This window comes from Motacilla alba, chromosome Z (genome assembly GCF_015832195.1).
Source record: "Motacilla alba alba isolate MOTALB_02 chromosome Z, Motacilla_alba_V1.0_pri, whole genome shotgun sequence".
In the NCBI taxonomy this organism is placed as follows: domain Eukaryota; kingdom Metazoa; phylum Chordata; class Aves; order Passeriformes; family Motacillidae; genus Motacilla; species Motacilla alba.
The window spans coordinates 40,973,153-41,079,987 of NC_052046.1; the positions used below are offsets into that span (position 1 = coordinate 40,973,153).

General features: G+C 40.2%; 2 protein-coding genes across 2 annotated transcripts; both read right to left on the minus strand.

The window, feature by feature from the left end:
• Nucleotides 1–4,075: 4,075 nt before the first annotated feature.
• DGKQ (diacylglycerol kinase theta) lies at nt 4,076–91,515 on the minus strand. The gene is made up of 23 exons (XM_038125571.1): nt 91,311–91,515; nt 68,492–68,571; nt 59,194–59,293; nt 54,578–54,663; nt 53,712–53,837; nt 52,111–52,264; nt 47,492–47,560; nt 39,867–39,967; nt 38,155–38,378; nt 37,265–37,355; nt 35,084–35,138; nt 33,862–33,923; nt 33,450–33,600; nt 32,581–32,619; nt 30,818–30,933; nt 23,029–23,180; nt 21,506–21,654; nt 20,739–20,920; nt 19,179–19,279; nt 15,626–15,772; nt 14,353–14,464; nt 12,817–12,969; nt 4,076–11,682 (listed from the first exon to the last, which is right to left on the minus strand). Exons 1-23 carry the CDS (start codon nt 91,513–91,515, stop codon nt 11,512–11,514), a joined length of 2,826 nt encoding a protein of 941 aa, XP_037981499.1. The 3' UTR covers nt 4,076–11,511.
• A 9,022-nt stretch (nt 91,516–100,537) lies between these two features.
• LOC119696114 (Golgi to ER traffic protein 4 homolog) lies at nt 100,538–104,526 on the minus strand. Its single transcript, XM_038125691.1, is given in 2 exon segments — nt 100,538–103,243; nt 103,246–104,526. Coding segments are annotated over 2 exon segments (843 nt in total). The 5' UTR covers nt 103,319–104,526; the 3' UTR covers nt 100,538–102,473.
• Between the last annotated feature and the right edge of the window lie 2,309 nt (nt 104,527–106,835).

Below are 106,835 nucleotides of genomic sequence, written 5' to 3' on the forward strand. Positions count from 1 at the left end.
TCCCATGTACCTCCAACTTCCTCCCCAGCATGGTAGTACAAAAAGCAGAAAAGGCCTTGACTCTGCGTAAGCCCTGCTCAAGAATAACTAAAACACCTCTATATTATCAACCCTGTGTGCAACACAAACCCAAACACAGCCCCATTCTATCCACTATGAAAAAAAATTCACTCTATTCCAGTAGCAACCAGCACACCCCAGCTCACCTCAAGCCAAGCACCACTGAAGCTGGCTGTCAGGCCATGCCTTGGCCTGCCCGGTGCCCCTTTGCAGGCAAATTTCAGAGAGCTAAACTCCCCCTGCCAACTTTTCCCCGTCAGGGGCCTGGGTCCCTTGCGCCCTTCCTGTGGTGGGCTACCCCCAGGGCACAGCTTGCTAATGCTTTCCCAGCACTTGCCCTCTTCCAGGGGGGAATGGCACCTGCAGAGCAGTACCCCACACCTTTCCGCCACTCCTCCCAGCAATGCTGCCTGCTGCTTCAAGGGCTGGACCACCTCACTGCCCTGTGAGACCCAGCAAGACCTGCTGGCAATGCAGTCCTCAGCAACACTGGGAGAGCAGTCTTAGAAACCTGTGTCCTCAGTACCACACCATACTGCCATTTGTTTTCTTCCCCAAACTGAATATAATTTCAGAGGAGGATTACTTAAAGAAAGATGGAACAAGCTTTTAAAATCCATGAACCAAATCGTTAAACATCTTTGCATAACTACAGCACACTGTAGTTCTTAAAATAATTTTTAAACCACAGCAATAGCATATCCAGTATCTGTCTGGGTAGTTCCTGAAAGCCTTTCCAAAGTCAGGGGCGGGTTCTGCTATCCTCAGTCAGAAAGCAAGAGGGCAGCAACCTCCACTTTAACAGTGACTTAACTAGCCAGGAAGATCATGAAGTGGTCCGTGCCCAGCAGCAAATGTCCATGTTAGTGTTAAAAAGGAATTGTCGGAACTAAAGTCTCTGTTTTAGTAGCATGGTACTTGACACTGCTTCATTTTTGTGCCAACACTCATAAAACTTGTCAGACACCTAGAACGATATTTATAATTAACAGAAACTTTAGCAGTTCCCTCTAACAGGCAGAGAAAGCTGAGATCTTGGGCAGGTTTTAGCAGGATGCAGGTTAAAGTTTATGACCAGAACTGCTGACATACCTAAGTTACAAACTTTAAAAGACTGAAAAAAATCCTCAAAATGTTCACTTGTAACCCAAAGAAGCCTAAAAAAGGTGTTAAAAGGTGTTTCTAGAGGAGAACAAGTATGACAGGCCATTGTAGACAGCAGTAATACAGGAGTGACGACAGGTCCTGTGATGGGAATGGTTGATGAGGAGTTAGGAAGAAGAGATGCTGGCAGGGGCCAAAGACAGGGAAGCTGAAGTGGGAGAGTGCAGAAAAAAATGTGCCACCCAGTCAACTGAAGCAGTCTCTTTTCCTGTAGCAGTTCTGATGGAGTGTCTTTGATTCTGGCATGTCCTAGATGAGTATCATTTCCACACCTTTGTTGCAGACATGCTGAGACTCTGTCAGATGGTGATCTCCGCCTCCCTGAGTTTTTTCTGGACTGGAGATGTTGGGTGTTGCCTGTGGGGACTGTGGTTTATGAGACTGAGAGTCAGTCATAGACGACTTGCTATCAGCTCTGCTCCATGTTTTGCTGGGGAGGCTGCTGCATCAGAGGACACCAAGGCATTCTTGTGTGACAGAAAAATATGGGAGCAGGACCTTCAATGCAAGGCTATGTAGTGACCATGTGTCTGGATTAATTTGTTTCCACATAGGCAGTTTGAAGCGGGGTTGGCAAGACTGACATGTCCTTGCTGCTGGGAATGTTTTGCGCCTTGTGAGCTGCTTGTGCTTTGGAAATTGCAGGAGGGAAAGCTTCTTTGAGCCAGGAGGTATTGACCTCAAAGCATGCAAATGAGTGGGGTTGTGAGCAACATCCCCAGAAATCCTGGACTGACAGCCCCCTCCTAGTTATCTGTCACAGACTTGAGGACACTGGTCCAGCAGAGGGGCCAGTGCTTGTCTGTTAGAGTGGCTAATTGTGATAAAAGATCACTGATAAACAACACAGGTTGGCTGAGGGAAACCCTGAAATTGACAGAGCTTGTCCTTTCCTCATTTGCTGGTGTAGAGTGAGGTGCTGTCTATGTGCAATTTCACTGTGTGTGTTTTCTGATGCCTACCCTGCCCCCGTCTCTGCCCCTGATCACAAGGCCCCTGCATTAAGTCACCAGGGTTCTGGTCAGAGCATTTGTCTCTGCAGACTCTGTGCCTTGTCTGTGCTGGCTGTTCTACCCCTCTAACCTATCTAGAACCATTGTGTTGCTCTTGGTTTTCCTATCCCTCTCTCTTTCTGTGATTCCCTAGTAGACTCTTAGGCTGGATTTCTTGGTTTCCAGAACCTGAAAGCCAGGTCCTGGATAGACCAATATAGTATGTTGTCAGCTACAAAAGAAGTCTGGGCAAATTGTGAGGGACAGAGATTTGTTCAGGAGTGAATGTTGAGCCTTATTAGTTGATGAGGAGGCAAGGTTTGACCCATTTGTATTACTCATGTCAAGGCTGCTTGCCTGTAGGTGGGCACCTGCAGAGGCACTGCTCTGTCGGCATGGTTTTGTTTTCAAGATGATGATGCCACCACCACTGCTGCGTGTTCCAGCATTTGGTTATTCAGCACCAGCAGGAGGGATCACAGGTGCTACAGTTGTTCACAACAAGAAATCACCTGTTTTAGGGCCCAAACCTGTCATCTCCTTATCAATTTTATGTCCAAAATGATTCCATTAGCCCTTAATTTCCTTGTGACTTCATTATTACAACTAGAAGGTGTTTTGTTTGTTTGTTTGTTTTTTGGGGTTTTTTTGTTTGTTTTCCTTTTAGCTGTGCTTCAAAGAGTACTGTCTAACTGGTGGCTAAATCCACACTGAAGTTAAACTGGGATTTATATTAGTCCAACCCATCTTTCCCATTCTCAGACACCAGTTCCCCTTGATGAGAAAGCAGTACAGCCAGATTGCACAACCTGTATGGGCAGGGAGGGACTGCTGGCAGCTGTCTATTCCTCTAGCTGTTCTCTCAGCCCAGAGGAGGGCAGGGGTAAAAATAATTCCAGGTTCGGATGTTTTGTGTTTTTTTTCTTTTCTCTGTATGAAGGTCAGTGTTCTGTTTGCTTCCCCTCTTTTCCCATAACTGTAGCCCCAAACTTAGTTTTTCCATATATGGATTTAAATGTAATTATAGCTGCTTCAGAGCTCGTTAATTTGCAGTCCACAAGGAACAGTAAGGTTTTTCCAGAGGTGTTGGGACATAACCAAGGCCTCCTCAATTCTGCAGTCAATTGTTGAACAGAGCAGGGAAAACCAATCGCTCATTGCCAGAGGCAAGGTTACTGCAGCAGGGACACGCCAAGTGGAGATGTCCAGCTGAGTGACCCCCGCCCCCCATCCCCAGCCATGAAAGGCAGACCCTAACCTCTGAGGAGGGGTGAGCTGTCCACCCACAGTGGGGCAGAGTTTCCAGCTGGGCCTGGCTCACTGGACAGCCCTTCCACTTATCCCAGCTGAGTCCCTCCAAGCCAAGGTCCATGAGGTCTGGCCCGTGAGTTGTGCAGGCCAGGTCCACCACTGTTCACCTGAGCCAAGCACAAGGCTATGTGTGTGCCTGTTACCCACAGCCTGAAAACCAGGTCATGTGTTCCTAGAGAAGGGCAAACAGGGCAAGGAATTGTACAAAAATACCTTGGAAAATCTGGATCATCATTAAAGTAAGTCTGTGTGCTTTAAACTGTGGTGCTATCACAGAAAGACTTTACCAATTACTGTGCTAACCACAGAAATAAGTGTTCTAGAGGTGCTTGAATGTTGCAGGGATCAAACTTAGATGTCATCTCACAAATGAAAATGTTTGAAATCACACTGTTAGAACACAGCCATGCCTTCACAGGGCATGACCCAATCTCAAACAGCAAGGATACAGAATTCCTATAAAAGCAGTGCCCAGCTGAGATGAAGTATGTTTGTTTCTGCAGAAGTGTATTCTGCTATTTTTAAAGCATAACTACTCCACAAGCATCCAGGGTAGAAGAGATGTTGTATTTGTTCACAGCAAATTCTAGTTACAGATCTCTGGAACTTGTAAATAATACTTAGAATACAATATTTCATACTGGTGCAAAATGTACAAACACAAAACACGTATTGCAAAATATACACAGAATTGTTCTAAGAACAGAACCCAAGGGTGAACAGATGTTTAAATATAAGAGAAAAGTCCATATTTTACAAATTACTTAAAAAAAAATATTAGTAGACTAGGTATGGTTTTTGTAGACAAGTTACCACAATATAGTGAAATGTCTCATTTGCAAGGCAGACATTGAGAAACAAGTTACATCATTAAAAGCTAGTTTTTGAGACCAATCCACAAGTAAATGTGTGATAACACATTACTGGTTTGAGGCACAGAGTGGAAACTGTTTTCAACCACTTTAATGCTTATAATTAGGCTGCTTTTTTTTTCTGTGAATTAGGCAGATGCACAAAGAATAAGCACTAGACAGTAACTTGTCAGCTTACATTAGTTTATTGGGTCAGGATTATTTATTACTGATGTATTAGAACATAGAACATTCACAAGAAATGCTATGAGACACCTTAAGAGTATCTTGATAATAAAACAGCATTCATACAACTGTGTAAATTGGATGATTTAAATAACCAGAAGTGAAAAACAGTTATTTAAGCAATAGTTAAGTTATGGTTTGAGGAGAATTAAGATGTCGTCAGTCGTTTTTAAGTAGGAAAGATGCTGAAATTATAGTGAATTACAAACTCTAATGCTTTGCATTCAAAGCAGAGATGTTGTCTTCCAATATTCAGAACTTGTAGCTTCAAGATACTGATTGCTGCTAGCTACACCATTGCTAACTAAACTATCACAAGGATAACTTGCTTTGGGCATGTGTGGAATGCTAGAGTTATACAGCTATTGCTATGCTACAGATCCCCCAGTTTTGCTTTAAAATAGCAGTGAAGGCTTTATAAGCACCCAAAAATTACACAATAAATACTCAGTAATACTTCAAGCACCTCTTGCTACCCAATTTGGCAAGATAAGCAGCACTAAGAAATGGATGCCATTGTGAGACAAGGTATTAGCAGTCTGACTTGGACACTCTTGATTTGTGCCTGCCTGCCTTCAGAAAGCAAAAGAGCTTGTGTGGCAGACTCTGTGACGGTGAGAGAGAGGACTGTAAGTGCCAGACAGTCACCAGACTTACAACCTTTCTGCAGTCAAGCACAAGGGCAGGCTCTCTGCTCTTCAACCTGCAGTGATCTGTATGGGGAGAAGCTCTGCCTTGTATGGCTGATGTTTATATGGGGAGTTCCTGCCCATCAGGGGATATGCACAATATAATTGAAGCCATATCTTCTGAAATCAGGTTGTCCCCTAAATAACACACTTGACCGGTGCAGAGTGACGTGCCAAATGGGTATGATGCCAGGAGAGCTCAGAGGGATAACTACACCAGTAACACTGCCCCATTAAAAAATACTTTGCTTTGGGATAGATCTTTAGTATCTACAAACATTTATTTCAAGACTTCAACTTTTTCAGCACTGATCTGCTATAAAACCTTCTCATAAATTATCTTCACAAAAAATAAAGTAACTTTTCTGAAAACATCTTCAATATAACACACTTGTATCAGTGCAAATTCTGTCCTGTGAGTCCCTGGCAGAGAAGCCATAACCCACACTGAAATCTCTCCACAGCAACATAACCAATACTCTACAACCAGAAGGCAACTATTCCATTAATTACTATGGTAAGCAGAAACAGTGCTTCCAAAACACACAAAGAGTGCACTGTTTCAGTGGACATGTATGGGTTTACAATCAATAGTCTCTGTCCTGTAAACATTGAAACTACCACTTTAACTGCAGGTTAAGTTAGTAATTTGCATTCATTTCACTGCACTCCACACATAAAATGCCTACACTGCTAAAAAAGAAACCACACCAAAACAAAACTATTAAATAGCAAAAGGAATGAAGGCTTTGGGCTGGATGTCTCCTGAAACTAAGTGTAAAATCAGTAAGTGTTGACATTATAAATAAAACTTGAACATTATTTTATGCATTATCGAAGCAGTCTAGTAAAACCTAAAACTTAGAATAGCAGAGAATTTGCTCAAAACATACACAAACGTTCAGTCAGTCAGCTATAAATACATTCTGCAATGTGAGAAGCCATCTCTATCCCCAAGCAGACTTTCAAGGAGAACACAGTGTTAGACATGGATGGGGATCAGGAACACTGCAGCCAGAGAAACTCCTAAACAATTGTATTCTACAAACTTGTTCTCATTGTTATCTGAAAGTGCATCTTTTTATGTGTAGAATCATCCCCATTATTTACAAAAAAAGTACAAACATTGCAATTTTGCCACGCTCTAAGCCTATCTAACCTGTATTTTCTGTTAAGTGCAAAAAGTATAATGAAGTAATACATATTTTGACACATCTAAGGTCGAAGCCTGAAAATGAGGCAACGTTGTCACCAGCGAATCCAATGCAATTCAGTAGTTGCCAGATCTTTGCTGCACCACTGTTAGATGGCTAAAGTAGAAGCCTAAGTAGAAATTAAAGAATAGTCTAAGCCAAACTGACAGAGCAGTATTCAGAGCAGGAACTTCATTCCCCCACTCTCCACACACATTCACCAGCACATGCTCATACCTTCATTACCAGTTTTGGTACAGAACTCGGCCCAAAGGGCAGGAAGGCAGCCTGGCAGAAACAGGAAGATGTACAGTCACTTTGAAGGTGGTAAGGAAGACTTATGGGGTGCAAACTGAAAAAGTATCTACTGCCAGTGCACAACTCCAATGAACCCCCAATACTGGTGCTGGAATACGGACTGGAGACTATGCAAGACAGAGCATACCTACAGTCTGTACATTATTAAATATGTATGCAACCAAATCTGTTGTGTCTTCAATGTAAGCCCTTTTTAAGTGTCACAACAGCTCTTCTTTCCTTCTCCTCCCACAAAAAGAGGTTTCATTTGATAATGACATTTATATGCCAACAGACTGCTACAGAATCACGTGCACACATAAATGCTGAGCAGTTCGAAACAGCTGACATTCAGATCAAGTACAATATTTGCTCTGAAGACATTAAATCAATACAAAATCTGTAAAAGGGTAAACATGAAGATTAACAACAATTGTCTATAACAGTTCATTTAGTTTTGTTCCTTAGGCAAGTCTTGCAGTGACAGCTTCTTCCTAGTTTTTAAAATGCTACAATAGCCATTGCCACTGGTTTTAGAGACACAGATACTTGACTAAAATCTAGAGTGAGCAAGCAGAGCTCAAACTGCATACCTGCAGAAACTGTACTCTAAACACGGTTGTGCTTTCACTATATTGCCGTCATGTCTTGTAGGAAAGTCCAAGTCCTGCCTCATGTCCAAAAGTGGTGAAAGGAAGATCCAGAAGTGAGTGCTATCAGAATGCTGTAACAGGGCAAAAGCTGTATAATTAGGCACTGTGGAAGGAAATACAATAAGGCGTAGTCTTAAAGGGTGTGTGCACATGTATGTACACACATGTATGTACACACATGTATATACACACATATAAACAAAAGGTTTTTGGCAAAATAACCCTTTAATCTAAAACTCAATGCAGTGAAAACATCAGCAATTTAAACTGTACAAATCAAGGGTAAAAGCCATGGGGGAAAAAAGCAGCAAATTTTCTGAAGTAGCACCCGTATCTCAGGGATGAGCTGTTGAATTTTAGTTCTACTAATTCAAGGCAGAGGTAATATGTTTATCCATCAAAATAGATTTTAACCAACTGACCACCTGCATTAATCTGCAGCACTGTGGTATTTGAAAGGAACCAGGGTTTTCAGGACCTTTCTCTCCCCAGTGCTGGCAATGCCTAAGTAGGACACTAATAAAAGGTCAGGAGAGTGTACCTCAGCAGAAGAGATGCTAGTTGTGCTGTTTGTGCCTGCCATGGTTTATAGGCAAGGTAAAAAGGCAGTGGAGAGAGGATGAAGGAGTGTGCTCAGGATAGCAAAGAGCCTGCATCTCTTCACTGTCCACAGTTCCTGGTCCTGTGTCCCTGATGTTACTTTATACCTATCTGAAAGAACAGAGCCTCTTCCCCAACACTTTTGTTGCTGCATTATTTGAAGTACTTGGCCATGTGATCACTAAGCTCTCTCACAATACTACTCAGTCAGTATGGAGAATCATCTATCTGCCCACTGTCACATAAATTATACTGCATTGTTATGTTTAGTGGAAAGGCTAAGTCTAAACATTTCATGTTAACTGCAAGGAGTTACCCCCTCCCTTCATGCAGACCTTGCATACCATGGAAGAAAATACTAGGCCTTCTCGGACACCATATACAATGAAAATGTGAGAAAAAAACTACACACACACACACATATATTCTTGATATAATGGCCTTTACAGAATCTGAAACTAGAACATCTTAACAGAGGGGTTAATGAGTGAGTTCCTCCTTTTAAAAGCTTTACAGGGGATTTCCTATCTCAACTGAATCTGTTTTGTCATCAAAAGACATTAAGCATCATCTTTTGATGCTCAGAGGCCATATATACGAAGTGTTTTTCTTAACTATGTTTTCATTCCAGTGCGGCACTCATCTGCTCAAATACATGGCAGTTGGTTTCTGGGGAAAAAGCAGAAAAGGGAACAAAACTCAAAGCCTTGTCCTCTACCAGGACGGCCTCTGGAAGCTGGGAAGAGATTACACTCATACTTCAGAGTCACCTTGCTACCATGATGCTATCCTAAAACAGGCTTTTACAGAGTTGCAAGGATAAGAAATCGCCACAAAGAATATGCCACAGCAAGGGGCCCTCTGATTAAAATATTGTGACCTGTGAGTTTTATGTTATTTCAGATAACAGATACAGAGCAAAAGGAGAGACAGGTCCATAACAAGCCAAGAACTTGGAACACTGTCAGCTACATGACGCAGGGTTATATATACCTGGAAAAACAGTATGACAGCCTTATTTATTTGGGCTGCAGAAGACAGTCAGTACCAGAAATCTTAAAATTTATGCATGTTTTCTCCAACAAAAAGCCCAGCTTCCATTACAGAGTCAGCAACTGGAAAGCAGACCATGCATTCATTCTGCTGTCCCAAGGATACCAAGCAGTTTCTCTCTCTTTCTAGACAATCGGGAAGCAGCAGCCTGCTCCAGATTTCCTCTCTCATTTGTGAGCTTCATTCAGAGAGTGGACATCCTGAAATACAATACTTGATCCTCCTTACTTGTAATGCTGGTACCAGGATGCCAGAAGAGGTCCAGCTGACCCCTCATACCTAGATTATAAAGAAGACAACCCTGTGTTTAATGATCAGGAAGACAAGGCTTTTGTACTATCTGTACTATCCAAACTATTTCCTTCATAGCATGAGTCCAGTTTTCATGTTGAATGAAAGTGAAGTTCTAGTCCACACTGTGGGACCTGAAGAACATCCTCAAATTAAAATTAAGAATTTAAACAATTAAGAAGAGGTTTCACTGAAAACAGAAGTCATTCCTCCAACTGCGTCTCTACCAGAAAACTGAGAAGGAATCACTAGTTTGAAAGGAGAAGATGCAGGCATCTGCTATTTTTCCATAGCTGTTTTGTCTGTCTCTCCCTCTAGCTTTAGCTGCATAATTCTGTTGCTATAGGTGACATTCACACCCTCGTTGCACCACGACCAGCAACTAAAAAGCACATGTAACGGTCAGCTGTTGCTGAAGCTGTCACAGTGCTAGGAGTAGACTCATCAACAAGACCCAGCAAGACCCGCCTCAGCATTTAACTGGCTCCATCACAAAACAGCTTTGGCATTTTTCAAAGTTACACTTAAGTCCCCCAAAGCAGCTAGAGATGTTTTTCTAGACACACTGGCAAGAGGAATGCTCCAAAGGCTAACACTCAAGTGATGAATTCATGCCACCCACAGCTGAAATAGTTATTACTGTGCAACAGAGGACAAGTAAGCCCACCATATGGCTAAGTAGGCTCTAGCCACCATGGCTTAAGCAGCTCCAAGCAGCAGATGCATAGAAGTGGTAAAATCTTGCAGGCCCACCCCCTGCCCACAAGTGGCTCACAGAGCCCTTTGTGTTGACCAAAAGGGAAAGGTTCAGTTCCTGGGGTACTATGTTGAGATGAGACAGCAGAGATATGAGTGAAGAACAACATGACTGTAGCCATGGATAGCAGATCTAGATAGTGTATGGCAGGTGTATGGCTGCTCCAGCACCAGTCACCAGCACAAAGCTGTGAAAGTACTGGATCGCCACAGCTTCAGCAGATGGGTAAACACAGAGAAGGGGTCTTGGCCTCACAGGAACTGATGAAGAAACAGCCTCTGAAGAGCACACACTCATCCAAGTGAGAAAAGACAGTCACTCTGTCCCTGGGCCCACACCCAGTAACACTCACAGAGACTTGAGAAGCCTAGCGAGGTAAGTGAATTTTCATGACAACTCTCACATTCCCAGTTATTTGAAGCCTAGATGCTAAGGCTCCTCAGTAAAGCTATGCTGTACATCAGTTCAGGTCTAACATATGACTGTGCTAATTTACTTAATTGAACACTAAGTGGTACTTCTTTTAACCTAATTAATAATGATTATTGAGCTTCTTGTTATATAACAGTCCAAATTCATGAAAACGGCACACTTTACACAAGTAAAGTCAAGAAAAAAGAGTCTGGTGTCAAAGTTAATGGTTTCAGTGATAAAAAAGAATTGGTATAACATACTATTGCCTTAGGTATTCTTGTTCCTTTTTTATTTTTAGAGTTGTAGCTGATGAAATTCAAATGCCTTTTAAAACTGGCTTTGGCTGAATAATGAGAAACTAAGCTACAGTTGAAAAATTGCTCTACAGGCTGTTTCCCTTCATTCATGCTGTCCAAATACTGTTGAAGTAAACACTCTGAAACATTTTGACTCAACTATTCTAGCACTTTCTCTCTTCCCAGTGCACTGGGATCTTTTTACCAAAATAATCTCTCCTGTGTTTTGTGTTTTTCTCTTTACACTTGTACTGTTTCAGCTGTGCTATTTGTACTGATCTAAGGAGCTCTCAGCAGGTCATGTTTTCCCCTTTTTTGGTTAGGATGCTGTTGTGAGCATTAATTTAAAGGAACACATTTTCAGTTATAGAACAATTAAAAAAAATCTATGGAATGATTTTCTTTAGGAATGAACTGGGAGGAGGGAAGGATTTTTTGTGAAGGCAAATGCAGAAATCTCAGCATCTTGGAATCTCTGTTTGGCTGGGAAACAGCTTACAGAAAAGCAACCCCAAGTAAACATTTCAGATGAGACAAGTGGTACATAATAGTTATTTGTGACAACAAGGTACTATCTTTGAAAGACAAAGAAGAACCCAGTACTATCAAAATGTAATGAAAGGCACGCTCATAGGCAACACTCTTCATGATTTGTCTGTGCTCGGTTTTACTGGACCAGGGTGGTATCTACCATAGGCATGAACACAGGTCTCCCCTTTGCGTCCTCCTTCAGAGACTGACGTGCTATCCACTTTCATCTCTTTCAGGCTTCCAGTTTTTTTCTGCTTTTGCTTGGATTTTTTCAACATATGGACCTAAAATTTAAAAATTTAAAAGCAGGTGAGTATTAAAATATCTGTAGTCATCAGTTAGCTGATCTAAAGTAACGAACTAATAACCAAGTAAAAAGCTAAACTGCAACAGAAAAACACATAAATACACAACTATCTGGTGCACCTATCCTTGTAAAACTATAGGATTTACTGCTTTTTTTACATAAACGTATGCATTATATATATATATATATATATATATATATATGTATGTATGTGTGTGCATATATATTCCCGTACACACGTGTATATATACCCATATATAGAGATAACTAGTCAGTAACCTGGCAGAGGAAGACGAAATGTTTCTCACTGAAGGACCAGTCAGGTTTGCTCTCTCTCTCTCTCTCTTTCCATTACCCTTCCACTTCTTCTCATTAAAAGAACAAAGTTTTAACATATTCTGAAACTTTGAGGTATGACCCTCTCTTTCACTTCTTCTCAGCAAGGGCAATTGTTCTGGTACCCCTCCCAGTACAGCTACATATCCTTTGAGCTTGCCTACAGCAGCGTATGTCTGTGAGTTGAAAAGGCATCCCTAAGGCAGCAGGCAAATGTGCAGACTGATGTGTACCACCGTCACCTACTGCAAAATGTTTATTTGACAATTTCAAAGTCAATAGAGAAGTTAAATTCTTACGGAGCTGGTGCTGTCTTTTATGTACACATTTAGATAATCAAGAAAAAACAAGACACTGATTACCCAAGTCTTTTTCACAGGCCTTGCTCCTCTCTTATTAGTTTTTCTCCTTTGTTACTACTGTCTGACAGGCCTTCCCTTCCCTTCAGGTAGGAATCAGTCTCACACTGCACTACTACCATGGCCTTTATAACTGCCCTGCTTCAAGAAAAGCAACACTGCCTGCAGGTCTCAATACAAAGGAAAAATTGGATCACTAGGCCAAAGCTCAGGGACTATTTTTTTAAACATGAGCCTCATCTGAGCCACTGGAGAGAGCCCTCAAACTGTCCTCTTTAGAAATGCCGTGTCAGTTACCACATAGTGCTAAGCAGCTCCTTTAGGGTTAAGCATGAGAACACAGACAAGCAAGATAATATGGTAACATCCAGTGCACGAACAAAGTCAAATCACTAAGAGAAACCTACACCCAGTACCTTTGGTCCTGCAGCAGAAATTATAATCTGGCCAGGGGCCTGAATCCAGGGCTCTCCATCAACTTGAACTGGAATTGGCTTTAGGAGCGTTACACGAAAATACGAGCCTTGAGCTATGCGGATTCCTGATCGAAAACCACCTTGGACTTGACCCTGTTAGGGAATAAAAGCAAGGATATTAATCATCCCAACTAGAAGTACAAATACTAGCTGCAGTTAAACTGGGTGGATATTATTTTATTCTCACCTGACATTTTAAGTTTCAGCTAAAAAACTGCTTAGGCAAAAGTAGAATACCTTTACTGACCCAGCATTAATTATTTCAGCAAGTCCAGGAAGGAGAACTCCCCTGCAGGCTGCAGGAGGCAAAACAAAGCCTCCTAAAGCAAAGGTGTTTGTACACAAAGGTTGGCCAAGGAACATACAAAGTTCTTGTTTGCTTTGGCTTCCACCTCCATAACACAGTAAATACTTCTAAAAACACCTAATTATACACGCAGGCTTTGGCACGTGTGAAATTCCAAAGTCTAAAAGCAGTTTATTTATCAGAGAAATTTCTTCCAAACTCAACTCCAAATGTGGGGGTAAAAACCTTAATATCACAAATCCAAAGCACAGGTTTGTTAACATTTATACTCCAAAGCTGCTTCTACTTTCACAAAAGATTTAAGGATCTCTACCAAAACAACTCTTTAGTGTATTTTAGAAGATCTAAATTATAAAATAAAGCTGACCAACACCAAAGATTGAGCTCCACAAAATTTAAGCACCCACATTTTCATTTTTGGCAGTTTTATGGATTAGTTATTTCTAGTTACTTGACCACATATATTTTTACAGCAGCAGATTTCTTTAAACAGTGGTAAGATATGAAGACAAAAATAACATACCATCCCACAGGAGTGTGTTACGAACCATTGTAAAAATACATAATACATCAAAGAATTAAAAAATAATTGCATAAGTTGAGTCATAATATTCTTTGCAGGAACACCATACCACCTGCTTGATGTAGCATTCAAATCAAGAGCAGCAAGTATCATATTCTCAGTGACATGTGTTGGAAAGCCTGTGGCAGATAATTATAAAGCAACCTGTCTTGATAGAATCTCCACTGTGATTGTGATGAGGTACAACAAGACTTTTTGCAAATATATTAGGTGAAGGGTGCATGTTTTTGTAATATTAGAATAAAATCTTGTTTTCATCCCATGAAGCATTCCATTTGGACACCATGATACTTGTTATGAGAAAGCCAGTGCATTCCATAATACATACATATATTTGTATTTTGTATATATATATATATATATATATATGCACATATGTATGTTTCTCTACTTGGTTCAAAGTCTAGTTAAGTCATGAAGCATAAAAATCCCCCTGGATTTTTAAGAGGTCTCAATTCCTATCACTTCTTCTTACCCAACCTTAACAAAGAGGTGCAATTGCACTTCCAGTGCACTGTTTGTCACAGAAATAAGCCTGTCCCATAAAATGCATGTTTCTTCTGTGCTTACTGGGATGCCAACTCACCATGTGAACAACGCCAGTCACACCAACCACTTCCAGCAGGCCGTCATCGATGCGTGGCTTCTCAAAGCGGTTGTCACTTTCAGACCCCCAGAGGTCAGCCCCAGAGCCCCAGCTGTGTGGAGAGCACACCAGTGACCACCTGTGGTCTCCCCCCAGGCACGCTCCCTGGTGCCCTGCTAAGGGTGGCTGGTTTCCCAGGCTACAAAAGCTACACACTCTGCTCCCCCACCAGCTGGAGGGAGCAGTTTTCCTGCATTGTAAAAGCAGGAACTCTTTCTAAAATCTGGAAGAATTTTTATCAGATCTTTTAGTAGTAAAAGGAGCAAAGTAAATAGTTTCAGATGGAAAGCAAAGGTGTAAATAGGAAGAAGGTGACTCTGTAGAGTTTTAGTTTCCTTGGAAATAAAGGTTACAGCTAAAATAACCCTTAATTTTCAAGACTGAAGAACTTAACATAGCTCTTAATTGTCTTGACAACATTCACAGAAGTTACTGAAGAGAAACTAAAGCTAAAACAATTATCAAGATTTCATTCTTGTTCCTGGCCAAAAGCACCTGTAGATAGGCAGATATTCATGCACTTTAATCCTCTGAAATGCTCTGACAATTTAAACCATGCTGCTTTTTGTGCAGTACTGACCCTTCCCACTTAAATCACTTGCTTATTGTTTTGGCACATGAACTACTCATCACTTAATTGGGATCTTTTCTTCTCCACAGCTCTCATGTGCAATGTATATTTGTGTACATGGAAAAAGGAGTATTTGAATAAAACATTTTCAGACTGAAATGCAAAGAGATACCGTTTGTTTAAGACAAGATGGTACTTGAAAAAATAATTGTATGCCAGGACTAATTACCTGCTGATTTTGTGCAAACAAAAAGCCTGCTTCTATCAACATCACATCTAAGGAAGCCAGATCTCCTGTGGAATTACACAACAGTTACTCTAGCTCCCTGCAGGTGTCAAGGAAGCACACACAGACCTGTAAAGGTATCTGAACTGTGGTCTTCCATGGCTACCCAGGTAGCATCACACACTCCATGTATATTGACCTGTAGGACCTGGGCAGTGTTTGACAGCTGAAATCCTGGCCTTCACTGCAGGAACTGTTTAGGTACTCGGTCCCCAGCATGTCAGAAAGTGTGCGCAGGTTGACTGTCATTGATCTTGTTACCTAACCATTTGGCATTTGATGCTCAAATACCGAGCAGCAATTCTACACACACAGTCCAGCACGCACCCACAAGAGATCCTTCCTCTTCTTTTTACCTGGGTATATTAATAAAGATGAGTCCTTCTATACTTGGTAACTCCACCTCGTGTTGGTCCACTTGCAGCTTTATGTCCTTGTGCAGGTTTCTAGTGTGACTTATTTTCTGTAGCCCAACTTTCACATAAACTCCCTTGTTGTGAAACCTAGGAGCAGACAAGGATCTTGTAACTAAAAGGTAAGGCCAAGCATAGCACTCTTCCCTGTATATATACCACTATTGTCCTCTAGCAGGTATATATAAAGAGTTTTTCAATTAAAACCCATTTCAAATTCTTCTAGCTTTAATGCATAAAAACAAAGCATAAACCATGAACTGCTACTTTACATACCTTTACTTAAGGATGATTCTGCTGTTGAGGCATTTACAGCCTGTGAAATTTTATTACAGAGAAATTGTCCCTTTTTGAAGCATTGCCTGAATACAATGCCTCTTTGAAATGTAAACTCATGGGCTGGAAGATTACATTTTTGATTAAGACTCAGAGGTCATCATGACCAATTCTAAATTGTTTTCTCAAGCAATGCTATAATACTTATGGCAAAAAAACATTTGAAAATCTTTGCTTTACAAATTCCTAATTAATTTGAAATAGCTTAGCGGAAATTTAAAACAGGCTTAGTAATTTCAACTTGTGACAGAGCTCTAACATCTCTAATTTTAGAATAAAAAAGATGAGAAAGATTTTTATGGCATCCCTAGAAATGGCAAAATATTTTAAGAATAACATAAACAAAAGATAGTTAAACACACATTATTTTCTTCTATAATGGAAACCTTTGGATACATAGCCTTCAGGGCAACCTTAAAATAAAAAGCATAAATTTCCATTATTTTACCCTACTAGTACATGGGTGTCATTGGAATTCAACTCTGCAAAATCTCTCCACCATTATGTCTAAATATCGTAGACATTAAAGTGGGGAAGATAGCCAATGCAGGTTACACCCAAATCTTCAGGCAGAGACTTTTCAGACTTTTCAGTCATCTTAAATTATTACATTGGGAATGATTAGTCCTATGTGCTAACAGTCTAAAATAGCACCAAATTAAAGGTACTTCATGTAACGCCATTTAACATACACTTCTGCTCCATGCAAGATGTGCCTATGCTAAGATAGCTTTTGTCTAATTTGGATACAACTGAAAGATACTGGAATATCAGTAGGAAACACAACACTTGCAATACGCCCAAGAAGATTTAGTTTTTGTTGCATGAAGAAGAAAGCCTTCAGAAACTGAAAGAATACTTCACAGTGCCCTAACTGCAGAACAGTTGTATATCTCTGTAATATAAGTACAAACTTGCATTAAATCACGCAAAATATTCTCCCAAACCTTGCATTTAGAAAACTGCTTGCCACAGCAATCTCCTGCCATTTTGGATGGTACAAGTAAGATGTGATCTCTTCTGTAGTATGCAATCCTAAAGACTGCTCCAGGATGCCCTGGGAATGTCTTGGATGAAGAGCCAGATGCCTCCTCAGCAAGTTCACTGACAAAGCTGGAAGGACTGGTTGATACCCCAGACAGCTCTGCAGCCATTCAGAGAGATGTCGACAGGCTGGAGAGATGGGCAGCGAGAAACAATTTGAAATTCAATGAAGAGCAAAGGTAGAGTCCTGCACCTAGGAGAAATAATCCCATGAATCAGCACAGGCTGGGGGCAATCTGCTGGAAGGCAGCTCTGAGGAGAAGGACCTGAGGGTCCTGGTGAACCACAAGCTGTCCATGTCCATGTGCCCTGGGTGCCAAGAGGCCAGTTGGATTCTGGGTGCACTAGGAAGAGCATCAGCTGCAGGTCGAGGGACGTGATCCTACCCCTCTGCTCAGCCCTGGTGAGGTACATCTTCAGTCTGTATCCAGTTTTGGGCTCCTCAGTACAAGAGAGACATGGAACTCCTGGAGTGGGTCCAGCGGAGGGCAACAAAGATTATTAAGGGACTGGAGAGTCTCTTTAACCAGGAAAGGCTGTGGGAGTTGGGCCTGTTCAGCCTCAAGAGGAGAGGGAACCTTATCAATGTCTATAAATATCTGAAGGGACAGTATCAAGACGATGGAGCCAGGCAGCAAGCAAGGACAAGAGGCAATGAGCAGAAACTGATGCACAGAAGTTCAACCTGAACATAAGGAACAATTTTTTTACTTTTCTTTACTATTTCTAACTGAGCACTGGAACAGATTGTCCAGAGAGGGTGTGGAGTCTCCCTCACTGGAGATATTCAAGAAGCATCTGGAATGCAATCCTGTGCCAAGTGCTCTGGGACAACCCTGCTTGAGCAGGGAGGTTGGAGAAGATCACCACAGTAATCTTTTCCAATCTGACCCACTCTGTGATTCTGTGAATGAAAGCAGATGCCCTGTCATTAAATTTTACACTGTGAAAAAAACTTGTATAGTTTGGCGCTCACCAATGCGAAGACCATCATTGTCACAATATACACTATTTTTATCTGCCTCGCAGATATGCAAGATATTCAATGCAAGATCAGCATTGAATTCCTGCAGGGGTGTTATCACTGCACTTTGAGCTGCTAGCCAAGGGTCCAGAGCATAAAAAGAGACTCTACTGAGTGAGGCCAGAGAGCACACAGCTTTTGGGACATTTATCAGTTTACGGTCTTGCTTCAGAAGAGCACTCAAGCCCATATTTCTTCCTAGGACTATCTGCAATTTCTGTTGCCACAACACAAACCTTCCTGTTCTACACTCAAGAGTAGTCAGCTCACCTACTAGCAGCTGCTGCATCTTGCATTAAGTAGATACCATTTTTAGTTAATTTACTAGAAAGAATTTAAAAAAAAAAGAAGCTAACACTGCACAGTTGTAACTGGCTGTAACTCTTGCAACCAAGAGACAATTTAGAAGGCATTTAATCACAAACATAGAGGAAAGCAAACAAAAACAGTTTCTATGAGGAATTACTGATTAATTACACAGACATGATTTATTTTGCTCATCAATTTCAGCAATTATGGGAAGAAGAAAAGGTCCCATTACTAGTTGATGTGCATGCCAGAGAGGAGGAAGGTCTCTGTCAACACATTTTTCATAACATTCTCACTTGAGATACAGAGAGGTTTTTTTAATCTTTAATACCAGAATGCAGGTGCTGCAACAGCACTAGGCAAAACAAGAAAAGCTACAGTAGAAGTTCTGAACACTTCTTAACAGTGCTTATTGCTCATGTAGCAGCACTGCCCTCACTCTTGCTAAAGGCTTTGAGCAAGAGATATTTCCACTATCTCAAAATTTCACTTAACAATGCAGTTATTGGCAACTAAGAATACTGAAAAACAATGACATGGCTTCCAAAAACTGCTTTGGTGCTCTCTTGATAGAGAAAAAAACCCCAAACCATACCCAAACCAACAAAACAAAGGAATTTTGTGTCTATGACTTCCTGGCTAGCTTAATTCCTCCTTGTCCCAGCTCTGTCACAAGCAATATTAGTGGATATCTGTAGCATTTAATATTATCATTCGCAGTGTAAATTAGAAGTAATGCAATACCATAGAATTGACCTTCATACCTAGTTTCCCCAGGATTACCTGCTATTAAATTTCCCTGGTTCTTCTTCTCTAGCATGATGAAAGTCCAAGCTCAACTCTGCATCAATGCCAAGACCACAGTAATTGTTCATCTGTACAATCTGAACAAAAGGAAAAAAAAAAAGGTATAATTTCCTGCTAACATTTATAAATGAAAAATGAAGATGTTCCAAAGTTTTTCAACAAAAGCAAGCTTTGCAGATGATTCTTCCAAGTCACTTGCATCTTGACAGATTCTGGAAAACATTTTCCAGAAACACTGCACTAAAAATAAAGCTGCATGAACAAGTGTTGACATGCTTAGTCATTATTTCCAAAGTATCAGAAACTTCAATAATTAATATTTTAATTAAAAGTAACGAGCATAATAAGGCAGAAATAAAAACAAATGCAGAAATAAAACCAACTCAACCTCTCAAATCAATTCTATGCAATAACTTCACAAGCTGCTGAACATTAATGCCACTATTATTTTTGGCATCAGCCATGTATTTATATTACATCATTGGGAAGACACTCTTACTTACTTTGGAAGGTGACCAGCTTACACCAGATGAATGAACAACTTGACTTCACCTACTCAGCTGCATTTTAATTAGCTCCCTATATGCCAACCTCAAATTTCTACAGATTTTGACCACTTCTTCCATTAAATCTTTCTTTGCATGCCAGTTCATTCCATAACTCTTTTATCCTAGGCCTTACTCTCCCATCCTTCACCTTTAAAAAGCAGATGGGAAAAAAAGCCCCTGTCTCCAGTGAAAAAGAGCTGGAACCTGAGCATCTAAAATCCTCCAACTGACTCATAATGCCTAGGATTTTCCAGTGACCAGACTAAAATCTTGGACAATTGCTACCATTGTTACGATTTGATGCCTTTTTTTTTTTTTTGCAAGCCCCTTGTCCAATTTCTTCCTTTCATCTGAAAAGAGACAGAACCAGGATTCACACAGAGCTCCAAAAACACCATCTAGAGTCAACATTTTTATTTACCTAAACATAAAGAAGTTCATACGTACCAAGTGACAGTGACTTTCACTCAAAAAAAAGCAAATAAGAGAGGGCATATATACAGACACACAATAGCAGTAAGATGACGGAAGGATTTACTTCCTGTATATGCTAGCAACTCCTAGTAATTTCTTAAACTGTGAAAGAAAAGATGAGAGTGCCTCTTGGGGAAGGGAGTGGTTTTTGGTTGACACTCCAGTTTTACAAGTGTTTTGGCATTTTTTCCAAAGCCTTTTCTTATTTGAGAAATATTTTTTTTTCCCGATGAAGCAAATAGGAATGTCATCGCCATGTGACTCTTTCCATTAATCCTCTATCAGATGCTTTTTGCTAAACAGATACAAAAGATGCTCTGCAGTCAACTAGCCCTGCCAGAACCGAAACACTATAACCAGACGTGTGCTGTATTCACTAGGAAGCAGCCCACTAAGGCCCAAGCACAAGGACAAGTGAGCAGTAAAAATAAAACTATGTTAATACCCATCCTCTTTGTGATTTTCACTAGAGCAACAGTTCCTAAGAATCACACCCAAATGGTGCCCAGCTCACCTTGGGAGGCTCAGGTTCTGCAATGCCATTTTCTGCACCTTCAGCTGGCTCTTCTGCATCCAAAAGGATAGTCCAGCGATCCATAAGAACATCATCCGCCTCATCCACAGAAACCAAAATGGAGTATGGGTCCTCCCCACTGTAGCCAGCTCCCCAGCGCAAGACTCTCCCCAAGTCATTACCTGAGCAACAGTGAAGAACGCAAAATGTGACTGTGTTTCATAATCAGTGCATCAGCCCTGTTTTATAAATCACACTGCACTAAGGTGCTCCAATCAAGTCACAGAATTCATTTGTTTGGAAGGAAGAGTTAACTAGCTCAAAAAAAAAAAAAAAAAGTCTAAGCTGTGTTGTGTCTGCACATTTGCTTACCATTGCATACAGACACATGGGAGCATTTCCACAAAAAGTGGTAGAAAAACCTGTTGTGGAGTTGAGACAGTAGGGAGCAACTGAGTTTGCTGTCTTACAGCAATGGCTGATGCACCTGTGGCTGTCAGGAAGACGATATTTTGCCCTCCAAACTCCTGCCCACTCACCCACACATATATCAACACTCCTGCTGCTTGTTTCTCCTGATGCTGTTTTTCTGAAAGCATGACTGACATTTCCTTGAAAAGCTGGTACTGTGGTTTATTTTCCAGCACCAGCCAGAACTGAATCTTGTGGCATCTCAGCTGCATAACTGAGTCCTGTGTCAGACTGATAAAGATGAAACTTTCCAGAGGGCTTCTGCACTCAGCTTCTGTTCTTCATGTGATTCTCACCTGTTCCTAAAGGTAAGATGGCAACTGAGGGCTCTGAGCACACCAGCTTGTGCCTGATCTCCTCAAGGGCACCAAGGACCCAGCCAACGGTGCCATCTCCTCCGCACACCAGCACTCGGAAGGAGGGGACTTTGGAGAACGTGTGAAACCTCCATTGTGAAGTGAAACACAGGGGAAAAGAAAAGTTACAAATGGAATATAGGAAATGCAAAGTCCCAATATACTATTTAAAATAACACAGTATTATTAGATTTCTGCCCATGCCCCTTTACCATCAGTTTCTGGATCAAATTCAACAAAGTGAATAGAAAAATATGAAGTTGTAGATAAAGATGATTTTAAAAAGAGTGAAAAACCATATTCCTCTAAGATTCTTCACAGACAGAACTAAATGGTTAATCACTTCCTTTTTCAAGAGCACAGAGACTTAACTAGTCATAATTTCAATGTGAACATGTGTAACTCTCTAAATCCTAGAGGAGATGTTGATTATGGGTGGTGTTTTTGTACTTAGTCATAGGTATCACAGTACATTTTCTTCTTAATAGTACTGTTTTCCTGGTGATGCTTACCTTTTGTGGCTTTTCATCCTACATACCAACATATCATGGGAAAGAATTGTTATTTCCCATTGCACAAGAAGCAATGGACAAGTGGGAGAATTTTGCCATAAAGCTACAGAAAGATTCCAAAGCCAAAACAAAATGAACTGGTTACTGAAGTTGCAGCTTGAAGTGCATCAAAAAAGAAAAGAGAATTATACAGTTCTGATAGAAAAATTAGTTTGTGTAGCTTGTTTATCTTGTCTCCTACATAAGCTGCATTTTTCCCACAAAGCTTTTGTTCTGAAGATCTTGTCATGACAAGTTTTTTATTAAAGTAGTAGTGAAGGAATGAGGAATAGGCTACAGCCATCGCTTTCAGTTTTATGAAGCTGTAACAAAGTGGGGTTCATTAAATCAAGTCATCAGTTCCTGTCTTCCTACAAGCACATTATGTTCTGTTCCTTGTAGAAATGTTGCAGCTGTGATCAGGCAAACACTGTTAATTCTGCAACTGTGGCAAAGTTTCAAGAGTCAAAATAGAAAATTTTATTATACTTTCCTGGTAGTTCCCATGAAATATCAGAAGAAATAAAAGCAAAAATCCACCCTCATCAGGAAATGTTACATTTCTCTTTCCATCTCCATTCAATTATAAAATCTATTTATTTTCAATAATTATTAAACATATGCTACTGTGAAGTACATATTACTTTCCCAGGGCCAGACTCTGCTAGATTTGACAGAAGCATATACATCAGGAATTACTCTATTCTCTTTTCGTTAGATAATCCTAAAGTTAAATATGTTCTCACAGTAAGAACAGTCAAAAGGGAATGATCCACTGCCCTGATCTTCAGGCACAGAACAGAAGAAATTTAGATTTCAAAATAAGTTAATTTAGTCTACCCTTTTAAAAAATAACAAAACAATGTAAATTAAAAAAAAAAAAAACCAAAAAACAAACCCATGATGACTTACCCAGGCAGTGGGCCCCCATTGGTAAGTTCAAAGACTTGATGTGGGTTCAACAACTTTCTAAAACTGTACAGCAGATCCCGACCTTTTAGACCACCACTTTTTGGATTCACAAATACAAGAAGTGGGCAACAATTCTGTGGTATCTTGGAAGCCTGAAAGAAGACAAGAAAAAAGATAAGTAAATGCCATGTAAAGGCAGGAAAATTACTACTGCGTCTCAGAAATATTACCTGATGCTTCCTTGATGCCTACTAAAAAATCCAGATTCTATAAATAAAAAAAATCAATGTCCAGCCAATGGACAGGTTAGCTGCTGATCTTGCTTCCCTAGGAATTTAAGGCTCCTTAACTGACTCCAAGTACACATTTGAGCCCATCATTAGAAACAAAGGCATTTTAAGTAGCCCTTCCTATGCATTTTCAGTAAACAGTCTGGCCAAAGAACAGTGTGAGGGATAAGAGTACTGTAGAATTAAAACACTTTCCTTGAAAAGCGAGAGCTTCTCCCCAAACCAACTGAAAAATCTTTCTTTAGTGTTGTGGTTGACTTAGAATGCATGTCAATTTACAATGACAAAGCACTTAAAAATGAAGATGTTTGGGGCAGACAGTGGTGTACTTCTCCCTATGAAATTAGAAGCTGGAAGCTTCTTTTAAAAATGTGTAAGCTAAGCTTTTCCATCATGAGGATTTACTCAGGGGTGCCAGTATCTTACGACCTACTGAAGCTGCTGCTGAAAGGACTCTCAAAGCCTCCAGAAACTGCAAAGGAAGCCACTGGACATGGCAGAGGTGTGATTTCTTGGGGCACTCCATGGACTGCATAGGAACAATATCTGCAGCCTCACTTGAGGTCAAAACTTCCAGCCAACAGATGCACCTTGGGACTAGTGTTCACCCAGACTGTCTGCCCATAAACAGTTCTGTAAAATGATTTCTAAGTAGTTCTAGAAAGATTAGAAATCACCAGCACACCTTTCATCCATCCTGCCACAAGGCTGGGGTGCAGGTACATGCCAGAAAAGTCTATTGGACATTTCAACAACTGCACCTCTAAACAGAAATGTTTGCCATGGTCCCTAAGTTGTGGTAATTTTTATTTACAAATTGGACAGCATTCAGGGAACAGCAATTTGTCACGCAGCTGACCGGATGGATTCAGGGAACAGAACAACAGTGCTAAATATAAGTCAATTTAGACAAGAATGATTCAGGGGTCGGTGAGGCAGCAGCATGACTGCAGCATGCAAGCATGTGGAGAGATACCAACAGCTACAGACGGGAGGAGGCAGCACCCAGAGAGCCTTTCAGCTGCTGCCTGTGAGCAACAACCAGAGACCATGATCTGAGGCGAACAACAGAGAAATCGGGTCAAATTTATGAGTTCTGTTTGTGGGGATGAAAAATGGAGTCTGAGATTGAGACACCCCACACCTGTGACCTGATTTAGGCACTTTACAAACAAATGATTGTTTGGGTCTTCTACTGCTTGAGAGATTTCTTCTAATTTTCTGTTTTTAAAAGAGCTGGGTGCTAATCCTCGGCAAGTCACACCCTGCCAGATGTGTCAAGATGCTGACAAACATATAAAAATCCTTCTCCTCTAACACTGTCTGCATGAGAAATGCGCTCTGCCATTGAGTGTGACTTGTCTCTTGATAAAGAGAAAACACAGTGAGAAGAGGAACACTAAGCAAGTATAAAAGCAGGTAAAGCAGGCACACACTGACCTCTTCTTTACTCATCCTTCAGATTCTACAAGACATTAAGTTTGAAAATATATCTGTTTTCTTGAAAAGTAAATGAGCCAAACAAGGGCTGTTTTGGGGGACAAACAGCCAAAAGAACCTCAACGTTTTATTTTACTGGAAAGGTTCCACAGCAGACAAATCAAGTAGGTTGATGATAAAGAGGCTGAAAGCTCTGCACACGGCTCTTGCCAAAGGAACCACCTTCATGCTAGACTGATAATTGTAGTCAAAACACCTTTGGCCTCTACATTCAGGCCTTATTGGAAAGGGGGAAGCAATTACTCAAAGCATGCCCAACACATAAGGGGTAATATATTAATTTCTGTTAAGCACATGGAAAGGCAGCAAAGGAAGTCTATGGATCACAAAGCATGCCACTGTCACAAAAGGGATTCCTTGGGTATTTCGTCCATTTGAGCCATTCAATGCATTAATGGAAGAGTAAGCAGAGATCTGATTTTTCAGAAGCAAAGGCCATCTTGTTACTCTATCAGTTCCTGCACCATCATCTGCCATATCTCACTTAGAATAGCCCTTTGATAATCACAGAATCATCCAGCTTGGAAAAAAAACTTGGATCATCAAGTCCAACCACCCACCCAGCACTGCCTTTGTAACACCTAAACTACTCAGCCACATCACCAGTACCAGATCCAAGTGCCTCTTAAACACCTGCAGGAATGGTGACCTCCCTGGGCAGCCTCTTCCAATGCCGGACCACCCTGACAGTGATATTTTTTTTTCCCCAACATCTTATCTGAATCTCCTGTGTCTCAGATTAAGGCCATTTCCTGTTGTCCTCTCACTGCAGGCCCGGCAGGAGAAACTGACCCCCACCTCGCTACACCCTCCTTTCAGGGAGTTTTAGAGAGCAATGGGGTCAGCCCTGAGCCTCCTCTTCTGGAGACTAAACAACCCCAGCTCCCTCAGCCAGTTCTCATAAGACATGTTTTCTGGTCCTTTTGTGAGCCTTACTCCCTCCTCTGGACTCACTCCAGCACATCAATGTCCCTTTTGAAGTGAGGGGCCCAGAACTGGACACAGCACTCAAGGTATGGCATCACCAGTGCCAAGTACAGGGGGACAATCACTGCCCAGTCCCGCTGGCCACACTATTGCTGGTACAGGCCAGGATGCCAAGAAGGCTACCTGGGCACACTCCTGACTCATGTTCAGCCAGATGTTGACCAGCATCCCTAGCATCCCCTTTTCTGCTGGGATGCTTTCCAGCCACTCTGCCCAGCCTGTAGTGCTGTATGGGGTTAAATCCCATGAGCAACAGAAGGCAGAGCAGCTCTGAAACATCATCTCCCATAGGGTAACATCATCTCCCATAGGGTAAGAGAGCACATTGTTCGCTTCCAGCACTCCTTGTCCAGCTTTTACTCTGCCCTACCCTCTCTCCTGTCCACTTCCCATTTCTTCCTCTTCAGAGCTTTTTAAATACATAAATTTATCTCCAGCCATTTCAATTTTCTGAACAATACCAGCAGCCTGAAACCTCAGGCTTGGTATAATGCCCAGAAACTTGTGTAGTTTAAAAAAAGGAGGTTAACAGGATAATAAAAAGAAAAAAAAAAAACCACAAACGAAGTTCTGCAGCGTGAAGTAACAAAAACTTTTTCGAAGAAGAGCAAAGAAACCAGCCCAGCTCTGGAGTCTAACAAGTACCTTACTTAAATGTAACAAGAACATTAGATTATCTTCTCTTCTTCAGGAAATCAGTTTCTAAAATTGCTGGTCTGGGACATTTAGAAGTGACATGCTGAACACATGTTTTATATTACTTGCTTTTAGAGGCATGTTTTAATGCACTGGGTTTAAAACCAAGTAACTGAAATAATTCAAAAGCAACATAAGGGAATCACAACTATTTCTGAGACATGGTACACTCTAAGGCATTCAAAAGTACAGCTGTGTTTTGTAAAGTTGTCTGAGATCTTACCCAAGTAACATAAATTCTTGCAAATACGTATTTATCAAGTGTCAATACTGTACCTAAAAACCCCCTAACCAGTTAAATATATGCCCTGAATGCTACTAAGATTCACAAACAGCTACAGCGAATGCTTGGAGCTAATAAAAAATCTGTATGTAGTGTAAAGTGAATAGTCCTACTACTCAAACCCACCTTTGTTAAGGTAACTTCCAATGTGAATTCCTGACTAAACCCATTTAGATGCAGCTATTCAGAATAAAAAGATTTCAAGAAAGGGCTTGTCCTTACAGTGAACTTGCTTCCCATCACAACTCTTCATTAAGCTTAAAGTAAGAAACACTGCTAAATCCCCAGATAAAGGCCAGCTTCTAAGAAAACAATTAATTTTTGGTAAGAATTAAAAACTCTTGACAGTTTGTACTGTCGAGCAGGGTGCTGTGCTTTCTCAAGAGCACACTCTTTGTTACAATTACAGACAGCCACAAGGGTAGCACTGTAATGCTGCACAATTTTTAAAAGTTCTTTAATAAAGCCTCACTGGGGACAGCGGAGTGAGTTTGTTACTGGGCAGAAGAGAGTATGTGACTCACAGCCCGAGGACTCCCTTCCCCCTTTAGCCCTGGCTTCAGTGCTGTGCTTGAGGAGTGAAATCTGCAGAAGGGCTTTGTGTTGGCTGGCATTCAGGAAGGAATTTATTGCTCCTTTCTTACAGACAGCTGAAGGAGGCTTCGTGACTTAGACACTCTGACAGTCACTGTGAATTGCTTAATTTGTCAGGAGTAGCACAACACGGCTTTAAACTGGGGCAAGATGTTTATTATCCATGCTAATCCCCTTTCCATTGAATGTACTGTGTAATCACATCTCACAACAAAGCAGAACAAGGCCTTCTGTGCCACCAGCCCTACCAGTGTGACAACCACAGCACACCTTCCTGGGTGGTGGGCTGTCTCCAGCAACTGCAGATATCTCTGACAAGTAGAATTCAACATTTGCAAATGGCTGCCAGCAGCATCTTCCATGTGCAAGGATTCAAAATGCCCCAAGCACAAAATTTTCTCCACCCTGGCCAGAAAGGACTCACTATCTGATGAGAAATTATGTGCAAGGTGTCAACACTACTGGAGCAGCAGCTTGGGTCAACACCCAAGCCTTTTCTTTATTTTTTGGCATATTACAGAAATAGAAGAATCACAGAATCATAAAAGTTGGAAAAAGACCTGTAACATCCTCAATTCCAGCCTCTGACTAAATACCACTTGTTGACTAGACCACAGCACTAAGTGCCATGTCCAGTCACTTCTTGAACACCTCCAGGGATTGGTGACCCCACTGCTTCCCAGGGCAGTCCATTCCAATCCTTGAAAAACCTTCCAGCAAAGGGTGAAAAAGTTGACAATCCTTTCAGAAGGGTGAAAAGCAACCACTCATGTTTTGGCTAAAATGCTCATTTTAACTACAATGCTTTTAAGATGTAAATATTTGTGTGAGGATTTAGCAGAATGAATGAAATGGAAAGTTTCATCTATTTGGGAACCTTCTACACATTTTCCTGCTACTCCTAACAAATCTAAATGCAGTACATCAGAGGCCACTCCACTAGTAAAAGGCATTTATGATAAAGCCACAAAAACCTGTGGTGATTTTGCCTCATACAACTGTCTGCTGACTTCCTTGCTTGCCTGTGCTGCAAAACAAGTTCTGTTAAATTAGTGAATTGAAAGATTTCTGCAATGTCTTTCACCTTGAATTGATACCAAGAGTGAAACCAAACTGTCCCCACAGTTCCTTACACACAGCAGCTAAACAGCTTTATAATATACTGCACTTTTTTTTTCACACTCCAGTGAAGAGAGTATTTTCATTTATTTGAATATTGTGAAATGAAAAAGTGTTTGATTAAATTCCTAACGGCCTGAAACAGCAGAACAGATTAACACATCTGATAACACTAACTGCTTGACTTACTTATAAGCAGTTTATGCAAAATGATTCTGCACTCAGACTTCTCAGTAATGGGAATAAGAGGGTGAATTGCTTTGGGTAGACCTGAGCATGCCAGACTAGAACCATGCCTCCTCCTTAGACGGTATGTCAGACACTGAGTAAGCAAATTTCACCTCAGAAAAATAAGACTAGCAACCTGCTAACCACCAATACTTCAGTGCTTTTACCAAATTTTAAGAAGGGATATTTTGGTTTGTTGTTTTTTTGTTGGTTGAGTTTTTCTTTAATTTATCTGTCAACTTGCAAAAAATCATTAGCCCTTCATTCCAAATTTCTTTGTATTTCACTCACAAAAGAATGTCAAACATGGTGTAAATTTAGTATTGTGTCAGTTCCTGTGTATTTCCTGGTACTGTATTTAAATCAACACACATATGAACAAAGACTAATATTATCACAGGCTAAAAAGATAGTCTGGGTTGGAAAGTACTGCAGGAGGTCTAGTTCAACTGATACCCAAAGGAAAGATGGTGATCAGCCATTACTCTACCCTGGATAATAAGTGAATGGCATAAGCTGGGTGGACAATCATACAGAAAGCAACACTTGAAGTATCATTTAAATTAACTCTTGGCTCCTTTCAGTGAGATGACCAAATATAAACAACACATGCTGAAATGAAAACACGATGTTTGTGCTGGTGTACAGACCCTCTCTCCTGCTTATGTATTAGAAATTAATCCCTAGCAGTCCCCTGAACTGGAATTTCTAAAAAATACCTTATATCAGATAAGAGATAGCAATGCCCACATTCTCCTGGCATCAAGAAGTTCTCTTCAAACATATCCAGTGTCAGAAAAACAGACATATGCAATCAACAGAGTGGCATATGTTCAACTTCGCACCGCAGACAACAAATCTAGGCTCATAATGCATTTGCCTAAAACACACCTAAAACAACTATCCAAAAATTCATCCTTCTTTCTGTTTCTCACAACAGGCACTCTGAAACCTAGTTTGGACAATGGGGCCTTAATTTCTAAGGACTTCACAAAATGTAATTTCTACACACGCATAAGAACAAGGCTCTCAGTTTTTTAGGAGGGGGTGTAACTTTTGATTTTTCCAGTTGCATGTGAGCACTTCCACTAGTATTTACTTATATAAAAACCATAATTTTGCCTTCAGAAAGTCTTGACAAGTGTAGGACTCATTTTTAAACAGTGAAAGCAGGTATGTGAGTAAGCAACTATGGCCATTGAACTTGACACCCCCCTATATAAAGTTGTTTCATAATTCCCACTAAAAGTGTAATATTTTTGGCCATCTGTGACGTTCCAAGAAGTCAAACCAGGACTCACACTTTGCTTGCCATAATGCAGTTCCAGAAAGACAGTAATTGCAAGATACTTTCTGCTGAGGTGTTGTGTAACTACAATAACACTGTATTTGGACAGAACCTACATAATCCTGGTTAAAAATATCACTTCACTTAGTTAATAATTTTCCCCTTCTTACATTGACTCACTTTATTAACATGAAACCTATTATTAAACAAACTGGTTCACATGAAAGTGATTAGTAACAACAAGAATAAATCAGAATCAGGCCTGAATTTGTGAAAGGACTCTTCCACTAAGTCTTTCAGAAGACTATGTTCTTCTGAGAACCTCAAGGGGTAAACAAGGTCAAACTGCCTCTGCTACAGAATGGGGGAAATGAAGATAATATCACAGTGAAAATAAGCAGAAGTGTTTTACCTCAAGGTTAGTGAGGAAACACATTTAGCTCACATACCAAAGTTCTGTAAGCATTTTAAGACATACCAGCTGAAACTGAAACCCCACTTAACATTTTGATCGTTGAAAGAAACAAAGAGAAAAAAAAAATGTTTTCCTCCTCTTTATAGTTGTACAGTTAGGCAGCTGTAGATTGACAATTGAACAATAACATGACAAATTACTTAACTCACTGAAGAGATCATATACATGAAGTACCGGCTCTGAAGTTGGTTGGTTTTTTTTGTCACACTACTTATAGTATGGCCTATTTGAATAAAACATATTTTCATTTAGTTCTAGCAGAAAGAGTTTTAAAGCAGTTGTTTTTTTTCTTTTAAAGACATTTTTTAAAATTCAAACCTGTCTCTTACCATAACTGCAGGAATCACCACAGCATTCAGAGGCTTGTCATTGACAACAGTATCTTTAACTAGCATATATATTCTTTCAGCTTCAGAAAAACATGAAATTTGGAGTACAACAGCACCTGTAAAGAGGCATCAGAACTACTTTTCATATTTTCCATTAATATGATTAGAAAATAAGTCTCATATTACAGCAAAAGTTTACTCAGTTTACTGAGGACATTATTCAGCAAAACTTAATCTGCAGTCATTTGTTATCAGTTGAATTGTGTTATGTTTTTAAACCTTCCTTCCTACCCTCAGATTTTTGTAAAAGCAAAGCAACTTGAAGACAAGAACTGCAGCACAGAATTAATGCATATTTAAAGATTTCCTTTGAGCTTCAGGGGTAGGGCCTATTTGCATACTCTTTATCATTACTAACATTCTGTTCTCATCATGTACAAGTGACAGAGGTATAAGGTTTCATTTTGTATCCAATTATTTAAAATCTATTAGTTCTGTTCATTAACAATTTCTCAGTAAGAATTACTGCAAGCAAATATTTGGGCTGCTAATCAAGTTTAGATCTTTATGTTGGCTTCGGTTCGGAATGGAGAAGTTGGGGAAGAAGGGAAGACAAAGAGAGAAAAGACAAAATAAATACTGACAAGTTAGGGTAAAGTAAGATATTTGGTAAGGAGGAAAACAGGGCAGGATAAGACCAAAATGCAAAATGGAGTGTATTTGAGATGTAGGCTGGTAACATAACCAGGCTGCGACAAAATGGGAGAGTTAGGAAGTTATGAGAACCACAAAATTAGAAGAAAGTGACAATAAAAATAACATAAAAGCAGAAACATCTAAAAAGCACACGCATGTAAATTTGGTTTAATGATGCTGTGACAAGGGACGAGTATCACAAAACCAAGTATTGGCCACTGACTAATATGGAAAGGAGAAGGTACATCTGTAAGCTTTACAGCCTTTCCTATGCAAAGATCAAAATCAATCAGTATCAATTAGTCATGTGGAGACAGCAAATAACCCAAAGGAAGCACACATCAGTCTTCAAAACCATGCTACAGAAAGAATCATATAGCAGACATGTGGAAGTTAAGCCTGCCAAAGGATGTGAAACATCTCAACTATAGACACCTAAACATACAGAAGAGAAAATTCTACACTTAATTTTTTAGCAAATGCCTGACCACCAATTTTTATCACCTGACCACTGCACTAAAGCTGCCCAGAGCCACTGCTGCTCCAGCTGTCAGACGCCTCATGGCTTCTCCGACCTCGCTGAAATAAAATTCATACAGCAAAAGCAAAGAAACAGCTCAAAGGATGAATGTATTTATTTTCTTCAACTTTCAGCCATTGAACTCTTAACACTGCTAGGAAACAGTGACTATGAAACAGTTCCACTGAATTCAAAAGCAGCACCAAATTTTAGTATTCTCAAAGTCAAAGAGACTAAAAATCCTTCACTTGAATGATTTTTAACAGTTTTGTTGTGTTAGATTATTCAGTTGAAGTTCAACTTCAAAATTAATTTTTATGATGAAATATTACTGCCTTTTGGTACACATACAGCCAACCTTTTAAATTTTTTTAATAAGGTTAACACTAATCCACTGCTCTACATAAATACAATATGTTGCATTTTACCTGAAGGGCTTTTTGCTTATGCAGTAAGACTAACATAACGTTGAGCTTCCAGCCTCTAGTATTAGACTGCAGTTTTGAACATAGACATTGTTTGCAAGACTAAAAATTTTAATGCTTACCTTGTGCTTGATAAACATGGCTCACAGATACTACATTTGCTGCAAAGGGTAAAAATATAAACACATAAAACCTTGGGTACATTTAGAGTAAATATTTAAAGTATTTTAAAAAGTTACATAAATATAATATAAATAAATATTAAAAGTTATACAAATACAGGGAGAACCTCCAGCTAACACTTTTCCTCTCATGTTTACTTTGCAAGTAAGAACAGCTAAACTGATTTTCATAAAAGGTGACTAAGAATTCTTTCTGGCATTTCAAGTTTAATTCCTCTTGAAGTGACATAAAAGATTGGGAAAAGTGCTTTGTTTCCTGCAACAAAAAGCATGACACACTCCTGACCCTGTTTATAGAAAGTATTGGTTGAAGGAGTATTATTATGAAAATTCAATTACACTTCTTTGAAAAAGAAAAATAAATTCTTTACCCTGAGTGTTTGTCCATATGTGTGCACACACTACTCATACTTCTCCACGAAGGGGCACAGACCTCATGACTAACATGGAGAACAGCCCAGACAAAAAGTGTCAAAGGTTAAAAAAGCCAAGAGATATTCTGTACATAGTTTAAGGTATGTATAATTCTTCTAAAAAGTGATGCCTTTTCACACAAACATAAAAAAAAAGAGTAATCATTTATAACTAGAGTAACATAATAATTACTCTGTAAATAACAAGCTGTCATACCTCTCCTGCAACTGTGCTCATATTAAAATTATTAAAAAGCCCACATGAGAGTAAAAGGCAGAATGATTTTTTAAAGTCAGGTCAGAAAAAGTTAGAATTTTAAGAAAAATGAGTGATTGATGCTACTAAATTTTGTTCTGTACAAGTTAATGTGTCTGAAAATGTACCTGTTTACTTACTTTTGATAGCTAATTCTTCCTTGAGAATATTTGTGTATTCTTCAGGGGAAAGCTGAGGTGGAAGGCCACCAACAAATAAATTCACTTGTACAATGGATTTACTGTTTTCCACAATATAAAATCTTGTTTGATTCATCTGACGTATTGAAGTCTACCAAAATAAAGGGAAAGAAATGATATGACATTTGGCAAAAAGATATTGTGAGGCACAATCCAAAATAGTTCTGCACTTAGCAATCATGTCCTCCATGCCTAAAGAATATCAGAAACAGAAACAAACTTCAGGTCAAGCACTTAGCTTCTCTACTGTTGAGCCTGCTTAGGGGGTAAGCAATGACTCACTTTTTCAGTAAGAAAGGGAACTTCGTACTTGCTAAAAAAAAAAAAAAAAAAGTTTCTTTTTCAGATTTACCTTTCTTATGTCCTTGAGTCTGTTAAGAATCAGTTCCTGATTGTCCAAGACCATGCGCTGAACTGGAGAGGGCAAGAACATTCATCATGTTAGAAAGCATGTAAATTATTATCAGGCTCAATTATACTTAACCAAGAAATATTAGGGGAAAAGTACAGCTCTGCATACAACTAATTGTTTCACAAAGGACCATGCAGACGTGAGCTACGTCTTATCCAACAATAAAAACACATAGGTGCTTGGAACAGTTTGACTCTTTCCACAGTTCTTAAGTACCATCCTCTTTAAAAAAAGGGAAAAACAGTCTGAACCCCTCAAAAGACAAGCAGTACTTTGGTAATCTAACAGTTCGACAGAAGATTTTCAAACTGTATTTCCTAACAAGTACAAAAAACCCCAACTTCTGTGTCTTATCAAAATATTAAAACAATTGCTTTAATCAACAATTAAAACAATTCTAACAACTTCCAGTGACTGTAAGGTTGCATATGATGCTTTAAAACAGAGCATCAGAAACCAACGAAGGTTATGACATTCACAAAGCTACAATAACCTTGTGAAACAACTTCCCAATAATGCTTGCAAATAAAGCAAAGCATGGAGACAGTATTTGAACTACCAAGATATTTATTCAGCCGTGGTCAGAGCATTAGACTACTTCAAGGTCTTTATTTCTCCATGCAACCTTACAAATACTGAAGCATTAAGGGATGTCAACTTGGAGAACACCAGCCCAGCTCCTGCAGGATGACAAAACACTTAAGCAATGCTAGAACTGCAGATTTCACAGATTTCCTAACACACAAGCATATTTCTTGGACTGTCTTAGGACTCAAACTTACTCTTCATCAGGGGCTGTGTCAGGAGGAAAGAAAACAGAGGAAAGAAGCCATTTGAACTTTAGAATTAATCTTTAATAAATAACTGCAATTAAGAAAATGATGTCAGTTAAACATAGCTCCCCAAAACAGGGCAAAAGTGTCAATACCCACCAGAAACCACAAATGAGTTTTTGTGTAATGATAAAGGGGAACCTTATTCCCACAGAACACACAGGACTGAAAAGAATGAGCATCACTTCTGATTAAGTATTTCAACATCACCATGAAGTTTATTCTCATTTGTGTTTTTTATTGTAGAAAATGAACTGTGACTGTTAGAATGGGGGAAAAAATCCCAGAGAGATCAGATCAGTATATTCAGCCAATGCTCCTTCACTTACCTTGCTTACTGCCCATAAGCACTTCCACCAATTTGAAATTCTGGAGGCACTCCATCTGCCAAAAGATAGAGCATGTAAATGCAGCTTCTGACTGACATAATTTTGCCAGATGTTACATTATTGTGTGTTATATCCTGTCCATAGTGTATAACATAGCACAGAAAATTGAACATTTTTTAAAAATTAATTTTTTTTAATCAACCATGATGTTCTTCCTCCAACTAACTCCTCCCAAAACAGGAATCATCTTTATTTTACACACTCATGGCATGATGCTCCATGCTCCTAAAAACATTGGCATCCTCACAGCCACATTGTGAAGGGACCCCTGTACAGCACAGTTAATCCCACTCCTGCCTCAGCAATGAGCAGCTAGCTCATCTGGAGTATTTCCTGAGTATCCTTCCAGAGGAAGCATGCAGCACTGGGAATGAGCCTGCTCTTGCAGAAGATTGCCCAGGAGCCAGCTTGGCAAAAGCAGGCTGACCATTCCCACCTCCTGGGACACTCCAGGCACTGATGGAACAGAAGTTCTTCTCCAAGGTCTTGCCAGGGAACACTCAAGTCCCATGCAACTGGACCAGAAGAGCTGGCACAGCCAAGAGCTGTACCATTCATGACAATGACTGAAACCCTGCAAACATATGACATTCAGGATTGAAGGACATTCAGGAAGAAGGGTTTTAAATTTTGGCCTTGAGACTCAAGAGACAAATGATCTTGCTTTATGTGTCACGAATGGGGGTGTTAAAAGCCTCAACTCCCTACATGTGCTTTGCCTGATACTTGATGAAAGTAACTTGGAGCACAGGCAAATTCTGAATATTAAAAAGAGATTTCCTGTATGTGCATGTTTATACAGAGAAATAAGTAGAGCATTTAAAAATTACCACTACTGTAGAAATCACGATTGAGCCAAAGAATTAAGTCTCTTACAGCATATATCTAGCATATATCTAGCCCAAATACAGAAGTGTGAAGATCTTTCCCTAACAGAATTTCCAACTATACTGTTTGACAGCTCCTTTTTTCAGATGAGACAAAACTTTGGACACGGTTGCTCCTATTTTTGTTAAAAGGTCCACAGCACTTGAGGAAATGCACTGACAACAAATCCTGGAAGTATCCCGTAGCCAAAACAAGGTGAATGCTTTACACAGCTGGATACACCTAGACAGATCTATGATTATCACTGACTGCAGAGAGCTAGTCACAAGCATGTTCTTATGTACCCCGTAATTAAGCACAATGGGCAGCAGTCACCCTCTGTGAGCATGGCTGTGTCCTGGAGCAGTGGAACTGTGCTGATTTGCTGGTGTACGCACAAGCCCTAGGTGCTGACTAAAATGTGTACACTACAGCTTTGTGTCTCCACACTGGGGAGGTTGGGCCTGCCAATGGCATGGCATGCTAGCAAAGTCTACTAACATGTTCCCTGAAAGTCACGCTGTTTTGGCACCAACCCTAAGACGGACAGGCAGATTGAAAAGAGATTATCGTCCAAGGAAAGCATGGGCATCTACAAGATTACAAGACATATCTAGAATTTTCCAGTGATATGGGAAGCAATCCAGACAGTAAAGAACATGGGTGCCATTTCAACCTTGAATCCTTCCTTACGTCCCTTGGGGGCTACAGAGATGCTGCTTGCCACCGCAGGAAGAAAATTTATGCAGTGCACTTTAATGCTTTTATAAATTGTCTGGATGACGTAATCAAATGCACAGTGAGTTTCCTGATGATACTAAGCTAGAAGGAACTGTGTACACCCTCAAGGGGAGATGGGATCCCTCAATGGGAAGATGTGGATGTGCTAGAGAGCTGGGCAATCACCAACCATACGAAATTTTTAACAAGAGCTACTGGCAGATTCTCAACCTGGGACAGGATGATCCTGGTTAAAAATACAAACTAGGGGATGAGAGCTGGAGAGCAGCCCTGTGGAATGAGATCTCATAGACTGGGTCAATGGCGAGTTGAATATGAGTCAGCAGTGCCTACCTACCCTGAAGATTGTGTTAAGCTTTTAGCAGCATGCCGGTCACAAAAGATTATCTACCAAATGCTAACAACACTTACAATAACTGCAAATTAAGGGACTGTAATTTTTCTGAAAAGAAAAATATATACTTTCAGGGTCACTCAGGTGGTATATGGATGTGCTTAAGATCTTTCACTTACCTGCCTTCCAAGTAATGGGAGCACTTCTTTGATCACAGTCTGCACAGTGCTATCCTTATTTACTCGTAGAGAAACATATGCCATTCCAACCCTAAGGAGAAAAATACTTATTTTAGGATCTATCCTGTGTGTACCTTTTTAAACTAAGTATAGCATTTTCTCAAACATATTTGCATTAGTTGAAGAAAGTTGTTCACTTTCACTGAGGCTCATGGCAGACGTGGTATCAGCGCCACAGACAAGAAAACATTTTCATCTCAAGGAACTGTTAATTACAACTGTAGCACTAAAGATTAGCAAAAAGATAACCTGCAAGTCTTTCATAAAACTTGTCAATGCAGTTGCAAAATGAACACATGGTCAAATTTTATCCCACAAGTCGTCAGATATTAGTAGGTCCAGACATTTTGTTTCCACTACTAAATATGCTTGAAGTTCATACTGTCTCAGTGGTAAATTGTACGGCTTTTGAGTTTTTTTGCTTGGTTTTTTTTTATATATAATTTTTTTCTTCCTCATCTCACATGGGAATTTGCACTGTAGTTCTTCCTACTTCACATTTCTTCAAAAACATCCACCAATTTTTCAAGTGATGTGTATGGAATAATTTGTTTACAGAGGTAGTAAATGTAAAGTTGCATCTTTCTAACCAAACATTGCACTGTATGTTCCACTCATGTAAAGAAACCCAAGGGTTTCCAGGCATGGAAATGAATATTTTGCACTACCCATTTAGAAAAATGAACAGAAGAATCCTAAAATACAGAGAAAGAAACTGCACTCTCTGTTAGAGTTCTGCAGCTTCAGTAACTACAGCAAACAGGGTTAGACTACAGAGGACAAATGTAGCCAAGCAGAATAACCTTGTGATCAAGAAGGAAAATACTCACTTTAGCCAGGCAGGATAAATTCTGATCACTTCTTCGTCCTTTGGTTTGGCTCTGATGATCCAAGCTTCAGGAACAGATTCTCGGAATACTGAGCCCAAGTTGCTGTCCTCTGCAGCATCATTCCTGTTGATAACATCATCAGAGAGCAGCACCTGCTGTGTAAAGGTCTGAAGCTCATACTCCTGCTGGTCATCATTTATGTAGTATGCCCTCAAAGCAGCCTCCTAAAACACAGCAAGATAAATTAACATTTACTTGAAAAGACACCATTAATACCTATACAGCTATAGACACTATAAATACCTGATTTATGAAATGAACATTCAATGCATGTTCTAACCTCAGAGAAGTGTATACATAGCAATGGCAAAAAAAATCAAAACAAGAGTGAAGTTTTGAAAACAAATTTCAGTGAACACAAAAAAAGAAAGCTTGAGATATCCACGTCTTTGAACACAATCCACAGTATTTTTGGCAAGTAATAGTCATTTTAAAACCAAATGTAAAAATCCAAGTCCAATAAGTCTACATTCATGCATGTAAAATTTAGTCCACAAGGAAAATGGTAAATTACACTTGATTGAACACAACTCTGCCTACTCAGTCTTCTTGCACTAAGAGATGCCAAAAATTAGTGAGCTTCTCACCCACAAAGCTGCCCTGAACCCACACACCTGTGAAGAGGCAAGAGAAGGGCTATCTTTGCAAGATGCACACAAAAATTTTACATCCATAATGAGCCTGTGCCTGCAGCACCTCTGCTAGCACAGATGCTGCGGTCAATACAGCTCACTTGTAAGAACTTGTATTCCTCTTCTCTGGTATTAAAAGTGCCAGCCTGGTAAAATGTGCTTGAAAGGCAAGTAGCACTCCTAAATAAAAGTGTTTTCAGTCCTGTACATAGTTTTTCTTAAAGATCTTTGACATGCAGAACACTACAAACCTTTTGCAAAATTTCTGTTGATTTTGAGCACAGTATCAAGATAAAAAAATCCTAACGATCTTTAGCTTTATATTGTCAAAATTCTGATGTAATACATTCTTCAGATTTCTTTGCCAAGTCTGTACGACTCTGAGACCTCACCATGAACAATTTTATTGTGAACTACCCTATTCCCCCTCTGGGATTTATCTCTCACAGTATGGGGTCTCTGCCCAGCTCAGTAAATAAAGATCTGTACAGCACACTTGATTTAGTATGAAGCAATTTTTCCATCCCAGATGGAACACTGGAAAAGCTAGAGAGGAGCCAGTATGTGATCAATAACTGATTATTTTCACAGCCAAAGGATGGAGATAACCATAACAAGCTTTAGCGTTCAAAGCTGATTAACTCAAGTGCAATATTGGTGGCTGTCCAGGATAAATACCAAACCTCTACTACAGAAAAGGAGCAAAATCTAAGGAGTTGGTTATCCTGTATTGCTTGTATCAGTAAAATCAGGCTTCAGAGTAACACCAGGAAGCAGAATGACTGCTTAACATGTGATACTGTGGTTGCCATTGTGCTACACATATGTAAGCCACCATTTCCTTAGATGCTCTAAAATAGAAGCACTACCTGAAGAAGTAAAATTACATTGCAGTTTATAGCCCATTCACAGATTTTTGTTGTTGTTGTTCAGTTACATTTCTAAAACTTAGCTTTTTACTATTGTAATATGAAATTACATGTGTCACACTGGAAAACTGACCCTCACTGGGTATCTTACCACAACTTCTTCATTTTTTGCAATCCTTGGAACTGAAATTAGTCGAAATTGATTGCGTTTCACTGCGTCATTCCCATCAAATATCTTTAGTGTTTGTTTACCTGAATGGAAACATTTGTATTTCATTAACACACACCTTGAATCAGAAAAAACCCCGTGCTTTTAACCCACTGAAATGTTTCTTCATGGGAACATTCTTTGTCATAGGATAAGCTTTGAGGCTGAATATTTTGCATTTTGTTACTGTTCATTTAAAACAGGGGTACATTCAGAGAGGAAAGAGGGATGAGTAATCACAGTTTTATCCTGGCTTTTGATATAACTGTTACAACCAGACTCTGTATGTTATCACTTCTTCATCCTCAGCATTCAAGACTGCTGAACAACTTGAAGACCAAGACGAAGTGCCATCCCCTTGAGAGCAGCTCCCAGAGCACTGCCAGTTCTGAGCAAGTGCTTCCAAAGAAAGTCCTTAAAATAGCTGGTTAAGTGTACAGGCAATGGGAGGAAACAAGGACAGGGATAGAGGGACAACAGAAAAACTGGAAGAAAGAAGGTACAGCAAATGAAGACCTTCAGCCTTTTGCTGTGTTTCACTTCACTGAAGCCTTATTCAGTCCATGCTCAAACTGTTGAGCGCAGATTGTTGCACAGACATCTGTGAAAGGGTAAAGAGTGAAGGATTTCAGATTCACCTTTTACAAAGAAGGGTTATGACTCAGGTACAGGCTGCTGTATGACAAAGTCTCTCTCTTAAGCAACGTTTTTAAGAGTTATAGCAAAGTGCAACTAAATTCTCATAGAGCAAGCATGTTTTGAGAGGTTTGAGGAACAAGTTAATATTACCAGTGCATTACATGTGTCCTTACTGCCTCTGGAAAGGAAACCAAGTTAATCAATCCAGACCAAAAAGGAGATTCCATTGAGATAGACCTTGTGTCCTCTACTGATCACATCTTTATGAAGACACCTGATGAGCTGCTGTTTTGCAGGCTCTTGCAGCTACTCCGCAGAGCTGATGATTTACAGCACACATAACTATTTATCACTGACAGAATATGCCCTTTTTATTGCAGTATTGGACTGAATGATTAACAGAAGTCCCCCATTGTACAGCACGTTACAGTCTGATCTCACAATAAATCTGTACACCTGCATTCATCATCAAGTAGTACAATCGCCAGAAGCTATCACTTGCAATTCTTGGAATGTTAAGTGAAAGACACATATACCACCTGTATTGCTTACACAACTGGTTAATCATGCAGCCTGTTAAAGCACATTGTAAAGGAGATATTGTTACATGCTGGAGCCTACTTCCATGCTTCCCTTACAGCCTGGAAGTACTTCGTAGTACAGAATAAAATACAAAGAGCCTTTTGCTCTCAAATAATATCAGCTTTTAGGTTCAATGAAGCACACTAGCAAATTGCTATTTACTACAGAAGCATTAAAAAGGAGAACTGAGAACTGGAACTGGAGGAAGAAAACTACCAAACCACCTCTAACTGATGACTGATTAAAAAGCAAGCAAGAATCCAGGCAGAAATGTGCATCACTGGGTATCTTCAATGCTATTGTGGCAGATTATGAGGGAAGGCTGCTTTTCTCTTTATGAAGAAAGACACTGGCTACGTGTCGCTTGACACTTGTCACTAAGTGACGCTTGACTAAGTGTCCTTAGCAAGGACACTTCAGTGCTAGCTTTCTTGAACCACCTGAAACTAATCCACCTACTTCTGCTTCAGCGTATGCTCTCCAAAAGCAGACACCACAGAACTAAAGGATTATCTAAATGATTAACTAGAGGATTATCACTTATGTGTGAAAGCAATCTTTTAAAAATGAGATTCCAACTCTCAAAGAAAAATCATGACACCTTAATTCTCATGATCTTTATTTCTTATTCTGCAATGTGACAGCTACGCTTGGACTTCTCTTCCAGTGTAGACTAGTCCACTTCTTAAGACTATTTCTTCATTATCAATTCCACTGGTAATGACAAAATGTGTGTGCAAGGACGTTCTCATTACATGACATGAAGACCTCATTGCACAGCAAAGCAGTCCCCAGTACAGCCCCCATCCTACTGCAAAGTCCTCCTAGTCTCTCTTGGGACAAAATTTGCTATGTTGACTGGTCTAGTGGCAGGTGTCCCTACCCATGTCAGGGGGATTGGGGCTAGATGATCTTTGAGGTCCCTTCTAACTCAAACCATTCTATGATTCTATTATGATATTCAAAACCTTTGTGAACGCGACAAACTGCTTTGACGGACCTTGTTTGAGCAGGAGGCTGTCTTAGATAATCTCTATACTGCCTCCAACCTCAGCCATGTTGTGACTCTTTGGAGAGAAGCATGTATAACAGATGATGTACAAAGAAAAAGAGACAGAAATAGAATAAATAAAATCACAGAATTACAAAATAGTTTGGGTTGTAAGTGGCCTTCAAGGATCATGGAGTACAAAAATCCTGACAGGGACATTTTTCAGTAGGTCAGGTTGCTCAGAGCCACACCCAACCTGGTATGATACATTGTGACTTTTCAATTCTTTTTGTTGATATGAAAAGTAGTATCACTGTGGATTTTCAGTTTTCCAATTATCATAGTGGTTGTGTCTGTTGTCAATTTCTTTTTAGACACAATATAAGGAAGATTTAAATACCATCAACTCTTACTTCTGAAGTACCCTTGAAACCCAACAACCATTGCATTGAGGCTACAGCACACATCAGAACGTGACCTATTCCTCTAAACTCTGCTGGATCTATGCCAGAATAAGTGGAATTCTTTTAGACACAGATTTCTGTCAGAGTGATCTCCATGGTAACTACAGCATAGACATATGTTAACCAAAAGACACACTGTGTCCTGGATGACCTTCTTTAGAGCTAACACAACTTGAGAAAATAAGTGAACACTGGTTTCTGACAGCACAGCTGATGTTCTGAGTATGAACTTTCATAACACTATCAAAATCTCTGCTGTTTTCTCTAGCAATCCAGGAAGTAGACAACCATCTGAGAATAAAAACATTCATCCAAGTTCTAGTACCTGTTTTCATTTGCTGTGCCTTTGTAGTCTGCTCTTATGAGATACTAGTTGGCCTAAGAGAATCCGTAGCAATTGTAACTGGAGAATATTTGATGAGCTCTCCATGTCTTAAGAACAGTCAAAGAACAGTCAGATTGACTCTCAAAATAAACTGGTTCACAAGAACAAGTTTAGATCTACAGACCAATAGTAATGCCCTAAGCTAAAGCCTATTTCTTAGATAAACAAACATAATGCTGCTAATCTGGTATCCATCACACAAAAAATGACCTCAACTCTATCACTGAAGAATCACATTTAATTTTGTCACTGTCCTCCTCACAGGGGACACTTACTGCAACCCAGCAAAAAACGGCTTGCTTGCACATGAGCTTCTGGAAGCACATTAACAAAAAACAAAACAAAACAAAAACAGCTACATATTGCAATTAGTCATCCAGAAATACATTTCTCCACTGAGGCAAGAGCACATCCAACACATGTCAGTTAAGGGTATTTTATGCCAGTCTGATTTGTCTAACTAGCCTTGGCAAGAAGCTCAACTATAACCACTTCTGAAATAAGGTAAAGCTCTTCCTTCCACCTGTTCCAATTTTTAACTATTAGAAAATGATCCAGCTACAGAAGTGAAGTCTACATACCCCTACTAAGTGTACATATATATATACACACATATAAGTAAGTAAGTAAATAAATAAATATATTAAAAATCCCTTGCTAATATGAAACAGATGCACTTATCAAATTGTGGTATTTAAAGGAGTTACTGCCTGTTTTGTAATACTGGCACTTCACTGCTAAATGTCTTTTATCTTTTCCTGTTGGATCAGAGTACACAGTATCAGGGCTTTCTCCTGAAAAACACCTAATTTTTTTTCTTAGCATGGGATACTGAGCTGAAAATAACCTATTATTTACACTTACCATTCCAACAGGAAAGTAACTACAAAGTGTTAACTTCTGTCATAATTTACCAAAGCATAGAATTTGATTTCAGAGGCTAAGATACCAAGTTTTCCTGGGAAAAGGATAAAACAGCATTGGATAAGTCCGAAGTTCATGTTCCCTTTGACTTCCAAATCCCCACAGACAGGACATGGCTTCTGAAAAGATTTACATGTGGCTTGTGACTGAGACAGGAAAATTACGTGGTCCTGAATCGTTTTGTCACTTAAGGAAGCTAAAGGCCCATAATGAGTGTATTTGTGAAAATTACTCTTAAAAGACTAAATTCTAGCAACATAGCTTACCAAGAACCACTCTTCCCAAAACAACCTGTGTTATTTACATGCTTTATGCTCTTCTTCTCTACTACTACTTCATGGAGTGGGGACTATCAAATTTTGGTTTATTTCAGTATTAGGATTCATAACCTACATGATGGCATTTATGTATGTAAGAATTATGTATTTTTTTCTTTTACTGCCCTTGAAGAGAGACTTTCAGAATCCCAGATTCCTTCCTCCCACCCTTCCTTCCCTTCCTTCTTTCTTTCTTTCCCTAGCTCTTTCTCTTCCAAGAGAGCCATTTGCAGGTGTTTGCCTTCTCTGAACTTGTCTTCTTGAGCAGCTGAAACTCCCCTAGTTTCAAGACAATTATGAAGCACAAATCTGTGTTAACACCTGTCCTCCCATTCTGGTAGCCACCTCTTAACCCTTCTTCTCTTAGTTTTTAGAGCCTTTCCAAGCATCTGCTGAGGAACATGTGACATGTTTAGTTATCTGTAAGCAGTTACAGAAGAACACAATGGCCCTTTTTATGAAAGCTTAAAGTTTTCTTAAGTATCTTCAGGGGAAAAATCCCTCCTCACATGCTGTCCTTGCTTCTTGTGGAAAACAGTTTGTTCTTGCTTGCAGAATTACAGTGGACGTCTCCTCTGCACTGTCAGCTGGTTTGGGACAAGACATAAGCAAACTCCAAGCCAAAGACTTGGGTCTATCTAATACAAAACCATTTCATCTCTTACTCAGCAGATGAACAGCAACCTGAGCAAGGCAAAATAGAGGCCGTGGAAGGACATGTTGTGAAACATCTGTTTGCTGACAGCACTGCAGCTCCCATTTCTCTGGTAGACAGATTCCTCTAACACCTCCTCCAGAATGGGTTTTTTTCATTGATGGCTGAATTTTGTCCTGCAGAAGATGGATGTATGCTGAATCAGACTGTTCACTCCAGCCAGTGAGTGCTGAGAGATTCCCAGAAGGCAGAGAGAATCCTTACCAAACCCACTTGTATGTCTGTTAAACCTATCAACTCAGAAACTGTGTGATTGCTTTCATGTTAATTTTATGCTTTTGGTTTCAGTATCTTGGTGGGCTAAATATAGCAGTTGATTTAACACATTTAAAGTACCAATATTAAGACTTAGATCTTCTAGCTTTACATTTCACTCAACAATCCCATTACAATAGCAAAGTAACAAAAATGAACATAGACTACTAATTCAAATCTTCTTCCAATACTAAACTACAGACTTGGTATCCTTTTCTACTGGCTTCTCTACTGTGGAAAAAGTGTGTCTTTCCACATCAACATTATTCAATTTGTTCTGACTTGTTTTCATTGTTTTTAGAAATACATACCCCTGAAACATAAAGAGTTGGAATTAAGAAAAACTAAATATTCTGGAATGTAATTGAGGTCAGAAACTCTTGAGGGAAAGCATGGCAATATCCCAAAAGACATGGCAGATGCACTGAGTCAACACACAGAAGCAGTGAGCAGCTTCTTCTTGACCCATGTTATACAAATGGTGTTATCCTGAGACAGGTGAAAGTGGTACAGCCCCCTACAACTGTGTCATTGACATGTTAAGTTCAGCCGCTTATGACTCCCACACACACAGAGAGGCACAACAACATGACAGCTGGCAGGTGAACCTCAAAAACTTTACCAGGTAGGTTATCAGAGATGCCATGTCCTGAGCTGACCCAAGGTCATCAATCCCATCATCTGGGGGTGGCACACACCAGGAGTCCACAGGGGAAGTTCTGTAGGACACCTCAGTGACCAAGGAGGTCGCACAGCTTGCAGGGATATATGAGATACACGTGAAAAGCACTCTGGGATGGTGCAAGGGTTGTTAGGGGAAACATTAGGAGAGGAATCAAAGTGAGAGATCAAAGCCATTTGGGGAAGAAGTAGTGTGGGACAAAAGAAGGATTAGGAAACAAAGGGAGCTGGTCATGTTTAAAGAAGTTGCTGATTGGTACTGCATGGCTGTGCCCTGGACCACATCACCACAGTCTGTCCTGTCTTACCAGTAAATGCTATTTCTGACTCTTTTTGTGAGTGTGGTTTTAGCTGAGCTTTCTAAATCATAGCGAAGTTACTGGACTCTACGCTCCAAAGTTTTGTGAAAATGCATTACAAGAAAGCAGTATTTTATGCCACTGTTCTTTTTAAAACACAACTGATGATACTTTATATGACCCTTGAAAATATACCATCTACTGCTGCCTTCTCCAGTCCAGAGATGGCCTGAACAAATGACATATTAAAATTTTTATCTTGCCCTGAATTTTCATATCTTTTTTCTTCTTTTGGAAAAGCTAAACTAAAGCTGAACTGGTGTCTACTAATGCTTCCAATGAATCCAGCTGAAATATCTGGATGCATAATTTGCTCTTTTTAACAGTCAAAAGGGAAATATGCTTAATTGTTGAAATGTAGGAGTCCTCGCACTCAAACACTTAAGTCACATAAAACGCTGGAAAAATCAAAGTTGTTTAGACAAACTGCAGTTAGAGCATTTTCCCACAATAAGGAAATATGGTGGCGGATCATAACTTAAAGACGCTCAGGAACTTAAGTGAAACAAGAGGATGCTTGAGATTTCTTCTATAACTGACTTAAATACTTATTGAGCTGATTTTTTAAAAATTCCAAATAGCACTTGCACAATTAGCCTCTTAATTTTGCAAGAACGTCAGGATAAAAAAAATTAGTATTTATTCATTTGAAATGTCCTTTTTTACAACAATCCATGTAGCATGTACCATATCCATAATATGGATATAGGGGTGTGAAGCTCTTAAATTGCAGTTTAACCTCATCTTCTAAAAAGCAAGAATTTGGTTGTTACCAACCCCAGAAAACTCTACATGCTTAAAAATTTAGCTGCATAAAAAGCAGCCAGTCCAGCTCACTCCTGTTTACTGCAACATGTCCAAGCCAAAAAAAAAATTCACCTGATGTCCTCAGCAACATTTGGATCCAGCGAACATAGAAGCAAAAGGCTCTGAAAAGACACTGCTGTCTGCCCTTTAAATTTGTATCTATGGATTATTAACACTATGTTTTCTTTCTTCAATTATCAAGTTGAGAGAAATTCTCTGTTTGTCAAGATAATGAACAGATTGCCACTTATGTCAACATACCAATGGAAAATACCAAGGAGATATTTGTAAGGCCCTGGATAAATGTGTTGGACCAAAACATTGTACCTGAAATTAAACCTAACATTAGAAAAATAACCATTTAATATTTTGTCATAAGGCAATACAAGTTAAGATTATATGAATAAAGAAGTGGGTGACTATTCATCCCTGACTAAAATTTTGCTTACTTGAATCAGTTGAAATTTGGATATCTTTTGTTGATCCTTGTGTTGACCCATCAACATCATCATCTTCATCTGTAAAAGAGAGACATTTTAAGAAAGGATTTTTGTTAATTAGAATGGAAGGCAGAAGGTGTTTGTCATTTAAGAACAGTTCCCATCAAACAAGCTAAAACAAAAGGAACCAGTCAGAAAAGCATACTTTCTTCTTCTACCTATTTTATGATAATAATTCATAGCATTAAAACAGCATTACAAAAACAAATCTGCATTGTCATGTAGCTACAGTGAAGGCATACGTGAGATCCTTATACTATTGGCTTTAATATTGCAACTACTGCATTTCATTCTTTTCTGAAGTCATGATGTTTGACTGTCACTGAAGTATGGATGTTTCCATTAAGTGTTAAATTACCAAACCAATCCAACCTTCCAGTCAGAAATAATGGTATTACAGAAGTAATTTCCACAACTGAAAAACAATGTTACTGACACCCAAAAAGAAAGAAACTGCTGCTCTCCAGAAGAGGACTCTGACAGTAGGCTCATCACTCTCACTAAAGCTAGGAGCTAACATGTCAGAAAATAATGCACCCCTGTAAAACCATACATAAAATATTTTTAAAAGATTGAAATAAATGCTGTGAACATTTTTCATTTGCTTCTGTGCAGAACATCCTCACTGTTTTCTTATTCCTGACACTCAGGGCCATACAAGACCAGTGCAAAGCCAAACATGATCAATTTTGCTTCTCTGAGGGTAGCAGTAGAGTGCAATGCAAGTGCTCCTCAAATAACGGTATTCACACTCACAACCACTGAAAATCCCAGTCAGTCCTGACAGGGATGCAGGCAAATCTCCCAAAAGATATAAGCCAGGGAACACTTTGTAAAAGCTATGCCTGGCAGCTGAGGGAGAAAGCAAGAAAACAAAGCACAAAGCAAGAAAGAAAATATAAAATAAAACAAGTAAAGGCAGATCTTTAGAGCAAGAGGTACTGGGCAAGTCAAAATCCTAAAGAAGCAGAACCTTCCAAGAAGCAGAATCATAGCATGTCAAGAAGGATACTAGGCAACAGTCCTAAACTTGACACCAGGTAACTCACTGAATATTTGGGTAATGCTTCAAGTGTCTACAAGAAGACAAACAATAATGCTTTTGAGTTGTGGCTTTTAAAATATAAAAAGAGTGTTGAGATATTTTCCCTGTTATAGCTGACAGAAAAACAGATCAAGTTTCAAACTGGAGAGAAATTTAGACAGGATGCTCTTGAAACACCTCGAAATAAGAGAAAGCTGAATGCCTTCTTGAACTTCATTCCCAATAATTAAGTTAAAAAAAAAAGGAAGTAGTAAATATAATAATAGGAAATTACTGCTCCTGATTGCTCCCAACCCTTTTCCTCCTCAGCTTAGATGAGAAGAAGCTGACTTCTTTTATTACACTTTCTCCCTCAGTCTGAATAGTAGGAAAATCTACATATCTACACCAACATCTTGAAACTATTCCAATGAAGTTCAATGACTTATTTGAAATTTGTTATGATCATTTGGAATAATTTGGAGTAAGGGACTCCACACTACTCTACCATTGCATCTCCTGGTAGCTCAAGAGTTTAAAAGAAGTCTCTTCCAACACAGAGATGTTTGCTGAATGTTGGTGATGAAGCTTAGCATTTACACTGAGGCAAAAGCTGCTTCAGACAAATGGTCCCCAGTAGGTCAGCAATGATGGCTGTGCTCATTCACTGCATGGCAGAAGTCATCTGGCCCTTCCCAACCACCAGCTTGGGATGAGCTATGCCTGCAGCCAGCAACTCATCCAGGAAACTGCCAACACTTCTTTGTACCTCAGACTAGTCTTTTCACAATCTTATGAGTGATGTGTTTTGTCAGCTGTGGCAACAAAGGAGCACCCTCTGTGCATGCCAGGTCAGGAGAACTTCTTAATGAGCCTGCCATCACACAGAAGTGCTAATTATCTTTCAACAAAGGAGTTCCTTGCTCCCCTGAAACATCCCTAACATGCACACAATCTTTACCAACATCTCCCACCCAGAGTCTATGCTTTTCTCCTGGAAAAGCAGCAGCATCTCCTGGGGCAGCCATCCCGAGCTGCTTCATTGTCAGAGGAGCATCAAATACATCCTAAGAGAGTGTTAGGGAGCTGCTGGATTCAGGGAGCTGCTGGATTCATGACACATCTTGGTAACTTTCAGCACACACCAGGAGCTAGTGGGGTTTTGTAAGAAAATGAAGGTCTGTTCTGTGAACATAGGTAACAAGAAGGACTAAAAGGCTAGAGCACTGAGCTTCCTCGACTCAGGATGATGTGAGAACTAGTTCAAAACAATTCTTAGTTCTGCCTTTGAGGAAGAACTGGGACTAAGAAAAAGAGCACATAGCAATGGTATCCAGTGCTTTTGGCGGTGACCTGCAGACACCTGATCGTCAGCAGATGACTGAGAATGGCAAACATCCAGCAACAGATCCTGAAGCAAGGCTCAACAGGATGTGGATGGTGTAAAAGGAGTCACGTGGAGACACTAGACTAGTACCTGAACATTCAGCATGTAGGTGCTAAACCAAGACGCATAAAAGCACTGTCAACTACGGAAATACAGAACAAAACACTTTATGCATAGCAGAGTGCACGGAAGGTAATGCACCACAAATATTACTCACCACACCTTGTGCTGAGCCACAGCTGTGGCCCGCTGACCATGAAAAAAAAAGGAAGATGTCAATTGCTGAGGCAGCTGTCAAGGTCACAGGTATGCAACAGATCTGCAGTAGGAGGAAAGGGGAGCATCCCCATGGCTCGGGCACTGCTCCCCTGGGTATCACCAGCCCTCCATCCAGAGAGGCTGCTGCCCATTGGATGATGGGGACCTAAGCCCAAGGGGCAGAAATTCTCATAGTCCACAGGAAAGAGAACCTGTGTTAGAAATGAGATTTTTCAGGGTGTTGCTATACCATACCTCTGTGACATGCAGGCTAAGGACTATAAAAATGCATTCTGGCTTTCCAAACAAGGTGATTTTTATTCAATTTGATTTTTCCCCTTCATATCACAATAAAGCACTGGAAATGGTCCAAATTAAGTTAGTGAATATTCCTCCATCCCTATGTATCTGCTTCTGACCAAAAGCTAATGGCTGCATTCTCTCAATTCAAAGGATCAGACAAACTTTTCCATTAAAGCAATGCAAAAAAACCATTCTTACTTTAAAAAACTGTGCCTATGTGTAATATGAAATAACACACTTAGCATGTAGCATAAGTCCTGAAATAAAAAACTTTTTCTTCCGTCTCTTAAAATATTGAAGGAAGAGACTAGAAGGTGTAGCTAAAATTGTGTAGCTTGGATTCTTCCACTTAAGGTGCTCCTTGTTCAATTTTATTAAGAGGTGATTTTAAAATAAAACAACGTGAAAGTCAAGTCTGACATATTAAAAGAACACACCACTGTTGAAGAGAGAAACTTAGTTAACATCAGAAAAGTCAAAACAAAGACTCTATTTTAAAGGTTTGTGATTAACTTCTCTTAGTTATAATAATCAAATTTATCACCACTTAAACCTTTGGGACACTTGTGAAACACCTAACAATAGAAGTGAATCAAAGTTCACAGTGAGTCCTGCTGCAAAATTAAGCTCATCCAGACTCTGTGTTTTGGTTACTACTTATGTTGGAAGCACTAGGAACGCCATGATTTTCAAGTGGGTGCTATACTACATCTTTTACCCCTAGCAAGCAAATTCATTAAAAAGAAAAAACACTCACTGAATAAAACCAATCCACAAGAGCAACCTAACTCCTCCTCTCTGCCTTTGCCAGGTCACTGGAGTGTGTCTGGGCTGCGTAGGCCTCGGGTCACACAATTCACGCAGTAGCAAGATTTCTGCTACAGCTTCTGCACAGACAACACACGGGTCTTGCTCATCATCAGCTCTCCTCACCAAAACTAAACCTGAGCTCAGAGCAGAAAGTCCAAGAGCAATCTGCCAGGCTGAGAAAAGAGCAGTTGCAAATATTTAACTTTCATGAGCTGTATTTTGCCTACCTTTTATTTCCTTTCCTATTCCGTTCAAGCACCAAAAGAAAGGTTTCATAGGTGGGTAATAATCAAAATACAAATGAAAAAATACTTCTATGTACCTCAGGCTTAAAAAAAATTCCTGTTCCTAAAGAGCTGTTAAACAAACATTCACTCTAGATGGCAGCAGAACATTACCCTGCCTAGACGTATGGTATTGTTTCAGCACAGAAACCTTAAAAAGCACAGATACCTAATCCAAGAGACAAATAAAAGTATCTGTACACGTGATAAAAGAAATAAGTGTTTCCAGCAATGATAGCACTCACACCAAATTTTTTTTTATTTTAAGTTTTCACTTTCTTTGTTTCAAGAATAGAGCACAAACTGCCCTGTACCAGCAAACAGAAGTTTCTGCATTTTGCACAGCATCCATTAAAAAAACTCTAACCTCTCCCAGAAATAGCAACAAGTTACAGTATTGCCACAAAAGCCAATAAAAATTAGCAATATTATACTTAATTGAATGATGACTCTAGGTTAAATACACTCATCAATTGGTTGCATTCAACTTTGAATTTTTTACCTGATTCTGTTTGCAAATTTTCTGATATCCGAAAACAATGCAATTTGCTGAAGTTGCGAGAAAACAACTGAACACAACTTGGAGGAAGAATCATATTCCTTAATCTTCCAAAGGTACATTCTGGTGGGACAATTACACAGCAAGCAGCATGAGCCTATAAACAACAGCATTAGTTAAGAACTTGTGATACACATTGGAAGTAAATTTATTCATAACTAACTATGACTGCAATTGTACCATTCAGGTTAGGAGTTATATAGACCTTTTGCAAATCACCTTCATTAAATGAATGGCAAATCTGCCACTCTAGATTTTTATTTGTTTAATTTAGGTTTTGTGTTACTAGTGATGGGGAATCTTAATATGTCAAGAAACTTTCAAGGATCACAAACCCGTTCTATTAAAAACGAAAGGTTTTTATACAGCTACATGGAAAAGTTTAAAGTTTTGGTCTCAATAGCTGATATTCCACTCTATGTGGATATTTATTGTGGGAAATGGAAAAGGTGCACAGGATATATTGAACAGCTTGAAAAGAGCAGTATCCTCTTATATAGCTGTGCCCACTTGCAGATTCTGAGGTAAGACTGTTTTCAGTTTTACTCCAAAAGGTGACTGGATAGTTTCTGCCTTTACACTGTTGGAAATCTTCAGCCTTTATTGAATACACATACCTTTGTATGTATGGCCACATGGCCACAGCATGTTATACATTTCTTAGACTTTTCTCAAATACAGTCCCCCCCACCTCAGAAATTATGTCTCAGATGCAAATAAAAACCCCACAATTAAAAAAAAACAAAACAAATAAAATCATTGAAATCATACCTGAAATACTGAATACCCTCTAGAGTTTTATTTAAAATCATTACTACATGGAGTACCTCATCTAGCCTTAAGTAGCAAATTAATGAGTTCTTACATATACTTTCAGTTCCCACCTCATCTGGTGCACTTTCACTTCCACCATATTTTAATATTTTAATAGGAAGAGGCATTAAGTGGATGGACTAGCACTACACACTGTTTATCTGTGTGTGAAAAGCTGTGGTTTCCAGAATTATTATTGAGGGGTACCATCAGCTTGCACGGGAAATAAACATGTGTCATGTGAATGGAAAAAACACAGAAGCTGATATTGACAGCTTAATTTTAAAAACCCCAACCACACAGGATAAGACCTATTCTATACTAAAATAACAGTAAACATATTAGAATGGTAAGTCTTTAACCTTGCAGAATTCATGGTTTGAAAGAAATTCTGATTTAACACAGAAAGTGCCTGCAGGCTACTAACCTATAGATCTTTAATGATTAGGCCCTGTTAAATTCCATTGGATTTACACAAAGCTTCACTTGACTTTGAGAGCTGTTCATTAAAACTACTATGAGGAAGATTCAAAAAAATCAGATTTCCCATCTAACACAGAAAAAATTATATATATTCAAATCAATAACTGTATAGATGAAGTGTATTTATAAAGCATATACAAAACACATTTATACAGTGTGCAAATAAATTTTATTTATCTCAAGTGTTCAAATAAACGCGTGCCCATATATATGTGGTTACCACAAATACATGCAGCAGCACAACATACCAGGATGCCACACCATTCACATCTCATGCCAGAGAGCACCTCAGAAGACCCACAGGTTTTTTTGCAAAATTCGCAACGAGCACTTGAAGAAAGGTTTCCCTCCCTCCAGTGGTGGTGGTAAGTATCCTGAGGGAACACATCACAACTTAGCATTACATGAATCAGATACACATGCATTTTCAATACAACTTTAAAATCAGTAATTCGAATAACTCTGAGGAAATAGCAACAGATACTAGGGCATTGAGTTTTTATCAAGATAAATACGAATCTTTAACAACCTAGCATTTCACTAAAAAAAGAAGTTTTATCAGACTATCAAAAATTTATCACCATGTTTTTCCTTCACAGTCCACTAAAAAAAATTCTTTAAAAAAAAAAAATCCGACAATGTCAATATTCTGTATCTACTGTGCTGTGAGAAGATAAGAAAATAGGCAGTTTTGCCTCAGTCAGACTGCAGGAAGCATGAGGATAAGAGAATGTTTGCCAGGGATGCAGCCAACAGCTCAACATACAGAAAAAAACCAACCAAAAAGGGTTCCATGCCAGCTTTAAAAAGGGTTCCATGCCAACTTTTGCAAAGAAACTTTCATATAAGATACCTAATTTTTTTTTTAAATTTGGAGATTGTACACATTCCACAGATTTTTCAGCAAGAGTTCAAAAGCATCATGAATATATCAGCATTTAAGTTCATCTCATTCTTTGTAGTATATTCTGAAGTCACATATGTCCTTTGCCTGCCAATAAGCAACTAAAGTGCTTTGATTACTGGCAACATGAGAAACTAAAGACCAAGACTGCTCCTTCTCTAGTCCATAAAACACACGACCACCTTCCCCTGCAGAGGTATCTGCACTTACATGGTCCAGGTGCCCATCCTGGTGACACTGCCGGCAATCACTGCAAGCAAACAGGATACAGTCTGTGTGCACATGTAGCTCACAAACTAAAAGCACAAAACCAAAAAAACTTTGTTAGGCTGGAAACCCCAGGGTTTTTCTGCATCTTCTTCTACTCTCCCTTCAATACTCCTCCACTACCCTTTTCACACCATACTTTTTCTCCTTCATGCTCTTTACATTCAGCAAAGGTAGACAATAAAGAAGTTCACCAGCATTGTTTTGCGTGTTCCTCCACTTCCTCTGTGTTAAAAAGATGCAGCAAATATAAAGGAAAGGCTGAGCTAATTTTGCTCATAAGCAGCACTTGTCGTATTTCCTCCACTTACAGCAAGTTAAATCTGTACAAATGCTCGGCTTTGTCTCGCAGTTTCACAGGAACTGCTGCCTACTCCAACATACCTGTGCCTGAAGGCCACTTTGATTCAATCACCACATATAAGGTAAATCACTATTTCATTGTCAAAAAAAAGAAATCTTTTTTTCAGAGCACCCTCCAAAATAAGGTTAACATTGCCTTCCAAACTATTGTAGGTACTTGTAGGTGGAAGAAGTTTGAGTGAACCCTGCAAATCTTTAGGCAAGTTCTGGTTTCAAAATGCCTTCATTACTTAAAAGCTGACTTGAAATACCAGATGTGAAAGAAAAGAATCTGCAGTTATGTTACAAAGTTATGAGTTACAAAATAAATATTCCCAAAACAATAACTAACAGATCTCAATACCTAGCTTCATCATTTCAAGAGTTAGGAGGGTTCTCTGTGGGCCTCAGAGATAGAGATGGATAAAAAGATCCTCCTGTAGCTGCTGTGTAAATACTCTGGGAAAGCATCTGACTTTTCATCAAGTAAATGAAAGCAAGAGACAAGCATCAAATTTTTCAAATACCTTTCAGTTCCAGTCAAACAAGTTATTTCTCCAAACATATCACAAAAATATGAGAACTGTAACCTGAAGATTGGAAGGTAGCAACTGCACACATTAGCACATTATCTGAAAGTATCTTGAAAACAATGCTATTAATTAGAGAATAATACCCAATTTGAAATCTCTTTTGGCTCTTCCAGAGCAGAATTAACATGGTGCTATTCTAACCTCAGAGAAGACATAATCTCCCATCACACCAAAGCAGACTCATGACTAAGTCAACCACAAACACACACAGCTCCCCATGTTCAGTGTCTTCACTGCACAAAAGAACTTCTCTCTGAGCTGTGGCACAGTCCCTCCTCCCCTCACATTTCTCCCTGTTCATAGATGTAACAGGAATATTTTCCATTTTTGCCAGTTCAACTAACCAGGCAAACCAGATGCTTGACCTGCAAACCATTGCAGCTTCCAGGAATTCACAAAAGCATTGGGGGTTTTGTTGTTGATTCTGCCAATACAGGGAGGCACTGCCCTTTGCTATACTTTGTAAGAACACAGAGGGCGTTTTACCCTTTGTTTAATTCACATCTGCTGCTTCTAGCACCAACTCTAGCCCAGAATTGGCAAGAAATATGTTCACATAAATGGTGGGAGTGTCCTAGGGAATTAATCCCTTAAGCTGACTATCCTAGTGTAGGAAAGAGGATGTTTTTGAACGTAAATATTAAATTACAGGTCCTACAAAAAGAAATTTCATCTTTATCAGCCATTCCATAATCTGCATAATTCTTTAACCCATAACAGAATGACAATCATCTGTTCCAGCTAGTTATGAAAGCTTTTTATGACTGCCAAAAAACCCAACCTGATTAATTTCAGATACATAAACTTGAGAGAAGAGCCTTTAAAATGTTAACTGCCTTCTTCTCCAGCAAATCTGCTGAACCTGCTCAATGATTATTAAGGAACTTTTGTAAAGAATTCAGCACCAAAAAAATGCTTGGCTTACTCCAATTTCTAGTTTTTACTTTCCATCCCTTCTTCCTGGAAATAAACTCTCACCATCATGAGTCCAGGATCAACTGACACCAGTGAAATCTGGTAGCAAAAATAGCTATCCAAAGCAATCAGTAACTGTCACCAGAATCTGGAGTCAATCTATTGTTATTTTTACCAATGACATGTATATATGTATTTCACTATGGATTAATACACATGGCACATGGCTCATTTCTGAGAACAGGTCTCCTACCGTGCACCCACAAGATTTATGTGGGTGAAACCTTTTACTTCCTTTCAAGAAAGTTTATTCCATTTTAATACATAAGCAGTGCAAATCAAGTGATTAAAATCACTTGAAAAAAGGGATTATTTTACAAGTACATTTAATGATGTCAATCATTTGTTTAGAGAAGGTAATTCCATCTAAACCCTCATTTTTATCTTAATTATGGTAGAGAGTCCAGGAAAAGGTCTTAATTTTAGTATCAGACATGAACATCATAAACAAGACTAGATTTGCAGTATTAAGCTAAGTCATTAGAGATAAAAAAAAAAGGAAGAAAGTTCAATATCTCCATCTGAATTAAAAGTTTGATAGCTTAAAACATTAGACTTCTAAAACAAATTCCACAAGCATTTTTGAAGAATAAAGGAAGGATCTTGTGCATTAGCAGAGAAACAAACTGTAGACTTACTGGTATTCAGAAAAAGGGCACTGAACAAGTCACACCACCAAAATAGTAAAAGTGTAAAATCCATGTGAGGAAAACAATTCAGAACCTTCAACAAACCATAAAAAAGTTCGGTGCATCTGTAATACCTAGCTACAACATGTGATTTCATGTGCTTCATGTTTACAAACACTTAAACAGAAACATCTGAAAAAAAAATTCCTTTGCACTTGTGTGCTGGATTTGGCTTGGGGTAGAGTTAATTTTCTTCACAGTGGCTAGAATGGGGCTGTGTTTTGGGTTTGTGCTGCACATGGGGCTGAAAATATAGAGGTGTTTTAGTTATTCTTGAGCAGGGCTTACACGGAGCCAAGGCCTTCCCTGCTTTTCGTACTACTACGCTGGGGAGGAAGTTGGGGAAGGTTGAGAGGAGACACAGCCAGGACAGGAGACCCAAACTGGCCAAAGGGACATTCCAGACCGTCTGACATCCTGCTCAGCATTTAAAGCTGGGCAGAAGAAGGAGGAAGGGAGAACATTTGGAGTGATGGCATTTGTCCTCCCAAGTCACTGTGAGGTGTGAGGGGGCCCTGCTGTCCTCCAGATGCAAAACACCGGCCCGCCCATGGGAAGCAGGGAATTACTTCTTCATTTTATTCTGCTTGTGTGTGGGGGAGTTTTGCTTTCCATATTATACTGTCTTCCAATTCTCTCTCTGATCGCCCTGTGGGGGGGGCAGGCAGCGAGTGGCTGTGTGTGCGGCTTGGCAGCTGGCTGGGAAAAACCACAACAAATGGACAGAATGTGAATGCAGTAGAACTAATAGAGTAAGAATATGAAAGCAAAATTTAGAAAGCTTTAACTAAATTGGATCACTAAACTAAAACTATTTGCCTCTAATAGTTAAGAGGGTATAACTAGTGACAACCACTTTCTTTTCAAATTTCTGTGTTTATCTAATGGCATACAGGTTCTGAGTCTTACTAAAACAGATCACTAGAAAATTCCCTGCACTATCTGTAGCTTACAGAACATCCTACCAAACCGTTCCGGTCACATGAGGACTATACTAAGTGACATATTCCCACTAGTCAGAATAACAGTTTGGCTCCATTATGCAACTCAACAGATAAAAGCAGAAACAGAAATACTGTGCCATTCTAAGTCTAAATGCCATGATCAAAGAGGATTGCTTCCCCTACACATACACACAGAAAAATAATATTTAATAAGACATTATCTTTAGCAAAACAGCGATTTTGGAAGCAACTCAATTCCCTGAAGAATTGATTTTTCATTCATTAGAATTTTTTTTAAACAGTTCAGATGTAATATTCCTATAAAACAGTAAATTCTATTTAACCTCATAACTCAACTGAACACCTAATAGACATTTAAGACAAGGGAGAATTGAAGAGCTGTCCTACATCAAAATTAGTCATGTACCCATGCCAACATGTATTTCAAATAAAAAATCTGGTATTTGGGTGATTTCTTTAATTACTGTTTTTTCAGAGAATCCATGTCAGAACACTCAGAGCAGTACTATTTTGACAAATAATATTTTCAAATATCTTTCCATTGAAGGTACCTCATCTTCATTGCAAGTAACAGATATCTGAGACTAGTAACACAGGAAATTCTACATGCTTTTCTAGAAATACGAATACCTGATGATTTTCTGTATCAAAAGTTTCCAGTGGAAACAGAAATAAATTACTGCAACAGGACAAGTCTTTCACCGTAACAGCTCCTCATTCTTTGCCCATCTCAGGCAGGGATTCATTGCACACTACCACAGACTGGCTCAAAGCAAATTGGCGGAAAGATGAAAAAGCATACAGGTTTGACAAAATTTGCAGTTTATGGAAGGTGGTTGATTTATTATTCCTTAGTTTGAAGTACACCTTCCCACGACCAATGAATGGATAATAAACAAACCAAAAACTTCTCAAGCACTCGAGGTATGCAGTGTAAGGAAACTGTAGGTTACTGGGTGGCACACAGATGGCCATACAAGTAGGGTTTGAGTTACCTTCACATCGAAAGGCAGGTGACTCCAGGGACTTCCTGCACACAGCGCAAAACTTTCTTTTGTAAAGTCCTGGAGGCCCAAAACAGTGTGCAACTGGAACCTGCCAGCAAAAAATGCATAAGACATTATCAATTTCAACTTCCAAAGTGTCAGTTAAAATTCATAGAAGCTGCTATATCTTGCAACAACAGGGCGGTATACACAGTGTGAACTTAACTAAGCATAAGAATAAACAGACTGATAAAACATCCTTAAAAAATATTCATACTTAGAAATATACGTTAAATACTTAAATGTAACTTTTTTAAATTCTTGGGAATTAATATGTATTGTATATATTTTTAAGCTGATTAGCTTGTTGATGATTCACAATAACATGAATCCAAAGGCTTCCTTTGGGACATACCTGTAATCACAGCTATTCTTCTAAGCATTCTTAATTGAATCAAGGACAATTAAAGAGTAATTACTGCACAGGTGAACAAAATACCCTAAAGACACGCACAAGACAACTTCTAACATCTCTGGGCTGCCACAGTTCAGTGCTCTCTACACACGTTTCACTTCCTCTCCAAATACAGCCTGGCCATTCGCTGACCAAAGGGATTGGTTGGTCTCCCCCTGCCTTATCCAAAGCTTCAAAGCCTGAATGGTATCCAGCTTCTGAAGTACATCCAAACTGAGTTTCCTCTTGACTGTAGGTTGAAAATGATAAACCACGATTTTCTCTTGCAAGAGCTGTCTGTACCAACAGTTTTAGCAAATGTGTTTCTTATTATTCACTTACCTTAAATTGTTTTTTTTCTTGCTTAATTGATTTTATTAATTATTAATTCTTGATTAATAATGAAGATGGGAACTGAGAGTACCAAAGGAACAACAGATGAAGCAAAGTAAAGAATAAGAAACATACTTAAGCTTCATATCTTTTCTAGAGACTACTCTTCCTACAAGATGCACAGCTCTGCTAAAGTGAGATTCACATTAGGAGGAAAGAACATAACTGCATGTTTAAAGTCCTGAAAACCAAATGAATTCCACAAAAGTTTGCCGTGATTTAGGTATTTAGTATTATGCATTTCACATGCACTTCTTGCTACAATGAAGTTTTATACATCAAGTTTATCTTGTGATTCTATTTCTGGTAAAAACTGACAAATTATTATTTAGGTCTCAAATGAAATTAATCATTCCCAGTAAAACTTTGGAAATAAAGACTTCAGATACATGTAGTTACAGATAGCAGCTTTTCCTCTCAGATATACTGGTAAAACATCCTTCAATTATTCATCAGGATTTGAATTTTTCTCCTTGTATGTTGAGGTTTTCCTGAGAACTATTAGCAGCAAATCTGATATGTACTGTGAACACAGAATTTGATGACCCAAGGAGTTGCTTCCAATTATAAGCATCAAATTCCCACAAGAACTTTCTATTCTCAGAAAGTATGGGAACAGTTACATCAAACAATCCTATTATTCAAGCATGAACAATGAAAGAAGTGAGATAAAGTCTTGCCAGATGCAACACAAGGAGAAAAGAACAATGCTGGAAGTTTAATCAAGAAAAATCAGTAACCCCCAAACTGCAAAGTATGTGGTTCCTCAGTGCTCCTCAGAATTTGGTTTTGGGAGGTAAAAGAGGACAAAGAGAGGTATGAAATATGTTTGTGTTACTAAACATGAACAGAATAGTGCACAGCAGCTGACCAGTGAAACAGAGTCACCAGCTCATTGCCCTAGCAGACTGTGAAGAATCCTTGGTCCCTGACTGATCAGGAAACTGCCCATTCAGATCCCACACTCCCCACCAAACTGGGCTGACAGCCAGCCTACAGAAAAGACTCCATATCAGTATCTCCAATACGGTATATAACAGCATTGCCTCCAAAAGCTTCAAGTTTTAACTTGATGTACAAGTTGGGGATTAAAAAATACAGCCAAACCATTCTTTTCAGGTCCATACCCTACTCCTTCCAGCCCAAACTGAAATTTCATTCTCTGCAGCCCTCCATTTCTGATATAAAGTTCATAGCTGGCTTACCTAATTTTTTTTAAAATCAGAATACTCAAGCCATATAATGTATGTTTACAAAAAGAATATATATCCTTGGTGGGGGTAAATTATCCTGGAAAGCCTAAGAAGCTTTAATCAAACTATCCCAGATTAAGGCTCATAATCCCTGCCCACCCTGCTACTTCCACAAGAGAAGGAAGAAACAAACCTCTCTGTACAGTGACATGCAAGTTACCTGGGCTCAGTTATTGTGGAGGTAAAGTGCCACAGCTGCAGCCAACTCTAGCCGCTCCAAAACAACAAAGTTTGCTGGGGGAAGGCCACTTGCACAAAATTCATCCTGCACAATGAATTCATGTGCAGAAAGTTGGAAAGAAATTATTATATGAGCACAATCTGACCCAGACACTGCAACTGCAAGGAGCTGAAAAGCCCTAGTCAGATTTCTTCAGGCAAGCTTTTCTGTACATCCCCACTTGTCTTCAGGTTTCAAGTGTTATCTTTTAGTGCCCTACCCCTGCCACAGCCTCAAGCACCCTGAAATCAGACACAGGGGAGACCTCCCTTAGCTCTGAGGTGCGAACAAACTGCTCTGGACACCCAGCATGAGCATCCAACCCCCACAACAACCCAGGTTTGAAACACAGGGGACTCCTTTTCTGGCCATGAGTCTGGCTATTTTTTCTTAAGCGTAGCTTAGAAATGCAGGCTGTTGAGTATTGTCACAGAGAGGTTCTGCTAAAATAAAGAACATGTGAAAAACAGTATTTATTTTGGGAAAAAAATGTGAGAAGGGACTTTGACAGAAGGCAAACTTATTCAGGATCTGACTGTGCTTATCTAGAACACTCAAGTGAAGGAGACCAAGTGTAAATTCTTCAGCTTTTCAGACCATGGTGACAATTGTCTGAAGTCTCAAGGCACTGTCAAACAGAAGGGAACAACTTGCCCATTTTAATGTTAAGGGGGGGGGTGGAGAAGGGGAAAAGAAGGGGGGAAATGTTTCTTTAATTTCTTTCTTATAAATCAAGCCAAAGAAACTTTGGTTATCATGAGTAGTCTTTCTAATATGGTTTGGAAGATGACAGTTATAAAAGCAACGTAGAGCCTGATGGAAAATGGGATGGGAGAAACACGGAAACAGAGAAAAGGTAGAAGAGTGAGTGCAACATAACAAATGCATCAATTACACAATTACATCCCAACACGTTTTCGTTGCTGAACAAGTTCCAAGCACCTACCTAATATATATATATATATATATATATATTTGAAACTCAGACTAGAAAAGCCAGTGAGACACCATGAAAGAATACAGAGCATTTCATGTTATTACCTAGTTTATATCTACCTCCATAAGTAAAGCAAAGTACAGAAGCATGAGGTGGCCTACAGAAAAAATGTTAATAATTCATGAGAGTTTAAAACTGCTTTTCCAATCCATCTACTTAAATTACCTAATGAAAACCACGAAAATCGATTTCCACAGAAAAATACAGAAAACTTCTTCTAGTAATACCATTAAATGACATCTAAGTGCCCTTACAATATTGATCAGATGCATATCAACAGAAAGTATAATGGCAACACTCCAGTATATCTCCAGAATGACTCTGCACTCAGGGATAAGATACTCCTAGATCCTGTTCTATTTCCTGCCATCTGTTAAGGAATGCAAAGCATTAGAGAATGTAATATATATCTATAAATGTTCCTATCAGCCTGTAATAAAATTTGATCCTATAGAAAGCTAAGATTCTAACTACTTCAGTGCAATCTCTGCAAGTGCATAGCAGTTTTGCAGTAACAAAAAAAAACAAAAACAAAAACAAAAAAAAACCCAACAGCAGCAACAACAACAATCCCCCCCCCAAAAAAAAAACCAACCAAACAAACAAACAACCAAACAAAAAAACCCCCCCTGCAACATACTGCTTTTAAAATCCACACTTTGGAAGAAAAATAAAGGACAGAATTGCTTTCTTTTCACAATGCCTTTTAAAATTGTTCCTCATCCTGAAATGTCACAGGATATCAAGCATGTGATCAACAGTATATCATGAATTCAAGTACTCTTCCACTACGGTGGAGTCACTTTCAGAGTGGCCCAGCTACCCTCCAGACCCTCTGATTTGTGTATAGAGTCAGACCAGGCTGTCATACTGGTCTGCAGCCTTCAGGATGCCTCAACAGCAGGAGAGAAAAGGCAGCTCCAGGAAAGTCTGTTTTCCACCCAGCAGCAGCTTCTTTTCTACCAGCTCAGGCAGAAGAAAGTTTTATCTTGAATCATGAGGCAAAGACTTCCAGGTGCAAAGGGCAATGAGAGAAATACAGATATATCAAATGCGAATGTCGCAGCTGCTGTCTTGGGCAGTCTTAAAAAGGAAATACGTACTAAAAACTTTTTCTAGGCCTATGTCTAGACATTATTTTGCCCATTTATCTCCTCCTCCATCACATCAGGATGATTTGCACTTGGCATGATTTTGCAAAAAATACCGGAGAGTTAAGAAACCAGGGTGGCAGGACCTAAGGTACTGTGGGGCTGAACAGCTTCCAAGAAGGAAAGGGTAGACAGAAACAAGGATTCTAAAACTCTCAATAACAGCCTCCAAGGGTTGATTAAAAGAAATTTAACTTAAGATCACTAACTTGCAGTTCAAAAACACTCTTTCATTTTAAGGATAAGCACAAGCACTTGGAAGCAACCATCTTCATCAGACACCCACAAGGGCAGTCACACAGAGTCATTCTCAAAGACTGCTCTCACCATAAGGCCAAAAAAAAATTTCATGATAAAAATTAAAACGGTGTTTCTGAAACAAAAACACCTACAGATATTTAACTGTAGAAGCACTTGCCTATCTAAAGTTTCTAAGGTTCACTTCAACACCATAAACCTTTGCTCTAGGGAGATAGATATGGTGAACACACCTCACTCCACCCCATGACTGTTCTGTCCAGGCCTAGACTATACGCTCTCTGAAAGAAGCCAACAACTTCATGATTCAGCTTTTGCCCTTATTGACATCTTTTCAATTACTTCCTTATTAATCAGTAATCAAAAATAGCACTTTGATTTGTTTGCAACCTCTTATTTAGTAGCAAAATATTTCTGCAACTTGAATACACTCTGTGCTCTGGAATGTCCTCTATTGCTTTGGCATTTTAGGGACAGTGTCTAGCAACTACTCTTCACTTGTGTCCAAACTGATGTTCTTGCTCTGAGCACTCTGAAATGAAGTAAGAATACAAAGTTAAATGGTGTCTCAACACATAATAGGACAGGAGAGACAAAATCAAATACTTAATTATCAAAATTTTAATTTGGGCTAACACAAGGGAATGATGCACACATCTATATGCTATCTCACTATATCCAGGATTATTTTTCTTCAGCCTGCAGATCTCTGTGACAGGACATTTGGCCTTATACACTCCAAGGTCTCAAGGACCCTTTGCAATGGATAATGCATCCCATGCTATTTCAAATCAGAATATGATGCTTCTGCTCAAAAGTAAGACTTGTGTAAAAGCTTTCTACTGCAATTAAGAGTTGCTTGGACTAGTATATTTTGTACTGTAAAGAAAAAATAACCCATAAAAGTCACTCACTCCTTGCGTTACTGCTAAAGAGGAATTCAATGTCCATGTCCTCTTATCAAGACAAAGATTAAGAATTAAAACAAACACAGTGCCATCCCATAATGCTTCTGAAACTGAAGAGTCAGTGATACAGCTGTAGAGCTCATCTGGGACTTCAGATCAAGTTTCAAGAGAGCATAATAAACTCTCCTGAGTTTACAAACTAGGAGGAACTAGCCTTTCCTTCCCTCAAGCCCTGAGGTTCCCCTTCAGGGAGAAAAGGGAGAAAACCTGGGTGCAGTGCCAAGATTACCAGAAAGTAGTTTTAACCCTCATTTGGATTCTAAATTATGCCATGTGACTGTTTCCAAGCAACTGCCTTGCTGAAGCAACAGAAGCATGGGTCAAATGCTAGAGAGAGACTGTCTTGACAGAAGGTGGCTACCCAGCAAGGGCCCAGGTAAAACCACAGTCACAGAACGGTTTGGGTTGGAAGGGAACCTTTAAAGGTCACCTTGTCCAAATTTCCATGCAGTGAGCAGGGACACCTTCAACTATATCAGGTTGCTCAGAGCCCTGTCCAACCTGGTCTTGAAGACATCCAGGGATGGGGCATCTACCACCTCTCTGAGCAACATGTGACAGTATTTCACCAACCTTATTGCAAAAATGTTTTCCTTAAATCTAGTCAGATTTAAGGGGATGCATCCCCTTTTAGTTTAAAACCATTGCCCCTCATCCCATTGCTATGGGTCCCCCCAGAAAGATGATCTACTTTCAGATTGTTGTTACTGACCCAAATAACCACACTGCACACAGCTGAAACCAGCATCCAGAGGGAGAAACTCAGGTCTGCATACAATTACAAGAGCAGAGACTGCTGCAAGCACCACAGCCTTCCCATTCCTTGCCCCAGCCCATGAATGCAGCAGCTTTCCTTACAAAGAAAAGTTTTATTTTTAGCACACAAAGATTCAGAAGCTGATTACCTAGACGAGCGTTTTTCCATTCTAAATAACCTGGCTTTAAGAATAACAGCACACAACAAAGTCTCGTGAGCAGACTTCAAAACCTTCTTAAAATGGAAATGTTTAGAAAGCATTAGAGCAATGCAACAACACACCAACAAGGAAAAATAAGCACAGCAAATGCTGAACATCACTAAACCATTCTTCATGTGGTCTCATTTCAATTTAGTTTCCCAAGAACGGTTACATAGAAAATACACACACACTTCTAAGAAGCTGTAATACAGCTTCAATTCCAACCCAACAAGGGAAAACAAAACTTCACATTTCACCCCCAAAAATGTTTTGTTTTTACTGTTATTTTGTTTTGTGTTGGTGTTTGGGTGTGGATTATTTTTTGTCCTCCTTTTCTCCTCTTTTTTTTTTTTTTTTAATGCGTACTGAAGTAGGTAAATACTTAAGGGAATGTAGGAAAGAGAGAGTTTGAATTTGAACAAATCATATGCCCTGCAAACTTTTCAGAAGACTGATCCACAAAGGTTTGTTTAGAAACATCATGACCTGGATCCACTCTGGAATACTAAATGCAGGTGATAATGAATTACAATAGAGAAAAAAATTCATCAACTGGATGCAGTTGTGGCATGCTTGTGACTCTGTGGGCCTTTACTTGACCCCGGGAAGGATACCCTACTGTCAGGAATAAAAGTTTCCACCAAACATCTGCTGAAAAATTATTCTCTGATGGGTTGTCTTAGTATCAAATGACACACATTCTGATGAGCTTTAACAATTGCCATCTTCTCTAGATGAAATCCAGGCAAGTAAAAAAAAAAAAGTCTCATTTCTGTAATACACTGAATATTGACATAGCTGAAAGAACTATCAGAAAAAAATCCCACCAGTGTTGCCTTCTACGTCAGACCTTTTAATAAATAAATAATCTGAAAGGAGAGATTAAGAAAATAAACTTTCCACAAATTGTATAAATGGCTGTCATTTGTTTTTCTCTCTGTTATATTTTTTACGCAAATGCCAAGTCTGGTATTTGCTTTCACGAAGCCTGCATGCAAAACGACGTCTCCCATATGGCAGCCTTCACTTGTGCAGCTGATCAGGATTAATGCAACTTGGATGACCACGTCAAGGAGGACATGACTGTCCAGAACGAACAGTACAATCCAGAGTTTTCAAAATAAAATCATTACAGCTCAAGATGGAAAACACAAAAGGCTCTTCAAGCTAAACACAGCAACGCTGAACTGCAAACAGTTTCAAAGACTGACAACCCCACCAAATAACTATCCTCGCTGCGCAGTACAATTTGTGTTTATTATTTACAGATAAATCACAAGATAAAAATTTTGGGGCAGATAGATTACAGGGACTGACAAGAGAGAAAAAAATTACACTGACGTCGACAACTGATGCAAATGGGAACATTAGTAAGTTTAAAGTGAGGAGTTTTACCATATAAAAGCAAAAGAACAAATACCATTTTGAACAATGAATTAAATTTACAGCAAATCCACAAAAGAAACAGTCATAAATGTTTACAATGTCTACACTCTGAATTAAATTACTATTTTCCAGTTGGATTTTTGCCATCCCCCTAAGAGGCCCTTGTAGATACCTATATCATCTGATTCACTATTCCTTTTGCTACAATGACTGATTGCCTACATACTGAAACAGCGGAAGATGCTAATTCTTAGTAAAAGCACTTCTCACTACCTCCATGTCCCTTTACCATGGGTTTTAAGACTTACAGCAGTATTTCTTGCTGTTTCACTGGCAAATTTCTATGTATCAGACACCTTTTTGACACCTCTCAAGATGAAAGTTATGTAAGGAGAGAGGAAAAGCAAAAAAGATAAAAAGCAAAGCTTTGCATTGGCACAGTCTAGCAACTTTATCACCTAGACGAAGCATATTGAAGAAAAACAAATGGATAATTTCTCTTTATCCAATCCCTGTAACTCAGATTGCAGTGTTTTCAAACTTCCACATCTCACCCCCTACACAGGCTCCCACAACAAAAAGGAACTGGTAAAATGTTTTACGACACAAAGAAGGGAATCAGCTCCCCTTCACAGGTCTACACAATGGATTCCCATAAATATGCTTTGAGTCAGCAAGGTCTGTAATGAACATGACTGATTTTACAGCTATGCCTCATTCAACTTTTGCCTGTGGCTCTTTAAGGTATTTGTAGTATTTTACTCCTTCTCTAGTAAATTTCTCATGTCCTTCTCCCCTTCCACTCCTCTTCTGTCATCCTTTCCCAAGTGGATAACACACTTTGTTTTCTCTTCAGTTTAGCTTCTTAGTACCTTAGTCGCATCCTATTCTGTAAGGTTGATTCATGTTTCACACCCTTTGAATGAATCTCCTACACATAAAGTCTTGTGGGAGAAGGTCACAAGCCATCTGAAAGCAAGTATTTATTGCGAAAGTTCCAGGTAATGACACACAGTAAGAACATCTAGTAACTATTAAAGAATGCAAATAACTGGTCTTCAAAGACAGAGTATCTATAGTTGCTCACAGCAGACTTTCAAAGGAAGAGTAGCTTTGCCTGCAAGCAGCTATAAAAGCCTCAGTGATGACTAATACAATTTTTGCATTATGATATGAAGAAAACCACTGCTAATACAGCACCATGTTCATTAGTGATAAATGTGTGGTACTACCCCAAGAAGGAGACAAGCCAGTGTCTCTTTACTCACCCTTACAAGGCTGGGAGCAATACATGAGCATGGTATCTTGACATTCTTGAGGCACTTTTCGTGAGACATGAAGTTGCAAACTGTGGAAATAAAGTAAGAACCATGAGCAACTCTTCACAAGCAAGGGACTTTAAGAAACACAATCAAACGAAACAAAAAATGGAGTCAAACACAATTAGGAATACATATTTTTAAACACATTTGCTATCCCCTAGGTTTGAGAATGTACACAACTGTCACACCCTGAGCAGTGCATGAACTCCAAGTTGTTTTGCTACTAAGATGCTGGCAATCGAAAAGGAAGGACAGCTTATCCCAGAACAGTACAAGCCTAACGCAAGTCATGTCCTCCCACACTCTCTCTGTCCATGAGCATCAAAATGAGTTCTTAAATTTCAAAAAAAATTTTAAGCAGTCCAAAACAGCTCTTTGATATAGCCAGTACAGAAGGACATGTTCGCAAGTGAATTATTCTACAAGCTAGTGCATGTGACATAAATGTGAGAAATAAAGTATTGTTACAAACTGAGTATAATGGATGAAGGTTGCCAATTATAGGCAGCTTTGAAAGTCAAGAGTAACTATTTCTTTTATTACAGGTTTATAATTCCATGCAAGCTCCACAAAGCATGCTTTCAAGCATTACAATGTTTTAAAAGATAATTTCTCATGGAGGGGATATTTTTCACAGCTTCTTACCATGAATTTGCATTACATTAAGCTGTGTGAAGAAAACAAGGGATTCTTTATTTCATTCCCACCACCTCTGATTAATTAGGAACTAGTAAGCCATGCAGCTATGGATTTACAGTCCTCTTTCTTTCAGAATTACTCTCCACCAGTTCAAGCGTGAAGCCTTGCACAGATGCTCAGCTCCCTACCTCTTGAGTGGAAGCTCAGACCTCTCCCAGTGCCAGGGCAGAAGATCACTTGCCAGCAGCAACTGTTGCTGTACACAGCGGGTTTTCCCCTCCCTGCTTTTCCTAAGCACAGTGTACCACTTCCTAAGTTTCCCAAGTATCTGACAACACCCCAAGTGCTTCAAATTTCCCATTTGCAGTCCACTGCTGCCACTGACTGTATGCACTAGTGCCACCAAAAGCAGCCAATTTCCTCTCCTCCCCTTTCTCCAGCTCATTGACTTTTGATTGCACACTTCTCCTTCCAGGCCAACTGAAGCATTAAAATCCAGGTCCACTTCTCTAAACAGCTTATTGCCATCCCACACTAAGTAAATTTTCCTTCTGGTGGCACAAAAAGGATGACACCTTTCCTCTTGGCACCCATCTTAATATGAGCAGTAAGCATTTTTTTTTCTCCATTAATCTACAAGTCAGAAAAAGAAGCACTGCAAGTCACTACTGTGTTCAAATGTGTTATTCATCATCCATGGTTGAACCCGAAATGATTACTGCACTGATGAAATAAAGCGGGAATGAGCAGAACCAAATCTTCTGCTGGGTGCTATGAAGTGTTATGTGCATCTCCAAAGTTCATGGCTGTTTCCAGCCAAATAGGGCAGATCACGGAAGGAAACAGTCAAAGAAAGGATGATGAAGTGGATTCTTACAGCTGCAAATGCAGTTGCTTAACAGATTTGGAGGTGATCACTACTGAGGGGAGGAGCACATAGCCTACCAGTGCAGAGGAGACCAAGGAAAGCAAAGTCATTATCCAGGCAGAGGAAAGACGCATCTCCTGCTCCAGAAAACAGGCATGAGTCTACACAGAGAACTGGTGAATCTCATCGCTGATATGTGTTTTCTCTACATGGACATGTGGTAGTAATATAATGATAACATAATTAAACTTGCTCCTTCCTTAGGTGCCAGCAGTACTTCTGTTGATGCTCTTAGGAAGGTCACCTGCTTGAGGTGAGAGCAGGTCTGTAGAAGCTACAGGAGAAAAGGGTCAAAGGCCACCTGCCCATTACCACCTGCAGTCTGAAATTTGTCACTCCTACCTTGAAGACATCTTCCTCAGCCACTTGCTCAGGTGACCTTGTCACTGTCTCAGAGTGGTGCCCAAAGTTTATTGGACCTGGCTAGGTGAGGGGAAACACCCTCTGAAGGCAGAAGCGTTGTGACAAAGGAATTATGGCTCTGACCCATGAAAAGCAGAGTATGAAGCTTCAAATATAAACAGGCAGATGTCAAGAATTTCATAAAGAGGTGAGAGCTAGCAATGACTAATGAAATTCAGTGAAATGACACAGTTTTCCCTCATTTTTCTAGTTCAGAAGCATGTTGGCTAGAAAGGAAAGAGAGCATGGTGGTGCAGACTGATCACAGGAATTTTCTGATCTGCAAGATGCAGCAGGCAGCTAAAGTTTGAAAGACCACCCTCTCTAAGGGGCTATTAGATTTAAATGCACACAAATTCAATGCACAGGTCAAGTGAGCCCTACCCAAACACTTCAGGGAATTCCAACAAGCAGCTCATGGAAGACATGCTCCTCCCATGGACCTTGAGAGATGTTCTCTACTTAATTACACAACCCAAGCCAGTACACGTACCAAAACCCAAGTCAGTCAGTAGCACAATTTTCTCTTTGCACTGACAAATCCAGAAAAACATGGTCCTGCATAAAGACAGTAACATATGGTTCAGATAAGGAAACATCTCATTTTGTTTGACACAGAAGAGCATACTAAGTCAGCAGCTTCAGAGAATCAGTAAAACCAAACAGTGAATGAATGTTTCAGACAAGGAGCAAAATAGGAAGGTGCATAAAGGTTTCAATTGTTTGAATGTATACAGAAGAAGACAATACAGAAAATAATTAGATTCCTAAAATGTCAGCCAGAAAATTGAAGCATTTGCAAATAATCACATTAAGGAATATCAGGAGACAAACAGCAGGAGATAAGCAGTGTCCAAACATAGAAGGTAACATTCTCAGTGAAAGATTTTCACATGTTTTTCAGGAGCTACTCACACAACTCCTCCTCTGCTTGTCACATTCCTCAGGGGGTGAAATTACTCCTGCAAGTCACCATTTTGTTTTTATTTTGCACATTCCACACAGAAAGAAATAAACCCAAAATGTCAGCAAACTAAAGCATTAACAATATTGGGGGGGGAGGGGAGGGGGCAGAATCCTACATTCCTATCAATTAAGTCCCAGGCTTAATTAAGTCTGAAGTTCTGACAGCTAGGAGAGGTTTTATGGGTTTTAAGGGGTGACCTTTCATTATGAAAAACAAGCCAGAAGACACTGTTTGTGAAGGTTTAGTAGATGAAACACAAAATTCTGAGGAAAAAGCATTTAAAGGAAGAGGACAGGTGGATCTTCTTAAAGGATAAAGATTTCTTGACCCATACAAACTCAGTGATGAGCTACAAGCAGACACATCTATGGGTTGTACAAGTCAAAAGAAAGCCATTCAATTGCAGCTTTCAGACACTGCACAAAACATTTAACTAAAGGTTTAGGGGGCTTTATGAGGTCTCTCCAAGCATCTTGCCAGGCATACTGCACCAACCATATTTGACAAGTTTACCTTCAGGCCTTCTGCTATTCAATTATAAATTACTTCCTTCTTGTGAAAAATTTGTTTTTGCCAATGCTCAACAAGAAGCCATCTAGCCATTGGGCATCACAGTGCTGCTCCCTGTCCACACGAACACAAGATCTGGCTTTGCAGCAGGCTCTGCCCATAAGGCATCACTTCCTGGGCCACTTTTCCTACAGCATTCTGTTTGACTTGGTGTTTTAATAAAGATGAGGGCCATGTGTACATATGGCAACTCATGGAATGTACAGCCAGCACCTTTACAACATATACTTGAAAAGAAACAGAAAACATCTCTCTCCAGGCCTCCCCAGCAAGGCAGGACATAAAAGCTGGTAATCACTGTAACTCATGAGCTGTGTAACGCTTAGAAAAAAGATGGCTATTTATACCCTTCAATATGTCACACTTTTTCCACATAAGCATTTTTCTCTCTGTTCTCAACATTGACTTAAAAGCAGAATCCAAACTAGGAAGAAGAAACAGTGAATTATGCCCCGTAGGGACTCTAGGTATGTATTGGTGTCCTACGCAAATGGTGAGAATTCTGGGTGAGAATTGCTCATGATATGTCAGATATAACACATAAACTTCTCTCCCTTTTGAAAAGACCATTCAGTCCTGAGGAAAAGTCTAGAAGGCGTTAAAAACTACTTTTGTTTCCTCTTTGGGAAAATACTCACCATAATTCAATTCTGGTGTTTTTCAAACAGACATTTATTTGTATATTTGTATTTTAACATGTTAGGTTTTATTTAATTTTTTCTTTTATCTTTAACACTGAAGTCTAACTTTGCATTTGCTAAACATTTTTATAAGTAGAATTATCAAACTGCTCTCCAGGGAGGATAAATTTTTTTCAAATTTTTTTTGATAATACATTTTTCATTTCTGGAAAAATTTAAGTGCAATGCATTAAAGAACATACACAGCTTATTAATGTGAATATAAATACAACTAAATTAAGTGCAGTAATTCTCTGAGGCAGCTTGTTAAATGCAAGACTTGGAAGAAGTCCCTGTCTTGGAAAGTTTACTAGAACAAATGCCCTGATCTATGTAGGAGTATTATATAAATGGAAAATATCTACAGTCTTCTACAAAAAGCCCTATAAATGTACATAGATTACATGAAAGAATAACTAGGGGACTAAAATAAAACAGAGAAAGGGAAACACCACATTCAAGATCTAATGCTGCATCAGACACGTACAGACTCAGCAGCAGCTCAGCCATTGCACAGAGAGAACCAGCAAGCTGACTTGATGCTGTGGCACAGAGGTGGTTTTTCTGCCCCTCCTCCCCAGTCTTTTCCTAATAACGTCTAGCATTCAAGTTGCCTTTCTTTGACAATTACACAACAGGCACATATTTCCCTGGATGCACCATTACAACCCTAAAAACCTTTCCTGCCCATCTGTAAAAGCCGACTTAAGACTCAGCAGCTTGTAAGAGAACTTTTCCTCCTCTTCATAACCATCACTTTACATTCAACCACCCCAACCAATAAAATGAGACTGAAATATACTTCTGTAATCCTCAGCAGCTGGTGTCAGCATGAGCTCTCATCTCACTACTGGCCTTTGTAGAGGATGTTGTGGGCTGTTAGTGAAAGAGCTGTGTAGCACAATCCCCCACACTGCCACAAATCCATGTGCAGTCTTGACTGAGTTCATTGCTTCCCTCTATCGCTTTTATCTGACACCCAGACCCACGCACACAGTCAGTGTGTTTTTATTTTAGCATTTCACACACTGCGAACGCCAGCTTTCAGTTCCAGTGGGAACTTTCCATGCTCAATATCTTTGTTTATATCTGTCTTCTACTCAGATGCTCAGAAAAGCAAGGCTAAGAAAAGGCTGTGGTTATGGTCACCAGCTGGCTCTGGCACTAGACTTGGGTGGCCAGGGAAATGTTGTTTATATCTTCCTAAGCACATGAAAAATTCTATAAGATTAAATAAAATGAAGTTTCTACCAGATTAAATATTGAACAATTTGGGTTTTTTCAACAACAGGTGTCTAAAAATGCTATATATTATCTCTATCTAAATACATCATCTTAAAAAGGTTTTTGTTAAGTAAAAAAGTTGAAGCAACAGATGGAGAAACATGGACAAAGTCCTCATCATGTATCTAAAGTGTAACTTAACTCCTACTCTGAAGTGTGTTTCTGTACTCACAAGGAAACTTCCATATCCCAAGAATCTCTATCCTCCTTTTTGATATGACAACCTTCAGCCCTTTATTGTATTTCACACATCAAATGAGACTCATCTGTAGTCACATCCTTCTTTTTTTCATCTGAACAACTCCCAGCAGCTGTAAGAAGCAATGCTTTCTACCAATCAAAGAATGATAATTCTCTGAAAAGACAGGTCTATGCCCCTTAACACTTCCCACCACACATTTCCAGACTTAGCTGTCATGAGACTGCAGCAAGCCACAACTGGCCCAAGCTCTGATCGCCACAAAAGAGTACACAAGAAGTCCAGAAGGTGTACACAAGAAGTCTAGCTTCCCACAGGTGGCAAAAGGACATGCACCTTGTGGTAGCTTTGGCCAGAGCCTGCACTGATAGCAAGTGGTTCCAAAAGCCAACAATGTCATGGCTGCAAACTCCAGGGTGACAAGCACCAAGAGTAGGATTTAGTTTTTGTTTCCCAGAAAACTGTTTGGATTCAGTGAACCTCTTGGAAAGGTGACAGCATAGTAATTTTTTACCTTACCACTCACCTGGTGCAACATAGCATCAACCTCTGCAACAAATGATGTTTGGCAGCAGTTTGCCTGGGGCGGAAGGATGTGCAGTGCAGTTTCAAGCCTTGTGCTTTCACAGCAAGCATGGCTATGTTTTAAATGCTACAGGTACTATAGAGAGAATAATGGCTCTTACCATTTACTCCAGAGGGGCAATTCATTCCTGCAGAGACTATTGAATTTATTTTCAATACTTCCAGTAATTTTCATTTTCAGTAGCTCCAGTAAAGAGAGCATTACTGTTAAGAGTGTACTACAGCTACATCCGACTACACAGTCTGTAGAGTTAGGGTCAGATTCTCACATGTCGTAAATCAGCACAATTACTTTCAGTTTGCTAAAGCATAACAATATACCAAAGGCAAAGATTTTTAACTTCAAGTCAATACACCAGATTATAAATTTGACCATGTGGCATACATCTTGTTTTTATCAAAAAGAAATAATGAATTAAGGGTAAAACATTACCAGGCTTTCTGTAAAGCTTAGTGCTTTGAACAGACAGCCATCAGTACTTCCAGCTATATAAATATTTCTCTTAAACAGATGCAATTATTACGAATCTTTGTTCCATAAGTCACCAACTTATATAAGGCATTCAACAATCCAGAATAAGAGAAAGTATTTGAATTTGTGAACACCAGAGCCTTTAAAGTAGTTATTCTCACCCCTCCCCTCACTGAAAAAACAAAACCTCAAACAAAACAAGATAGTGCTCAGCAACTGAAAAAACAGCTTTTTTTAAGAGCACTGTCAATCACTGCTAGAATATGAGAAAACAAGATGTTCTTTTACTGTCCCTCTTATTAAGGAAGGAGACGTAAATACTTGTTCAGTCCAGCCAATATCCCCAGGGTTGCCCTGAAACATAGCAGAGCTCTCTGCTTTCTGGTGGGTCCACAAACCAAACTGCTTTACTCCAGAATCTGGAAGGGCTTCCCAAATTCCCAATTTGTTTGCCATGATTCACAGAGATGCCATAACTTCCACCTTGGTTCTGCCAGGATGCATAGTCATGAAATTGCAGCACTGGTTTATGCAAAGAAGCTGTTGACGAGTGCTTGGGGAAGGAAGATGGGTACAGAAGTGCTGAACATGGAAGAATCAGCTTGCCCCAGTCAATTAATAAAAGTGCCCCATGCACACAAAGGCAAAGACGGCCACTGCAGGAGGCACAGCTACTGCAGCATGCTTAAAAGACAGAAGGAGGACGGACAACTGCCTGCAGACGAACAGAGGAAAACAAACAAGAAATCTAGCGAAGCCAGGGAGTAAACCAAAGCTTCAAAGCTGTTATGCAAGACAACAATAACAGTCTCTACTTTCCAAGCAATGAATCAGTAGGACTTATAGGGCATATCAGCACCAAGACAATTCAGCCTAAGTCAATCTAACTCTTTCAAAACAAAGTTTTATTTTGGTCAAAACTAAGTAGGTTATTTCCTCTGCTCTGCCTGCTCTTCCATAGCATGTGCCTGACATAACAGAAGCCAAAATACAGGTTTAATGCGCTTCTCTCCTTCAGGGGTTTTATCATTCCCTTCTGAAGTTGTCCTTGGTGTGCAAGCAGGCTTATTCTGTTCAGCAGGACTGCCTTTGCGTTCACTGAAGAGATCCATTGACAGTTAAAAGACAATAGCTTTCAGAAAATGCCCATGGGCTAATTAGTCACAGATTGGAGAAAAATACTTTTATTTTTTCTATCACAGTGCTCTTAAATTATATCAAAAACACCAGACTGCTTATCCAGACAGGATCATTCAAGCTGGTGGAGGAGTCACTATTTTCAGGAGTAACTTAAAAGCAACACTTTCATTTTACTGGAAGTTCGTGGGACTCAACTTCTACATTTGCTACACAGCTTTGAGCTACTTTTCCATTGTAGCAGCTTGCCAACATAGACGCATTTAGCTTTTCATTTACAACTGTGACCACAGGCCAGTCTGAATACTGTGACTATTCACTAAAAGGAATGCTGGATGCAGTACATGGACTTCACCAGCTTATTTCCCAATTCAGCAGAAACATGCAAAGACCTGTATGCAATATTGGTGTGCTCTCTAAGACAAAAACACAGCCTAGTTTAAGCTTAGAATTCTGTTGTGCAATGCTTGCTAAATGTCACCAGGAAAGCTGTCATAGAAGCTTTGGTCTTCCCAAAACATTTCAAACAATGGTGAGAGAGGAATGGAAAAAAACTCTGAAATCTTTAAGAAGTCAAGCATTAAAAAGACCCTCCTTTCTCACTGTGGTGAGAAACGTAAGGCTTTGTTTACAGTGTGCTTGACACCACATTGTAAATACTCTTCAGAAAATCCAAAAGAAATGGAAACCTTGTTAAGGTTTTCCAGAGACCTGATGAGTATCCTTATAGATCACTTGTATTTGACAGCTCTTTTCTCTCTCCAGGATTCTCTGGTCTTGTTAACTAACCAGTCATACCTGCTTCTGCTTTAAATGGAGAGTATATACCCTGTTTGATAAAAATGCAGTTTGCCTCCACACAATGTGAATTGCCTTGCACTTTATATTCCCAGAATTATCTGCATGAGAACACCTTCTCTTTACAGGTACAGATACTCCAAAGAAATGTTTTTGTAGCATCTGACCTCTATAATTTCAAGGCAGCACATCTGAATTCCTATTCATTTGTATTTCAAATATGCTGATAGAAAATAACAAAGTAACAAGACAAGTGAAAATAAGACAAGCTACTTATTAAGAAAACAGTCAGATAAGTTTGGTCATATACTTGAATTGTCAATCATTTGGTTATAGTAGGTTTGCTTGAATTGTACTAGCCTCACAAAGCACCTGGGCTACATAAGCACTTCTCATTCTCTCATCTCTGAAGCCTACAACACGATATCTTGCTTCTCCATCCTCCTGGTACTGTAAAACGAGTACTGACAAATGAACTAAAGGAACCTCACCTGCCAAAACAAAACTCTCTCCATCTTCTCATCTCCTGACTCTACCCAGAACAGGTTTCTTAAATCCTGCTAAGCAGGAAAAGCCAGAGCACCAACAGCTGGAGACAAAGGCACCTATACACTGTGTGCTCAGTCCCACCAAGGCTTTGCATTTCAAGGAAAAAACTGCGCAGAGAAGTTATACCACAGTAGCATTTCGTCAAGAGGCTTTTCTAAATCCCCAGCAATCAGAAAATCTAGACACACTACCAGCTATGTCTGTACACAGAAGAGGGGTCTATCCACTCCACTTAGCATGCTGCAGTCCACTCTCTTTCCAGTCTGCACAGTATGGCCAACAGAATATAGGCTGAGGTGTGAACAGAAAAAGAGCAGCACTGCTGAGAAGCACTTGGGAATGTTGGTGGACAAAACACTGAGAGAGGAGGTGATTCTTAACTTTTACACTGCTCTCATGAGACCCTGCCTGGAACACTGCATCCAGCTGTGAGATCCTGAGCACAGGAAAGAATGGATACATTTAAACAGGTCTTAAAGAAGGGCCACAGAAAATATAACATGGCTGGAGCACCTCTCCTATGAGAAGCTGAGACACTTGAGATTGTTCAGCCTGAAAAGTGAAGGCTCCAGGGAGACCCTTAGTGCCACTCTTTAATACTTAAATGGGGCATTTATGAAAGATAGCAGGGCCCACTGCAATAGGACAAGAAGTAATACTTTGAAACTAGAAGAGGGTAGATTTGAACTGGGTGTAAGGAAGAAATTTAGTATGATAGGGGCAGTGAAACAATGCCACAGTTTGTCTAGAGAGCTGGTAGATTCCTCATCTCTGGGAACATTCAAGGTCAGGTTGAAGAGCACTTTGAGCAACCTGATCTAGTTGAGAACATCCCTGCTTATTGTGTGGGATGTGTGGGAATGGGCTGTTGGGCTAGATAATCCTTAAGGGCACTTCCAGCTCAAACTATTCTGTGATTCTGTTCTGTGACATTTAATGAGAAAGGTGAGCTCTGCATAGACTTTACTTTTTTTCCTCTTAAAAGACAGCTGGATCAGACTTACCACCAGTGAAACTAGAATGAACACAGAATTTCAGAGGCATGCAGTTTTAGCTACTGAACAGGTCCCCAATATTAAGAGTGTTTTCTTCTTTCTTCAGAGAGATGGAAGATGGCTAGTCTCAAACTTGCATTGACATCCAGAAAGCACTAACACCTTCTCTTTTCTTGAAGATTAGGCCAAAGGCAAGACATGCCATGGGACAAGGCGCTGGTCCACTGATGGAAAACAAAAAATCTCCAAGAGGGCTGCAACATCAGGGGAGAGTCCAGCAACTCATCTCCTGACAATTCCAAAAAAAGAGATCCTTTAGAGGAAGAGGCCTCCCACTAACAATGTGAAGTTGCACAGGGAGCCTGACAGTTTTTGCCACCAACAATGTAACAGCAATAGACCATTGGCTGTGACTCTTCTCCCAGCAGACTCCCAACCACACTGGCTATCAGCAGTCTTTGGGGATGCTGAAGACAGGAGCCCAAAAAGAAATTGTCTCTGAACCACAAAAATCTGTCTGAGGGCAAACAATTAAGCACTTGAGCTGCTCTTTTGTACAGGCAGAAGGATGAAGGTTGCCCACACAAGCCAGATGCAAGACCATGTAACACAGTTGTGGCTTTTTCACAGGTTTTCCAGACTGCTGCCTATATACAGCAAGAAAAGGTCAAGCCGGTTTGAAAGATGACAGAAGAACCTCTGATAACACTCCCTGTGCATGCAGCGAAAGGCTATAGATCCTAACAACCTTCAAAGAAGAAGGTCCTCCAATGACATCCAAGTCATGGTTTCAGCAAGATGCCATGATGATAAGAAAATCAAGTACCAGATACTACTAAAAGACTCTTGAAGACCATTCAGAAATCAGAAATTTCTCCTGGCTCTGTCTTAATCTGGTGCCTCTTATGTCTTTTGCTGCAGACTGCCTGTGCAACCAACTGAACCCCAGTGGCTGGAGCAGAGATGGGCCAGCTTGGCAGCATGTGTAAACTAAATTGCACAGGAGGGCCAGAGAAACATGAAATGGTTAAAACCAGAATAACAAGGAACATCCAGCTGGACCACAGAACCACCTACTGCAGGGCATGCACACTAGTGTCATAAATGCTTACCTCCGTGCAGCTGTTGTCTGCAACAGCTTCGCCAAGTCACTGTTTTCAGGGTGATGCCTTACAAAGAGAAACTTTGTCAATTGTTTATCAGCACTGTCCAGCTGACTTACAGCTACTGGTCAAAACAAAGAGCTTCAGCTTACAGCATTCAGAACAGCAGAACAAAAATTACAAGGAAGACTGATCCAGCCCTCAATTTAAAGGAAAATGCACTAAAACAATTTGACATTTACTGCAAGCATTCTTGCAACAAAAACTTCATCACAGAATCATAGAATTGTTAGTGCTAAAGGGGACCTTGAAGATCATGTAGTTTCAACTCATCTTGCCATTCACCACACGAGGTTGCTCAGCAGACATTCAACCTGGCCTTGAACATCTTCAGGAATGAGGTATTCACAGTTTCTCTGGGCCACCTGTTCCAGCCTCTGGGCAAAGAAATTCTTCCTAACATCTAATCCAAAGATGCTCTATTTCAGTTTAAAATCATTGTCTCTTTTTCTTGCACTATCTGCCCATATAAAAAGTCCATCTTCCTCCCCTTTATAACCTCCTCTTAAGCTATTGAAAGCCTTCTCTTCTCCAGGCTGAACAATCCCAGCTCTCAGTCTGTCTTTATTGCAGAGGTACTCCATCCTTCCAATCTTCATCGCCTTCCTCTGGACACACTTTAAGAAGTCCATGTCTTTCTTGTGCTGAGGATCCCAAGCTGGATGTGGTGTTCCAGGTGGAGTCTGACAGGGGCAGAGTAAAGGAATAAAATTACTTACCTTGACCTGCTGGCCACACTGCTTTGGATGAAGCCCAGGATGTGCTTGATTCTGGTATTGCCAGCTCGAGTCCAGCTTTTCATCCATCACAACTTCAAGTCCTTCACCACAGGGCTGCTGTCAAATGACTGCTTCTCCCAGTCTGTACTTGTGTCTGGGATTGCCCCTAGCCAGTTGTAGCACCTAGCCCTTAGACTTGCTGACTTCATGAGGTGATCATGCCTAGGCAGCCTGCACGAACATTGCAAGGTTCCAGCCCTCACACATGTGGCCTCCTCCACCACTATCACTCGTTACCCAGTATGGTACAAATAAAGCCACACACTGCCAGGTCAGTGTCATCCCCCTCAATAAAAACACAGACGTCTCCTATGCAAAAACAGTCCTGTTAGCACTTCTGCTACGTTAGACATACCTACGATGAAATGCCTCCACACACATGAAAGGGAAATAACAGTAGCACATCTCCAACTTTGAAAAAGAAGAATTTGAATTACACTGAAATAAACAGGGTGGATCTTAGCTGAATTTAATGCACAGTAGGACTTCATAAGCTGTGACGGAATTTTGGCAGAAAAATGCAATATTGACACAGCTGCCTGGACACTCTCACAGTACCCAAAGACTTGGAGACATCCTCAACATTACAGGCTACAGACCAGCTGTAATATGGAGCATATCACCAGTGACACACCGAGTAAACCCCACGTGTATCCCATGCACACAGGAACTCAGTGAGTTAGCTCTATGCTCTTAGCAGAGGGGGAAACCAAGTATTCCCTCCAAAACACACATAAGATGTTGACTGGACCAAGGAGAGCCAGGCAGCATTTCACATAAACACAGTCTTTTACACTCAGTGATATAGCCAGCAGACAAGAGGTTTGCAATCCTTCTTCTGCCTCTTAAAAGCTGAACACAGAACATAAAAATATAATAAAAAATTCTGAAGATACTAGAAGAAAAATCACTGCTAAGCTTAGTTGCAGCAGCACCCACAAACCTCCACAGCACAGTTATAATTTTTCAAGGAAAGTTGGATACATTTAAAACATAGGTCCCATTATTAATCTACATAAACCCATAATAAATTTTCTTCCACATTTAATTTGGGTAATCTCTGGATTATCTAAGGCATCTCAATACTTCCCAGCAACAAATCAAGCAAAAAAACCAAGATACCCCAGAGCTGCCATGGCAACCTCTAGTTGTCATTCCTATAGGGCTTCATTTCCGAGTTGCATCACACTCAGAAGTGTGTAAAACAATATGATTTGAGTGAAAAATACTCAGACCTGGAAAGAATGGAGGGGAAAAATGCAGAAAGCAAAGAAACAGAATCCTGTGCCAACTGGGTAAGTACATTCAGTATTTTCTCCAGTGTGGTTACTACAAAGCTATTGACAAGGTCAGGAAACTAAAGGCAAATGATTCACACAGTGGTGAATCAGGAAAACAAAACACTCACAAGGCACTATTTCCAAAAGGCAAACTGAAAGTGCTGATCTCCATGATTTTTTTAAAAAATCCTGATTCTTCACTTTATTCACTTCAAGTATTTTAGAAAGATTCTTTTTAATAAAGTGTGAGCATTTTAGTTCCAGCACTTAGGCTTGATTCACTGATGAGATCGAGGACTATATTTCTCCTGAATTAAAGCAACAGTCTCCTTCATATATCTAAGATCATACAAAATTCATAGAAGATGAGTGCTTACATCTATATGGACAACCGAAGCCTGCAGTACAAATTAAATATACCACTGATGAATACACCAGAACTTCCAAAATAAAATAATTCTCTTCATAAATACTAAAACTCAAAATCTCTCCCTGAAAAGCCATAAATCTTTCCCAAAGAGGAACCAAATTATATCAAGGCTCATATATTCATTTCATTTTAGTGTTGCTTGGTGTGGTCTTCTCAATTGATCAGATAGAGAAAGTTCTTGTAGCACTTGATCTTAATTTACTATGTAGCATAATCAGCTACTAATTTATGCACATGAATTAGCAACACACACTGAAAGGTTCTTGAAGTTTCCCAGGACAGCGTATTTAAGAAAAAAGTTACACTGAGGAAAAGTAAAAGTGAGAAAGCAAAACCAAAAAAATGTAATATATCTCCATTATCTTATGGATTTAGTTTTAAATAATCTATTTGGTTCACCTGAAGAAAAAATGCTTGAATGAAAAATACAATAACGTCAAGAAATCTTTATGCATTTGCCAAACAGGAGCTATTCTGGAAAGAAATATAATAGGAACAGAAGAACAGAGGTCAAAACCAAACTGGACACAATGATATTTGGCTGTTTTGAAAAGTATTTTTAACACGCTAGTATTTTTACCTTCTACTTTAGCCTGTTTTTAAAAAAAGGATTTGGCAACCAAGGCCTAAAAGTCCCAGCTGCTGTTAGTTAACTTCTTCACAAGAGAAAATATGAGCATGTAAGTCTGTACTTGATTTCTGCACAGAAATTGAAACACGAATCTTCTAAGTTCTTCTTGTTTAAGGTTGTATCTCTTCTTTCTCGCCTCCTCGTCTTGGATAGGTGTTTGGTTTCTCACTCAGCATCTTCTGTTTACAGAATTAAGTCTGCCCAGCATCCGGACAGAGAGTCAAAGCATCAAAATGCAATTGAAAACCATTTTCTAGGACAAAGGGATTGTGACTCCTTTTTGGAAGGGCTGCTGTTACTACCATGGACAACTGTCAGCAGTGAGGGCAGACACTCTGCTCACAGAGTGAGCACACCTGTCAGGCACAACTGCTCCAGCACGGCATTATGCCACTGGGACATCCAACAACATCCACCCAAAATCTGGGCAACAACCTGTAAAAGTGTCTTGAGAGGTTTAAATTATGTGAATATTTGTGAATATCTAGAAATTTTTAAATCAGCTTTTGCAGTATTCTGTATCAATACTGTTTTGAGAGGAGGTCAAATGTGAAAAAGCAGTTTCTCCTAGGTTGTTGCTCAGCCCACATATTTGTTTTAATTCTAAGGGATTCTTTTTATAGCAGATACATTCCAGGATTGCTAGTCCTAATCAGTTTTCCATGCAAATTTGTATGTGTGATTTACACTCTGCCATCCTAACTAGATTCTGAAGAAAATCTGTCATCTCACCAAAAGCCTTTTTTATTTTGAAATAAAGCATTCACAGTCTCAAATGCAATCAATTTTTTCACTTTATGTTCAGAGCGTTCCCTCATGCCATCTTCATGCTTAGGGGAATCTTACCAATTTCCTTGTATTTATGATGATTCCAGGCAAAGATCCTAACCACATAATGGTTTCAGCACTGAGGAAGTATTTTTGCTTGAATCACTTAAGAAACTGATTAGTGAATTATTTCTTATGTTCACTGGTTAACAAGGTGTACCAGTTATTATTTTCACATTCTGCAGAGAAAGTATTGCACAAAAAGGAAAGACTAATTTCCTGAATTATAGCATGACAAACCAAGACACTAAAAAGTGACACAAGCTGCCAAGCAGAAAGAAAAGCAATGAGGAACTGAGATTTTTTTCCTATGCATTCTTGCACTTAAACTGGATGTCGTATTTTCTAGCCACCATAACCTAATACTACCCTGCAGAACAACACAATGCTCCTATTTTAACCCCTAAAATTCAAATTATTCAATAATCCAATAATGTCTTGCAAGAAAATCTGTTTAGCTAAATATTCAGAATGTCTCTAGCAGTATTGTGTATGGAAAACCTTCAGGCATGGATTAAATTGTGGTCAAATACAGCACTGTTTATCCCGTTATTTGTTTTAGATCTTAAATAATTATATTTTTTCAATAGTAAGGGCCATGACAATTATATCATACAACTGGTATTTTAAAAGAAACCGAGCAGGTGAGTGATACCAGCACATCACATTAATAATCCTAAACATATTTCCAAGTAATGGTAATATTCACTGGTAATAAATCACTGGTAATGATCCACTGATATTCATTCGTAAACAGGAAAGAAAGCAACAAAGTCCCATAAATATATGTGAATATATATGCATGAATATATACACAGCCCCACCCCCATTCTTCTAGAGCCAAGCAAATAAAAGTGCTTAAATAAGAACAGGAAGTGAAATGAGGGGCTGACTGTACTCTACTGAATAACAAACTTCCACAAGTGAGACAACGGTACACAACAATAAGGAAGAATACTGTGGTAGCACACTTAGGAAAACAAAAAAAAAGAAGCGTGCTTCCAACATGTTCCTTATCACACTGTGATATACACGTTAGGTTTCACTCTCTGCTTGGGAGTGTTTCCTAACAGGCTTCTCACAAACTGAAAGTTACCATTAATTAAAAAGGCTGGAGGGAGGAAAAACACAAAAAGAACAGGAGCTGATCAGCATGTATTGTTTAATCCTTTAGAAAGGTGTATACACTATACACACAATCCGCTCTTTCCCCACTGGAGCTGAGTCAAATTAAACATACTCAAGTAACTTAGTCACCTGTTTTCTGTAAGTGTTGCAAAAGCAGTTTCACCAAAGGTACTTTCAGGAGCCAGCTCAGGATGGATCTAATTGAGCAACAAGTAGCCCAAAAGGAAGTCAGTTCGAGCTAATGAAATGCAGAGTTTGAAACACCTTTGGAAGGAACAAGCGACATAACCAAAAAGTAAAGATCATCCAGGGACAGCATGGTTCCATGAAAATTCAGAGCTGCCACCTGAGAAGGCTGCTCCAAAATCAGGAAGAGAACCACCTTTCTATGGATACTAAGAAGCAAAGAAATATTATGGACAAGTTATAAACAGCATGCAATCAAAAAAGGAGAAAACAGACCAGCAAAGGCACCATGCCCAGAGGGAACCCACCAAACAAACAAACAAAAAACAAAAACAAAAAAACCCAAAACCAAACCAAACCAAACCAAAACAAACCCAAAAAACACCCAAAAAAACCCAAGGAAAAAATGTATTATTCTTAGATTCATAATTCTGCGTATGAGTGGTGCTTGCGGGTGGAATCAACAGAAACATTTGTTACAAACTGACCACAGAAGAATGAAAACTAAGCATCTTGCATGCCATTCCCCCTGGCAGTAAACATAGGAGGCCCCACCTTGAGTTACAATTCCAACTACTTAATTAATGCCCATTGCACACAGCAGCGTCCCTGCTGCATATCAATTTTAGACCCTTAGCACAGGACCATAAGAACAACGGTCTCTGAGAAACTTACCAGAGGAAGACTGAAAAATTTTGGTGGAAGATTAAAAGGAACCCAAGGTACTACTCTCGAAGATGACTGAAGAACACCTGAACATACTATGTCTAAGGTATATTTGACAAATGATCATCTAGAAAGAGAACCTGCAGAGCCACAGCCACTTCACACCGTGATGGGCTGATGAGCACCTTCCTTAGTGCTTTTGTCACTGCTCAAGAGTCAGACTGAGGCAGTAACAAGATGATATATGAAAGTGCTGTGCAAGGCTTGGTACTGGATTACAGGCTTTAGCACTTTCTGCAGTAAGTTATTTACTACCTAATTGAGTTTCTGGACTGAAATCTGAGCTAATGCTATCAACACAAACTATAGCTTCCAGCTACAAAAGCTGTGTGCATTCTCACAAAGCACCCTGTCCTTTTCTCTGCATCACTGATGGTGACAGTGATATTTTCCTCTGAGGCACTGCCAGAAGGAGGCAGGGAAAAGAAAAGCATAAATTCTCTTCAGTACAAAATGGATTATCCTTCAAATACAGACCAGTAAATTGCATTTTTCAATGTGTCAGTCAATGCTCCAAACATTTTTCTCAACATGTATATCAGCTGAACTGAGCCAAGTTTCTGTGTAAGGTTTTATTTTGTGGAATTTTTTGGGAGTGTGTGTGTGGTTTGGTTCCCCCCCCCCCCCAAATTTTTGACTGTCTTTGTTTGCTCCATCTAAGTTGCAAATTCAGCAAAGTCACATTCACTCCAATATCTCAGCACCAAACATCTTGTTGCACGAAAAGACCCCACCACTGCAAGAAAACCACAGAAGAATAAAGATAGAAAAGTCTTGAAAATGCAAACTGATTGGAGGATAGAAGGGAAATTCTATTGTGGTAAAGTACCAAAAGCAAGCAAAGCTCATCACAAGAAGGAAGAATATGTTTTTCCTTTTGAACTGCAAGCATTAAGACTCTTGGGGGCATCTCATATATCACTCACTTCCTTCAAAACAGATCTGAATGAAAACTGTAAGGTCAAGGATGTTTCACATGCCTATCTCAACAACAAAGCTAGAAAGGATGAGAGTCCAAGGAGACTGCCCCTTGTCCCCTTATTCCCTGCTACTACTTCCATTTCTCAACAAACTCCCAGCTTTAACATACCTTCCCTATTTGACTCTATTTTCTTAGGACAGCCTTTAAATTTAACAGACTGCGTACAAAATTTGTCCAAAATATGCATCTGAAGACTGCTACAAATGCTGTCTGAACATCTCCAAGCTCTCCTAAATCAACAAGGAACAACATGGCTTGTCCTTATCTGGGACATGCCCGTATAAATCACAGCAGCTTTCTGGCTGTCTTGCCAAATCTGAGATTTATGTCATAAATATAACTCAGATCCATCGTTTACATTTTATTCTGGAAAAGCTGTGGTGTTGTCAGCCAACATCTAAATCAGATTAAGAGAAACAAAGCTTTATACATCTTGGAATAAGTTTGGATGGTCTGCTTAGAAGCCTGAAAAAAATAATTTAAACCACCCCTCTGCACCCTCCAAATCCCTTCAACTCCTCCCCCAAAAACAAAACCAGAAAATAAAGGTGTTGTTTCCCCAAAATATTATTTGACTTACAGCCTTCATATCGAGACAGGGGCCCTATCTGCTCAAATACATATCAAGAAGTCCATAACTGCAGCTTCCCATAAATATTTGAATAAAATACGCAGATATAAAAAACATAAAATGGTTAAACAATTGTAAATTTTCAATCAAACTTGCTTATTACTTAAATCCTGTACACTTTATCCTTGGCCACAGCAAACCACACTGACTTTACATTATAAAGTTTTATAGAACTGGAAATATTTGTAGCCCCCAAAAAGGTACAGACCCACAATTCGTCCAACTCTTTTTTTTTTCTTTAAGTGTTTTATGTAGAATAAAAGCACTGTGAAAAGAAATGTATTTATTGGTGGCTGAAACTAATCCCAAACTCCAGTATAAAGCTACCTTTTAATGTATGAAATTGGTCCTTCTGTGAAGTACCAGTAAGAGCTCTCTTTACACTTCTTATACAGACTTCATATATCTAGTATTTTTCATTTCTAAGATGCGTACACACATGCACAAAACGTCAGTCATTTACACTGCCTCTTCTTTGGCAAGCCTGAGGAAATTTAAACCCACTCAAACCTGAAATGACCATGCTTAGGAAAGTAAGAGCAATATAAGAAGCAGTTTTTCATGCTACAACTCAAGCTTCACTTTTTCTTTCAAACATACACGCATATTTATCAAAGGAAGTCACAGCTACAAATAGCAAAGTGGTAAGAAAAACAGTTCTTTACAAAAGATTTACAGAAAACAGATTTGTCAGGGTGGGGAGGATATGTGAATAAACCACAGATGCAAGCCTGGTTGACTGATGTTACATAAATATGTGCACGGAAGCTTAATACGGTGACATCTTCAGACCCAACTGGACACCTTTTACACATAAGAAGAACATTGCATCCCCTATAAAATTCACTTGTAAAAATATCTTGCCAATCTAAGCAAGAGAGCTGCAATTCTCCCCTGGAGCACCTTCAATTCCATACAAAGAGCTGGTGACAGTGGTCTGGCCCCCACTCAGACTGGAGTGGGAAATAGTATCTCATTTAAACAATCAGAATAGATGCAGGGCACTTTATGCCTTTTACGGTGAGCATCAGGGCATCTCTTCCATATACTTTTTGGAATTCACAGAGAAAACCTAAAGACTATCTTGGCCTCCACTATGAGAATGTTTTGAGAATTCATCCTATTTTCTTGCACTTTTGCTACACAGCTATGTAAGCCACATGGGCACGTGCCAGTCTACTGAGTAGCTGATAAATTAAAAGAAAAACCCCAAAAACTTCATCATTCACACACAGATGATGCCATTCTCCAAGGGTCTAAAGTTCAATCACAATTAAAACTCAAATCCAGGTGATTTAGGCCACAGCTACTCAAACTAATAACAGATAAGAGGTGAGCTTTTTTGATTTGTTTCTTCTTTTTTTTTTTTTGCCTTTCCTAACTGGAGGAGTCACACCATGAGCGTGTTTAGTTCCCTTCAAAGATTGGAAGCTTTCTGTTTTGGTAAGAACCAGCTTAGGGAATGTCAACACAAACAGCATCAGGAGACTAAACATCTGAACCTAGAGATATGGAAGAGCAACCACTGCAAATACACTTAGAAAAAGGCCCCTCGATGGCTTCAAGTTGAAACCTGTAGGTGGTTCATCAAACCGAGTCCAAAGGCAGCTGCAACTACACCTGCAAACCTTGACTCTCTGCAGAGAAGAAAAAGGAGGTAGTAATCATCCATCATACCATGTTTTTCAAGTCTACAGCAAACATTTCCTTCTCTAATAGCTGGATGGGTTACTTTTTTGTTTTAACAACCTGGCACTCCTTCTATCACTTTCTAAAATGCAGTGATCAAACTCCATTAATTAAAGTAAATGTGACAAGGAGGTAACTATTAAATGTAATTTAAGAAATTCCATTTAATATATTAGCATTTATTAAATAACTTGGAACTTGACAACCGCAAACACACGAGCAAATGATCCACCAGGTGGCTTTGAGATTTGTTGTTTAGCAGCAAGTTGCTGTAAAGACAAACATGACTCTAAGCATAACTGGTTGAAAATAGATGAAAGGACAAACAACAAACAAAAAAACCAAGCAAACAAAAAATACCCCAATTCTTATTCTTCACCCAGTGGAGACACTGATGTGCTAGGTGCCATTACAGGGTTTTCCTGCACACTCTGAGCAGAGAATGTTAGAGGTAATGAAAACGGAGAGTATTTCCCCTCTCTTGTATTACCCCTCATGCAGTGAGGTTTGGGGTGGAGTTTTCAGATGTAGTTTTAAAAGAGATATTTTAACCATGCAGCTTGGAAGTGCCCCATTGGCACATCAGACAGTGGTGCTAAAGATGCTTTTCCAGAATTCTGCTGGAAAAGCCAAAGGGGAAGAAAAGTTCCAGAACACCAACTGCAGTGGAAAACTAGGAAAAAATCCTAAATGCAACTCGCAGGAATACACCACCTTTAAGTATGTTATATGTGAATGGATAAAAAAAAAAAAGAGACATTCTGGTCCTTTCACATTTTGCTAGCAATACCTGTTAGTATTACCAAAACTATTCAGATCTTTAACTGAGAAACTGGCACCTGAAAGCCCAGTTTTATGACTCAAAAAATTTGCCATTTTGTAAGTCAGTGATGAAAGAGAACACAGAAGACTGGCTTTGTGCATTTTCACAATGAAAGAAATTATCATGTGAGCTTGGAGCTTTTTTGCATATTAGGATAAACAATGACCTTATGCTACACAGACAGAACAATATTTCCCTCAGAAAACTTTTAAGTAAATATAAAACCATCCTTGCAAGATTTGCTTTGCACCACACAGGAACATGATTTCCACCCAACTTAATCCAGCACTCTCTTTACCCCTGGAAATGACAAAAGGCAGGAGTTATTTCAAGAACTGCAGGGTACTTGTTCTACATCCACAGCCTTGTTTGACACCCACTCAAACAATGAGGCTCTTGTACAACCTGACTCTTTGGACCTGGCCTGGGAGCTGCAACCCAAGCCAGCTGGACTGCATATGCTCATGAAGACATCATGTTTTGTGCTGTTTTGTTTGAGTTTTTGTTGTTGGTAGTGGTGTGTTTGTTTTCCTTTAAAGAGGGACACAGAGATCCACTCTTTTTGCTATGACACCACTGGATTTTGCTGCATCAGTTATAATTTTTATCTGTTCCAAGAACCACGGCTGCCGTGTAGTCCAGCAAGGAAACCTAGCAATTCTTTCACCCCTTCCTGGCGTCAGCCAAGGTTTAAAAGGTTCAAACTCCACAGAGGTCTGTGGAATCAGGCATTTCAGCAGGTAAGGGTGCCCCTGAGATGGATCCACTGTGAGCTTGCTGGGGTGCTTGGTGGCTCACAGTGTCTACTCCAGGATCGGCTGAGGCACTGCTGGATCACAGCACACACCGGTGTCACCACACAGAAGTGAGCAGTGACACATCTCTGATTTTACATTATTTTTGTTAGGAATTACTATTATTATTATTTATTCCTATAATTTAAAATAGGAACAGAATTTTCAGCACTACTCTAATTTTCAGACTTGATTTTTGCAATTTACGACTGTTATTAGACTATTACTAGAATTTTGATTACTACCATTAGACACTTCTTTTTGTGATGGAATGCACTATTTTTATTACTGTTTTTCAGTATTGCGTTTTAACATTGCGGTTTTGCACTAGATTTTAAAAGCAGATTTTAGTACTGTAGTTTGTTGATACTAATTATGAATAGAGTTTTTATCAGCACTGGGTTTAGGAAATTTTTCCTCCCCCCCACGTCGCCCCGGACGCGTCCCCGGCAGGTCCCGCACGCCCGCCGCCGCCCCGGCAGCCCCTTACCCTCGCACTGGTAGCCGGCCAGCCCCCAGATGAAGTCGGTGCAGTAGTGGCAGAAGGTGGGCTTGGTCAGGGTCACCCTGCGGAACGCGTGGCCCGGCGGGCTACTGCTCCCCGCCGCGGCGCGGCCCCGCCCGCCCAGCACCGGGCTGGAGGCCGGGCTGCCGCTGCCGCTGCCGCCGCGCAGCGAGCGCGCCCCGTCCGCCATTCCCGCCGGGCGCCCGCTCCGCGCGCTCCGCGCCGGCCGCCGCTCGCCCGCCCGCGCTTCCGCCCCGGGGCGGCGGCGGGGGCGGGCGGGGGCGGTGCCGCGGCAGCGCCGGCGGGCGGCGCGCGCTGCCCCCTGCCGGCCGCGCCCTCCGGGCCGGCCCGGCCTGTCCTTCCAGGGCCCGGGCGGCGCCGGCCCCGCCGCCTCCCCGGGCAGCCCGGCCCGGCCTGTCCTTCCAGGGCTCGGGCGGCGCCGGCCCCGCCGCCTCCCCGGGCAGCCCGGCCCGGCCTCCGAGCGCGCGCTCTGTGAAGAAGCTCCGCCTAGCGTCCGTCCTAAACGTCCCCTGGCGCGGCTAGAGAATAGGCTCTCTCTGCTGTCCCTAGCTGCCTCGGAGAAGAGGCCGACCCCCAACTGGCCACCCGCTCCTCTTAGGGAGTTGTACAGATTGATAATGTCACCCCTGAGCCTCATTTTCTCCGGCTGAACGGGCGCAGCTCCTTCGGCCGCTCCTTGGAAGACTTGTTCTCCAGCCCCTTTGCCATCTTCGTTGCCCTTCTCTGGACTCAGAGGTAAGACCTCCAGTTTTTTTGCCACGACATTGAACTGGAAGGTTTTGCTGTCCTTTTGTCATACCATTTTAGAGCGCACAAAGCTCCGCCTCGAGAAGATTTGTGATGATGCATTGGCAGAAGAAAATTATTTGCCATAGGTTTTGCCTTCTACACTCAACATCTCTGACTTCATGAGAAAAGATAAGGGGTTCTGCCAAGTCTCCCTCTCCATAACGTAGGGCTTTTTTGTCCTTTGTTCACTTGACCTTCTTTTGCTGGTTTAGAAAATGTTTATACACCTAGATGTTTCTATGATGCTAGTCTCTGGAATGCCTCTGTTTCTTTGACTTATTACATTGGGTAACCTATTATGGATGGAGTGGGTTGGGACAAGAAAGGAGGCTATCACTTTGGATTTTGTGTGTACATATGTATGCTGTCTGCATCTTGACTTGTCTTGATCTCAGCTTTGTGTTGGGAATCTCCACTGAGCTGTTCAAAACAGCATCCAGGTACCTCCATTAAGCAATGAGAGACAGCAAATGGTAGTTAAAATTTTTGTTCCTGGCTCTGATTTATCTGTACTTTGGTGAAGGGTGTAATAAGCTGGTGTAATAAACCTCTTCTGTAATAAATCTTTGTCCTGTAGACCAACAGTGAAGTTCTAAAATTTGCTAGTGTCTTCTAGTTTCTACTACTCTTGCTTTGTGTCTCCTTTCTGTGTTGTGAATATGAAAGTAGTTATGATCAGAACGATTTGACCTTCTCAAGGAGAAATAGTATAAATAATTAAGAAACCAAAGAAAGCATAATATGACTTTTTATGGTGGCAGAAAGAGTGAGTAGTTGCATACATAAGCTTTGAAATATTTCTAATTGCTTCTACAAACATGATTTAGAAAACATCTAAGATGCCACAGAGCTGTACGAAGCCCCAGATACACAGGAGGAAAGAGAAGAGGGAAGCAGTGTGAAACCCCTGTGTTTGAAGATGTGTGCCTGCTGAAGGCGAGTCAGCCAAAGCACATGATGATAGCTTCTATCTTCCACAAACTCAGCCTTGTCTCAGTCCTCTTAAAAATCATAACACAAGGCCTCTTGGAATACATTTCTGGGCTCATGGAGAAAAAGACAGAGAGGAACAGCCAATATTGGATTTGACAATGGTCAGTAGTGCCCAACCTACTTGATTGCTTTCCATGACAAATATGAGGAGGGGACACTAGTGTAACCTTGACTTCAGCAAGGTTTATGACTTGTCTCCCACAATATTCTTGTATCCAAAGGGGAACATTATGGTTCCACATGGGTAGACAAGTAGAGGGGGAAAAACTGGTTGGGTGGTTGAACTCAGAAGGTAGGGGTTAATGGGTCATCCTTGAACTCTGCCTGGAGGCCCATAATGGGAGGAGTGTTACAGGGGTCTCTCCTGGGCCCTGGGCATTGAGCATGTTTATCAAGATCATGAGAAGGTGACAGAGCAGTATTGTCAAGGGATGTCAAGCTCACACATGACACCAAGCTGAGGGTGCAATCATTGCACTGCCATCTACAGGGACCTGAACAGACAGGAGAAATTAATCCTACCATAAAATCAGAGGGTTGGTTTGGGTTGGAAGGAACCTTAAAGGTCATCTAACTCTTCTGCTGTGCACAGGGACATCTTTCATTAGGCCAATTTGCTCAAAGTCTCATTCAGCCTAACCATGAACACAACCAGGGCTGGGGCATCCCCAGCATCTCTGAGTGACTTTTTTCAGTGCCTCATTACCCTCACAGAATATAATTTTTTCATAATAACCAATCTAAACCTGCTCTCTTTCAATTTGAAGCCATTTCCTCCTTCTGCCGATACACACCTTATTTATTCTTAAAGTCCCTAGAGCTCTCTTGTAAGCTCCCCTCTGGTACTGGAAGTCTACATTTAGGTGCCTTCTCTTCTCCAGGCTGGACAATCCCAATTCTCTCTGCCTTTCCTTATGGGAGAGATGCTCCGTCCCTCTAATCATCCTCGTGTCCCTCCTCTGGACTCACTCCAACAGTTCCATGTCCTCCCTGTGCTGGGACCCCAGAGCTGGATGCAGGGTTCCAGCTGGGCTCTCACCAGAGCAGAGCAGAGGGGCAGAATCGCCTCCCTCCCCTGCTGCCCACGCTGCTTTGGATGCAGCCCAGGACACGTTTGGCTTTCTGGGCTGGAAGTGCCCATGGCTGGGTCATGTCCAGCTCTCACCCACCAGCACCCCCAAGGGCTTCTCACAGGGCTGCTCTCCATCTGTTCATCCCCAGCCTGTCCCCTGATACTGGGGGTTGTCCTGACCCAGGCACAGCACCTTGAACTTGGTCTTGTTGATCCTCATGACATTTCCATGGGCCCACTTCTCGAGGCTGTACAGATGCTTCTGGTTGGCATCCTGTCTTTCAGGAATGTCAACCTCAACATTCGGCCTGGTGTCAACTGCAAATCTGATGAGGGTGCACTTCATCTATGAAATAACAGTGGTCCCAATACAGACCCCGAGGGATACCACTGTTTACTGATGTCCATTGGAACTCTGAGCTGTTGACCACTACCCTCTGGATGCCACTGATTTCCTATCCATGTAACAGTTCATCCATCAAATCCATCTCTCTCCATGTTAGAGGGAAGGATGTTGTGGGGAACCATGTCAAAGTCCTGATCAATTAATCTACTTTTCCATAAGTGGAGTCACTCCATCCCAGAAGGCTTTCTGGTTGGTCAGGCAGGACTTGCCCTTGGTCAAGCCATGCTGGCTGTCCCAAATCACCTCCCTGTCCTCCATGTGCCTTAGCACAGCTTCCAGCCAGATCTGTTCCATGATCTTCCCAGGCATAGAGGTGATGCACACAGGTCAGCTGTTCCAGGGATCCTCCTTTCTACCCTTTTTAAAGATGAGTACAATGTTTTCCCTTTTCCAGTCTTATGGGACTTCACCTGACAGCCAGGACTTTTCAAATGTTCTGGAGAGTGGTTTAGCAACTACATCAGCTGGTTGCCTCAGGACTCTAGGATGCATCTCCTTGGCTTCCGTAGGCTTTTAGGTTCTTCAGGTGGCCGTGAGCCTGATTTTTACTTAGAGCGGGAGAGACTTTGCTCTCACAGACCCCATCCCGCTGTTTGTCCACTCAAGAGATGTGGGAAGAGGAGTTACCATTGAAGACTGTGATGAAAGAAGTTGTTGAGTACCTCCGCTTTCCTCTCAGTCATTGTTACCATCATTGTCTATCAGGGGACACATCTTCTTTGACCTCCAAATGAGCAGACAGGCAGCAGGGTAGCACTGCAGAAAAGGTCCTGGGTGTCTTGGTTGTCAAGACAGCTGTGCACACTGGCAACAACCAGGATCAAGAGCATCCTGTGCTGTCCAGGAGCACAGCTAGTCGGCTGAGAGAAGGAATTATTACTGTCTCCCCAGCACTACAATATTAGGCTATTGCATTCAGTTTTGACCTCCATAAAGGAAGAGCATGACAAACTGCTGGAGCAAGTTCATTGGAGAACCATGAGGGTGGTTAGGGGTTGGTGCACTTATCCTGTGCAGACAAGGCTGAGGGAGCAGGACTTACTCTGCCTGAAGAAGAGACGGTTACCAGGACATCTCATAGCACCCCAGTAGTACTGACACAGAGGTTTTAATAAGGAAGGACCAAGGTTCTTTACAGGAGTGCACACTGTAAGGACAAGAGACAAATGGCAGAACTTCAAACTAGGTGTTCAGGCTGGATTAGAGGAGAAACCTCTTTACTCTAAAGGCAGACAAGGAGAGGAGCAGGTTAAGTGAAGTTCCATTGACCTGTCCTGCCTTTCTTTTCAACCTAGCCTGTCCTCTTTAAATGTGTTTCTTTTGTATTGATCTAATAGTTCTTCCCCTCTTAAGAGTCAGAGGCCCAAGATTTGGAAAGCTGAAGCTCATGTGAACAAGTCTTTCCTACAATCTGGGAAACTACCTTAAAATCATATAAGAATTTGACTGTTTCAAAAGCCTGAGGAAGTAATAAATTAATCTTTTTATAAAAAGGTGAAAAGGCATTCAATGAACAAATAATTACATACACTACTGTATAACTTATTTGGGCAGGCAATTACAAGGTTTCTTTGATAGAAGACTGGAGAATGGTAGTTTTTTGTAGTTTAGATATAAATGAAGTGTGAGATTTGGGCTATTCTTTAACAACTGACTCTCCAGATAAATAAGCTTTAAGACAGGGGCAAGAACTAAAGTTTTTGTGCTTTAACTTCTCATCTTTGAGCAATCTGTATAACCAGTCAAAACAACCTAAACCATCCAAAACCTAAACCAGTCTAAACGAACCAGCTGTCTTCAGCTAAGTCTGCCAAAACATCTGCTGCCAGCAGTCATGGAGTATGGCAGCAGTGGAAGGCTAGCCATCCTTTGCATTTCACATGTGTAGCACACCTGCTGTCCTACACAGTAGAAAAAAAGTGAGGTAAAGAATTATTACTGGAGCTGTCACATTCACAAATGTGACAACTCATTAGAAGTGTTTTTTTCCTCATGCAGGAGTTGTTGCTTGACAGGCTGGTAACTGAAAGATGAAACAAATAGGACAAAACTACCACTTCTTAGGTATACCTTCATATTTTTTTTTTAATAAAGAAGTTCCTCACAGATAAAAACAAACAAAATTCTTTGAGCATCCATTGTTTTGACAAGATTAGTAAGACAAGATTAGGAGAAAAATGTAAAGTCTCTGAAAAGAGAATTTATTTATTTTTACATCCTGATAAACATTTTGTGGCACTTTGGATTCTATAACCTCATTAAACTCAAGTTATGCAACTCCTAGGTAGGCAGTACAGGAGAATTGTAATTTTCACAAGTTTCTTTTCTTGGTAGAGGTGTATTTGGTAAATGGAGCAAACTTTGCACCTTGGATCTTCTGAACCTTTTGTAACCTTCTTGTACTCTTTATATCTAGGGAGAAAACATACTGTGACAGACAGAAAGACTTTGATACAACTGCAAAATGAAAGTTCTGGTACATCGTCCCAAATTTATGTGCAAGATTAAGTAAGTTTGATGTGATGTCAATATCACATCATGTTTTTATCCTTTAAGGAACACAGTTCATTATACCAGAGCTCTCTTGACACTAAGTATGATGAAATTCAGTTACTCAATTCTTTCATGAAGCAATTTATTTGTAAGCAAGCTTCAAAAAACCTGAAAATAAATGATCATATCAGGTCCAGGTGAGATCCAGAGGATTTTATAAGACTGTATAAATGTGGAAGTAGTGGATGAAAAGCAGATGGAGCTGTGCTGTTTTTTAGTGGTCTGTCCTGGCCTTCCCATTTCCTGGTTTCTCATAGAGCTACAAACAATTTCATCCATCCACTCACATGACAGGAGTGGGAGTCATTAGCTTCCCAAATGCTGGAAAATCTTGCTAAATTTCTGTCTCTATAAAATGTGTTTTTACAGGTTGGTGAATTGTGGAAGTGTGAAATCCAATGGTACCTATCCCATAGAGCCATAAGCAAAAGCGTTTCTAGATTACTGAAATCTTCTACATTGTTGACTTCTGTTTTCTGAATTGCCTTCATTACTGCAAGTAATTAGAAAAGAGGGGTGACACAAACCATATGTGGAGGTTGAAAAGAAAAGTTTAAAATAAATTGTGGCTTCCAAGAACCAAGAATTTAAAGCTTTGAATGTGCCCTCCTGTTGGCAACCAGCAGGGAAGAAGAGCTACAGGGGGATTGGTTTCATTTGATTTAAACCAGCCCATCAATATTTGGAAATTAAAGGGATAATGCTGTTTTGGCTCATGGAAAGAAGTGGCTCATGAAGTATCACCTTCCTAAGTAAGAGAGGTTTCAGAGTTGCAGTTTTTTCACCTCTCCAAGTTGGTGATATCTGAATCAAAAGTAAATCCTGATGTTCATTTAAACAGGATATCTTTCTTTTTTTTCCCCCAAAATCTCACAGCTGAAGAGACAATAAAAGTATTAGATCACATTTATGCACTCTTTGTCTTGCAATGGAAAACAAGAGAAATTCAATTTCTTATATCTACACTACATTAAAAAAAAAAAGAGAAAAGAGAAAAAAGGGTAAGTACCTAGCACATAATTAGTTTGGGGTTTTTTTTTTGGTGTTTTTTTGTTTTTTTGTTTTTTTTTTTTTTGCTTCATAATAGCTCTACAGTTACTTCCTTCCTGAAAAAGTCTTTAAAAAACTGTTCTAATCACACTAGAAATAAATCAAGTGCTGACTTGTTAGTTAAAAGCACCAAAGCACCAACAGCCCCTGAGTAAGAGAAGCAAAAGCCCTGCTATGGAAAGTCAGCAAAGTTCTGGATCAGGTCTAAGTTATGCAGGAAGATATGGTATGTCTTTCAACTTTTTATTTGATTGCCAGATTAACTATACCTTTTCATAATCAGGAACACATTAGACTGCATAGTCTAAACAAAATTACATATTAATGTTTATATATCAAATATATGCACACTTTTCACATAGGTACAGAGACTCAGAAGAAAATCCTTCAGTACAAATTCATCCATCCATTGTGGGAAAAAAAAACCCTACAGAGATCCCATCAAGTAAAACATCTGTATTTCACCAAAATCATTATAGTCAGCAGTAGTAAGTATTTAATGAAAAGGTAGATACATTTATCACAAGCAGACATAACTGCAGAACTCATATTTTATTTTAGCATGTACACTCCTTACTATCTCAGGAGTTTCCTAGTTCTGCTAACAAAACTGAGACTTAGTCAATAATAAACCATATCAGAGCTGAAAGAAAACTGTGTAACAACATAGCAAAGTCAAAAGGTTGAAATTTAAGGCCCAGTCAGCTAGCAAATATGATGATATGACAGGCAAGTTATTTGTGCTTCAAATACACTGATTTTAATATTTAATAGCTTATTTCCAGCTCTTAAGTTTTAGAACAAATAACTTCCTGACAAAGTACATAAAGGATCTGCTCAGAGTTAATGAATCGCATCTCTGGGAGAAAAACACCAACCAATCAACCCAAAAAACCAGCTAGGGTTTGATTTATTTTTTATTGTAAAGAATTGCCAGTTTAACTTCTTTAGTCATGTTTTGTCTCTGGACCTAGGGAACATGAAAGCAATTCTTATCAATAGAGTACCTTAATGCATTCTGAAATGCAAAATATGCAGAACACCCACATATGGAGTAACAGATTGCTGTTAAGGTTTAGTAAAAGTTGTGCACTCTGAAAATAAAATGTCCAAATCTTGTTGTTAAAACCACATTGCAATTTCTGATTCTACACTCTTAATAATGTATCAGAAACCCAGTATACAAAACACCCTTTTTAAATGTATGTGTATATGTGTAAATATATAGCACTATTTATTTCTATACCTGACAGTACCTGTTGGCCTACAGAATAGATCAACTCCCTCACCAGCAAGATTGTAAAGAAACACCATGTATGCTAGACTCCAGAGTGATGTGCTCATGCATGATACTCTCCTTTGGCTGTGTCACTGGTGCCCACATGGATGACAGGAGGTTGTGGTCTGAGGGCTTGGCAAAAGCACCCCAGATCAAAGGCCCTGACAAGCAGCAAACCTTCTGAGACAGAGAGGTCAGCAAAAGTAAAGTCTGCAGCCACCATGACTTGCTCTGTCCTTGTGAGGGGCTCAGATGGCTTTCCCAACCAAGCTTGTTTCTGTTTATTTGTTGTCAAAGTATTGCACCTGAGTGCCTTCAGTTCATATCTGCATGACCAAAAGGAGTCATTCTCCTGTTGCCAGGAGTCACAAGCTCCCAACATTTCCACCTTGGGAGTCCCAACTTTGCCACCTTGCTAGTCCAAATCTACTACAGAGTCCAGCATTGCCTTTTAGCTGTCTTACCTCTTAAGCAGCTATTGAAGATAAATTCTTAAAATAAGATATCACTATGGAGTTAATGGGGTTTGTTGATGATTAAATCATTATAAAATCATAATTAAACAGTTATTGAATGATAATTAAATAGTAATGTAATTAAACAACTACAGCTCAATGGACAAAATGGCCTCAAGGCTGAGGCTACAGATTTCTATGGTATAATGTTGTTGATTTGTAGTTATCCTGCCTTGGTGCAGGAGTACAGCCACAGCAGTTTTAGTTTTGGCTAGTCCTGCTCAGGATGGTTCTGTTTGGCCGTGATAAGTTGTGGTGTATACTCCTTGGTTCCTGAGAAGTCAATGGCCTGGCACAGTTCTCTGGGTGTGCACAGCAGGGCTGATGGTGGTGATGCCTGAACCAAAGTGCTGTTCACTCAGCCAGAGTCCTGCACCTATCATTGCTGCAGAGGGCTCCAGCACTTACCTCTGCACAGGCACCTCCTTGGAGGGATCCTGCTCATCCTCCCTGGTGCTGTGTGGTCTGCTGCCTTCTCCCATAGCTTCTGCACCAGGCAGCTCTCTACCTCAGCCAGACCTCAGCCTCCTCAGTGTCACCCTGGGAAGAGGCATTTGGCACTCCATATAATCCTACACCTGCAGGAAGGACCCCCCCTCCGTGTTCTGTTAGAACATCATCTGAGCTGGTGCTAAGGGGCATGCTATCATGCTGGCTCCAGCAGAGTCTTCAGCAGTTCTTCTGTCCACCTTTGGTGTCCCCTGTAATGGGAGTGCTGTGCTAAAGCCAGCTGCCCCTCACCAGTGGATCACTGCTGTCATCTGGTACAGCTGAACAGAAGTAAACACTCCCTGATCAGGAGAGCACTGACTTGGAGCTGCTGTGTTCCACAATAAGGAAAACAGAAGGAGAGGCAGCAGTGTATCTCTATCTGAGAAAAATGAACTGGTCTCTTATGTGCTAAGTCCCCATTTGCTATCCCTGGTTACCACTACATTTCCTTCTTCTGTTCTCTAACAGTTTGTAACTAAAATGGGTTCTGTTGAGTGCAGTCCATGGTTGATTAATGGAAAGATAATTCATGAGAAGGCTGCTGCAAGCACTGGTTTTGTAGGTGTTTATTTCATTGAATAACATAGAATAGGAGAGGACTCTAGCTCAGAGCAAGGGCAACACTTACAGTTAGATCCAAGTTTGGTATTAAAGCAGTTTCCCACATTCTCCCAGCAGGAGTGCTGACTTGCTTATGACCTTGCTTATATGCCCTTGTTATGCAGATGAAAATTCACAATGTGTAACTTAGTTCAAGATTTCAGAAAGAATGTGAGTTTTCCAATCCATGCTGCAAGTAAGACAATTGAAAACTTGCTTGTGTTCTCTGTGACATAAGCGGACAAGACCAACAGGCAGTCATTGATAGAAATTTTCAAGGTGTGCAGGGCAGCTGATAACGTGGGCAACAGTGTAACATTCCAGAGAGTCAGGCAGGGAAGGAAAAGTGGCAATGACCCTTATTATTGCAGAATTGATGTCCTTAAATTCCCCATGGGCCAAAAGAAATTACGATCCAGCTTAAAAATGGGCCTACCACTAAGTTAACAGTGATCCTGCACCTGTGCATTCCAGTTTGGGAACAGGCATCAGCACCTCCAGCACCAAAGCTGTGATGGGCCTGGAGAGAAGCTGAAAGCTCATCCCAAATCTAGGGAGCCACCTATAGGCTGGTTACAGGACAGAACGGCCATGCATTATGCAGATTCCTGTAGCTGTAAGAGAAGGGATTACAAGTGACCTCGCCCCTGGTAAGTCACAGTTGTACTAATTAAACAGCCTTGCCCTTAATAGGTTGCAGCTGTGACTAATAAAGGTAAGTGTGATAAAAAGGGTGGGTTGGCTGATCAGGGAGAGCTTTGAGAAAGAGGACCTTGAGGAGGTAGAGGAGCCTTGAGAAAGAGGAGCATGCAGGATGAATGGTATGTATGTTACTCATAGCAGTGGAAGCAAGTTCTTGTATCAATGTTTCTTGGATGTGCATCTCAAATTATGCTGCTTGGCTTGTCTCACAGTACTTTTGGAACCAGCATTGCAAATCAATTATTCAATTGCTCCCCCTGCCTTTCAAGATCTTCCTTGGAAGAGGGCAGAAGGCAAGGAGGCTTTCTCAGAACAGAGATGGTATTGGGTAGGCTGTGAAGGACAAACCCCATGTTTATGCTTTATTGAAAGACTGTGCAAAAGGAAACACTGCACCAGAAACTGCAGACTTTTTAATCAGTCCCAGCCACTGGATTGGCAACCCACAAACAACTGTTCCGATTGGTTTGTTTGGCTACTTTATGTTGGCTTCTTTCTTTTTTTTTTTTTTTTCATAAGTAATGTAGACTGACAGTATAATCATTCCAGCAATCCTTTCTAAAAGACCAGAAGAGCCCTTTTAGGAGCCAAGAAACAGCTGCTGGATTCAAATTCCAAAAGTGTCTTTAGAGTCATCGAATCATCAGATTTACACAACACCTGATGACATCAACATTCAGTCGAGCTCAATAGGACTGCTGTCTTCCTGACCATCTTCTGTGTTATCTTCCCCAGTTCCCATCAGACTGTTCAAAAGATTTCCTAGCAATCCCTCATAGGATGAGGCCTGCTTGGGTGGAACTCTGAAGTAAAGCTGTCCTATTCTATCTAGGTACTCATTATACAGGGGGTCTCTTTTCAGTGAAGGGTGATACTGTTCACACAATACTGTACATATTGTTAGTTTTCCTCCATGAACTGCCAACAACAGAAACCAGATGAAGTTTAGCAGTGGTTGCACAAAGGGTGGACCCTTCTCTATCAAAGGATGTTTCTGTATGTATGTCGTAAAAACAACTGATGCGCTGGTCTTATTTTTTAAGCAGAGAAATTGTAGTATTGCCTGAGCTAAAAAAATGTCCACCTCACTGAGGTATCTGCGGGACAAGGAGTATTCCACCAGCATATTTGCGTAGCCGTGACCATCTGTTGAGTGCAAGTGATACCAAGATTCACTACAGTTTTGCTCTTTCCACAGGGTAACAGCTAGGGACTGATGTAGTTTTGGATGTCCAAGTATTCCTGATCCCCCACTGGGCCATTTTAGTGCTCTGGATATGAAAGTCACTCTTGCAGGAGAACTTGGATCCATTAAACTAAACAATTTAGCCAAGTTTTCTAAAAGGTCTTCTGCTACTTTTGCATCCGACTTCTCCAAAGACTCCAAAACCAGCATGTACTGAACAGCAGCACTGTTTTGCTGGTTATGACTGAAGAACAGTAAACCCCTGAATACATTAATTCTCTTGCTTCTGCATGTTTTGCCTGTGACAGGTACCTGAAGAAGAGCGTCTGGTGCATCTGGATATTATTGACGTGATAACGAGTTACATGATAAGAAGGAAGGCAGAGATAAGGCAGCCCGAGAGTTGCTCAGGATAAGACAGCCAGGAGCTGTGGAGGAACACGGCCTTTGAGTCATGGGAAGAAACGTGGCCTGGAGTTGTGAGGAGACAGCACCCAAAAAAGAGCAACGAGAAATAACACAGCTGGGAGAAGAGCTGCAAAAGTCCGGGTTTCAATTGTAAGAAGCGGTATGCTGCAGTCCGGCAGGGTCTTGGGGCAGTGCCGTGTTCCCCTGACTGCTGCTGGGTGCATGGACACCCAGCCCACTGGCGAGCGCCCTGCCAGCCCTGGCTGCCCTGGCTCTTTCACCACTCCAACCTGAGGATGCAGCGGGGTGGTCTGGCTAAAGCAGTGAGTGGCAACGCGGGAGCGGCAACAGAACTCAGAGAGACAGAATCATGCCTATGGTGACCCACAGAGAGCTGTAAGACACCAAGTTGACTAAGAAGAGGTAAACCAGCGCAAGAACTAGAAACAGAGTAGTTTTATATGCTAGCAAAACATGTATTGTATTTAAATTTTTGTATAATTGTTAATCCTAAGCAGAATATGTAAATATGTTTAAATAAAGGTTTCTTTTATTAAAATAAAAGGGGGAAATATAGGTGACCTTGCCCCTGATAAGTCCCAGTTCTTCTAATTACTAAAGAAGAATTACAGCCTTGCCCTTAATGGGTTGCAGCTGTGACTAATAAAGATAAGTGTGATCAAAGGGGTGGGTTGGCTGGTCAGGGAGAGCCTTGAGGAAGATGACCTTGAGGAGGTAGAGGAGCCCTGAGGAAGAAAGAAAGATCCAGAGAGACAAAGAAGAACAAAACAAGGAAGAGAGTTGTTGCAGCAGAAGATCTGCTGTGAGATCAGTCTGGGTCTGATGGAGTTAGAGACTGGCCTGCAGTCATAGTTGAGCTAGGTAAAAGCCTGTGGTCAGCAAAGAGTCATTTGGAGTCATTTTCCAGCAGGAAATAGCCAGCAGTCAGAGTCTGCCAGAGAAAGCAACAGTAGGAGCTTGCTGTAGTCAGAGTCAGGATGGCTAAGCTCTAAAGAAGAATAAACTGTCCAAGTGCCGAGTCCTGCACTTTGGCTGCAATAACCCCCTGCAAAGTTATAGTCTGGGGACGGTGTGGCTGGACAGTGCTCAGGTGGAAAGGGACCTGGGAGTGCTGGTTGACAGTCATCTGAACATGAGCCAGCAGTGTGCCCAGGTGGGCAAGAAGGCCAATGCCATTCTGGCCTGTATCAGGAATAGTGTGGCCAGCAGGAGCAGGGAGGTCATTCTTCCCCTGTACTCGGCACTGGTGAGGCCACACCTTGAGTGCTGTGTCCAGTTCTGGGCCCCTCAGTTTAGGAGGGACGTTGAGATGCTTGAGCGTGTCCAAAGGAGAGCAACGAGGCTGGTGAGGGGCTTGGAACACAAGCTGTATGAAGAACGACTGAGGGAGCTGGGGTTGTTTAGCCTGGAGAAAAGGAGACTCAGAGATGACCTTATCACTCTCTTCAACTTCCTGAAGGGTGGCTGTGGTGAGCTGGGGGTCGGTCTCTTTCTCTAGGCAACAACAGACTGAACAAGAGGACACAGTCTCAAGCTGCACCAAGGGAGATACAGGCTAGAGTTAAGGAGGAAGTTTTTCACAGAAAGAGTGGTCAAATACTAGAATCATCTGCCCAGGGAGGTGGTGGAGTCACCATCCCTGAATGTGTTTAAAAAAAAGACTGGATGTGGCACTTGGTGCCATGATCTAGTTGAGGTGTTAGAACATGGGTTGGACTTGATGATCTTAAAGGTCTCTTCCAACCTAAAAATTCTGTGATTCTGGGACCCTTTTCACATTGTTAAATGAGAGTCTGTGTCTTAGCTCATTTCTACCCCTAACGAGAGGTCTGCTGCAACAGATTCCCACCTTCCCACCACAGACCATTGACATAATAGAAATCTAAGCACTGGAGTGTTGAAGTGCATCAGGACTAAAAAAGGTGAATGAGATTTCAGTGATGGAAATGAAGCACTGAGGGCCTGGTAGCACTTCATAGGACATTTCATAGGAGATCCCATTAGATAGCTTTCTCTTGGCACAATCACAGCTCTTCATTAAGGTCTCTGGTAAATGAGGCAGCTTGTTCACTGAAGAGAGATTAAAAATAGAGGTGCACTATTTGCACATAGAGCAGTAGTAGAGGATTTCCCACTCTCATGGCATCTAGATGTTTTGCTCAGAAACAGGGTAAAAAAGCCCACCAACCTCTGTCTTCTTTGCTATGTTATTCCCTTCTTCTGTGTTTGTGTGCAAAGAATTGAGCTACTTGCAAATGGGTGAAAAGGACAACTTTGTGAGATGTAATTTAGTTCTGTGCTCTCACTTGCACTAGCGGTCAGGGTATATCCATCACAATGCATTTGCTCTGCCCTCCGAGGCAGGAAAATATGTCAGGGAAGCATCCATCCTGACTGTGCCATGTCATAGGAGATCTGATCTGCTCTCTGCAGGAAGTCTTGGAAGCCACTAAGTGGAATATTCTTAAATTGCGATTGCTGGTTTTATTCAGCATGTTAATTTGCTGGGGGAAAAATGAGGAATAAAAAAGCAAAATACTAGTACAAAACATCTTGGGAAAAATAGGCAGTACCCAGTTTTTCACTGAAATGTAGTTAAGAACACTCTCTCATGTTTAGGCATAACAATAAGTAAAATGTTACAGAAAAACAATCTACCATTGGAGTGCAGCAAAGGAATTCCTGCTGCTCTTCTGTGTATCTTTAATGCTCTTTGAGCGAAATGTGTATGTATAGGCAGCATAAAATATAGACCTCTTTTCAAAAAGCAATGTTTTTCATTGCTTTCTACAATGTGCCCCTTATTTTTAACAAGGTTCTAGATGTCAGAGCAACTACAAGCAATTAGTACAGGGAATGAAAGGGTAGTGCTGCAGCAAATGTCCAAGGCTGTTATGTTTACCAGTCACCAAATGCACACAGCAAGCATGTAGTAGGAAACAGATGCCTCTTAGGTAAGGTTTAGGGACTGTGTGCACAAGCTCTTTAGACAGATACAGTGGCAAAATGGAAACTGCTACCTCAGACTAGCCACATGATAGTGTAGTAAATTGCCTGGGCTCTAGAGATTGTTTCTTCTACCAACTTTCTGGTTTAGTTTACTCCCCACTTCATCCTGCTCTGTCAGATGAGTAACATGTTCTGTCAGAGTCCTGAGCTCAGTAAGGGAGTGTTAGTGCTACTGCAATGCAAAATATCAACAGCACAAGTCCAGGCTTACTGTGTGCAAGGGTTTTGTACGTTGCCTACACACCAAACGTTTAAATAACATTTTGAATATGGGTTGTTTTCAAATGAACATTCACAGGAATCTAGTCTGGGTTAAAGTCCTCTACACCATTCCAGATATGCAGGGAAAGACACTGGTGGTCAGCAAAGACTTCTGCACTTACTGCAAGTTATATCATCACTCTTGAAAGGGAC

Bases quoted from the DNA above. Each gene is read 5' to 3' on its own strand.
- DGKQ (XM_038125571.1), bottom strand. From the start codon at position 91,515: ATGGCGGACGGGGCGCGCTCGCTGCGCGGCGGCAGCGGCAGCGGCAGC. The intron at 54,664-59,193 runs GTAACTCAAACC...TTGTGCTTTTAG, and splicing joins ACCTGCCTTTCGATGTGAAG to TTTGTGAGCTACATGTGCAC. The intron at 33,924-35,083 runs GTAAGTGAAGGA...TGCCCTCTCCAG, and splicing joins GCTTATGGGCAGTAAGCAAG to TTCAGCGCATGGTCTTGGAC.